The 144,179-nt window shown below is 34.7% G+C and overlaps 7 protein-coding genes, 1 long non-coding RNA gene and 2 pseudogenes across 8 annotated transcripts; 2 read left to right on the top strand and 8 right to left on the bottom strand.

Annotated features, from left to right (window-relative positions):
• Positions 1-17,918: 17,918 nt before the first annotated feature.
• On the top strand, positions 17,919-23,443 carry LOC120182838 (N6-adenosine-methyltransferase non-catalytic subunit MTB-like). The gene is given in 9 exon segments (XM_039187696.1): positions 17,919-18,255; positions 18,364-20,630; positions 20,633-21,099; positions 21,356-21,439; positions 21,554-21,658; positions 21,786-21,894; positions 22,247-22,398; positions 22,947-23,310; positions 23,313-23,443. Coding segments are annotated over 9 exon segments (3,651 nt in total). The 5' UTR covers positions 17,919-18,223; the 3' UTR covers positions 23,384-23,443.
• Positions 23,444-27,420: 3,977 nt separating this feature from the next.
• Positions 27,421-28,519, top strand: LOC120182796 (expansin-A13-like). Its single transcript, XM_039187662.1, has 2 exons — positions 27,421-27,934; positions 28,117-28,519. The coding sequence occupies exons 1-2, from the start codon at positions 27,447-27,449 to the stop codon at positions 28,424-28,426; spliced, it is 798 nt and encodes a 265-aa protein (XP_039043593.1). The 5' UTR covers positions 27,421-27,446; the 3' UTR covers positions 28,427-28,519.
• Positions 28,520-30,112: 1,593 nt separating this feature from the next.
• On the bottom strand, positions 30,113-37,976 carry LOC120182795 (annotated as a pseudogene).
• Positions 37,977-50,666: 12,690 nt separating this feature from the next.
• LOC120182899 lies at positions 50,667-81,719 on the bottom strand (annotated as a pseudogene).
• A 767-nt stretch (positions 81,720-82,486) lies between these two features.
• Positions 82,487-85,386, bottom strand: LOC120182802. The gene is made up of 3 exons (XM_039187667.1): positions 85,066-85,386; positions 83,879-84,116; positions 82,487-82,973 (listed from the first exon to the last, which is right to left on the bottom strand). Exons 1-3 carry the CDS (start codon positions 85,321-85,323, stop codon positions 82,849-82,851), a joined length of 621 nt encoding a protein of 206 aa, XP_039043598.1. The 5' UTR covers positions 85,324-85,386; the 3' UTR covers positions 82,487-82,848.
• A 3,756-nt stretch (positions 85,387-89,142) lies between these two features.
• LOC120182805 lies at positions 89,143-90,223 on the bottom strand. The gene is made up of 3 exons (XR_005521868.1): positions 90,080-90,223; positions 89,742-89,831; positions 89,143-89,243 (listed from the first exon to the last, which is right to left on the bottom strand). It is a non-coding gene; the product is annotated as an uncharacterized LOC120182805 (long non-coding RNA).
• A 114-nt stretch (positions 90,224-90,337) lies between these two features.
• On the bottom strand, positions 90,338-94,020 carry LOC120182804 (probable isoprenylcysteine alpha-carbonyl methylesterase ICMEL2). The gene is made up of 5 exons (XM_039187669.1): positions 93,965-94,020; positions 93,516-93,590; positions 91,924-92,024; positions 91,706-91,840; positions 90,338-90,403 (listed from the first exon to the last, which is right to left on the bottom strand). Exons 1-4 carry the CDS (start codon positions 94,015-94,017, stop codon positions 91,830-91,832), a joined length of 240 nt encoding a protein of 79 aa, XP_039043600.1. The 5' UTR covers positions 94,018-94,020; the 3' UTR covers positions 90,338-90,403; positions 91,706-91,829.
• A 6,792-nt stretch (positions 94,021-100,812) lies between these two features.
• Positions 100,813-102,913, bottom strand: LOC120182803 (isoprenylcysteine alpha-carbonyl methylesterase ICME-like). Its single transcript, XM_039187668.1, has 3 exons — positions 102,596-102,913; positions 101,697-101,773; positions 100,813-100,913 (listed from the first exon to the last, which is right to left on the bottom strand). Exons 1-3 carry the CDS (start codon positions 102,838-102,840, stop codon positions 100,828-100,830), a joined length of 408 nt encoding a protein of 135 aa, XP_039043599.1. The 5' UTR covers positions 102,841-102,913; the 3' UTR covers positions 100,813-100,827.
• Positions 102,914-105,353: 2,440 nt separating this feature from the next.
• Positions 105,354-111,243, bottom strand: LOC120182974 (transmembrane protein 33 homolog). The gene is made up of 9 exons (XM_039187784.1): positions 111,021-111,243; positions 108,535-108,646; positions 108,286-108,386; positions 107,859-107,984; positions 107,655-107,775; positions 107,497-107,581; positions 106,268-106,381; positions 106,119-106,158; positions 105,354-105,640 (listed from the first exon to the last, which is right to left on the bottom strand). The coding sequence occupies exons 1-9, from the start codon at positions 111,195-111,197 to the stop codon at positions 105,488-105,490; spliced, it is 1,029 nt and encodes a 342-aa protein (XP_039043715.1). The 5' UTR covers positions 111,198-111,243; the 3' UTR covers positions 105,354-105,487.
• Positions 111,244-139,844: 28,601 nt separating this feature from the next.
• Positions 139,845-142,201, bottom strand: LOC120182836 (probable inactive receptor kinase At5g16590). Its single transcript, XM_039187693.1, has 2 exons — positions 140,737-142,201; positions 139,845-140,577 (listed from the first exon to the last, which is right to left on the bottom strand). Exons 1-2 carry the CDS (start codon positions 142,034-142,036, stop codon positions 139,970-139,972), a joined length of 1,908 nt encoding a protein of 635 aa, XP_039043624.1. The 5' UTR covers positions 142,037-142,201; the 3' UTR covers positions 139,845-139,969.
• Between the last annotated feature and the right edge of the window lie 1,978 nt (positions 142,202-144,179).

The following is a 144,179-nucleotide window of genomic DNA, read 5'->3' as shown; positions in this document are numbered from 1 at the left end:
AAATTCTGGTCAAACATATAATACGATACATAAATTTAAATAGGATTAGAATTAATTGAGTATATATCGTGGATATTTCATATCGAAGGAATACGATTAGAATTGATTGAGTATTAAAGATATTATTGATCTTCACGTAGATATCGAGAGTTATTTTTAAAACTTAATTTAAAAAAAGTGATTTTGATTAAAAAAATTAAAATTGATTTTGAAACCTTATGACGAATTTTTGAAACCTGAAATATAAAACCTTATTAATTGTTTTCCAAGTGAACGTATCACCTATAAACACAAAGTTATACTCAAATATTGAATAGAGACGATTGGATTCAATCGTTTTCATTTTTATTTTATGAATACACACATCATTTAAATTAATAAACGTATATAACGTTTATTTTTTACATTGTGATTATTGTAAATATTTTTTAATTTATTTATTCTTATAATTTTTTATTTTTTAGATTATGAACGAAGATATAACGGCTAAAAATATGTGCAGAAGATTAGAGTTTGCAGAGGTTGTTCCACCAACTGAAGCAATGGATAAACAAATTTTAGAGCAAGATAAAGGCTTCAGTGAGATTGATTCTTATAATAATTTTACTACTTTAGTTCATACAAATTTTTCTAATGAAATTATTCAGAGAGTTGGCATGAAATTCGATACAGATGAAGATGTTTATGATTTTTATAATGCGTATGCTAAGCAGATAGGATTTAGTATTCGAAGAAGCAAAGGACATAAAAATCAATATGGCCATTGGGTAAACATGGTTTTTTGTTGTTCTTGTCAAGGTACTCGGATAAAGGATAAACAAGATGATGATGTAAAATATCACCGTTTAGAAACAAGATTTGGATGTTTAGCTGTATTGAAAGTTTCGTGTTTTGATGGTAAATTTTGAGTTACATCATTTATTGCGAATCATAATCATGCATTGGCTTCTCCTTCTAAACGTATGTTTTTAAGATCTCAAAGGAAAACCAATCTTGCCCAAGCTGCAGAACTTGAAATCGCTGATCGCTAAGGATTAACACCAAAAGAAAGTGTTGGATTTTTAACTAAAAAAGTTGGTGGGATCAAGAATCTTGATTTTATTCCCGAAGACTATAGTAATTATTTGCGTACTAGAAGAACAAAAGAGATGAAAGTTGGAGATACTGGTAGAGTATTAGAATGTCTACAAAACATGCAGCAAGATGATCCTAATTTTTTTATGCCATTCAGGTTGATCTTGATGACTTCATAACAAATATTTTATGGACAGATAGTAGCATAAGATTAGATTATGAATCTTTTGGAGATATAGTATGTTTCAATACAACACATGGAAAACATAGAGATGGTACGTAGACCTTTGTCATTATTTGTGGGTGTTAACCATCACAAGCAAAGTGTTATCTTTGGTGTCGCTTTGTTGTATGATGAAACATGTAATACATTTATTTGGCTATTTGATTCATTTTCGAAAGTAATTTCAAGGAAACAAATCAGTTACGATTCTTACAGATCAAGATGATGCAATGGCAAATGTTTTTGCTTCACAATGGCCTGAAAACATGTCATCGATTATGTGTGTGACATATGTACTAAAATGCAGCTAAACATCTTAGTGATGTGTTTGAGAGATTTAGTAGTTTTACTAAAGATTTTAGTAGTTGCGTTTATGATCACGACGAAGAGAAAGATTTTGCAAATGCATGGGATAAAATGCTTGCAGAGTATAATATGGAGAATAACAGTTGGTTGCAAAAACAATTCGAATTTAGAAAAAATGAGCTTTAGTTTATGGAAGACAAACCTTTTGTACATATTTGTCCACTACTCAAAGAAACGAGAGTATGAACAACCAAATAAAGATGTACATCAGTTATAATTATGATTTACTACATTTCTTTCATCATTTTGAAAGATTATTGGTTGATAGATGCTACGAAGAATTGAAAGCCGATTATAAGGACAATAGCCATCTATTTTCTACCCTGTAGAGATATTGAAACATGCCACAGATGTGTATACTTTAACGGCATTTAAAGTTTTTTTTAGAAGAATTATCGCTTGGGACTGTGAGATGCACATTATTGAAAGTACAAGAACTATTACTAGTTATAAAGTCATTCCTTCAGGAAAACCTCCTCATCATATTATTATATTTGACTCATTAAATTCTACAGTCAATTGTAGTTGTAAGAAATTTGAATTTCCCGGTATTTTATGTGCACATGCTTTGAAGGTGATCTCATTTTAGAATTTTAAACGAGTTCCAAATTAATACATTTTGAAAAGATAGACGAAGGAAGCAAAGATTGGAGTTAACAAGAAACTTGTCAATGTCAACTCGATCAAATGATCTTAAAGCAGATGTAGGAACTCGTTCTAAAATTTTACTTAGATGGTATTTTTATTTAGCGGCACGAGCTACAATGAGTGAACAATCATTTGATATTGCTACGGTTGATGGAGAAAATACATCGTGCAAAATTGAGGCAACCTTAAAGCAATTATCGATTGAAGACTCTTTGAACGAGATTGTTGGAAAAAAGATTTTACAAGTTGATGCAATTGAACAAATTGAGAATGATAAAAGAAAGATGAAAGGAATCAAGTGTAAATAGGAAAAAGAGTTGGATCATCTCAACCAAAAAAATGCTCTAGAAAAAGACATAAGAAAAAGAAATCGTCAAAATAAAAAAATAGGAAAAACCATACGAGATACAAAAGTAAGAATAATTAATTCTTGATATGTTTATATATTACTATTGAATATTTTTTAAAAAATTATATTTTTAAGTATGATATCATATTAACTAATTTTATCACAATTATATATATATATATATATATATATTTGTATATCTAATGAATTAGTTTAATATTAAGTAAATATTTAAATATTTGACAGCAATTTGAAGTTGATGATGATCAATTAAATTTGGATGTTTTGAATTCATGTGGTCAACCTCCATCTCAATACATACAGGTAATAAGTTTTTACTATATTTGACTTGTATAAAGATTATCATTGAGTTTATATTTTTCCAACTTTTTTTTTGCATTAATAAGAAACAATGGGATTCTAATTTGGATACATGCATCATGAATCAATCCACAGTGACAAGTATGATGGATTTATTACAGATAATGCTTATATTGTAATAAAAAAATTAACTGTATTTTATATAATTGATTTTATATTTTAAATATTTGTAGGCTCAAATGCCAGAAGCTCAATTGTTACAAAGATAAAATTTAGAAAAAAAAACTTAGAGAACATATGAATTATTAGATTTTGGTGGAATGCAAGATTTGCATATTTTATATTGTCTTTCAAAGATATTTAGAGGATAATATCTCATCTCCACCTTTGAGTATAGTTTATTAACAGCATAAATATATTAAATGAACCATTAGAGTAATCCAGGTGTCAATCTGCTAGTGGTGGGGCACCAAAAAGGGTCATCGAAAGGGGCAGAGAAATTCCATTCATGCAACATAGGTTGGAAGAAGGAAAGGGAAGGTAGGAAGAAGGCTTTAAGTGAAAGAAAGCAGCTTGCAGACAATGCACCATCCCACAGTTCCCACAACCAACCAGCCAATAAAACTTCAAAACGAAAAATCATTAATCCAATTACACATATCGGATCCATTGTAATGCAAGATTTCATCTCAAAAGATCATTTCTAAAATTTCTCTGGTCTAAATTCAGATAACTGACATTGGCATACAGCAACACTTTTCCAAGAAGAACCGATCAAAAAGCAAGCATACAAAGTTTTAGTTGGGCCTTATCAGCTTCATAGCTCAGAGACGGGATTTTAATAGTTACATGAAGGAGAAGATGTTGCTCCAACTATGCTATAGGCTTTGTGGAATCTCATCAGCAAAGCCACTACTATAGTAGTATAGTGCACGACACATTGTAGAATCAACTTTGCAACATGTCCTGCGCGATCAAATACTTTGATTTTTCCATACAGGTAAAGTGCGAAGGATTTTTCCAATATGTTAAAGTCACGCTAATTCATATATGCAAAAGGAAAAAAAAAGTGATAGCTCATTTATTCCCCTGTTCTATCAATGCAAGGTCAAGGGATGACAAACAATGACTATAGAGAATGCTATGATATTTAACGGGCATAATGACAAAATTACTTCTAATCTTTGTATAAATGATTACTTTGACTTATATCTTTTTTTAAATATTTTATCCTCTAACGTTTCAAATTTTTGTTAAAAAACCACCCGTTGGAAAGAAATAATTAGTTGATTAATGGTCAATACGTTACAGCTGTGACATTTTTACATATACTTAATTGTTAATGTGGCATATTGTTGGGGAAAATGGGTTATTTCCCATACGAACGTAGTTTTAAAATTGACCTAAAATGTCAAGATTAAAACCACCAAAGGTTGCACAACGGATAAACCTGTCAAACTATTGAATATTGAAACACAATGGAAAAGAACCGAATAAAAAACAATAAAGGAGAGAACACACCAAATTTACGAGGTTCGACGAGAATATCGTCTACTCCTCGGGCACCACACCGGATGATAACTTCACTATATCGCCAATATTACAACAAATGAAATTCTTTAGAATTCCCAAAGTGGGAGAATGAAGAATACAAGAGGAAGAGAGAACTTGTTTTTGGGATCATTTCTAATGGAAATACTTAGGCCTATTTATAGTTGAGTTTCAAGAACAATATGTTCAAAGTTTGGCCACCTACCAAAGAATTTTCCAATGTGTACAAGTTAGCCACCAAATATGAAATTCACATGTTCAAAGTTTGGCCACCAACCAAGATGAAATTTCTAATAAGTTGGCCACCAACCAAGATGAAATTTCCAACTTGCCAACTTAATTTCTAGACAAATCTAACAAATCTCCACCTTGGCTTGAAATTACCAAGCCTACTCAACTTCTTCAACTCCCCAAATTTGTAGTGCCTCTAATTGCACTCACAAGCGCCACACACACCCGAAGGTGTTCATACTTTCAGGATGTTAATCAAGTTCAAACAATGATTGAACTTGATTACTGTAACACCCCCAACCCGTATCCGACCCGGATCCGAGTCCGAAGTGCCACATGGACTTTTCAAAAACCTTTACTTGTATAAAATAGTGAGTAATTTAAAATTTATTATTACATATAACTTATTCAAAACCTTTATCGAACTATTCAGAGCTTATACAATATATTATCTTGAATACATGCCAACTAAAACTTTATGTATTCAAATACATATTATTTATCTTTCTTCTGATCTGACTTTTGGTAAGAAGAACTGACCTGTCTTGCTCCACGTTGCTCCTTACTCTTCTCACTTCTGTAACCTACGTGTGAAACAATCACACGCTAAGTCGTTGACTTAGTGAGGCATATAAAACATATAATATTTCATATAACATAAATCATACATAAACATATACCATCATTATCATAATCTCTATCATTATCATTAAGAAACACACATAACATCATATGGTTCATGTAACACATTTCAAACCATTTACCTTTGATAACCATCTATAAACCCATCGTATACATATCACATTCAGTATGTTTGTTTAATCTCTTTATTAGCCCATGTACACTAGTGAGAACTTGAGGTATGTGAGTATATTGAGGTTGTGCACACATATGCTGTCACCACAGCTCGATCAATGTCCCGAAGGACCTATCCAGAGGTCATAAAGATCCTCGGTAACTATCCAGAGGTCATAAAGATCCTCGGTAACTGTCCATAGGTCCCGAAGAACCTAGGTAAACGGTCCATATATTCCTTAGAACATAGGTATACTGTCCATATGTTCCTTAGAACATAGGTATACTGTCCATATATCTCGAAAGACATAGGTAAAACCCTCGACTCTTGGCATGCCAACTATACCTATAGCTCTCGTATCATATAACATGGGCATTATATTCATATCACTTCACATATTCACATGTACATTTCACTTTTCATATGATTTCATAATCATCTGTCACGTAGCTTATAACACTTCTCTTGTGTTCATCTGGCATGTAACTCATTGTCATCTCTTATTCTCATATGATTCTCATACACCAAGTATATCACATAGCACATAGTATAACCTATAAACTTATACAGGTATCCATATACATACTTTCATATACTTCGAATAACAATGCCCTATAACTTCTCACAGTTTTACCTAATCACTTATTTCACATTAATTATATTCTAGTTTCATATATTACTTAATTCAATTTCACATAGCTTGTTACCTATATAAATATTTTCTCATAACTTATCATCACATAGTTCTCATAACATTTTCCTATAGATTCATAAATCTTTACCATATGACTCATGTATTATATGTTCATTTCAGCTCATATATCCTCTCCATATAACTTATTTACATGTTCATATAATCACTTCTGTCAATGTCTCCTCATTTATATATTATTCTTATATTGTCCTATAAATCAATGTTATTTAACTTATCTCACTTTTCATCTAATCTCATAAGTTGGTTATACAATTCCTATATATATGTATATATATATATATATATATCTAACTCATGTAATTTATATCCTTTCTCTTGTTATCATATAAATCATTGTTATTTTACATAATTCATGCTCCTATAATTTATATCTCAGGTTCATATAACTCATCTAATTCCTATAATACATAAATCATAGCCATATAACACATATCATATAAATTCATACCACCTAACATGTAATACAACTAAACATATTCATGTAATATCAAACATAATCATACAATCATATATTCAACATATTGGAAACAGACTTGTCGCAAGTCAAATTTCCATATACAATACGTATATCTAATAGTACGCACTCACCTGGCCTCACTAGTCAATATCGATCTGTTATCTTTCCTTGATCGATCTTACTTGATAAGTTCCAGAACTTGTTTAGGCTCTGTATCTACATAATAATTCATTGATACTAATCAATATACTAATTAATATATTCTAACTATCATTTCTTGGGCTAAAAGAAGAGTCATTTTTATCTTTTAATGAAGGTATGCATCGATGCACTACACCATGCATCGATGCATAAATCCTATTCGATGTTTGTATTTAATGGGGATGCATCGATGCACTCCTTATGCATCGATGCATAAATCCTATTCGATGTTTTCTTTTTAAATTAATGCATCGATGCACCTTAAACAATTTCTGGTATTTATCATCGATGCATCGGTGCACAATGAATGTGCATCGATGCACATTGCCCAGAACTGACATTTTAGCACGTAAATCATCAACTCTTCCCTTAATTCTTCTATTTTAAGCCCCTATTATGACATTAAACTCAACTACCATTACTTGAACCAACTTATATCCATGTAAATCATCTTTAACCTCAAAATCCTATCTTCCTTATGAGATTCAAGAATCATACCAAATTTTCTATATGTTCTAAATCCAATTCTATCACTCCAAATCTCTTAATTTAACCATTGACAAGTCAAATTTAACTTCCAATTTAAGAAATGAACTCTACTTCAAGATTTCACTTTTCTACTTCCTTTCTTTAATTCTTCATATACTCCTCATCTTATGGTTTTAAGATAATCTAAGCTTTCCTTAAGCTTAGTTATTATCTAAGGATCAATAAGCAACCTTAAATTCATCAAGAATTTGATCCACAAGAAAACTCACCTTTAGCTTGGCTCTCCCACGTATGAAGAAGAAGAAAGGAGAAGAGAACTCTGGATGTTTCTCATTTTCCACGTTTATATCACCTTTAAAAGAAAGATAAAAAATCTTTCTGGTCAAATGACCATTTAACCCTTAACTTCTTTTAATAATTACTAAATAACCTTCATCATATATATTCAATAATCATTGAACTATTTCATTCTTATACTTTAGTCACCAAATTCTGAAACTTTACAATTTGGTCACTAACCCAGTATTGTGGATGTTACAAATCTCCCCTCCTTTTTAAGAAAATTCGTCCTCGAATTTTCACTGGACATCTTGATAGAAACATATCTTCTAAAGTTCTCATGTTGCTTCATTTAATTAATCTTTCTTGTCATCATCAGAAACTTACTTTTCAATCCTTTAGCTTTTCAATTACCTTTTTCCTCTTTATATATATATATATATTTTATATCATGTCACTTATCATTTAAACAACAACCAGTAACTTCAATCCATTTTCATCAATCAACAACCTAAATCCATCTCTAACCAAATTCATTTTCCATCATCATTTAACCAAAACACGACCTTAAATCTTCTTTAAATATGATTCAACATACCCTTTTAAAGAATCTATTCACATAACCTTACACACTTTTCTTACTTCTATATCAAAATTATCATCTATATTCCATATAACCTTTATCGTATTTGATCCTTTAACTCAATCCCTTTTCATTTCTTTATTCCATTCTTCCTTTATTTATTCCTTATACACAAATCATATCTTTCCTTTCATGTTCACATACTCTTGTCTTATCACCTATATTCATCTCTGTGTAACAATCTTCATTGCATCCTCATAACTTTGATATCCCTATTTCTTATACCGAACTTTATTCTTTATCATCTCTTGTATTTGTATTTTCTTCTTTAAAGCCACTTTTTAAAACATACCAATGCTTATCTCTTTGCCTACATCATATGTATGATCAAGATACATAACCACATCCAGATTCATATCATATTTGATTAACTCCACTTATCTTTCCTCCAATCTTATAACTCTAGCACCTTTACTCTGACAGCTAGATAATAACTTTTATTCAATCTAAGGCACAAGCCCTATTATACCAATCATATACATCCTTTCCAATCTAAATTATCTCAAAATTCGCTTACTCAACTTATCAATTTCACCTCTATTCTCATACATCCTGAAATTTCTTTTGCTCAAACTCAACATTCTGACTTCCTGTGTCCTATAATCTGATCATTGATATACACATTCTCAAACTCTTCTTATCAATCCTCAGCTTTACTCAAATATACAAATTCTTACTTTCTTTTCCTTTACTATACCACATTACTATGATCCAAATATGCAACTATATCCAGATCCATTTCAGATTTGGTTATCATATCCTGACAATATCTTATAATCTTATAATTCCAGTACATTTTTATCACATACTCTGGTTAGCCAACGCTAACTCTTTCCATCTTAATTGCAAACCCTTATCATAAACATACTCTTGTTTATGCTCAATACTATCACTTCGTCAAACTCATAAGCTCTGACTTTATACATCTTATACACTTGTCACTGATGCACTTATCCTTGAGTTCTTCTATAAGTACTCACCACGTCATTAGATCATTTTAACATTCTTATGGTGACACTTGTTCACCATATTCTATCTTATCCACATACTAACAAAACTAATCCATATCGCTTTTCCGATTCAAAATAATAAAGATCTTCTTTCACTATTATAATATGATTTCAACTTTATGAAATCAACCTTTAATCTTATAAGACACTTTCTGAGGTTTCTGCTCTTCATCCTGCCTGGCCAGGGCAAGTGAATTGCTATCACCATCAGATTTGTCAGCTATCGATTCACTTCGACAATTTTTATAATCAATTTCTACTATATTATACAAATCTTGTTCTATTGGCAAGACAACATACTCCTTACCCTATCAGATCAGAAATTTTCACTCTGTGTTGGACTGTACACATTTTATGACACTTTGGACTTTAGTTTATGCCGAGAATTGGCTAAACCGTGGCTCTCATACCATTAAATGTAACACCCCCAACCCGTATCCGACCCGGATCCGAGTCCGAAGTGCCACATGGACTTTTCAAAAACCTTTACTTGTATAAAATAGTGAGTAATTTAAAATTTATTATTACATATAACTTATTCAAAACCTTTATCGAACTATTCAGAGCTTATACAATATATTATCTTGAATACATGCCAACTAAAACTTTATGTATTCAAATACATATTATTTATCTTTCTTCTGATCTGACTTTTGGTAAGAAGAACTGACCTGTCTTGCTCCACGTTGCTCCTTACTCTTCTCACTTCTGTAACCTACGTGTGAAACAATCACACGCTAAGTCGTTGACTTAGTGAGGCATATAAAACATATAATATTTCATATAACATAAAGCATACATAAACATATACCATCATTATCATAATCTCTATCATTATCATTAAGAAACACACATAACATCATATGGTTCATGTAACACATTTCAAACCATTTACCTTTGATAACCATCTATAAACCCATCGTATACATATCACATTCAGTATGTTTGTTTAATCTCTTTATTAGCCCATGTACACTAGTGAGAACTTGAGGTATGTGAGTATATTGAGGTTGTGCACACATATGTTGTCACCACAGCTCGATCAATGTCCCGAAGGACCTATCCAGAGGTCATAAAGATCCTCGGTAACTATCCAGAGGTCATAAAGATCCTCGGTAACTGTCCATAGGTCCCGAAGAACCTAGGTAAACGGTCCATATATTCCTTAGAACATAGGTATACTGTCCATATGTTCCTTAGAACATAGGTATACTGTCCATATGTCTCGAAAGACATAGGTAAAACCCTCGACTCTTGGCATGCCAACTATACCTATAGCTCTCGTATCATATAACATGGGCATTATATTCATATCACTTCACATATTCACATGTACATTTCACTTTTCATATGATTTCATAATCATCTGTCACGTAGCTTATAACACTTCTCTTGTGTTCATCTGGCATGTAACTCATTGTCATCTCTTATTCTCATATGATTCTCATACACCAAGTATATCACATAGCACATAGTATAACCTATAAACTTATACAGGTATCCATATACATACTTTCATATACTTCGAATAACAATGCCCTATAACTTCTCACAGTTTTACCTAATCACTTATTTCACATTAATTATATTCTAGTTTCATATATTACTTAATTCAATTTCACATAGCTTGTTACCTATATAAATATTTTCTCATAACTTATCATCACATGTTCATATAATCACTTCTGTCAATGTCTCCTCATTTATATATTATTCTTATATTGTCCTATAAATCAATGTTATTTAACTTATCTCACTTTTCATCTAATCTCATAAGTTGGTTATACAATTCCTATATATATGTATATATATATATATATATATATATATATATATATATATATCTAACTCATGTAATTTATATCCTTTCTCTTGTTATCATATAAATCATTGCTATTTTACATAATTCATGCTCCTATAATTTATATCTTAGGTTCATATAACTCATCTAATTCCTATAATACATAAATCATTGCCATATAACACATATCATATAAATTCATACCACCTAACATGTAATACAACTAAACATATTCATGTAATATCAAACATAATCATACAATCATATATTCAACATATTGGAAACAGACTTGTCGCAAGTCAAATTTCCATATACAATACGTATAATCTAATAGTACGCACTCACCTGGCCTCACTAGTCAATATCGATCTGTTATCTTTCCTTGATCGATCTTACTTGATAAGTTCCGGAACTTGTTTAGGCTCTGTATCTACATAATAATTCATTGATACTAATAAGTATACTAATTAATATATTCTAACTATCATTTCTTGGGCTAAAAGAAGAGTCATTTTTATCTTTTACTGAAGGTATGCATCGATGCACTACACCATGCATCGATGCATAAATCCTATTCGATGTTTGTATTTAATGGGGATGCATCGATGCACTCCTTATGCATCGATGCATAAATCCTATTCGATGTTTTCTTTTTAAATTAATGCATCGATGCACCGCATGTGCATCGATGCACCTTAAACAATTTCTGGTATTTATCATCGCTGCATCGGTGCACAATGAATGTGCATCGATGCACATTGCCCAGAACTGACATTTTAGTACGTAAATCATCAACTCTTCACTTAATTCTTCTATTTTAAGCCCCTATTATGACATTAAACTCAACTACCATTACTTGAACCAACTTATATCCATGTAAATCATCTTTAACCTCAAAATCCTATCTTCCTTATGAGATTCAAGAATCATACCAAATTTTTTATATGTTCTAAATCCAATTCTATCACTCCAAATCTCTTAATTTAACCATTGACAAGTCAAATTTAACTTCCAATTTAAGAAATGAACTCTACTTCAAGATTTCACTTTTCTACTTCCTTTCTTTAATTCTTCATATACTCCTCATCTTATGGTTTTAAGATAATCTAAGCTTTCCTTAAGCTTAGTTATTATCTAAGGATCAATAAGCAACCTTAAATTCATCAAGAATTTGATCCACAAGAAAACTCACCTTTAGCTTGGCTCTCCCACGTATGAAGAAGAAGAAAGGAGAAGAGAACTCTGGATGTTTCTCATTTTCCACGTTTATATCACCTTTAAAAGAAAGATAAAAAATCTTTCTGGTCAAATGACCATTTAACCCTTAACTTCTTTTAATAATTACTAAATAACCTTCATCATATATATTCAATAATCATTGAACTATTTCATTCTTATACTTTAGTCACCAAATTCTGAAACTTTACAATTTGGTCACTAACCCGGTATTGCGTATGTTACAATTACTGTTACCACCTTGGTCATCATATCTGCAGGATTTTCTGATGTCGCAATTTTCTGAAGTAGAATCTTTCCTTCTTCAAAGATCTCCCGCACAAAGTGATACCTCACGTCGATATGCTTAGTCCTTGAATGGTAGACTTGATTTTTCGCTAAGTGAATAGCACTCTGACTGTCACAATAGAGACTAATGTGACTTTGAACAACTCCCAAGTCTTCCATCAACCCGTTAAGCCAAATTGCTTCCTTTACAGCCTCTGAAACTGCCATGTATTCTGCCTTTATAGTAGACAAGGCCACCGTAGATTGCAATGTAGACTTCCAACTTACAGGGCTTTAGCAAGAGTAAACAAATTCCCAGTAGTTGATCGACGCTTATCCAAATCACCAGCATAATCGGAATCAGCATATCCAACCATACACTGACCAAGTGCTTCATCCTGTTCAAAAACTAAACCATCATCCACGGTTTGTTGGAGATACCGTAGAATCCATTTCACAGCTTGCCAATGTCCTTCTCCAGGATCATGCATGTACCTGCTCACAACTCCAACTACTTGTGAAATGTCAGGACGCGTACACACCATTGCATACATCAAGCTCCTAACTACATTAGCATATGGAACTTTTGCCATATACACTCGTTCTTCGTTAGTTTTAGGAGATAATTGAGAACTAAGTTTCAAATGAGAAGCCAATGAGATACTTACATGTTTGGTATTTTCATTCATGCCAAAACATTGTAATACCTTTCTCAGATATTGCTTATGTGTTAAACAAAGCTTCCCTCTCTGTCTATCTCTACTTATCTCCATACCAAGAATCTTCTTGGCCTCACCTAGATCTTTCATCTCAAACTCTTGATTCAACTGAGCCTTTAATTTGTCTATCTCCTTTTGACTCTTCGAAGCGATCAACATATCGTCAGCGTACAAGAGAAGATAAATGAAAGGTCCATCTTTGAGCTTTTGCAAATACACACATTGATCATATTTGCTTCTAGTATACTTTTGCCTCCTCATAAAGCTATCAAATCGCTTGTACCACTACCTCGGAGATTGCTTCAATCCATATAGCGATTTGTTCAGCTTACAAACCCATTTCTCACAACCACCATCTTTGTATCCTTCTGGTTGTGTCATATAGATCTCCTCTTCTAAATCACCGTGTAAGAAAGCCGTCTTTACATCAAGTTGAGCTAGCTCCAAATTCAACTGTGCTACCAAGGCCAACAATATTCTAATGGAGGAATGCTTCACAACAGGGGAAAATACTTCATTGTAGTCGATTCCCTCCTTTTGAGCGTAGCCTTTACCTACCAACCGTGCCTTGTAGCAAACATCATTCTTGTTATGAGATCCATCTTTCTTTACAAATACCCACTTGCATCCAATGGCTCTTTTACCTTTCGGTAATTATGCCAGTTTCCAAGTGTTGTTCTTTTGGAGAGATTGCATTTCTTCATCCATGGCACTTTTCCACTTATCACTTTCCAAGCTTTGTATTGCTTCTTGGTAAGTGATAGGGATATCATCATCAACAACTGGAAGAGCATAGACCATCATATTAACAAATCGAGCAGGTCTACGAATTTCTGTCCTTGGCCTTGTAACTGCAAGTGTTTCTGGTGTCTCCAATGGTTCTTGGGTTTGAACCTCTTCATCTTCTGATTCTTCTATTGGAGTTAAAGAATCAGCTGCATCAACTTCTGGGATCATCATCTGCTGAAACTCCACCTGTTTTGGAGTATGCTCCACCTGCTGCGGAGAACTACTTGTCTGGACAGCTTCACTTGTTACCTTCTTTACTAGGGCAGATTCATCAAATGTAACATCTCTGCTACAAATTATCTTCTTGGTGTCTAAATACCAAAGGTGGAATCCCTTCACACCATGGGTGATTCCCATAAAGAAAGCCTTCTTTGCTCTCGGATCAAGCTTGGATTCCTTCACATGATAATAAGCAGTGGATCCAAATACATGTAAGGAATCATAATCAGTAGTAGGTTTTCCAGACCATACCTCCAATGGTGTTTTTCCTCCTATCGCTGATGACGGCAGACGATTAATGAGATGGCCAGCATATGTCACAGCCTCAGCCCAAAATGCCTTGCCTAACCCAGCATTAGACAACATACATCGAACTTTCTCCAATACTGTTCGATTCATACGCTCTGTCACCCCATTCTGTTATGGTGTATGTCTAACAGTAAAGTGTCGAACAATACCATACTCATGGAAAACGTCAAAGAATGGGTCACTTTTATATTCCCCTCCATTGTCCGTCCTAAGACGTTTGATCTTTCTACCAGTCTAGTTCTCGATCATATTTTTCCATTTCAGAAAAATTTGAAGCACTTCATCTTTAGACTTCATCGGATACACCCAAACTCTTCTGGAAAAGTCATCTACAAAAGTTACAAAATAATGGTTTCCTCCCAAAGACGATTATAAACAACTCCTGCATTTAGTTCCACTAAATCGGAGAACCACTCCCGATTAGGGGATATATAATAGGTGCAACCCGAATCTAATATCCACTCATCGAAATGGAATGTTGTTGATGAAGCAACCAATGATATGTCAGAGTCATGTGTATCATGCTCTGCAACACATGCATCTGGAGTAGCTTTTCCTTTCTTCTTCAGCTTCGGACAATCTTTCTTCCAATGGCCTTTCTCATGACAAAAGACACATTCATCTTTTCCCAGTCTGGACTTCGACTTTGATCTCCCTCTCCACTTTGGCTTTTGACTTTTCGAGCGACCTCTTGCCACCATGGCCTTTGCTGTTTCGTACTTGCTCTCCTTCTTGGTTTTCTTCCTGAGTTCATAACTATACAAAGTAGCAGTTACATCTTTAAGGGTAACATTATCCTTACCATGAAGTAACGTTGTCTCAAGGTGCTCAAATTTATCTGGAAGAGATGACAAAAACATCAAAGCCAAATCTTCATCTTTGAAGGTTTCATCCATGCCCAATAAGTCTTCTACTAGCTCATTGAACGCAGTGATGTGTTCATTCATACTGGTGACTGGTTGATAATCAAATCTGAACAATCTTTTCTTCATGTGGAGACGATTCTGAGAGCTTTTCTTCAGGAATTTTTCCTCCAAAGCTTTCCACATCTTACTTGCAGAAGTCTCGTTCTTGTAGCCATACTTCTGTTCCTTGGAAAGACAAGATCGAATCGTGCTGCACGCCAAACGATTGATTGTTCCCCATTCTTTCTCCTTCATATATTCGGGCTTTTCTTCCTCAATGGCGATGTCTAGACCTTGTTGGAATAAAGCGTCTAACACCTCACCTTGCCACATGCCAAAATGACCGGATCCATCGAACAACTCCACCGAGAAATTTGCATTTGACATCACCCTCCTCACCGGTCCAGATAAAGAGCTTGATATCTCAACTGATCCGTATTTTGGCATTTTAATTCTAACGAACAATATTCAATATCACGAACTGTATCTTTCCAGCAACGGAACCACCAGGATAACCTCAACCGAAGCTCTGATACTAATTATTGGGGAAAACGAGTTATTTCCCACACGAACGTAGTTTTAAAATTGACCTAAAATGTCAAGATTAAAACCACCAAAGGTTGCACAACGGATAAACCTGTCAAACTATTGAATATTGAAACACAATGGAAAAGAACCGAATAAAAAACAATAAAGGAGAGAACACACCAAATTTACGAGGTTCGATGAGAATATCGTCTACTCCTCGGGCACCACACCGGATGATAACTTCACTATATCGCCAATATTACAACAAATGGAATTCTTTGGAATTCCCAAAGTGGGAGAATGAAGAATACAAGAGGAAGAGAGAACTTGTTTTTGGGATGATTTCTAATGGAAATACTTAGGCCTATTTATAGTTGAGTTTCAAGAACAATATGTTCAAAGTTTGGCCACCTACCAAAGAATTTTCCAATGTGTACAAGTTAGCCACCAAATATGAAATTCACATGTTCAAAGTTTGGCCACCAACTAAGATAAAATTTCTAATAAGTTGGCCACCAACCAAGATGAAATTTCCAACTTGCCAACTTAATTTCTAGACAAATCTAACACATATGTCATATCATCCCCTTAGGTTATGTGATAATATCATGTCATCATTATAGATGATGTAATACATGTCGCGTCAATAATTAAGTACATACGAAAATTTTATGTTAACAACACTTGTTGATCGTTAGTCAAGTGACAATTTGCTCCAATACGAGTATTTTGACCAAGAATTGAACTAAAATATTATAAAAAAATAGGGGTAGTATTTATGCAAATATTGGGGATAATGTTATCCTTATGCCTATTTGATATTTGTTGTATCTCCTTCGTACCTTCTTCGTAAATCATAATTTCGTTGTTAACTCTTTGCCTATCAAAACCTTCAGAGTATCTAAGAAACCTATAAAGTTTCATTTTCTCTGAAACGCTATAATATTTTTATCTGATCGTTGTCAATTTCATTACTAATTAAATTTACTATATAATCAAGTATATTCATCTTACTTTACTTATAAATAATCATCATTATCTTAGACAAAATAAAAATATTGAAGCCCCCCTTTTCTCCCATAATCCCGACTCTCTCTACTTTTGATATTATTTTTTATATGATCATTTCTCTTCCTCTCTTATAGAATCATAACAATATTTAATCATCAATAATATTTAAATATAAATATAAATTTTTAGTGTAATAATCAAGTTGATTTGATCATTGTTGATTCAGTTTTATCATAAAAAACTTATACCTTTTATATTTTTTATTTCTTAATTATTTTTATTTAAATATCAAATTTAAAGAAGAATTAATGGGTTAATCCATTTAACTATTGATATGATTTTACAACAATCTTTCTATTATGAGTTTAAGTAATTATTGAGCTTGATTCGAACTGAAAAGTTTAAAATTGAACTTAGCTTATCTAGAAATTTCAGTGAGCTAAAAATTATCAAAATCGATTTAAACTTGAAATAAAAGACTAGAGCATGCCTTGATCTCAAAAAAATTTAAGCTCGTGAATTTGTGAGTTAATTAATAAAAAATATTATTATAATGATTTTTAAATATATAAGATATAGTTATATTATTATTTCAAAATATATAAAATAATTTTTTTACCTTGAATCAATTTAATTTTAATTCATTTTTAAAATTTTTTAGCATGAATCGAATCTAAAGCTTTTTAAAATTTTAATTCTATAAAATCAAATCAAATTAAAACGCGTGGAATATGAATAAATTTTCATCCCTAAATATCTTAGATTTGTGAATTGTGATCCCCAAACTCTAAAACGCAGCGTGTAGCTGCAAATGCAAAAACTGCCCTTTAGCAAAAATAAAAAACACTACCGCCATTCAATTCTTTCTTCGATTGAATCGGCCACCGCGTCCTCAGATTCTTAAAACCCTATTCCTATACTGCCGCCGACGATCACCGGTGTTCAGCCTCAGTTCCTTCAAACTCCTTCCATTGCTTCTCTTTATTCTTATTTTATTTTCAAGTTTTCTCCAGAATCAGCTAATCCCCAAAACGCCGTGTCTGAAACCCTAAACTAAGTGAAATTATTCTGTGTTTCTCAACCCCTATGTGTGTCGCTCGTCCCTTACGATTGTACAGGTAATTTAACCTTTCAACTTTCCTTTGCCTCTTTTTTTTTTATTTTGATAGTTTGAAATCTTAGAACCGAAATCGTTGCGAATTTTCTATAACACGTACTGCTTATAGTGGGAACCTGCACTGGATTCGACCTTTATTGTGTATCAATTTCTTCAAGGGAAAAGAAAATAAATACATCTCCATTTCAATGGATTCTCCTGAGCGTAGCAGTCGTAGTCACGCAAGACGTGATAGAGAGGATAGTTTAGACTTGAAAAGTGATAGGGCGGCTGGGGATGAAGAAGAATGGGAGGCAATTGATAGTAAGAAGAAGCATAAGTCTAGCAAGTCTAGGAAGACTAGCAATGTCGAAGAAGGCGAGGGAGTGGAAAGCGGCAGTGGAAGGAGGAGGAGTTTTGGGGATAGAAGTGAGAGCCGTAAAAGATCAGGTACTTCCACTAGAGCTGATACCGACGAAGAGGATTGTGATGCACAAAAACCGTCCCGTTCCAAGCAGATCAGGAGAAAACAAGAGGAAAGTTCCTTGGAGAAATTGAGTAGTTGGTACCAGGATGGAGAAGCTGAAAGCAGGCAAGATGGTGCTGAGAAATCTTCTGGTAAAGCACATGGTTGGGCTGATGAGACTGATAGAAAAAAGGTGGCCTCAGAACTAAGTAGAAGCAAAGAAGAAAGGTCCCATGATGGAGAAGTTGAGAAGTCACTAGATAGAGATTCTAGGTATTCAGAGAGGAGGGAAAGCAGCCGCGATAAGGGTCATGGCTCCTCTGAATTGTCAAGAAACTCTAGAAGAAGATGGGATGAATCGGATGCTTCCAGGAAAGCTGAAGAAAGTAATTATGAAACACCTGATCCGACTAGTGGGAAAACTTCTGCTCTGAAGTATGACAACGCTAGAGAGAGCAGTGCTTCTGCTAGAAATGAGCCCAGTGAGAGTAAAAGCATTGCTGCTGATTCAAACAATGAGAAGAATGCCAAATCCAACAGTAGGGAGGAGAGAAGAATTGATTCTGAGAAAAGCAAGAGCAAAGGTCGATCAGATGCCCTAGAAGAATACAATAGGGCGAACCCATTGAATCGTGAAGATAGATCAGGTAGGGAGAAAATTGAGAAGCACAGACAGCAGAAAACTCCTGGTCGAGATGTTGATAGCAGAGAAAGGACATACAATATGGGTGATGATGGAGTAACATCTATGAGGGATAAAAGCTCAAGAGAAGGAGGGCAAACAAACAGGTCTAGGACCCCTGAGAGAAGTAGTAGGCGATATCTAGAATCAGAGTCCTCTGAGATGGATTTTGAAAGAAGCTTGGAACGCAAAACAAAAGAAATTGAAAGGGATGACAGATCCAAAAGCAAGGTTGATAATTGGAGTAACAGGAGTAGGGATCGGGAAGATTCAAAGGAAAACTGGAAAAGGAGGCAATCGAGTAATAATGATAAAGAGTCCAAAGATGGAGACAATGCGTATGATCGCGGTAGAGATTGGGATTTGCCAAGGCATGACCGGGAAAGGAATGAAAACGAGAGGCCTCATGGTCGGCCAGGCAATAGAAAAGATGGAAATCGAAGTGAAGCTGTCAAAACGTCATCAAATTTTGGAATCTCAAATTATAATTATGATGTTATAGAGATCCAAACCAAGCCTCTTGATTATGGAAGAGCCGAGTCTGGATCCAACTTTCCCCGGAAAACTGAAATTGGTCAGCAGTCTGACATGAAGTCGGCCCCAAATGAGGAAGAGTGGGGATATATGCAAGAAAATAGAGGAAGGAGGAGCGATGCATATGGTTCTGGACCCTTGGATGAAGGTTCAAGGGACAAATATACAGAGGAAAGTAACTCAACACGAGATCCAAATGTACTGAATGATGAACTTGATTACAGTGGAGGGAAAGGACGAGGCCAGAAACTTACCTTATCTGGCCGTGGGTTTGGTGGCCAAAGTTCTAGTGCAGCATCTCAACTACCTTATGGGAACCAGGATGTAGGAACTTTTGGCCGTGGTCCTCCTCAAGGTATGAAAGGGAGTAGGATAGGCAGAGGAAGAGGAAGGTCTTCAGGGAGGGACAATCAACAGATTGGTCTCACAATACCTATGATGGGATCACCGTTTGCCCATCTTGGGATGCCACCACCTGGACCCATGCAACAAATTAACCCTAGTATGTCACCTGCTCCTGGCCCTCCAATTTCTCCAGGTGTCTTCATTCCACCGTTTTCCCCACCTGTTGTTTGGCATGGGCCTCGAGTAGTTGATATGAATATGCTAGGTGTCCCACCTGGTCTCTCTCCTGTCCCTCCTGGACCAAGGTTTCCTCCTAATATGGGAGGTCTGCCAAACCCTGGTATGGACTTTAATCAGTCAGGACCTGGAAGAGACCTTCAAATTTGTCAATGGCTAACTTTAATGGGGCAGGGCAAATGGAACGAGGAACACCACCTGAAAGAACATCTGGGGGTTGGGTTCCTCCTAGAACGGGCGGTCCACCTGGTAAAGCTCCTTCAAGAGGAGAACAAAACGATTATTCACAAAATTTTGTTGATACTGGTATGCGACCGCAGAACTTCATCAGGGAGCTAGAGCTTACCAATGTTGTGGAGGACTATCCAAAGCTAAGGGAGCTTATTCAGAAAAAGGATGAGATTGTAGCTAAATCTGCCTCTCATCCCATGTATATGAAGTGTGATCTCCGTGAATTTGAATTGTCTCCCGATTCCTTTGGGACAAAGTTTGATGTTATTCTTATAGATCCCCCTTGGGAAGAATATGTTCACCGGGCTCCTGGAGTTGCTGACCATATTGAATACTGGACATTTGAAGAGATAATGAATCTTAAGATTGAGGTAATATATTTCTACATCACGTGCTTTTTAATTACCTTTTACCAAAAAAGAAAAGAAAGATACAGTTAAATATTCTTGCTGATTGTGCTTTAATGCTAACATCTCTAGTATTGGTCTCTCTTTCATATTAAGCGTCCATGCAGGCCGTCTCTAAATAGCTTATGGATATCAGAGTTATTATTTTATGATCATATTTTTTTTTACCTATTAGCGTTTTACTGACTACAAATGTACCTAATACTTTTACTTCATGGAGGCAATAGCTGACACCCCATCCTTTATCTTCCTTTGGGTGGGTGATGGTGTTGGCCTTGAGCAGGGTCGTCAATGCTTAAAGAAGGTACATGATTAAAATTCAGTTCGAATATAATTTGGCTTTTCTTTGCCTTTCGCACTAACGAAATTTATAGGTGTAATAGCATTACATTTTGGTTGCTTGTTCTATTTATTGCAGTGGGGTTTCCGGAGATGTGAAGATATTTGCTGGGTGAAGACTAACAAAACAAATTCAACCACAAGCTTACGTCATGATTCTCATTCTATATTTCAGCACTCCAAGGTTTGTAATTTTGGTTTCCCCCACTACATTATAAACCTTTAATAGTCTGTTTTTATAGAATTTTCTTGAGCAATCTGCAACCCCTACACTCTTTCCTAAACGGACCCCACATTACTATTCACTGAAGGAACACTGCCTGATGGGTATAAAAGGAACTGTTCGTCGTAGTACTGATGGTCATATAATTCATGCCAACATTGATACTGATGTAATTACTGCGGAGGAACCTTCTTATGGTTAGTACTTTGCATATTGTTTACTTATTGACTTTTTGCATCCAACCATTTGATATGTATATGCTATTTTTTTTTGGTTTAATCAAAATTTGGGTGATGGTATCACCGATAATTTCATTTGATATGTTCTTTTTCTTTTGGTAAAAATGTTATAAGTGCAGTAAAAATAACTCTGCTACTCAATCATAGGCTTGGAAAGGATTGGGTATTTGTGTATTTGGACATTTATCTAAACTATTTGCTTTGGATGGAAAATACTTGTTGACAATGTCTTATTGTGTACTCCCTGATTTGCAATGTCAATTGCGTAGATGAGAAATTGTTTTAAATTTTCATGCCAACTGTTCTGTAGGTTCAACTCAAAAGCCCGAAGATATGTATCGAATTATTGAGCATTTTGCTCTTGGCCGCAGAAGGCTTGAGCTTTTCGGTGAAGATCACAATATCCGATCTGGTTGGCTGACTGTTGGTAAAGGACTGTCCTCGTCAAATTTTAATGCAGAGGTATGTTGTCTTGTCGAAGCAAGATTGCCAGTGATCGTTGAACTATTTTTATTTTTATCTTGGCTGATGCGTTTTAGAGAAATTGGCTGATCCTTTCAAATGGTACACTTGCTATATGAGATAAAACTTTCCAAAGAGCAAAGGATTTTTTTTTTGCATTGTATGTATAAAGGAAAGCAGTGTTTTGATGGCCATCTAATCCATGTAACAACTCAGACTTAGGTTTGTTGGATGCTGTTATAAACAGATTTTCTATTTTCTAAGATTTTTCATATATTTTGAGGATCTTTGGGAGTCATATCCTCGCATCCGTTTGTCGGACATGAGTGCCAGATACGGATACTTCAATATAAAAGAAGCCGAGAGGAACATAGCATTGATTGCTGTGAAACTCAAACAGCTATGCAGACTCTTTAGAATAGTGCACTCGGTGATTGGTTCTATCAACCGAGTATTTGATTCTGTAAAACCATCCTCTCAACCAAACATATAAAAACCATGTGGAGCATAAAAACATAAGCTTGATGTCTTCTGCTGTTCCTCACCAGGCATATAATAGAAACTTTGCTGACAAGGATGGTAAAGTGTGGCAAGGTGGGGGAGGACGAAATCCGCCACCAGATGCACCTCATTTAGTGAAGACAACCCCAGATATAGAGGCACTGCGTCCCAAATCGCCAATCAAGAACCAGCAGCAGATGCAACATCAACAGTCAACTACTATATCTCTGACCTCCAATTCCTCCAGCAGACGACCTGCCGGAAATTCACCTCAGAACCCGAGCGTGCTGGGTTTGAATCAAGAAGGGTCAAGCTCTAACCCCTCAACTCCTGCCACTTGGGCTTCGCCGATGGAGGCATTCAGGGGACGGGAAGGCGTAAACATGTCGTCAGATAATATGATGTTTGATATGTTGGCTACGGCAGCCAGGCAAACGGAGACTACCTGGATTTTGAGTCTCATACACCAATGAATTTAATGTAACAAATTATAGTGAAACAATGTTTTGATTTTTGCTCTTAAAATCAAATGCGATTGGATAGAGATGTAAATTTCGTTGTAGCTGGACAGGACAAATGGCCAATTTTCGGCAGGCGAAATCTAGAAGTGGAGGTTTGGACTGAAATTTGCAACGGAAAAAGGGAAATATAGGAGACGCGTTTCTATCCATTTTATTTTTGTCAAGTTTAGCACGAAATATTCTCTTTCATCATAAATATTAAAGAAAAATAAATCATCTATATTTCTTTTATTCTCTCTTTATCTTATATTTTATATTTTTCTTTCATTTTCTCACAAGTAGGATACAAACCAAATGAGATAGACTAGGGTTATTCGAGATTGATTTAGTTAAAGTTTGATCAACACTTGAATTGATTTGACTTGAGCTTGAACTTGACTCAAATTTTTAACGAGTCGAAGTGAGTTACTTGATATTCGACTGGAAAAACTCGTGAGCTACTTAGAAAAATAATATATTAAAATTTTAAAAAATTATATTTATATGTTATTTTTAAAAAAATACAATATTAAGTTTTTACATTCTTGTCGGGTGGAGTTTCAACTTTTTTTCTTTTGAGTTCAAGTAAAATTTGACAATTTTAAACTCACGAACTTTTGTTTTGAATCGAACTTAATTTTAAAATTTTCAATTTAAATCAAATTCAACAATATTTGAACTCGACTTTATTCATTTACGGCCCTAGTATTCTTGTCATACTTCATACGATTTTTCATTGGGTAAAGTACACAAATCATCATTCAACTTTCTTTTCACTCTTATTTTGATCGTAAAAATTCTAAAATATTTAATTTGATTGTTATACTTTTGAATAAATTTTAATTTAATCACTCAAGTTATCGATTAAAACATAAAAATGGGGATAATTTGGCCTACTTATATTTTTAGCTCTCGATGTTTTTTTAGAAAATAAGTTATTTTAACTATTCTAAATTTTGAAATTAGACTAATTTATGAAAAATAATTGATCCGTTAAATTAACGTAATTTATTTGATCCTTTTGCCAATACTGAAATAAGTTATTGTTTTTTCCGATAATTTAGTTCGTTTGCAATAAAGTCCCTGACGTAACCGGTCGTTTGACGCCTTTACACTGCCGTTAGTACATTTGTAATATGGTCACTGAACTTTTCAGGTGCTTACATTTAGGTCCCCCAACTTTTAAAACTTGCAACATAGTCCTTAATTTCATTCTAAGCCCCAAATTCCTTTTCGATCTCAAATTTCCTTTTTTGCTTATCTCTTCTCATTTCCAACGTAACTTTTCAGTCGGGGATGCATGAGAAATTCTAATATAACTTTGAATTATGTGGAGGTGTTGACTTGAATAAGGGTCCATTGAGAGAAGATCCGACCAAGGGACTATCGGGACCATCAATGATTCAAGGTGTAATGTTAGATACAAGTCATCTCAGGTGAAGCATAAATGTTCGATGAAATGCTTGTGAGAAAAAAATGGGGTTAAAAATGCAGAGTTGACAAATACTACTAAGATGAACTAAGTATCATTGTTGAAAATCACCAACAAAGCTGGAATTATTTTGTATAAATGGCATATAATAATTTATTCGTTTAATCCTTGTGTTTAAAGATTTTCCAACAGATGATCAAATATAATGAAATCCCAAACAGCGCATTCACCTCTCAGTCTCTTTCGCAACTCGAAAGACATCATGTCAGGGTCAAGTAGCTGCTTCAAATATACTACCCTGTCATGATGCATTTTGAGTTGCATGCATGCATAATTGTCTTCTAAAGCTATAATTCAATACAATTCAACTGTAAAATTTCCAAAACATATAAAAAAATCCAATTCGTTCACGATATATCAGTCCCATAATCAACATGAACTTATTAAAAAGAATACGAGCTCACAGGACGTTGAAAACCACAGGTCGGATCAATACAATTCCCAGTAAACTAGTACCAGCAATCTCTCGGATTGAGCCTGGCGATTTCACTATGTCGATACTCACAATCAATTCCCTGATTTAAAGAAAAACCAAACAAGAAGGTAAAAAAAATTAGCCTAGGACCCTATTTCACTTCTATTCTGATGGACTGAATATCTTTTATAAGGAGTACTAAAAGTTTTGAATAAGAACAAAGAAAATTAGATGGTTTTTGTTCAAAACTAACACTGGATATCTAGATCATTGACATGCAGTTCCAAAAACACAAAAATTTCAACAAAAAACACACAATGCGAGTTGAAAATGTGAAAGTGCGAAAGAGGAAAAGCTTACTTCCGGATAGCCTAAAAGAGAAAATAAATATCTTCTTGCAAGTGAGGGGATATGCTAAGAAATAAATGCAATCGGTGTTGCGTTCTAGCAATTCTTCCTCCATTTTTTCTTTGTAAATAAAAGCTGAAAGACAGAGCACTGCTTGGGTTTACAATTTTATATGGCAGAAAATTGAAGAACAAAAACCAAACGAGAGTGCATGTGAACGAAAGAGACTGAGAGGTGAATGTGTTATTTGAGATTTCATTATATTTGTTCATCTATTGGAAAATCTTTAACCACGAGGATTAAACGAAGAAATTATTATATGTCATTTATACAAAATAATTCCAGCTTTGTTGGTGACTTTCAACAATGATACTTAGTTCATCTTAGTAGTATTTGTCAACTCTGCATTTCTAACCCCATTTTTTCACAAGCATTTCATCGAACATCTATGTTTCACCTGAGATGACATGTATCTAACATTACACCTTGAATCGTGATGATCCCGATAGTCCCTTGGTCGGGTCTTCTCTCAATGAACCCTTATTCAAGTCAACACCTCCACATAATTCAAAGTTAGACTAGAATTTCCCATGCATCCATGATTGAAAAGTTACAGTGGAAATGAGAAGAGAGAAGATAAAAAGAAAATTTGAGATCGAAAAGGGATTTGAGGTTTAAAATAAAATTGAGGACAATGTTGCAAGTTTTAAAAGTTGGGGGACCTAAATGCAAGCACATGAAAAAGTTCAGTGACCATATTGCAAATGTACTAACGATAATGTAACGGTGTCAAACGGTCGGTTACGTCGGGGACCATATTGCAAATGGACTAAATGTTGGGGGACTGTATTGCAAACGAACTAAATGTTGGGAGATTGTATTGCAAGTTTTAAAAGTTGGGGGACCGTATTGCAAACGAACTAAATGTTGAGAGATTGTATTGCAAGTTTTAAAAGTTGGGGGACCTAAATGAAAACTTTAGAAAAGTTTAGTGACCATTACTATACTTTACCCTTTTCTTATTTTCTAGCAAGTGGAAGTAATTTAAAATAACTGATCCAGGATGCAATGGAGGGAAAACTTTTCATGGCTTGGCTGATACAATTGCAATGAATGGCACAGATTTCATTATAACAAATCAAGCACATAGCAGGAGATTGCAGGAGCTTTAGAGGAAGATGCATGCACAAAAGCAACTCAAGGACCAGTTCCAGTTGAGATGGATAGCGGCACAGGCTGACTGGAACAGAAACGGAAAACTCTATCGCTGATTCAAAGGGTGTCTGCTCTTTATGAAGCATTCGGTCATCGGGGCAATGAACTGTGGTTTTGCTCGTAGCTACACCTGGAAAATTTATGCAAACAAGCTATACAGCTATATGTTCGAGCATTTTATACTCCTATTCAGGAATCTGCGTTCTTTTTTCTAACAATACTTCATCTTTCGTTCTTTTGATTTTACACAAGTAGTTGATTAATATCAGGGAAAATATGCTTGTTTTTGAAACTTTTACACGTAAAAAAAATGTAGCTTTAGCAAGTGATGAAACTCAGCAATCAGACTCAACTCCGCGTGTGCTTTTTTGACTCTTACATGTAATAAAATTGAGTGATTTTATCATTTGATATAATAAATAAAAATAATAAACAATTTTTTTTGACTCAACTCCCATGTGCTTTTTGAATAGAATCAAGAAGAGGGCCCAAAACAAGAAAAGAAGAGCCGAAAAAGAGCAGTTTATAATTTGCATTGCAGCTTCCCATTACTTTTACTGCATTTGTATCTCGAGAAATGTCTTTAACTGAAGCAGCTCCTCTCTCGCTCCTCCTCCTCACTACACTCCTCTCCACCGTCACTTCCCATTACTCCTCCTCTTCTTCCACGCCTCCGCCTTCTCAGTCCTCCATCTGGCATCCCGCACGCGCCACTTACTACGCAGCTTCTGATCCTCAGCGCGCCGTGAGTGTTGCCTGCGGGTATGGGGACCTCGTCAAGGCTGGTTACGGCATGGCCACGGTAGGTCTGAGCGAGGCTTTATTTCAGCGTGGACAGATCTGCGGCGCGTGCTTCGAGCTGAGATGCGTTGATGACCTGCGGTGGTGCATACCCGGGACCTCTATCATTGTCACCGCCACCAATTTCTGTGCTCCCAACTACGGGTTCACGGCCGAGGGCGGAGGCCTTTGTAATCCCCCCAACAAACACTTTGTGCTCCCCATTGAAGCTTTTGAAAAGATAGCCATTTGGAAATCTGGCAACATGCCTGTTCAGTACCGAAGGTAACATAACGAACTCTTCCCACATTTCATTGAAACTATTTTGATTCCAATTAACAGCACCAGATCAGGGTTTAGGAAAAACCCAAATCTGGGGATTGTACAACCTTTCGTTAGAAATGGTGTCTTTGTTGAATCATGTCTTAAATGGTGTAAATAACATGTGTTGATTGGGTTTAAAACAGGATAAAGTGCAGGAAGGAAGGAGGTGTTCGATTCACGATAGATGGATCGGGCATATTCGTGTCGGTGCTCATAAGCAACGTTGCAGGTGCGGGTGACATATTAGGAGTGAAGATAAAGGGTTCGAGGACGGGGTGGTTGCAGATGGGTCGGAATTGGGGACAGAATTGGCATATCAATTCTGATCTCAGGAATCAGCCACTCTCGTTTGAGGTCACCACTAATGACGGCCTTACACTTACATCCTACAATGTTGCTCCCAAGAATTGGAACTTCGGCCAAACCTTCGAAGGAAAACAATTCGACTCCTAAAGATTATGCTCCTACTGTAATGCAATGTTTCTTATTATTACATATATATAATAATAAGAAACATTATATAATAATAAGAAACAACACTGTCTTCTTCTTTCTGTTATCTGTTGCTTTGCACTGATTGGAATTGGAGGTTCAAGTGATGAGGTTTGTCATTGTGTGTTTCGACTTAAACAAGCGGGAGAGATCAATTTTGCCATTTACATATTATGTGTGCTTATTCAATTAATTTAATCCAACTTGTTCTTCAACATTAAATAATATCTTAAACATGTTTTAAGTTAACTTGTTCAAGAATTAAACATGCATCAGTTCATTTAATAAAGGAACCTCAAATTGTTTATGTTCTTGGCTTGAAAAACCAACATAAATGAACAAAACCGAATTATTCACAATGTTCATTTACAACCCAAGGTTTGACTTCGATTGGCTTACACCTTTCGATATTAAGCTTTAGATCATGTTGAACTCATTGAGTGGTTAGTGGTAGAAAAAGAATTTTCTTTTCTTTAGAAGATAAGGATTCAAGTAATTATATGCAGGAGGTGTGTATACGTTGTCAATGACTAACAAAGATTCTGAACATATATTAACTTGTAATGACATCATACTAATAAAAAAGAAGCTTTGGATCATGTTAAAAGAAACTGGTTGAACTAATATGTTACTAAATTGGATCGAAAGAACTTCATCAAGCATACCAATTAATCTCAAATCCCAGAATATGGATTATAAAACGGATATAAAAGACACCAAATGTTTCATCTCAAATTCTCATTTTATGAATGCTCATACCTACCATCTCCGACACTCAATTCTAATAACTACTAGAGATTTTACATCTCAGGAAATTTCCAAACATACAATGGCATTCCAACTGCCAATCCTTTTTTCTATTTTGGATGTTTCATTGAGTGGGAATTACTAAATCCTAACAAGTCCGAGCATTTATTACAGCACAAATCAACGCTAGCATGTCATATGCAATACATGTCTGCGGAACTAAAACATAAGGGCATTCAAGCAGTATATGTAGAAACACAAACAAGATACACACCGTTCATGTTCATGAACATTCCTTCTAAAAGTTCCATACAAATAATAAAATTCAATTTATAAAACCTATGCCATAAAATAGAAAAAAATTCAAGACAAATTTAAACGTCATGAAGGTGAATGCTGCTACTCCTATCATTCTTATCCACCCCCATCCACTTTTCAGATTCTAACAACTTCATATAATTGTTTATCACCTGTAATCATGTCCTTTAGTCCTCCCCTTAAACCTTTCATCTTGTGTAATGTCAATTTACTCCATCCTTCTAACGGATGCATCCCTCGATCCGTGTCTTATGCTGTCAAACCACTTTGAGATGCATATCCTCATTTCCAATTATATGACTGTATGCGGCTTCTTGTTACCCAACATCCCGCACCATATATCGAAGCAGGTCTCTTAGAACTTTCCTCCAATTCTTTCCCTTCAAACACATATAGGTATATTTCAATTACACAAAACTCTCTATCACAATTCTCCACTCGAGCCGCACTTGTTAATCCTACAGTTAACATCTCCATCAATCTCTCTATCTTTCTTAATTATATTGCCCCTAGGTACTTAAGACACTCTCCACCAATCCTTCTTTAAATAAGCGTACACACACTATATACTCGATTTCGATCTACTCAATTGTTGCTTATTCTAAATATTGCAAAAAAGAAGAAAAGATGTATCCAATAATGTACAATCATCAAATTTGGTCAAAACAAAATTAGATGTGAATCATACAAAGTGTAATAATCAATCTATAGTATGATAAACAAATGAATATTTGGTTTTCAAACATATGAAAGAAAAAGAATTTTACCATACAGAAAGCTTACTTGTGTGTTAATCCAAAGCAGGGGAGAAAACCTGGGAAGAACCAAAGATTGTAGATGGGCAATCGAGCCCCTCTCTTTCTCAAGGTTGCTGTAAATCATAGTTATAATCAAAGCCTCTGATGAGATTCAATAAGCAATGTATTTAGCATTATCTGAACGGCGGCTTCGTAGATAGCTCCATCGTAATGCATACCGTCGGATGTACAATGCGGTCCACAATTCCAAGTCAATGACTGGGAATCCAACAAAAGCAGAGGGCCACCGGTTTGGCGTAACAGCTTACTATCGCCAAGCGCTCTATCATAAGCATGCCACAGTGCATCGCTCATCTTCTCCCTCTTCTCCTCCGTATTCAACATCCCATTGATCAGCACCGGCATCCCGAGCCAAAACAAATGGGAGAATGACTTGATGGGGACTGAACCAACCACCGGTTCATTCATGGCTAACTCAGTCGACAATGCCAACAACGAAACTACTTTAGTTTTCAACATCCGCAACGCGAACTCATAATCTGATGCATTGTTGAAGTGAAGCATGTCCCAAAGGCCAGCCCCCATGACCATAAGATCAGGGCAAATCTTTCGGGTATTGAAATCCGTCATCAAATTGGTCAAATTCAGAACATAAGGCGCCCAAATGAAATCCAGTTCCATACCAATTTCATCCACTAAAACGCTGTAATCACTATGCCTCTTAAAACAAATTGGCTCTAACCGAATCCATACGTTGCGATTCGGAACCCAGAACCAGATTTAACAAAGAGAGGGCGAACAATCGAGCTTGGGAATCACCGGCGACGACCACCCAGGATCCGTTTACTAAATCAGGGGCATCGGCTTTAGACAATTTCTGAAAGTCGCATGCTTTTAGCTTGTGGGAATCGGACCAAGCCCAGCGCTTCTCGTACAAATCGAGATCGTGGGTGGCGTTGTTGTGAAGGCGGGAAGAAGCGCTTTTGGGGTTGACTTGCCAAGAAATTTCGTTGACCAAATTGATTCAGGAAGTGCGGTGATCGAAGACGACGACGGAAGTGACGAAATCGGGGACCGAAGGGAAATAGGGAGTCAAATGGACGCAAATGGCGAGAGAAATGAAAAGGGCGCCGCTGAAGAAGAGCATCTTGTTTCGGCTCAAATGCCAAACGGCCATTCCCATCGGAATTAAAACCACCACGCACGCCGCCGCTGCTCCCAATTGCACCGCCCCTAACATCATCAGCGCCATAAACTTTTCATCGCTTTCTTCATTCACATATCTGGGGAATTTCTTCAAACTACAGTAACATCTTGTGTGAAATTTTGTTTGTTTATTTATTTTTTCTTCAATTGCCTTGCCAAAAAAACCGAAAGGAATTATAGTTCTGATCACCAAAAAAGAAGGAAAGAAAAGGAATTATACAATACAACCGGTGGCATAGCTTTGGGTTTATTTTTAGAGTAAATTACATAATTGATAACTAATCTTTCTTTCTCTCCTATTTTAAAGACAATAAAAGTTTTCAATTTAATAAATAAACTTTATATATTGTTTATTTTGCGATTTTATAAAAAAATACCCAAAAATTTAAAAAACACTACAGTAACATCGTTCTCCAAACATATAGTGATCTAATACCATTTCTGACAAAATAGGGGAGGCATGTTTCAAGAAACTCGCCTTGTTGACGAGGTATTAAAGCACGTCTATTGTCGAATTGGCTGCCATGCAGAAAGGCGCTTTGCAGGGACGTACTTTTACTGAATTTTCACGTCAAGTGGAAGGCGCGCTGCAGGGTGAACACCTTCCCCTTTCCGCCATACTTTCCCGCGGTTTCCCCTCCCCTTATATAATCCCCTTCTCACCTCTTAACAAAATTACATAAAATCAATCATATTTCTCATCTTTCTAATCCTTAAGGTGTATAGTTTGTTTTATATTTATTATTTTTTACTCAATAATTTTTTTATTATTTTATTACTTAATTGTAAAAACTAATTTTTTATGTTTTTATATGCAAATAAAAAATGGAAGGCGAGATGTTTTGATTGGATGTTGATCGTGTTTTGAGTCATTTGGCCAATATGGTAAGAATATGAAACTATGTTATTTTTAAATTTTTGAATAATTTATTTATTTAAATATTTTTTTAAATTTTACTTCAAATTTTAATTTTTAGAGTTTATTTATTAGGAAACTGATCGTATATTAGAAGTTTTTATTTGTCACAACAAGATGAACACACCACGTCGTATCTGGCGATATTTATCTGAGGCTGTATTTGGTTATGTAGCCAAAATTGTTGGAGGTTGTAAACTCGAACTCACACTCATTTCTGCACTAATTGAGAGGTGGAGGCTAGAGACTTTCACATTTCATCTGCCATGTGGGGAGTGCATCTTTACATTGGAGGATGTTTCAATGCAGTTGGGCTTCCTGGTAGATTAAATTGCTATTTGTGGTATGACGGATGGTAATTGGAGTTATCTGCGTCGGGAGTATATTGGAGCTTGTCCAATGGATTTCAACGGTGGCCGAATAACATTAGCGTAGCTACAATCTAATTTTAAAGAATTGAACGAAAATTGTTCTGAGAATGAGGAAAAAGCATTTTCCAGGACATACATATTACAAATCATTAGAGAGATATTGATGCCCAACAAATCTCGTAACCAGATCCATTGTATGTGGTTGCGACATCTAATCGATTTTGAAGTAACTGACACATTGAGTTGGGGCTCAGCAATTTTGGGCTTTTTGTTTAGAGAAATATGTCGGGCAACAAAGTATATTAAAACTGCTATTGGGAGTTGTCTCCTTCTTCTCCAATCCTGGGCATGGTATTGCATGTATTTTTTATGTCCGATCGTGAATGAGCTATTTGTCTTTTCGCTATTAAGTATGAAAATTTAAATATTGAATTTATTTTTAATAATTTTTATTATAGAATGACATATTTTTTATATTAAATAACTGGTCATCAAATAGAAAAATTCATTGTGATATCCCCAATGAATTACAAGATATTCAATTACTCATTGATAAAAACAAACTGGTTTAAATGTACACTTTTAAATTTTAAATTTTTATTTAATTATATTTACATAATTATAATCTTATTTTAGATTTGATTAGAGATATATATATATATATATTTGTTTTAGTTCTAATGCTTGCCATATTTGAACGATGAAATGAGGGCTTACATCCCACCTGAGTTGAGTAGGCAATTGAATGTGTAGTTGGCAGTTGTGCCTATTATTTGTTATGCTATTGTTGAGTGGCATTCGACTGACAGTGTGCTTCGTCAGTTTGGTTTCACACAATATATTCCTGAAGCACCTAGAAATCTCGACATTATGCATAATATTGATAGACAAGAGAAAAAGAGGTTAACTGAGTGGTGAAGCACAAAGACTGGATAATGATGTGGGAGAACTGATATCAATGGTTTCCCCTCGACAATATATATTAGAAACCGATGCTCAGTTTTAGATAACTATATTAAATGGTTCAACGAAAATGAGAAGCCGTTCTTACTTTCAGAAGGAATACGAGGGGGAAATTCATTATCGTCGAGAAAGATGTCCACCATCACGTCATCATCGTCCCCTCACTTGTGGATGAAGAGCAAACACTTTCGACTCACCTCATCATCACCATTGGAACCGTCACAGCATCCACGATCACCACTAGTTATGAGCCCACCAGGTTACATCCCAAGCCCAGTAGTTTACATGGGCACACCGATTGTTCATATGCCACCACACCACACTCAGATGCCACCGTAGATATTTCAGATGCCGCCCCTGTCAGTTTAAATGCCATCACTACATGGTTACGTACGAAGCCCGTAAGGTTTTATGACACCCTCTGGCGGATATTATATGGCCATTCTTATTGATCCAACATTTGTGTCATATGCTAAATATCTGGTAGGTGGTGCTCCACTAGAAACACCTCCAACTCAGTATGGATCACAAATATCGATGTCAGTTTTTTTCACAATTTTTGCAGTTCACATTGAGCTGTGGGATAATTAGTTATACACCTCCAGAGTCTTTATTATATGTAGGTCATACATCATCATCCATCCCTAATCAACAAAATGTAACTGGTGATGATGATGACGACGCCGACGCCGTCACGAGGAGAGTGAAGAGAAAGACCAACCTATAAGAAGAAATCCTCATTGAAATAGACAACCACCGCCCTATGGAACACATTCAAGAAGGAGACATTGATATAATTTAATTAATTGTAATGTTTTTGTTTAATGTTTTTTAGTTTTCTGTAAATTAAAATGAATTATGTTTTTCTAATATTTTTATAATGTTCTTATGTTAAGTTTTTTTGTTTTTATTATGCCTTTATATTAAGTTTTTGTATTATCTTCACATAATTGATTGAGACATGCAGATAAAATCTAGCAAAAAGAAAATGCTCATTCCACAAAAAGCGGTTTCCCCCTTTTTTAGAGAATCTTTGCCATGTCATAGTGTCTCATTGCATCAAACATAAATAATGAAAATAGTTCCCCAACTGCCAATATCATAGCTACAAATAATTACTGAGACATAGATAAAATCTGATAAAAAAAGGTTCATTCCACAAAAAGAGCTTTCCCCATTTTAGAGAATCTCTGCCATGCCATAGTGTTTCATCCTATCAAACATAATTGATAGGAATAGTTCCCTGACTGTGAACAACATATCTTCTTTTTAATACTCAACAATGAAATTATCAAACTCTACATCTTTTAAACTCTCAAATTCTCAAACTTTCAAACTCTCAATCTTGAAACTCTTAATCTCTAAAAATGTGTCATATTTTAGCTGTTGTTTATTATGATGGAGAAATTCAAGAAGATGAATTCAGAGTTGTTTTCCAATCAGATCATTATATCCCCTTAACCTTCAAGAGAAACATCAATCTTGAGGAGTTAATCACAAAAATTTCAAGGAAGTCTCGTGTTGAAAATACTAGAAGATTGTCTTCACTTCAGTACATATTTTTGACTAAAAATTTTCCATTAACATATACATCATTCAATCTCTCTAATGATGATGATGTTGCTATGATGGTTGATGCTCAAAATCAAAATTTAGAGTCTATTACAGAAATGTATTCCATATTTGTTGAAGTGCTTGCGATTCGTGGTATGTCATTATGCTCCTACTATGGGTTGACCCATCCAATTGATCAAGTTAACAACCCAACTCAAATAATATGTAATGATTTCATATCATTAATGGAAAATAAACCTCTTGATAGCATTCCATCAAAGATAGTTGTGTTGATTTGAATAAAAATATGCATGCTGACAAAGATAAACCTTTAAGTGATGGTGATGTGTTAATTCAAAATGACAATTCTAATCCTATTAGTCCACTAGCTAGAATATCGACAATGATGCTTTAAATGTTGAAAAAATATTGATACTAAAAATTTGCATGATACATTTGATCTTAGAATTTGGGATGATCTTAATGCTAATATGATTGATTGATCTTTTAGTAGCTAAGGGCCCTAAAAGAGATTTATCAATAGAGAAAGGTCATAAAAATAAATTTTCAAAGCGATTTTCTTCATTATTATATACATGAATAGAATCAAATGAGAGAAAAGTTGATAGACAGTGGTTGATTTATTCCAAAGAACTGAATCAAATTTTTTGTTTTTGTTATAAAATATTTAAAAAAATGGCTTGTAAATTTTTTTCATTTTATTATAAAATATTTTAGAGGCCTTATTTTTAAAACTAACCCAGGGACTCCAGATCTTTTGGGATGGGCTTAAAAATAATATCCTATAATTGGGAGACCTATTTGTGTACTTTAACCTTAATTTAATTATACACCTTAAATTTTAAGTTTGTATATATTTGAACCCACATTTATAAAGTTTGTTGCTAAAATGTTTGAGTTCATAATTTCAGACTTGAGATCAAATCTTGATAATATGAAAATATCACTATGTAGGGTAAATTACTTGTAGAGTCGTTAAACTCTAAGAAAGATTCTATTTTAATCACTAAACCAAAAAATTATCAATTAGTTTATTAAACTATTGAAATTATTTCAATCAAATTACTTAAAGTTAGCTAAACATTTGATCTTTATTATTTACACATTCTATTATTTTTAATCTTATTTTTAATTTAAAATCCATAAATTAAATCATCCAATAAAATATTAACACACAAATTATAAGTTATGACAACGAGGATACATTTTATAAAACTTTTCTTATATATAATTATTATTTTTATAGTGACCCTTACAAACATTTTTTAGGTAATTCAACTTGTCACCTAATTAAACCAAGAGCTATAAACTCTAATTCTATAATGAAATGAACAATGTATTTTGTTTGGTAAGCTTTATTAACACAAACATAATTAGATAATAATAATACATAAACATTTTCCTTTAATATAAGTAAAAATATAAGATTATATATGAACTTGTAGAGTGGAATAAGTGGTTAGAGAGTATTATTTTTCTTAAAAGTTATGAATTTGAACAATTATGTTCGTTGGCAGGAAACAAACTGAGAAGAGAAAAGGAAAAAACGAAAAAAGAAAAGAGAAGCAATGATGGCAAAGTCGTCGTTTCACTCCATCGTAATGCATACCGTCGGATGTACAATGCGGTCCACAATTCCAAGTCAATGACTGGGAATCCAACAAAAGCAGAGGGCCACCGGTTTGGCGTAACAGCTTACTATCGCCAAGCGCTCTATCATAAGCATGCCACATTGCATCGCTCATCTTCTCCCTCTTCTCCTCCGTATTCAACATCCCATTGATCAGCACCGGCATCCCGAGCCAAAACAAATGGGAGAATGACTTGATGGGGACTGAACCAACCACCGGTTCATTCATGGCTAACTCAGTCGACAATGGCAACAACGAAACTACTTTAGTTTTCAACATCCGCAACGCGAACTCATAATCTGATGCATTGTTGAAGTGAAGCATGTCCCAAAGGCCAGCCCCCATGACCATAAGATCAGGGCAAATCTTTCGGGTATTGAATCCGTCATCAAATTGGTCAAATTCAGAACATAAGGCGCCCAAATGAAATCCAGTTCCATACCAATTTCATCCACTAAAACGCTGTAATCACTATGCCTCTTAAAACAAATTGGCTCTAACCGAATCCATACGTTGCGATTCGGAACCCAGAACCAGATTTAACAAAGAGAGGGCGAACAATCGAGCTTGGGAATCACCGGCGACGACCACCCAGGATCCGTTTACTAAATCAGGGGCATCGGCTTTAGACAATTTCTGAAAGTCGCATGCTTTTAGCTTGTGGGAATCGGACCAAGCCCAGCGCTTCTCGTACAAATCGAGATCGTGGGTGGCGTTGTTGTGAAGGCGGGAAGAAGCGCTTTTGGGGTTGACTTGCCAAGAAATTTCGTTGACCAAATTGATTCAGGAAGTGCGGTGATCGAAGACGACGACGGAAGTGACGAAATCGGGGACCGAAGGGAAATAGGGAGTCAAATGGACGCAAATGGCGAGAGAAATGAAAAGGGCGCCGCTGAAGAAGAGCATCTTGTTTCGGCTCAAATGCCAAACGGCCATTCCCATCGGAATTAAAACCACCACGCACGCCGCCGCCGCTCCCAATTGCACCGCCCCTAACATCATCAGCGCCATAAACTTTTCATCGCTTTCTTCATTCACATATCTGGGGAATTTCTTCAAACTACAGTAACATCTTGTGTGAAATTTTGTTTGTTTATTTATTTTTTCTCAATTGCCTTGCCAAAAAAACCGAAAGGAATTATAGTTCTGATCACCAAAAAAGAAAGAAAGAAAAGGAATTATACAATACAACCGGTGGCATAGCTTTGGGTTTATTTTTAGAGTAAATTACATAATTGATAACTAATCTTTCTTTCTCTCCTATTTTAAAGACAATAAAAGTTTTCAATTTAATAAATAAACTTTATATATTGTTTATTTTGCGATTTTATAAAAAAATACCCAAAAATTTAAAAAACACTACAGTAACATCGTTCTCCAAACATATAGTGATCTAATACCATTTCTGACAAAATAGGGGAGGCATGTTTCAAGAAACTCGCCTTGTTGACGAGGTATTAAAGCACGTCTATTGTCGAATTGGCTGCCATGCAGGAAGGCGCTTTGCAGGGACGTGCTTTTACTGAATTTTCACGTCAAGTGGAAGGCGCGCTGCAGGGTGAACACCTTCCCCTTTCCGCCATACTTTCCCGCGGTTTCCCCTCCCCTTATATAATCCCCTTCTCACCTCTTAACAAAATTACATAAAATCAATCATATTTCTCATCTTTCTAATCCTTAAGGTGTATAGTTTGTTTTATATTTATTATTTTTTACTCAATAATTTTTTTATTATTTTATTACTTAATTGTAAAAACTAATTTTTTATGTTTTTATATGCAAATAAAAAATGGAAGGTGAGATGTTTTGATTGGATGTTGATCGTGTTTTGAGTCATTTGGCCAATATGGTAAGAATATGAAACTATGTTATTTTTAAATTTTTGAATAATTTATTTATTTAAATATTTTTTTAAATTTTACTTCAAATTTTAATTTTTAGAGTTTATTTATTAGGAAACTGATCGTATATTAGAAGTTTTTATTTGTCACAACAAGATGAACACACCACGTCGTATCTGGCGATATTTATCTGAGGCTGTATTTGGTTATGTAGCCAAAATTGTTGGAGGTTGTAAACTCGAACTCACACTCATTTCTGCACTAATTGAGAGGTGGAGGCTAGAGACTTTCACATTCCATCTGCCATGTGGGGAGTGCATCTTTACATTGGAGGATGTTTCAATGCAGTTGGGCTTCCTGGTAGATTAAATTGCTATTTGTGGTATGACGGATGGTAATTGGAGTTCTCTGCGTCGGGAGTATATTGGAGCTTGTCCAATGAATTTCAACGGTGGCCGAATAACATTAGCGTAGCTACAATCTAATTTTAAAGAATTGAACGAAAATTGTTTTGAGAATGAGAAAAAAGCATTTTCCAGGACATACATATTACAAATCATTAGAGAGATATTGATGCCCAACAAATCTCGTAACCAGATCCATTGTATGTGGTTGCGACATCTAATCGATTTTGAAGTAACTGACACATTGAGTTGGGGCTCAGCAATTTTGGGCTTTTTGTTTAGAGAAATATGTCGGGCAACAAAGTATATTAAAACTGCTATTGGGAGTTGTCTCCTTCTTCTCCAATCCTGGGCATGGTATTGCATGTCTTTTTTATGTCCGATCGTGAATGAGTTATTTGTCTTTTCGTTATTAAGTATGAAAATTTAAATATTGAATTTATTTTTAATAATTTTTATTATAGAATGACATATTTTTTATATTAAATAACTGGTCATCAAATAGAAAAATTCATTGTGATATCCCCAATGAATTACAAGATATTCAATTACTCATTGATAAAAACAAACTGGTTTAAATGTACACTTTTAAATTTTAAATTTTTATTTAATTATATTTACATAATTATAATCTTATTTTAGATTTGATTAGAGATATATATATTTGTTTTAGTTCTAATGCTTGCCATATTTGAACGATGAAATGAGGGCTTACATCCCACCTGAGTTGAGTAGGCAATTGAATGTGTAGTTGGCGGTTGTGCCTATTATTTGTTATGCTATTGTTGAGTGGCATTCGACTGACAGTGTGCTTCGTCAGTTTGGTTTCACACAATATATTCCTGAAGTACCTAGAAATCTCGACATTATGCATAATATTGATAGACAAGAGAAAAAGAGGTTAACTGAGTGGTGAAGCACAAAGACTGGATAATGATGTGGGAGAACTGATATCAATGGTTTCCCCTCGACAATATATATTAGAAACCGATGCTCAGTTTTAGATAATTATATTAAATGGTTCAACGAAAATGGGAAGCCGTTCTTACTTTCAGAAGGAATACGAGGGGGAAATTCATTATCGTCGAGAAAGATGTCCACCATCACGTCATCATCGTCCCCTCACTTGTGGATGAAGAGCAAACACTTCCGACTCACCTCATCATCACCATTGGAACTGTCACAGCATCCACGATCACCACTAGTTATGAGCCCACCAGGTTACATCCCAAGCCCAGTAGTTTACATGGGCACACCGTTTGTTCATATGCCACCACACCACACTCAGATGCCACCGTAGATATTTCAGATGCCGCCGCTGTCAGTTTAAATGCCATCACTACATGGTTACGTACGAAGCCCGTAAGGTTTTATGACACCCTCTGGCGGATATTATATGGCCATTCTTATTGATCCAACATTTGTGTCATATGCTAAATATCTGGTAGGTGGTGCTCCACTAGAAACACCTCCAACTCAGTATGGATCACAAATATCGATGTCAGTTTTTTTCACAATTTTTGCAGTTCACATTGAGCTGTGGGATAATTAGTTATACACCTCCAGAGTCTTTATTATATGTAGGTCATACATCATCATCCATCCCTAATCAACAAAATGTAACTGGTGATGATGATGACGACGCCGACGCCGTCACGAGGAGAGTGAAGAGAAAGACCAACCTATAAGAAGAAATCCTCATTGAAATAGACAACCACCGCCCTATGGAACACATTCAAGAAGGAGACATTGATATAATTTAATTAATTGTAATGTTTTTGTTTAATGTTTTTTAGTTTTCTGTAAATTAAAATGAATTATGTTTTTCTAATATTTTTATAATGTTCTTATGTTAAGTTTTTTTGTTTTTATTATGCCTTTATATTAAGTTTTTGTATTATCTTTAATGTTTATGTTAAGGAAAAACAAAACCCAATAATTCTGGAAGGCTCATCCTACAGGAAACGGTTCTTGAGGGCCTATAAATATGTGCAAGGTGAAACCTATTTTAGTCTTACTTGAAACAAAAAAAAAAACATATAAAAATATTTTAGTGTTTAACTTCAACAACTTGAGTTTTTTTTTCTAAGATGGCTACTATTCTTGCAATTATTTTTTATGATTGCAAATCTTTAAGCATGTCCTTCAAAAAACATTCAACTAGAGGAGTTGAAGTTTAAAATATAAAGAAAGGTTCAACTCAGAAGGAAAAAAGAATATCTTCATTATATTTTAAGTTGACACTATTATTCAGGAGGTTTCCTCTAAGCGATGGTGCAACCTTTCTGGTATAGTTGAGGCATACTATTCTCATTATGTATCTCACGTGGATTTTTTTGTAGATTGTGAAGATGCTGAGGATGCTACTTCTAGTTTGAATAACTAATGAACTATGAAAAATGATGGAAAAACAAAGATAAATGATGAAGACTCGGAAGCAGGGTTCCTACATAATTGGGATTGAAACATCATAAAGAAATGTTGTATGTTTATGATTTTATTTATTGTTTAAGGTGTATGTAAGATTTTTTGTCTTTATGTTCGTTGTTTTGATATCCTAATTTAATGTTTTATGGTTTGTTGTTTAATGTAATGTTTATGTTTCGTTGTTTTTATAATCAAAATATATTACAATCTCATATTGAATTTAATTAGTCCTACTAAAAATAAAATCTAGTACAATATTGCTTTCATGATTCCAGAAAAAATAAAAGCAACCTTAAACATGTCATCACATGAGAAATATGTTTGTGGAATCTTTTCGATGTAAGAAACTGATAAAATTTTGGCAATAGTAGAGATAATGATGCTTATATAATGAGTAAGCTGTTTTTGCTTCATCTTTAGATGCATTAGGTGAAAAGTGTATTAACACTTGATATCATTCTTGTAACCTCTCTTTTATTTGAAGCAATTGTACGCCTAACACATAAGTTGCTTGAATGACACCTATGGCAAAGGCTTGATTCAAGATATGACAACAAACTTCAACATTGGCACAGTACTTGGAAAAACACTCAATTATACCTTTCCTAAACAATACATCTAGATTTTTGGAAATATAAGTCGTTCGTAAGAGCAACTATTTAGAACGATCCAAAGGTTTCAAGGCATACTAATGAAGTATAACATTTGTAAATATAAATTTGTAATTTGAAGCCAAGCAAAAGTCCCAGCAAGTTAAACGAATCTTGAGGAAATACTCAATAGAATTAGAAGTAGTGCAACGTAAAATCTCAACTAATATATCATTTGAGAGAAAAGATAATGAATATTTAGCTGCAATTGAAATATGTGGGAGTTTTTTGTTGATCAGAATGAAAATGATACATAACAAAGGATAGCAGTGATGACCACTTGTTATCCTTCATATATATAGCTCCCTTATAGTAGCGAGGACCACTTGTTACCCCATCAAACTAAATGGGGTGGATGGGAATAGTTATGTGACTGCCAACATTATATCTTCACATAATTGATTGAGACATGGATTTAAAATCTGACAAAAAGGAAATATTCGTTCCACAATAAGCGTTTTTTTTCAGAGAATATATATCATATCATAGTAGTGTCTTATCCTATCAAACATAAATGAGGTTGATAGGAATAGTTCCCTAATTGCCAACATCATATCTTTACATGATTGACTAAGACATACAGATAAAATATGACAAAAAGGATAAGCTCATTCCACAAAAAGCGTTTTCCTCATTTTTCAGAGAATCTTTGCCATGCCATAGTGTCTCATCCCATAAAACATGAATGTGGTTGACGAGAATAGTTCCCCGACTGCCAAAATCATATCTTCACATAATTGATTGAGACATGCAGATAAAATCTAGCAAAAAGAAAATGCTCATTCCACAAAAAGCGGTTTCCCCCTTTTTTAGAGAATCTTTGCCATGTCATAGTGTCTCATTGCATCAAACATAAATAATGAAAATAGTTCCCCAACTGTCAATATCATAGCTACACATAATTACTGAGACATAGATAAAATCTGACAAAAAAAAAGGTTTATTCCACAGAAAGAGCTTTCCCCATTTTAGAGAATCTCTGCCATGCCATAGTGTTTCATCCTATCAAACATAATTGATAGGAATAGTTCCCTGACTGTGAACAACATATCTTCTTTTTAATACTCAACAATGAAATTATCAAACTCTACATCTTTTAAACTCTCAAATTCTCAAACTTTCAAACTCTCAATCTTGAAACTCTTAATCTCTCAAAATGTGTCATATTTTAGCTGTTGTTTATTATGATGGAGAAATTCAAGAAGATGAATTCAGAGTTGTTTTCCAATCAGATCATTATATCACCTTAACCTTCAAGAGAAACATCAATCTTGAGGAGTTAATCACAAAAATTTTAAGGAAGTCTCGTGTTGAAAATACTAGAAGATTGTCTTCACTTCAGTACATATTTTTGACTAAAAATTTTCCATTAACATATACATCATTCAATCTCTCTAATGATGATGATGTTGCTATGATGGTTGATGCTCAAAATCAAAATTTAGAGTCTATTACAGAAATGTATTCCATATTTGTTGAAGTGCTTGCGATTCGTGGTATGTCATTATGCTCCTACTATGGGTTGACCCATCCAATTGATCAAGTTAACAACCCAACTCAAATAATATGTAATGATTTCATATCATTAATGGAAAATAAACCTCTTGATAGCATTCCATCAAAGATAGTTGTGTTGATTTGAATAAAAATATGCATGCTGAAAAAGATAAACCTTTAAGTGATGGTGATGTGTTAATTCAAAATGACAATTCTAATCCTATTAGTCCACTAGCTAGAATATCGACAATGATGCTTTAAATGTTGAAAAAATATTGATACTAAAAATTTGCATGATATATTTGATCTTAGAATTTGGGATGATCTTAATGCTAATATGATTGATTGATCTTTTAGTAGCTAAGGGCCCTAAAAGAGATTTATCAATAGAGAAATGTCATAAAAATAAATTTTCAAAGCGATTTTCTTCATTATTTATATACATGAATATAATCAAATGAGAGAAAAGTTGATAGAGAGTGGTTGATTTATTCCAAAGAACTGAATCAAATTTTTTGTTTTTGTTATAAAATATTTAAAAAAATGGCTTGTAAATTTTTTTCATTTTATTATAAAATATTTTAGAGGCCTTATTTTTAAAACTAACCCAGGGACTCCAGATCTTTTGGGATGGGCTTAAAAATAATATCCTATAATTGGGAGACCTATTTGTGTACTTTAACCTTAATTTAATTATACACCTTAAATTTTAAGTTTGTATATATATTTGAACCCACATTTATAAAGTTTGTTGCTAAAATGTTTGAGTTCATAATTTCAGACTTGAGATCAAATCTTGATAATATGAAAATATCACTATGTAGGGTAAATTACTTGTAAAGTCGTTAAACTCTAAGAAAGATTCTATTTTAATCACTAAACCAAAAAATTATCAATTAGTTTTTTAAACTATTGAAATTATTTCAATCAAATTACTTAAAGTTAGCTAAACATTTGATCTTTATTATTTACACATTCTATTATTTTAATCTTATTTTTAATTTAAAATCCATAAATTAAATCATCCAATAAAATAGTAACACACAAATTATAAGTTATGACAACGAGGATACATTTTATAAAACTTTTCTTATATATAATTATTATTTTTATAGTGACCCTTACAAACATTTTTTAGGTAATTCAACTTGTCACCTAATTAAACCAAGAGCTATAAACTCTAATTCTATAATGAAATGAACAATGTATTTTGTTTGGTAAGCTTTATTAACACAAACATAATTAGATAATAATAATACATAAACATTTTCCTTTAATATAAGTAAAAATACAAGATTATATATGAACTTGTAGAGTGGAATAAGTGGTTAGAGAGAATATTATTTTTCTTAAAAGTTATGGATTTGAACAATTATGTTCGTTGGCAGGAAACAAACTGAGAAGAGAAAAGGAAAAAACGAAAAAAGAAAAGAGAAGCAATGATGGCAAAGTCGTCGTTTCACTCTATACCATCGATAATAGATATAACATAGGCGTCGAAAACAGAATCAATCAATCCCTCCTCAAAATCCTCCGATTCTGGGGTTGAAGAGCACCATAAGGGGTTGGAATGGGGCCTTACCAGGAGAGGGGAACAATGTTCCATATTAGAGTTAGTAGATCTATTACTTGTAAAACTATTGTGCAGTTAAGTGGTTAGGGTAGGTTTTTTGTTACTTCAGGTTATTGAAAATATGTTTATATATCTGTGTATATTTCATCACTGTATCACAAGGAATTTCGGTATATTTTAATGAAGTTTACTTAGCTTTATTTACTTGTTTAGTTCTATTTTTTGTGAATACTCAATATGGTATTGATCACGTAAGATTCTAGCGGTATTTGTTATCTATCCACTGCTTAGTTATGGTGTTATGCCTTATTCCTCTTCCCGTTTAGATCAGAGTGGTGTTGTTAGGTTGCAAGAACATCCATCTTCAAGAAATGACAAAATGTTCACTAACAAGAAAGTGAACGTAGTTCTTCATGAACAAAACTTCTTAATGTGGAAGCAACAAGTGTTGCTCACTATGCGAAGCCATCTTCTAGAGTATTACAGAATGGTGTGATGTAGGCTCCACCTGAAGAGGTTGCAGATTCCAGTGGAGCTATGGTGGCTAACGAGGTGTATGAAGACTTTGTTGCTCAATATAGTGCACTCGCCTCCTGGTTGTTATCGATGATCAACCCTCATTTGTTGTCTTAGTTTATGGGTATAGAAACGACAGCTGAGGTTTGACAAACACTTATGTGTTTTTTGTGAATAGGTTAACGATGATAATTATGAACTTGTATTACAAGTTGCATTCGTCAAAGAAATGAATCGATAGCATGCAGACGTATCTCACATGGGTGAAGGAAACATATTTTGCTCTAGCTTCTTATGGGAGTCATGTGCCTACGAATGAGCATATTGCCATTCTTCTTAAAGGCCTGGTGGTTCTCTACTACAGTTATAACAACCATTTTGCTCACAGTGGAGTGATGACCAATAGTTTTTCCACTAGGCATAGTCACAAGGTTCAATGTAGGTTCAATGTCAGCCTATTAATGCTACCAGGAGAGACAATGACCATGGTCGAGGGAAGTCTTGAGTACAATATGGGTTGTGTGGGAAAGTAGGTCACATTGTTAGCTGGTGATAGCACAAGTTTGATCAAACCTTTCTTGAAATGATGGATGATGATAGTTAGTCTCGTTCCAAAGAAGAGTCAACTAGTGTTCACTATAGATTCTACAAAAGCTCTGGTGTGCTTGATGTGGTGCCAATTCTCAGGGACAGTCTCAAGGACATGTGATATATACATCTAGTCATGATTAATGGGTGGTTGACTCTGGAGCCACGCATTATGACATCTGATGTAGGGAATGTTGCTCAACGTGTTGACTATAGTGGCCCAGGTAAGCTCATGGTTAGTGATGGTTTGTTCTTGTTTGTTAACATAGTTGGTCATACAACTTTTTCTTTATCTTCTCGAAAATTATTTCTAAATAATTTGTTGCATGTATTTAAAATATCAAAGAATTTACTCCCTATCTCGAAGTTTTCTAGGGATAATAGAGTATTCTTCAAATTTTGTGCCTAAGAATATTTTGTTTGTTACAATGTAGTTGGTGCGGCATTTCTTTAAGGTTAAGTTAAAGATGGGTTGTATATGTTTTCTACTAGCACCTCAGCTATTTGTAGTAATACTCAAGCTAACACCATAAGTGATCTTCTTCTTCTCATTCTTCTGATTTGTTTACTTTGTGGCATAAGAGGTTGGGTCATGCCTCGTCCAAAACTGTTGTAAATATTTGTAATGAAATGAATGTAAAAGTTTCAAAGAATGGTAATAACATGTGTGATGCATATTGTATTGGAAAAAGTCATAAGCTTTATTTCCTCACTCTGTAACTGTATATGATTCTCCCTTTCAATTACTTTACTTAGACCTTTGGGGGCATTCTCACATCGTCTCCGATGAGTTTAAGTACTACTTGTCATTTGTTGATGCATGTTCAAGGGATACATGAGTTTATTTTTTGAAGGAAAAAGCTTGGGTTGTCTTGATGATTAAAGTGTTTCAAGTACTTTCTCAGTTTGGGGCTTCTATGAAATAGGTGTAAATTGACTAGGAAAGAGATTATATTAGCTTGTCTCTAGTACTTAGCAAGGTTGGCATCGTGCATAGAGTCACGTGTCCCCATACCTCTGAACAAAATAAGGTGGTATAAAAGAAGCATAGGCATTTTTTTAGAGCACTCTTGTGCTTTTGGCTCAGGCCTCTATGCCACCAGAATACTAGTATCATGTTGTTATTTCATTTGTGTATGTGATAAATCAGCTACCAACAAAGGTTCTTGGTGGGATATCTCATTTTGAGAAAATGTATGGGTGAAAACAAGATTATGGTGTGATGAGAGTCTTTGACTTCAAGTGTTTTTCCCATTTACGAATGTTTCAGTCTCACAAACTTGATTTTATATCTCAAGTTTGTACGTTTTTAGGTTATAGTACTCATCACAAGGGACACTAGTGTCTTTTTACTAATAGATGTATTTATATATCAAAGCATGTGGTGTTTAACGAGACAATGTTTCCTTTTGTAGTGTTGGCCAAAACTACTTCAAAGTGGTGAGCCTAAAGCTTGAACTCGTAGGACATCATCTTTGGAAGTTGTCACTGATATTAGTAAGTTGTGTGTAAACTATTTCTTACATATTGATCACCTAACATCCCTATTCGTAGTTACTGTTAGTATTGCTTCCTTGTTAGGAGTGAAAGATGATTCAATTTTGTTGGGACATGGTGATGATCATGTCTGGTGCTAGGGTAATTATTGTGCAGTTAAGTGTACCCCTTAGGGTGAGGGTTCCAAGAGAAGTGCTCATACTATCATGATTAGTGAACATGCATATGATTTTGAGTCTGATCATACTATAGTAGGAGAGGTGACTGGTGAAAGTGCCTGAATCTAAACATGGTAGTACTACAACAACTGCTCCTGTAAACACTCACTTAATGTTAATGAGGAGTAAGTGTGGGGTATTTAGAACAAAAGCGTATGTTCTCACTCATGATTCTATGGAACTAACTAATGTGTATGAACTATTGCAATCTCCAAATTTAAAACTTATTGTTTATGCATAATTCGAAGCCTTGTTGAAGAATGACACATGGTCCTTGGTGCCACTGTATGATGGTCAGTCTTTGGTTGGTTGTAAGTGGTTGTTTAAGCTAAAGACTAATTCAGATGACTTGATTCATCGGTACAAAGTCTGATTAGTTGCCAAATGATACTCACGGGAACCTGGGCATGATTTTAATAAGACCTTTAGCCTTGTAATGAAGTTTGTTACTTTTAATATTGTGCTAGCTCTAGTTATGCTAAAGAAATGGTAGCTAAGGTAGGTGGACATTAATAATGCCTTCTTCAAAAGTGACTTGTAAGGGGAGGTATTCATGTAACAACCAGCGAGTTTTGAACAACAGTCATTAGATGGTAGGAGGCTTGTGTGTAAGATCCTAAAGACGTATGGGTTGAGTAAGGCCCCACGTAATTGGCATGGAAAGTTGAAGAAATGTTTGATTCACGCCTAGGGTTTTTAGATTCCAAGGCTAATACTTCCTTGTTTGTGAGGAGTCAAGGAGGAGTCTACACGTACATGTTGGTCTATGTCGATGACAAAGTTGTGACTAGTGAGTCAAATGCAGCAATCGGAGAGGTTGTTAAACTATTGAGCAATATTTGTTTTATTAGAAAACCTAGGCGAGCTTGGCTACTTTCTAGGAATTGAAGTTCAAAGGTCTGATGACTGCTTTATTCTGAGTTAACATAAGTTTGTGCCTTGAGGTGTTTATGAAAGCCAAGATGGAGAATGCGAGTCCAGCATCGACGCCTATGATTCTATTGAAGCTCACTCAAGATGCTGGTGAACTTCTTCCTGATGCTCATGAGTATCACAACATGGTGAGGGCTATTCTCTATGCTTGTCACACTTGACTTGATATTTTTTTATTGTGAACAAGGTAACATAGTATATGCATGCTCCTCATAGTGTGCACATGGCAACATTCAAGAGGATCCTAATGTACCTAGTTGGGACCTTGAATCATGGTGTCATTGTGTCCCTACTATAGTAGTGTTAAAAGTGACAACCTTTGCTAATGTTGACTACGGTGTCAATCTAGATGACAGGTGATCAGTTTCAGGTCATTATGTTTTTATAGGGGATAACTTGATTTCTTGGGTGTCAAAGAAGCAAAAATTGGTTTCCAGGTCCACCATGGAAGCATAATATAAAAATGTTGCTGATTCTATTATTAAGGTTATCTGGGGTAAGTGCCTTGCTACAGAATATAGGTGTTGAGCAACATGGTGTTCCTATGATCTGGTGTGACAATAGTAGTACAGTATCATGAAAGAAAACCCAGTTTATTATGCGAAGGCCAAGCATGTGGAGATGGATGTGCATTTCATTCGAGAGAAAGTGGCAGCCAAATAGGTTGTTATCAACTATGTTCGTGCAAGTCATCAAGTTGCATATATGTTGACTAAGATGTTGTTAAGAGCTGGGCTTGAGATATTTTGAGCAAAAATATGAGTTCAATCTTCTTGGGGGAGGAAAAAGAGTAGGAAGAATATTAGAGTTAGTAGATTATGTTACTCGTAAAATTGTTGTGGTGTTAAGTGGTTAGGATAAGTTTTTTGCTAATTCATGTTATTAAAGTTAGGGCTATATAACTGTGTATTTTCAACATTGTATCTCAAGAAGTTTCAATAACTTTTCATGAAGCTTGCTTAGCTTTATTTTCTTGCTTAGTTCTATTTCTCATGAATACTCAATATTCAAACACTATGGTAAAGGATCTATTGTTCTGGATAAGGAATACCAACCCGCCAACAGCTGGTTAAGAAGAGTTGCAGATATTGGTGGGATTTTTCTTTGGGAAAACCAAATTGACTCGATAAGCATCAGTTGTTATAACCACCTTTGTAACTTGTATTGGATGAATGATGATTTAAACCATAAATCTAAAGAGTATGGTGTTCATTATGAATTAGTTCCCAACATAATGTACAAATAAAAGATTACAAAATGTAGATATATGTTACTACTTTTAGAGATAACATAGTGAAAACGACAACATAATAACAAAAATTCTTCTTAAAGTGTGCATTCCAATGACAAAAAAGGAACGATTGTTTGGTGTAATGAGTGAAGTGAGAAATACAAGTTTTTGTTGGCATCAAGTAAGGTTTATATTGATTCCTATTTTATACAACACTGCAATCGCACCTTGAAGCGCGCATGTTCTTGTGTTTATCTCTTTTCGAAATCACCATAGAATCTTTTGATAAAGTAATTATCCAACTGGTTCTGATAAAACAAAAGGGAAGACCATCCAACTCCCTACTCACACTTAATAGAGTGGTAGATGTATCGAACAAATAGTAGTTATGCACGAAATCCAATGACCCCAAGCATGAGGAAGAAGCTGTTATGAACTGAAGTAATAGAAAAGGAAATATCGAATAAGAAAGGTTTTAGAAGAAGAAAAGAAGAGAGATTACAGAAAAAGGATTCTCATTCATTCATCAGGTCTCTTTCTCATTCCTTAGTACATAGTATTTATTTGATTACAATGTACTATAGCAACTGTATAACTGATTTTCTAACAGACTCCTTGTAGCTGGATATTTTCCTCCTTTGGGATGTTGACTGGATCCACGTCTGAGCCCATCTCTTCTGCCCAACTCTTCCTCTGCTGCAACTCCAGGTAAATCCCTGAAGCCCTCTTATTAGAGATTGAAATCCCTAATTCCCTTATCTCTTTTCTCTTAATCCCTAATTCCTCGTCCATTTCCCCCAATTTCCTCACTTCAATTCTAATCTCCTCGTCCTGGTCTTCTCTTGCAACCGTGACAATACATCCTCTATCAGCAGATCCTTGTCCCCAAGGATCGAATTCAGGAAACTGGGCACGCAAGACTGTATAATCTTCCTAGGTATCGTTTTCAGCACTCAAATTCGTCCATCAAACCAGTAATTGAGTAACAACATGGTTATCGTATTTTACAATTCTTTTGCTTAAAATTTTCTCAGGAAATACTTTCAGTCGTCCATCATCTATTACCTGAGGAGGTTCGGATGAAGCCACTGTCTTGTCTCCCAATTTCTGTTTCAAAAGGCTGACATGGAAAACAGGGTGTATTTTAGCAGTGTCTGGTAAGTCCAATTTATAAGCAACCTCACCAATCTTTTCTAGAATTTTGTAAGGGCCATAAAAACGAGCTGCTAACTTCAAGTTTTTTTTGATTTCCAGGGAAGTCTGCCTATATGGTTGCAGTTTCAGGTACACCTCCTTACCCACATCAAATTTTCTTTCACTGCGTTTTTTATCAGCTTGCTGTTTCATACGATTCTGGGTTTACTGTAACTGATCTCTCATAATCTACCCGATCTGCTCTCTATCTTGTAATAATGTCTGAACCCTGTTGACATTAAATTCAGAACACCATAACATTGTAGGAGGTTTATATCCATAGAGTGTCTCAAAAGGGGTAATTTTAAGTGATGTATGATAGTTTGTATTGTACCACCACTCAGCATGAGGTAACCATCTTGCCCATTGAGTAGGTTTTAGGAAATATAAACCCCTTAAGTACTGTTCAAGACATTGGTTTACTCTCTCAGTTTGACCATCCATCGCAGGATGGTAAGTTGTGCTAAAGAATGTGCTGGTTCCCAACTGCTTCATTAGTTCTTTCAAAAAAAGACTAGTGAAGGTCTTGTCACGGTCTGAAATGGCCATCTTAGGTTGACCATGAAGCTTATAAACCTGATCTAAATATAATTTAGCTACTTCCATCACAGTGTAGGGATGAGAAAGTGCTAAAAATGAGCATATTTAGTTAGTTTATCGACCACCACCAAAATGCAATTCTTATGCAAAGAATTAGGTAACCCTCCAATAAAATCCATAGTTATCACCTCTCATGCTTATTGAAGAATTGGAATTGGTTGTAGCAGCCCAGGTTTAGCCACATGCTCCACCTTAGTGCGTTGGCAGACTTCACATTGTTGTACATAAGTAGAGACCATGCTTTTAAGTTTAGGCCAATAAAAATAAGATTTCACCCGCTGGTATGTAGCTTGAATACTCGAATGCCCTCCATGAGGAGAGTCATGTAAAATCTGTAATATCTTCAAACGTAAAGCACCATACTGTCCCACATAAACTCTATTTTTTTAACGTAACACTCCCTTTGAATACTTCCAATTTGGAACACTAGCAGTGTTAATAGTTACTGCTCAAATGTACTCTTTATCATCATCATCATTTTCATAGCTTTGTTTAATATCCATCACCTAAGTCGGAATTATAATCATGGCCCCCGTCTGTTGACGCTCACCCACCTGCACAAATTGTCTTGACAAAGCATCAGTCACAACATTAGTACGCCCTTTTCTATATTGAATTGTGTAGTCCAAACCCAACAATTTAGTCAATCCTTTCTTCTGAATTATTATTGTGAGTTTCTTCTCTAATAAATGCTTCAAAGGCTCGTGGTCTGTTTTAATGAAAAACAGACCACATTCAAGATAATATCGCCATTTTGAAACTGCCAAAAGAATAGCCAAATATTCCTTCTCATAGATAGAAAGGTCCATGTTTTTAGTGCTTAAAAATTTGCTAAGGTATGCCAAAAGACGACCTCCTTGGGATAAAACAACCCATATACCTTCTGAGCTCACATCAGTTTCTAAGCAAAATTCTTTAGTGAAATCAGGAAGAGCCAAAACTAGAGCCTTACATATTATTTCCTTCAATTGATTAAAGGCTGTCAATGCTGTAGGATTCCATGTAAAACCATCCTTTTTTAACATCAGCGTAAGTGGCCGACTAATAGCACCATAGCCTTTGATGAACCTTCTATAATAGCCTGTTAGCCCCAAAAATCCTCGAAGAGATTTTAAGTTTTGAGGAAGTGGCCAATTTTTCATGGCAGCAATTTTTGATGGATCAGTGGAAACCCCTTGAGCAGTAATAATATGGCCTAAATATTCCACTTGTGTTTGGCCAAAGTAACGTTTACTCCTCTTAGCATATAGCTGATGTTGTGTCAATATTTCCAAAAATTTTCTCAAGTGTAGTGCATGAGCAGAAAATGTAGTGTTGTACACTAATATATCATCAAAAAATTCCAGAACAAACTTTCTCAAATAGGGAGTAAACAGATCATTCATAAATGATTGAAATGTAGCAGGTGCATTTGTGAGACCAAAGGGCATTACCTTGAATTCAAAATGTCCATGATGAGTGCGAAAGGCAGTTTTGTAGATGTTTGTAGGCTGAATTCGAATCTGCCAGTAGCCAGACCTTAAGTCTAACTTAGAAAAATAGGCTGCTCCATGTAATTCATCTAATAAGTCTTCCACTACTGGTATTGGAAATTTATTTTTTACTGTTTGAGAGTTTAGTTGTCGATAATCGACGCAAAATCTCCAAGAACCATCTTTTTTCTTCACAAGTAAGCAAGGTGAGGCAAAAGGGATCTTGCTTGCTTGAATGACAGAGGCTGCTAGCATATCAGAAATTTATCTTTCCTCCTCTGTTTTTTGATGATGTGAAAATCTGTAGGGTCGCAAATTGATCGGGGCTGCACCTGGTTTAAGTGTAATTGAATGGTAATGTAATCGTGCAGGAGGTAATCCTTTAGGTTCCTCAAAAACTCCTACAAACTCTGCTAATAATGGTTGTAGCTCATAAGGTACCTGTTGCTCATCAGTTTCCATAGTTAGGAAATATATTTCTCCCAATAAATCTGGATCATTGGCAGTAATCTTGTGCATTTTGTCATTTGAAATTGTTTTCATAAGGAATGGTGCTTGATGTCCTTGAATATATAATTGATGTCCCTCCTTCTCAAAAGTAATAGTCATGGCATTAAAATCCATAAGGATTGGACTATATTTGTGCATCCAATCAACTCCATGAACCATATCACTGCCGCCTAGATTAAGTACCCAAAAATCATGAAAAAACTGATGGTCTTGCTTGATCTAGGATAATTGATTACTCTTAGCTGAACTGAATAATTTCTCACCATTAGCAACTGTAATGGCTAGTGGTTGAGTTGAAACTAACTCAGTACCAGATTTAGCCCACTTAGGAGTGATAAAGTTGTGTGTGCTGCCACTGTCAATAAGAATATTGAGAGGTTTGCCCTTGATCAAGCCTTGAATTCTATTTGTAATATACCCAATGTTACTTGTGAGAGCATTGACTGAAATTTCCAGATTCTCATCTTTATCACTTGACTCTCCCAAAACTTCTTCTGTTATGACTGCTTCTTCCTGGTTATCCAATTCCTCCATAACATTCAACTGTCGTAACTTGCATTGGTGGCCTTGTTGAAATCGTTCACCATATTTGTAACACAAATTATTCAAACTACGATACTCCAACAAATTGTTCTTGTTAGAAGGATTTGGTATAACCTTCTGTGTTGTTGGACTAGCAGTAGGTTTGTTAAAAGTTGTTTGGGTGGGATAGGGTGTGAATCTTGAATTTTGTTTCTATCTTTTACTTTCAAACTCCATTGAAATCTCATATAATTTCGCCTGCCTACAAGCTTCAGTTACCTCTATAGGGTTGAGAGCTTTGACACTGTGTTTCAACTCCTCCTTCAGTCCACTTATGAAAATGGACACAAAAAATTCCTCCCCCAAGGCTGGATTCTACATTAAAATGAAAGGTTTAAGCTCTTCAAACCTCACTTGGTATTCTTCCACTGTTCCTTTCTGAATTAGCTTACAAAATTCTTATATGACATCTGTATACTGTATATCACTAAATCGATGACATAAGTCTGCTTCAAACTCATGCCAATGTACTCAATTTTTTTGCATGATATAACCATCGAACCAGGATTCAGTTTTTCCCTCTAAATACATTGCAGCTAACTCAACTCTTTGCTCTTCAGGAATTCCAAAGAGATGAAAGAACTTATGACATTTTTGCACCCAACCCCTTGGATTAGTTCCATCAAAATTTTTTAGCTCTACTTTAGGCCTAGGAAGTATAAATCCAGTGTTTCCTACTGCCCCTCCTTGAACCATCTTTGCCCCATTATTATCCTTTGTTTGATTTTCCATTTGTGACTCATAAGGTTTAGATTTGAGGATACCTGGTTCATCCATATTGTACTAGAATCTGGACTTATCATTAATCACTGTCACCATCACCGGTTTCTTTCCCTCAACCTTAGTTAGAGTAGGCGTAACAGTCTACTCCTTCTCTGAGCTTGCCATGTCCTGCTCATCGTTCCTCCTCGTTAATATTTGTAGGACTTGTTCTATATAGGCTTGATTGGTGTTCATCTTTGATTCCAGATTGTTTAGACGGTTGTTTTGCTCCTCCCCCCATTTTGGAGGTTTCGTTTCATCATTGACTTGTTATACTCTTTTTGATAAATTTTCAATCTGCTGCCGAATGGAAGTAAGTTCTGCTAGCTCTGCCATAACTTGATTCTTTTTCTGTTTTCCCAGTTTGCTAATGCCAGGAAATGAGGCTCTGAATACCAATTTGTTATGAACCGAAGTAATAGAAAAGGAAATATCGAAGAAGAAAGGTTTTAGAAGAAGAAAAGAATAGAGATTACAGAAAAAGGATTCTCATTCATTCATCAGGTCTCTTTCTCATTCCTTAGTACATAGTATTTATTTGATTACAATGTACTATAGCAAATAAAAAGAGGACAGCTGTATAACTGATTTTCTAACAGACTCCTTGCAGCTGGATATTTTCCTCCTTTGGGCTATTGACTGGATCCACGTCTGAGCCCATCTCTTCTGCCCAACTCTTCCTCTACTGCAACTCCAGGTAAATCCCTTCAGCCCTCTCATTAGAGATTGAAATCCCTAATTCCCTTATCTTTTTTCTCTCAATCCCTAATTCCTCGTCCATTTCCCCCAATTCCCTCGTTTCAATTCTAATCTCCTCGTCCTGGTCTTCTCTTACAACCGTGACAGAAGCTATGGAAAATGAAAGCCTTTATCTAAAGAAGAAAGAGGTTTGCATGAAGCCTAATATTTCCGGTTATTCTATGTAATAATACAAACAGTATACTTATTGAACAACACGATAGGTCCACCACAGAGAAATAACTTGATAAACCAAAGAAAACATCAGTTAAGATCAACTTATTACCAAAAATAAGACCATTCCTACTATGGTATCTGAGTTTTGGTTAATCATAAAATGATCTCAAACAATTTCTCAAATGATCCAAGATAGACAAAAACTGGGTTAGGTTTCTCTTATATTTGGTTTGGAATTGTACAAATGGATATTGTGATTCAGAATTCTAGATGATAGAACAACTATTACAACATATAATATCGATAATCCATCTATATAACAAGAAGTTATGGTCAAAGATAGCCATGCTACACAAGCAACAATAAAGAAACAAATAAAAAAATAATATGAGAAATTTTATAATATTCTTATAGCAGCCATGCATTTATATGTGAACATATGTTGGTTGTGAGCACTTACTAATGCTTGTGTTTGTTTATGTATATCAGGAAGCTAAAAACAACATACCTACACCACCACTCATGATATTCGACACCAAGTTGAAAATAAGTCAAAGCCACAGTGATAAAAGCAGTGATGATCAAGAGAATGATTAAGACAATAAGAAAGATGTTTTTTTAATAAGAACAAGAGATCTCATTAAAAACCCTTCATATCCATCAAAATATAGAAGAGTATCTCAACGAACATTGGAAGGAGGAAAAAATACCTTAGATTTTATTATAAACACAACGATCATCAAGAGTACAAAAAACCTAAGTAGGAAATCAAACACCCAACCAAGGAAACAACCACCTACATACAAAACCAAACCCCTTCACTAATGATTAAACGAGGAAGTACAGGAGCCAGGATCTTTAATCCAATCCATGGCATTAGAACAATCACTTTGCAAAATCAAACGCTCCATAGATCCCCAAACAGACCCTACAAAAAATAGTAGACCAAGTTTAACTGCTAGCAACTCAGCCAGGATATGAGGACCATGCCCTACACGATCAGAGAAGGACCCCAACAAAGTACCATCTGAATCCTGCAGTAAGCCTACAATACCACCTCTCAGTCACTCCTTGTTCATAGCACCATCAACATTTATTTTGTAAAACCCCATGGCGGAGGAGATCAAGAGTGGGGGGAAGAAGATACCTTTTTGCAACTCAAACATGAATTAACCAAGGAATGATCCCCCACAAGACAACAAAAATGATAGTGATATTGGGGAATTTAGTAGAAGACCATGATGCCAACCAATATCTAGTGAGGAAAAATATGTGAGTTGGATGTAACTTCCCCTTCTCAAATATTAAGGCATTCTTACATTACCAGATCGACCATATGATCACCCCTGGAATAAAGGTCCAAATAGTCGAACGGGGGACTAAATCCAACCAGACAACTATGAGGCAGTAGGATTCTTAGGAAATACAAAAGACACATTCCAAATGTAAGAACCTTACCCATAAATCCCACACAACTCTACAAGACACAAATAAGTGAGAGACAGTCTCCAGATCCAATCCATGAAGTGGGCATAAAATATTCACTATCCCGGTGACACCACGATTAAGGAGCTCAGCTTTAACGACGAACTTCTGATGGAAAACCTACTAGACAAAAGACTCCACCCGAGGCATGGCATGTAACACCCCTAACCCGTATCCGACCCGGATACGAATCCGAGGTGTCGCATTGACTTTTAAAACTACATTGACTCTTTAAAAATCTGATTGAAATTTGATAAAGAAAATAAAACACAGTTTAAATACATATCATAGTATCTAAACTTTACATTTATCGTACAGGCCAACATCATTTACCATACACAATCACATACAATTTAAAATCTCTCTGATCTGATATTCTTCAAAGGTATGTTGTCCTGTTCCTCGCTTACATGTATTACTCCTTGCATAACTTTGAACCTACGTGTGAAAACACTCACACGCTAAGTCGATGACTTAGTGAGGCATTATAAGTATTATGAATCTATAACACATTTGTATACTTTTATAAAAGAAATGTTAAATTATCAAAAGTCACCAGTGTTATAACTTATAACCTCTCTTATTAATTAATGAAGAATTTATACTTATTTTATTCTGGATTATACCTTCAAGTCATTTCTCATATAGACTTTTAGTTTCATATAAACTATATAGAACTGATACATTTTTCATTTTATAACCATTTATTTAATTTTCCCAAATGTATAATACTAAGAACTCTAGTTATTTGAGTACATTGAGGTTGTGCACTAATGATGTCACCACAGCTCGTAATTTGCACCGAAGTGCCACATAATTGTCCCGATGTAGGTTTGCACCGAAGTGCCACATATTTTTCCCGAAGGACCACAAAATTATCCCAGAGGACCACATAATTGTCCCAGATGACCACATAAAACCCTCGACTCTTGGCATGCCAATTATACCTCTAATCCTCATACATATACTTTGGGCTATTAATCACATAATTATGTTCAATCATTATTCAAAGTGTTTCTTATTCACATAGTTACTCTCACATAGAGTCTTTTCACATTCACTTGTTCAATGTTCATATTTTCACTTGCCATTTATGTTCTGTGGAACATATCCACTTAAAACATATTCATATAATCTTTCACATACATCTTATTCACATAGCATTCTCAAATGTTATTATTTATTCACAATCAATCATTTATTCATGATATCTTGTATCAAAAAGCATTGATTGTTATTTTCATTTAATCACATATATCATATTTTCATAGTGATTTACATAATTATTTAATATCACATATCATTATTCAACGAATTCATTTACTTGTATAAAACATAATCATATAGAAAATCTTAACATATAATAATATCATTTCATTTTGTTCAAAACATTTTAGGTTGGCTTATCGCAAGCCTTCCGTCAAACATCCATAATTTATGTAAATAGCACTCACATTTTCCTCACTGAAGTCCTAAGCGAATTCCATAACACTTTTGGATAAGTACTTAATATGTCGAGCTGACCGGAAGCTGATTACGATTAACCACTACACAAAACAAATCAAAAATCAATATAGTTATTCGAACCGTTATATCTAATTAGAATAACTTATGATGTAAGAAACTCTTACTTTTCATTTCATACCTAGAAGTATCGGTATTATCCCTCCAGTACCGATACTTCTCTTCAAGGGTATCGATACCTCCTCAAGGTACCGATACCAAAATGACATTTGATGTTTGCATTTTAAAACTAGTATCGATACCATTCTTTGGGGTATCAATACTACCCTTACAATATCGATACCTCTTCAACAGGTATCGATTCTACCATCAAATTTCACAGATTTTTCCCTTTAATTATCGACACTATTCTTACGGTGCCGATACTCGAAGCCCAAAATTACCATTTTCACTTTGAAAATCACCCAAAAATCCTCTCAATCTCTTATATCATCCTTCATTAAGCCCTTAAACTAAACTTCTTTCATTCAAACCAACTTGTCATCAATTATTACTCTTAAACATACCAAATTCCACCCAAAATCTTTTCTCTAAAAATTATACCATGTTTTCAACCAAGCTGTGATAAATTAGAGATATTAGAGAAGAAAAATCGAAGAAGAAAGGATTTAAGAAGTAGGAAATGAGAGATTACGGAAAGAAATTCTCTTCATTCATTTCATAAGGAATCCAATTCATTATACAGCCTATATTATTTAGTTACAAGGCTAAAACAGTCATTTGTAAGGATGCCAGCTGGCTATCCTTTTAACAGATTATAACAACTAATATATTCTCTTCTTACAGGATATTGGACTGAACACGTGGGCTACTCCTTCTCCATTTGGACTGATTGGGCTATTAACTCCTCTTGGATCATCTTCCGATCTACTTCACCATCTCCTGAACCGGTCACGTGATACATCACTTCATCAGGTAATATTATTCGCCCTTCAATTGCTATAATCCCTAATTCCCCTTTTTCATTTATTATTCGCATCTCATTCCCTAACTCACCGTTTTCTTCTTCGTTTCCACGCTCATCTCTTCCAACTGTGGCAATACCCACCGCTGGAGAAGATCCTTGTCCCCAAGGATCAAAATTCATAAATTGGCCTCGAAGCACAGAATAATCCTCCCATGTGTCATTCGTAGCATCCAGGTTATTCCAACGAACCCGTAACTGAGTTATCGGTTTGTTCTGTCGTTTAACTATTCGTTTGCCCAGAATTTGACTTGGTTCAATTTTGAACTGACCCTCTTCGTCTATTACAAGAGGATCTGTTGAAGATAATACGATTGCTCCAATATGTTTCTTCAATAAACTAACATGAAAAACCGGATGTAGACGTGATGCCTCAGGTAATTCCAGTTTATAAGCAACCTCTCCAATCCGTTCAATAATCTTATAAGGGCCATAAAATTGTGCTGCTAATTTTAAATTTTTTCGCAGGGCAAGAGAGGTCTGTCTATAAGGCTGTAATTTCAGGTAAACCAAATTACCCACCTGAAAAATTCTCTCTGATCTGTGTTTATCTGCTTTTTGCTTCATTCGATTACTTAGTTGTTCCAACTGAGACTTGACTAATTACCTGATCTCTTCTCTATTCCACATTAATTCTGATATGCTTTGCACTGGACTGTTTGTATGCCATACCATAGTAGGAGACTTGTAGCCATATAGGACTTCAAAAGGTGTTAAATTAAGAGTAGTATGGTATGTAGTATTATACCACCATTCAGCATGAGGCAACTACTTTGCCCATTGTTTTGGTTGGAAAAAACAGAGACCCCTAAGATATTGTTCTAAGAACTGGTTTACTCTTTCTGACTGTCCATCAGTTTTAGGATGGTAAGCAGTGCTAAATAGGGTCTTAGTGCCTAACTGTTTCATTAGCTCTCTCTAAAAGAGGCTAGTGAAAGTCTTGTCCTTGTCTGAAATTGCCATCTTAGGCTGGCCATGCAACTTGTAGACATAATCTAGGTATAATTTGGCCACCTCTGCAGCAATGTAAGGGTGTGCTAATTCCGAAAAAATAGCTATATTTAGTAAACTTGTCAACCACCACAAGAATACAATTCTTTCTCAAAGATGTAGGCAAACCCTCAATAAAGTCCATAGTAATTACTTCCCAAGCCTGTTGAGGAATAAGCAGAGGCTGTAACAATCCTGGTTTAGGCACATGCTCCACCTTAGTCTGTTTACAAACTGAACATGCTCTTACATAAGTAGCTACCATAACTTTCAATTTAGGCCAATGGAAGTAAGACCTAATCCTTTGATAGGTAGCCTGACTAGCAGAATGGCCACCATAAGGGGAATCATGTAGTGTCTGAAGTATCTACAGTCTAAGAGACCCAGCAACCCCAATATATACTCTAGCCTTAAATCTAAGGATACCTCCTGAATACTTCCACTGAAGATCAACATTAGGATTAACAGATAATACAGAAATCCATTGCTTAGCTATAGAATCATCCTTATAACTCCCTTCCACTTCATAAACCCAACTAGGAATGATTAGTGTAGTGCTCATAGTAAAACAGTCAGCATGATCTTCCCACTGTCTAGATAAGGCATCAGCAACAACATTTGATTTGCCTTTCTTGTACTGAATAGTGTAATCCAACCCCAATAACTTGGTCAAAACTTTTTTTTGAATGGCAATAGTCAACTTCTGTTCTAATAAATATTTCAATGGTTCATGATCTGTTTTAATCACAAAAGATTTACTCTCTAAATAATGCCTCCATTTGGAAACTGCTAGAAGTATAGCAAGATACTCTCTTTCATAATTAGAGAGTGATGCATGTCTAGGACTCAGAGCCTTACTTATATAGGCAATAGGTTTGCCCTCCTGAGATAAAACTGCACCAATACCACCTGAACTGGCATCTATTTCTAAATAAAAGCTTTTATCAAAATCTGGTAAGGCTAAATCATGAGCAACACACATAGCCCTCTTCAATTCTTCAAAAGCAGTCAAAGCTGCATCATACCACTTAAAACTGTCTTTCTTAAGCAGCTGAGTCAGAGGTTTTCTAATTGACCCATAATTCTTAATAAATCTTCTGTAATATACTGTTAATCCCAAAAATCCACGCAAAGACTTTAATGACTTAGGCACTGGCCAATTCTTATAGCTTCCACCTTCCTAGGATTAGTAGAAACTCCAATAGCTGAAATAATATGGCCCAAGTATTCAACTTAAGTCTGTCCAAAGAAGCATTTAGACAGCTTGGCAAATAGTTGATTCTGATGTAGTACTTTTAAAACCAGTTGTAAATGATTAACATGATCTTTCATAGAAGTACTATAGACTAAGATATCATCAAAAAATACCAAGACAAACTTTCTAAGGAATGAACTAAACAATTCATTCATTAAAGCTTGAAATGTAGCAGGGGCATTGGTAAGTCCAAAAGGCACCACCTTAAATTCATACCCTGATGAGTTCTGAATGATGTCTTGTATATGTCCTCAGATTTAATCCTTATTTTCCAATACCCAGATCTGAGATCAATCTTGGAAAAATAAACTGCTCTATGTAATTCATCCAATAGGTCTTCAACCAGAGGTATAGAAAATTTATCTTTCACAATCATACTATTTAATTTCCTATAATCCACACAAAATCTCCAAGTACCATCATTCTTTTTGATAAGAAGGCATGGAAAAGCAAATGGACTCCTACTAGGCTGAATAATAGAGGCTGAAAGCATACTAGAAATATGTCTTTCCACTTCTTTTTTCTGATTGTGTGAAAATCTATAAGGTTTCAAATTGATAGGAGTAGACTCGGGCTTTAGAGGAATAGCATGGTCATGAGTCCTTGTAGGTGGTAAACCAGTAGGCTCATCAAAAATAGATTAATATCTCTATAAAAGAGATTGAAGAGCTGCTGGAACAGGTTTTGAATCTTCAGACATAGTCAACAAAATCACATGTCCCAAAATAGGAGAATCTTATGTTGTCATCTTCAATAATGTAGCTCCAGAAATTTGCTGCAAAAAATTAGATGGTTGTTGTCCTTAATAATATTCTCCCCTTGATGTTGAAAACTCAGTGTCATTTGATTAAAATCCATTAAAATAGGACTAAATAATTTCATCCAATCCACCCCCAACACCATATCACAGCCACCTAACTTCAGGAGTCTGAAATCATGAACAAAATAGTATCATTGCATCTGCCACTTGACCTGATTACATCTTGCTGAACTATAAAGTTACTGTCCATTGGCTACTGTGATTGCCAAAGGATATGGTGTAAGTACATGTATACCAACATCATCCCACTGTGGAGTCAAAAAACAATGAGTACTCCCAGTGTCAATCAAAATATTAAGTGGTCAACCTTGAATCCTTAATGTATTATGGCTAATGCAGCCAGTAATAGCATTCATAGAGATTTCTAGAGCCTCCTCTTCTTGTATCAATTGTTGATTTGATTCCATAGTAACATTATATGTAGGAACAACATACTCCTATTCAATCATTAGATTTAAATTCCTTGACTTACATTGATGCCCTGGAAGAAACTTCTCCCCACACGTGAAGCAAAGATTATTTTGTCTTCTATAATCCATAAGATTCTGTTTAGGATTAGAAACTGATGTGTTCTTGGCAATTGCTAGCAGTGAAGCTGATTTAGAAGTAATAATGGGGCTTGGGTAGGGTGGGGTTTTAAAAGAGGGCCTCCATCTTATGTTTTCATAATCAATAGATAATTCATAAAGTTTGGCTTGTTTGTATGCTTCAGGCAAATTTTTAGGATCTAGAGCCTTCACCCTATGTTTAATATCCTCCCTTAATCCACTGATAAAAAGTTACACAAAGAAATCCTCATTTAATGTAGGATTTTGTAATAACATATAAGGTTGTAGCTCATCAAATTTTTCCTGATAAGCCTCAACAGTCCCTTTCTGAGTCAACTTAGTAAATTCTTCTACTATATCGAAAAAAGACTTGTCACTAAATCTATGACAAAGATCTGCTTCAAATTCATGCCATGTTACATGGTGTTTCTGCATAATATATCCATCAAAACAAACCTCTGCTTTCCCAGTCAAGTACATAGTGGCTACCTCTACTCTCTGTTCTGTAGGAACATTACACAAAGAAAAATACTTGAGACATTTTTGAAGTCACCCTCTAGGATTGATTCCTTTAAAGAATGGTAAATCAATTTTAGGTTTATGCCACATCGATCCAGAACTGATAAAAGAACCTCCTGGTCCCTTGTTTTCAGCTTCCAGTCCAATCATAATAGGTCTAGTGTTACGATTTTCACACATTTGGTTCTCAGACCTACTACTGTTCTTAAGGGCTAAACAAGCATCAAGTTTCTCTTTAAATATCCCCGGTTCATCAGTTTTATAAGTGAAACTTGATTTATCCTTCACTACAGTCACCAAAAACAGGATTTTTCTCCCCATTTTTAGAGCTATTAGGAGTGTTTACCTGATCACCTGGAGACTACTCTCGTTCCCCATTTCTGTCAGTTAAGATCTTCAAGAGTTCTTCCACATATCCTTGGTTGGTAGCCATCCTAGACTCCAATGCAGAAATCATGTTGTCTTGAGTCTCCCACCATTTAGGAGGATTTGACTCATCTTGTCTTTGTTTCACCAGTGCTGTCAATTCGTCTATTTGTTTCTGCAACCCAGCTAAATCTTCTGCCATGATCTAATTTTTCTTGCGCATGCCCCCAAACTTTCCAGAAACCGAGGCTCTCGATACCAATTTGTGATAGATTAGAGATATTAGAGAAGAAAAATCGAAGAAAAATCGAAGAAGAAAGGATTTAAGAAGTAAGAAAGGATTTAAGAAGTAGGAAAGGAGAGATTACAGAAATAAATTCTCTTCATTCATTTCATAAGGAATCCAATTCATTCTACAACCTATATTATTTAGTTACAGGGATAAAATAGTCATTTGCAAGGATGCCAGCTGGCTGTCCTTTTAACAGATTATAACAACTAATATATTCTCTTCTTGCAGGATATTGGACTGAACATGTGGGCTACTCCTTCTCCATTTGGACTGATTGGGCTGTTAACTCCTCTTGGATCATCTTCTAGTCTGCTTCACCATCTCCTGAACCGGTCACGTGATGCTCCACTTCATCAGGTAATATTATTCGCCCTTCAATTTCCATAATCCCTAATTCCCCTTTTTCATTTCTCCTTCGCATCTCAATCCCTAACTCACCATTTTCTTCTTCATTTCCACGCTCATCTATTCCAACTGTGGCACAAGCTCTTAATCATTTCTAATACTCCTAACCCTTTGATTAGCTCATTTACAAGTCAAATATCTTAATAGAACTTCAAAAACCACTCTATATCAAAATTTCATTTCTAAACTCATTTTACCAATTCATCTATAATTTGCTCATCTTGTTGTTTTTAATCCTATATAAGCTTTCCTGAAGCTTATATAACACCCAACCTTTCAATACCCAACCAATAATAGAAGAAACCTACAAATTTACAAAAACTTACCTTTAGCCATTGAGTTCACAGCATGAAGAAGAAGAGAACGGAAATGGTTCCAGACTTTTCCTCCTTATCTACGTGTTATATCCCATAAAAGAGAGAGAAAATAAAATCTTTCAGGTGAAAAGACCATAATGCCCTTCTACTAATCCAAATTTAATATTAAGACATGACTGAAAATTTCCAAAATAAATGCTTGAATTTTTAAATTATTCTAATTAAACCACTAAATTTTGAGTTGTTATATTTTGATCACTGACCCGATGATTGAGATGTTACATGGCAACACCAAGCCACATATGCTTAGACCAGGTAGGAATAACTTTAGTATAAAATTTCATTAAGTTGATACAGGACTTTACCGAGTATGAGTCTTCACCATTCCCAGTCGAAACACAAAAATCATCCTCAAAAGACCTAGAAGAAATGCTACATAGAAAAGAATTAAGCTCTATCTACTGCTATAATTCCCAATCTGTAATATTTATCCTCATTTGAATTTCCCATCACCAGACTGAAGAGCTAAGTCTTCTAAACTCAACGATTTTCCCACCATTGTTAGCAGAATATCAAATAATCCCAGGAACTAAGAGTTTAAGGGAATATTTCTTAACCATATGTCTTGTCCGAAGAGGATGGACTCCCCATTGATTACTTGTATATAAACATGATTGCGAAAGAAAATCCTGAAATCATCACTTATCACACAATTCTTCAACATGCCCTTCCAAAGCCATGAGGCTCGAGAGGATAACAAACTTTCCATTGAGATGGACCTCAGATCTAGATTATATTTATTGCACATCACCTTTTTCCACTATCTTTCTTGTAAGCAAATTTCCACATCCATTTACCCAAGATGGTTCGGTTCTTAAGATTTAGGTTAATGATTCCTAACCCTCCCAGATTCTTTGGTTTACAAACAGTTGACCAATTGACCTAGTGTATCTTCATTCTCTCGACCAAACCACCCCAAAGAAACTTTTCCATAATAGAGTTTAATTTCTTCAGAACACATGATGACATTATGAAAATTGATAGGAAATAAATTGGTAAGGAACTAAGAACTGATTTTTCAAGCACCATAATTACTACTAAAGATAAGGACATTACTTTCTACTCAACCAGTTTCTTGTAAAACCTCTAGATTATAGGGTCCCATAACGTTACTAAATTCTTCTCTGCACCAAAATGGAGGCCAAGATACTCGGACGGAAAAACACCTACCGAACAACCGATTGAGGTAGCCCACTCATTTAGAACATCAACTTTTATATTAATACCATAAAGTCTACTCTTGGATAGATTCAGTTGGATCCTATACACCAATTCAAAGATCAATCAAACTCTATTTAGATTCTTCAGTTCCCTGATGGAAGCATTGTAGAAAATTATAAGGTCATCAAAAAATTGCAGATGGGAAAGCATGAATGAGTTTTTAGATTTATCTATCTCGAACCCTTTAAACATGCCCACATTCACCACCTTGGATAACATCAAACTCAATAGCTCCCCAACCAAATTAAATAGCAAGGGAGAAAAAGAGCAGCCCTGGTAAAGTCTTTTAGCAATCTGAAAATCATTCGTGGGTGACCCATTCACTAGGATCGAAATAGAGGCCAAAGAAATACATTTGGATATTCATGAGCACCATATTTGACCGAAACCCATATACTCCATTTTTTTTCAACAATATAGACCAGTCAATCAAGTCATATGCTCTTTTTGAAATCCATTTTAAGGGCAACACCCTTGAGACATTTCTTCTTCTAGAAATCAATACCCTCTTTTTCAATAAAAGTGCAATCCATAATTTGTCTCCTCGACATAAAAGCAAATTGGGAGGGGCTAATAATGTAGTTGATGCATATTCTCAACCTTCTAGAAAAACCTTAGACATAATTTTGTATAACACTCCTACAAGGCTAATAGGCTTGTAGTCCTCCAAGTAATCTGGATTAGCTTTCTTTATAATGAGGGTTATAAAGGAGTGATTGGCCTCTTTCTGCCAACTCTTCCCCATAAAGAAATCCTTAAAGAACTTCAAAATATCATTTTTTAGATTCAACCATAATTTCTTGAAGAAGCCCATATTCAAACTGTCAGGTCCTAGGGCTTTATTGCTATATGAGGAAGCGATGGCATCCCAAATCTCCTTTTTCATGAACGAACTCTCCAAATAAGAATTTTATACATCCAAAAGTTTGGAGAAGTTTAGATCCAAATCCTCAACATCAAGCATTGGCTTTTGATTTTATGATTCTTTGAAAAATTCCACCACACAAGATTTGATCATACTGGGTTTAGAAATCAATATGTCATTTACTCTTAAGGACTTGAGTGAGTTCAACATGACACTATTCATAGTATATTGGTGGAAATATGTATAGTTACAATCACTATCCATAATCCATTTCACTCAATATTATTGAAACCAAATATATTCTTCCTTTTTGTATAAATCCTAAAGCTATTTTTTACCTTTACCAAGGAATCCATAGAAATAGAAAGAGACCCTTGGTGAACTGCCAATTCCATATCATGGATGGATTTCTCAAAATCCAAAATTAAGCCTAGCAGTTTCAAATGTCTATTGTAATGCCCCCCAACCCATACTCGACTCGGATACGAGTTCGAGGTGTCACATTACCTTTTTAAAACACCTTTCTTACAAAATAACAAACATTTGAACTTATATAAGAAAATACGATAATATATATATAGGTTTATACAAAGTTTACAAAATACTCAGAGCATACACAACTTAACATTCTATTACATGCCAACATTGATTTACATAACAAAATGACATACTATTAAGTTTCTTCTGATATGATAGTTGCAGGATTAATGTTGTCCATCTGCTTAACCTTGATCGTCTACTTTATCGGATCCTACGTGTGAAACACTCACACGCTAAGTCATCGAATTAGTGAGGCAATATAATAATAGCAATAAAATATAACGAAAATGCCAAAATGAGATGGATTGCAATGATAATATGTATGTAAATGATGCAATAACCATAACCATGTTTCTTACACATAGACTTATCAAATTCATATTCATAAGTTCACATTATTGAGTTCACTATCCCATGATACCATACTGAGAACCTAAGGTATGTGAGTACTGTGAGGTTGTGCACTATGTTGTTACCATAGCTCGTATAATTGCACCGAAGTGCCATGTAGAATTGCACCGAAGTGCCATGTAGAATTGCACCGGAGTGCCGCGTAGAATTGTACCGTAGTGTCATATAATAATGTCCATAAGGACCACATAAAATTCCTTACGAATCATATACATATACTATGAATCAAGTATGTGTCTCACAAGACTTCACACATGTTCCAAAGAATATATATATATATCCCGAAGGACCGCGTAGACCCTTTACCCTTGGCATGCCAACTATACCTATAGTTCTCATCTACATAACATGGATTTTACAGTTCACATAGTTTGTATCACGTAGACATATTATTTTCATACCTTTATCACATAGACATATCATTTCCATACCTTTATCACATAACTCATATAACTTTTCCTGCATGTTCATGTCACATAATGCATATGGTATAAACTCATATCATGTTTCATAATATGGAATGTAATCATGTATCAAAATATTAAATCTAGACTTATCACAAGTCTAGAACTGATTATAATACTATATTCAAGTTATGCATATGCACTCACCTAGATCTCTTTGCCTTTCCTTCGATCAATCCTACTTGTCGATTGTTCCATAGCTCGTTTAGGCTCGATAGTAATTCATTATTACTTATCAATATACTAATTAGTATATTCTAAACTATCATTTCTTAGGCTAAAAGAAAATCCACTTTCATCTTTTAATAGAGGTATGCATCGATGCACTACACCATGAATCGATGCAACTCTTAACGGGTGCATCGATGCACTATCTATGCATCGGTGCATAAATCACATTCGATGTTTGTATTTAATAGGGTGTATTGATGCACTACTTGTGCATCGATACAGTAATGACATTCGATGTTTTTTTTCTTTTAAAGGAGTGCATCGATGCACTTCATGTGTATCGATACACCTTGAACAATTTCTGGGATTTATCCTTGATGCATCAGTGCACATTGAATGTGCATCGATGCACATATCCCAGAAATATCATTTTAGCCCGAACATCTCTTCATAATCCTTTCAACACTTTATAATTCACCTCTTTTTACATCCTTAACTCTTATACACTTACTTAAACTAATTAATACCCATTTAATACCTCTTAAACTTAAAAATTCAATCTTCCATATAGAATTCAAGAATCTCACTCAATTTTCAACATGTTCTAATTTTAATTCTAACACTTCCTATTCCTTAATTAGCTTGATGACAAGTCAAATCCCACTTCTAATTCTTATTATGAACTCTATTCCAAGATTTCACTTTTCTACCTCCTTTCTTTAATCCTTCCCAACTCCATCATCTTTTGATTTTAAGATAACCTAAGTTTTCCTTAAGCTTAGTTATCATCTAATGATCAATAAGCAACCTTAAATTCATCAAGAATTTGATTAATAAGAAATCACACCTTTAACTTTGTCTTCGCGGTGAAGAAGAAGAAGAAGAAAGAAGAAGAAGAGAAATCTGGAATCTTTGGTCTTTCTCACTAGCTTCCACGTGGTTATAAATATCATCAACTAAAAATTTAATTATTTTCCTTGTCAAAAAACTCATTTTACCTTTTAATTCCACCTCTTTGCTAATTGATCCTACACCAAACATTTCAATCAATTCTTTGAACTTTTCAATTTATCCAATTTTGTCACTGAATTTTTAAATCTCACAATTTAATCACTAACCCGGTATGGAGGATGTTACAAATCTCTTTCCCTTAAGAAAAATTCATCCTCGAATTTTCATTGTACGAATAGATGAGGGTATTGAAGTCGCATATCTTCTTCACGTTCCCACGTGGCTTCTTCTACCTTGTGATTTCTCCAAAGAGCCTTGACCAACGAAACCGTCTTATTCCTTAACTGTTTGACTTAATAAGCCAATATTCTCACTTGTTCTTCTTCATATGTCAGATCCGATTGGACTTCTACTTGTTATGGTGTAACGATGTGAGAGGGATCAGACCTATATCTTCATAACATGGACACATGGAAGACGTTATGGATCTTCTCCATTTCCGGTGGCAAAGATAATATATATGCCAATGGTCGTATTATTTTAACGACTTCATATGGCCCGATGAATCTAGGACTTAATTTTCCTTTTCGACCAAATCATAATACTTTCTTCCATGGAGATACCTTCAGAAACACTTTATCTCCAACTTCAAATTCAATCTCTTTTCTTTTAAGGTCAGATTAGGATTTTTGTCGATCAAAGGCCACTTTGAGGTTATGCTGAATTTCTCGAACTTTCTCTTCCATATCTTGAATCAAATCTGGACCGAGTACATTTCGATCTTTAAGCTCATACCAGTTTAATGGCGTACGATATTTTCTCCCATATAATGCCTCATAGGCTTCCATTTTAATACTGGATTGATAACTATTATTGTAAGTGAACTCCGCCAGTGGTAAGTATTTTTCCCACGACCCTTTAAACTCAATAACACATGCTCGCAACATATCTTCCAATATTTTGAAATGTTCTTTCTGATTGTCCATATGTCTGAGGGTGAAAGGCGGTACTAAAGTTTAAGCGAGTCCCCAACGCTCCATGCAAGGATTTCCAGAATCTCGAGGTGAATTGAGGGTCTCGATTAGATACTATAGAAGCAGGCACTCCATGCAATCTAATAATTTCTCTAATATACAGATCCGAATACTTTTCCATACAGAAATCTGTTCTAATAGGAAGAAAATGTACTGACTTGGTCAATCGATCCATAATTACCCAGATTGAATCTCTTTTGTTTGGAGTCAGGGGTAACCCCGAAAAAAAATATATCATTACATTTTCCCACTTCCATTGTGGAATGGGAAGTGTTTGCAATAATCCAGACGGAACTTGATGTTCAGCTTTGACTTGCTGACATGTTAAGCACTTGGACACAAATTCAGTAATGCTTCGTTTTATTCCTGGCCACTAATATCGATCTTTTAAATCCATATACATCTTGATTCCACCCAGGTGCATCGTCAATGGACTGCAATGAGCCTTTGTCAATAAATCTTTCTTCAACTCTTCATCGTCTGGTATCATAATTCTTTCTTTATAATACAATTTCCCATTAGACTTCACCTCAAAATCCTTACTTTCCTTATTCTTTACTTGCTCTATTATTTTCAAACATATATCATCTTTGCTTTGCAATTCTCCTATTCTGTCCAACCATGATGGTTTAAGTTTTAACTCTGCACATAGACCACCGTCTCCAGTCAAAGATAACCTTGCATCCATAGCTCGTAAAGCTGCAAACATTTTTCTAATCAAAGCATCTGCTACCACGTTAGCCTTTCCGGGATGATAGTCAATTATTATATCATAATCTTTCAAAAACTCTACCCATCTCATTTGTATCAAATTAAGCTCTTTTTGAGTCATCAGATACTTTAGGCTCTTATGGTCCGTATACAAGTAACAACGTTCTCCATATAGATAGTGACGCCAAATCTTGAGAGCGAACACCACAACAACCATTTCTAAATCATGGGTGGGGTAATTCTTTTCATGTGGTTTCAACTGTCTCGATGCATACGCTATCACCTTCCCTTCTTGCATTAATACACAACCCAAACCATTATGAGATGCGTCATTGAATACAACAAAATGCTTACCAGTTTCTGGTTGAACCAATATAGGAGTTTCTGTCAGAATTCTCTTTAAAGCTTCAAAACTTTCTTGACATTCAGAAGTCCAAACAAACGGTACATTCTTTCTCATCAGCTTCATTAAAGGCATCACTATCATCGAAAAAATTCTTAACGAATCTTCGATAATAACCGGCAAGTCCAAGGAAACTCCGAACTTCAGATACATTCTTTGGAACTTCTCAGTCCATTATAGCTTTTATCTTTTGAGGGTCCACCCGAATCCCATCAGCAGAGATCACATGCCCCAAGAAAATTACTTCATTTAACCAAAATTCACATTTGGAAAATTTGGCATAAAGCTTCTTATCTCTGAGAATTTACAAAACTATTCGCAAATGTGGTCTATGCTCTTCAATGGACTTCGAGTAAACCAGTATGTCATAAATAAAGACAACAACAAACTGGTCCAAATAGGGCTAAAAATTCTATTCATGAGATCCATGAAAGCAGCAGGTGCATTCGTTACTCCGAATGGCATTACAATGAATTCATAGTGACAGTATCTTGTTCTGAAAGTCGTCTTCGGAATGTCTTTCTCCTGAATCTTTAATTGGTGATAACCCGAACGTAGATCGATCTTTGAAAATACCAAAGCTCCTTTTAGCTGATCAAACAAGTCATCAATGCGTGGGGGGATACTTATTCTTGATGGTAACCTTATTAAGTTGTCAATAATCAATGCAGAGACGTATTGATCCATCCTTCTTCTTAACAAATAACACCGGAGCTCCCCAAGGCGACACACTTGGTCGAATAAATCCATTCTCTAATAACTCTTGCAATTGATTCTTTAACTCTTGCAATTCTTTCGGAGCCATCCGATAAGGTGCCATTGCAATCGGAGTTGTTCCCGGTATTACTTCAATTTGAAATTCTACCTCTCTATCTAGAGGTAATCATGGCAACTCAATATGGAAAACATCAGGGAATTCCCGAACTATGGAAATCTCATCTAATCCTTTCTCTTTAGTTCTTGTATCTATCACATTTGCAAGAAAACCTTGACATCCTTGTAGCAATTGCTTCTTAGCAGACATTAATGATATTACATTTACTAAAGGATTAAACCTTTCACTGATCACACTTATTTATGTTCCTCCTGGACTCTTCAGGGTTACCTTTTTCGATCTGTAATTAACATCCCCATAGTAACGGAACAACCAATCCATTCCCAGAATCACTTCAAACTTGTCAAAGGGTAATTCCATAAGATTAGCAGGAAATTCAATTCCTTGAATCTTTATGGGACACCCCTTACAGACTTTGTTCACCCGAGCACTATGGCCTAAAGGATTAGTTACTATAATCTCATTACTCGTAACTTCTAAGGGAATCCTCAATTCCTTTATTAACGTACTTGTAATGTAAGAATAATTAGAACCCAGATCAATCAGTACCAATACTAATTTATCATACAGCTGAAAAGTACCTGCTATAATATCAGGGTCATCACGGTCTTCACTTGTCTTTAAATTATACACCCGTCCGGTTGACCGAACTTCAGGTTGAGCAGAGAATTCAGACTGGTTCCTTCCTCTGCCTCTTCCTCGTCCTCTCTGTGAGGCAGAACCAACTTTATCAGATGGTGTCGGATCTCTAATCATAAACGGACAATCCCTGATAAAATGTTTGGCATCTCCGCATTGAAAACAAGCTCCGAAAGTCATCCGACACGTCCCAAAATGGTTCTTCCCACAATACTGATACTATTTTGCTTGACCCTGATTGGATCTCACAACACCAGATCTCACCGACTGTGTCTGTCTAGGCCTTGCCTGACTTGCTCCTCTAGCAGATGATGCAACTGATTCTAATCTAACTTATGATCGAAATCCTGAGTCTCTTCCTCTTTTTAGTGGTGATGAGCTAGAAGAAGCACCTGTCCTCTTTGATGTCTGAACTCTTGAGTCCCCGAATCTCTTATTCTGAGCCCTTTCAAGAGCCTTTGCACGATTGATCTCCTCTTGGAGCGAGGACAAATTCAATACTATCAGCATCTCTTTCAATCTAGGGCGTAAGCCCTCCACAAACTATTCACAAGCCTCTTTTTCAGTAAGCACAAGCTTAGATGCAAACCTACTTAGCTTGTTGAACTCACATTCATACTCATATACAGAGCGGTTCATCTGTTTCAAGTTCATAAACTCCTGCTTCATTCACCGAATAAATTGATCTCCGATGTACTTGTTTTTAAATTCATCTAAGAACAAAGACCAAGTCAACTGGTCACTGGACATCCTCATGGTGACGTTCGTCCACCATATTCTAGCTTAACCCCTCAGCAACGAGACAGCTCCATCTAACTTCTCCACTTCAGAGCAGTGGATCCAACATGATTTTCAAATCATTTAACTAAAGATCCACCGCAACCGGACCTTCCTTAGATTCTCCCTTAAATTCGGGAACTCCCAAACTTCTCAACTCTTTTCCTACATTCATTTTTTGAATTGGTGGGATAGGAGGTTGAAGACACGTCAGAATAGCGTCCAACGTCCTGAAGAAAGTGTCTTGGTCTTGTACAGGCACTCCATGAGATGCATGTCCTTCACCTTGCCTGGCCAGGGCAGGTGAATTACTGCTTTCAGCAGGCCTATCTTATCCCGCTTCACTTCGGGAGCTATTATGTCCGGACATCTAATAAAATAAACACATTGTTCTATTAGCAAAACATCATACTCATACTATACCAGATCAGAAATTCTCACTATTTGTTGGCATGTATTCCATTTAAAGACTCTATAGACTCTGGTTTATGCCTAGAATCGGCTAAACCATAGCTCTGATAGCATTAAATGTAATGCCCCCCAACCCAAACCCAACCCGAATACGAGTCTGAGGTGTCACGTTACCTTTTTAAAACACCTTTCTTACAAAATAACAAACATTTGAACTTATATAAGAAAATACGATAATATATATATAGTTTTATACAAAGTTTACAAAATACTCAGAGCATACACAACTTAACATTCTATTACATGCCAACATTGATTTACATAACAAAATGATATGATAGTTATATAACAAACATTGATTTTTAAAACACCTTTCTTACAAAATAACAAACATTTGAACTTATATAAGAAAATACGATAATATATATATAGTTTTAAACTATTAAGTTGCTTCTGATATGATAGTTGCAGGAGTAATGTTGTCCAGCTGTTTAACCTCGATCGTCTACTTTATCGGATCCTATGTGTGAAACACTAACACGCTAAGTCATCGACTTAGTGAGGTAATATAATAATAGCAATAAAATATAACAAAAATGCCAAAATGAGATGGATTACAATGATAATATGTATGTAAACGATGCAATAACCATAACCATGTTTCTTACACATAGACTTATCAAATTCACATTCATAAGTTCACATTATTAAGTTCACTAGCCTATGATACCATACTGAGAACCTAAGGTATGTGAGTACTGTGAGGTTGTGCACTATGTTGTCACCACAACTCGTATAATTGCACTGAAGTGCCACGTAGAATTGCACCGGAGTGCCGCGTAGAATTGTACCGTAGTGCCATATAATAATGTCCATAAGGACCACATAGAATTCCTTAAGAATCATACACATATACTAGGGATCAAGTATGTGTCTCACAAGACTTCACACATGTTCCAAAGAATATATATATATCCCGAAGGACCGCGTAGACCCTCTACCCTTGGCATGCCAACTATACCTATAGTTCTCATCTACATAACATGGGCTTTACAGTTCACATAGTTTGTATCACGTAGACATATTATTTTCATAATATGGAATGTAATCATGTATCAAAATATTAAATCTAGACTTATCACAAGTCTAGAATTGATTATAATACTATATTCATGTTATGCATATGCACTCACCTAGATCTCTTTGTCTTTCCTTCGATCGATCCTACTTGTCGATTGTTCCAGAACTCATTTAGGCTCGATATCTACATAGTAATTCATTGATACTTATCGGTACACTAATTAGTATATTCTAAACTATCATTTCTTAGGCTAAAAGAAAAGTCATTTTCATCTTTTAATAGAGGTATGCATCAATGCACTACACCATGTATCGATGCATCCCTTAACGGGTGCATTGATGCACTATCTATGCATCGGTGCATAAATCCCATTCGATGTTTGTATTTAATAGGGTGCATCGATGCACTACTTGTGCATCGATACAGTAATGACATTCGATGTTTTTTTTTCTTTTAAAGGAGTGCATCGATGCACTTCATGTGTATCGATACACCTTGAACAATTTCTGGGATTTATCCTTGATGCATCGGTGCACATTGAATGTGCATCGATGCACATAGCCCAGAAATGTCATTTTATCCCGAAAATCTCTTCATAATCCTCTCAACACTTTATAATTCACCTCTTTTTACATCCTTAACTCTTATACACTTACTTAAACTAATTAATACCCATTTAATACCTCTTAAACTTAAAAATTCAATCTTCCATATAGAATTCAAGAATCTCACTCAATTTCCAACATGTTCTAATTTTAATTCTAACATTTCCTATTCCTTAATTAGTTTGATTACAAGTCAAATCCCACTTCTAATTCTTATTATGAACTCTATTCTAAGATTTCACTTTTCTACCTCCTTTCTTTAATCCTTCCTAACTCCATCATCTTTTGATTTTAAGATAACCTAAGCTTTCCTTAAGATTAGTTATCATCTAATGATCAATAAGCAACCTTAAATTCATCAAGAATTTGATTAACAAGAAATCTCACCTTTAACTTTGTCTTCACGGTGAAGAAGAAGAAGAAAAAAGTAGAAGAGAAATCTGGAAACTTTGGTCTTTCTCACTAGCTTCCACGTGGTTATAAATATCATCAACTAAAAATTTAATTATTTTCCTTCTCAAAAGACTCATTTTCCCCTTTAATTCCACCTCTTTGCTAATTGATCCTACACCAAACATTTCAATCAATTCTTTGAACTTTTCATTTTATCCAATTTGGTCATTGAATTTTTAAATCTCATAATTTAATCACTAACCCGGAATGGAGGATGTTACATCTATTATCAAAAATTTCTAGATAACAACCTTTAAACCTTTTAGGACCCTACTCCTTCTTCCCTTTTGAAGCTCCGAAAATTCTAGCTCCATCATCTCTTTAAATCATTCTTTCTCCATCATGTAACTAGACAACTTAAAAGGCTTAGGACCCCAATTGACCCCCACAAAATCATTCAAATCAACTCTCGAGTCAGCCATAAATGAATTTTGCCTCGTACCATCTGTAGAATTAAAATCAGACATTTCCTAGGTAACCAACTGACTGATGGTCTTCCCAACCAACTAGCAATATGATCGTTGATATGGTTACTTTATGAGGAAGCTTCCTCCCAGATGTCAGTAGAATCTTCCTCTATATACTATTTGATTGAATCAGGGAAGCTATCCTCAACCGTATCGACCGTGATCTTTATCAATTATGATCTACCATTCATAGTAATAGTAATACAACTGGGAATGTCGAAAGGACTCTCAACCCTCACTAGCAACTTAGCTACTCGTAAATCTACCTTCTGGAGAGTCTCCTCCTGAACCTTAACTAGAGACCCCCATCTTGAAGCCAAACTAGAGAAGAAAACTTCACTCCAATAATTAAGAGGGATTCCAATTAAAGAAACTGAGCAGAAGGCCGTAGGCACTCCCCCATCCGGGGAAACATGGGTCATCCAATCAAACAAAAAATTTAACACTTCAACTTTTTCTTTCAATGCCTCCCTTATTTCTTATTTGAACGAGAAAGTGATGATACATTTGTTCATAGTATAACCCCAGCTAGCCACCTTTGCGTTGAAATCATCGTTATATGAATGAACTCAATATTGTACGATGATTTTAAAATACCTATCAGGGACAACTTAATCCACTCCATCTCATACGATGGAATGAAGACATTTAACGAGCTTCTTATTACCCCTAAGCCACTCTTCTTCCATCTCAACGAGCCCTCTGGTTTTCTCCTATTGTAGACCAAAGAATCCTTATATGATCTCCCATCATAGAACTTCTTAAGCATAGTTGCTCTATCTTCAAAACTCCTAAGGGATTCCTCTGACCGTTTTTTGGGCCCTTCAACTCCTTCACCGGACGAATTCCTCAGGAACTGGGGCTTCTGGTATTTTGCAACCCTTACCGGTAACCTTTTCCCGTTGACCAGAGTATTATTTTCCTTATCAATGGAATTAGTAAATACTTTTGACTCACGAAATGAACAAAAGCGAAAGTGACATCGTTGTTCCTTGGCCTCTTATTTACGAGAGGGATGAAAACCTTGGTAACCTTGCCATGGTGATTGAAAAGCTCCCATAATGCAATCCTAATGACTCATCTACTAAGATTATCAATGAAAGCAGTTCATTTTGCTCCGGTGGGGGCAAATTGATTCATGGACTCATTCCAATAAACAAGATGTTGTATATGGTGTAGATCATATGTCCCCAAACACTGGAAAATATGTAGTAAAGTTCAATATATATAGCACTGAATGGCAAGAACCCTGCCATTGCTATCCGGGAAGGGTTTTTCAGTACCAAGGTAATGGTGGGATATCTCTAGGATATTTTGTTGTTCGACAAGGGGCTTGAAACTCTTCCTTCATATTCTTCCCAGCAATACCTCTTACTACTAATAAAGGTGATGTGACCAGAGCTCATATGAGAAGAATCATCACAATGGTTTCAAACGAATATTCTATCGTGGCTTTACAAGCAATTGCGATAGTATTAAGAAAACAGAATGTGACAAAAAGAGGTCCACAAAACAAGCTTCCAGTTAGTAATAAGTTTCTCACCTGTCATGAAAAATGGTAGGAACAGTTATCAGAATTTTGATAAAAAAAAATTCAAATTTTAGCAATACATTCTATTGTACAAGAAACAATAAGAGAGATCAGTATTACACACCGAATTTTCTCCTTCTAGCTGATAGTAGAAAGAAGCTGTAGTGTATCCAGCAATACCAGATGTAAGGGCGTAAATGACTACCAGAGCAGTGAAAAGAGCTCCTCGGTTATATGGATAAAAGACCCCAACTAGAGCAAGGATAAAAATGAAAATGGTAATGGTAATGGAACATGAAGCAAATGAATAACAGTCAACAGATTACCCGGAAACAAAGAGACGATTAACTTCGATGGATGATACTCACAGAGTAAAGAGCTGGGTGCCGCAACCAAAAGCCGCTGCAAACAAAGACTTGTGCATGGGGTACCTGAAGACATCACCATGGATATACTTCTACTCAGATTCCTCCTGGTCATCCGCAGATTCGTCATCATGTGCATACCTATTAAGGACTTCATGAATTTAAAAACAAAACCTCGTATACTTAAGAGTTAGATACGGATTTTTAAGCACAAAAAACAAATGGAAACGAATTGTACTTGATGAAATCGTTCTTAAGGACTCGCATAAGAATGGTGGCCAGGAAGCCAGTCAACAACAAAACGGTGACACATGAACTGATAACGGAGAACCAGTGGATTTCCAGATGGTGTGGCAAGGAAGAAGATAGCGAGTACTTTTTTATTCTCTTCTCAAAAGGAGTGTTTGTTTTCTTCCATTGAACGGTGTACATGAAATCGACATCAACCGGTTCATCTTTGGTGAGGTCCACTAGGGCGTTGGGATCAGATCGAACAATGACCTCAATGACCCAATCTTTGTTGTGATGGATCTCGAAAACGAGATGCTTAAAGAGGTAATATCTATAGTCAGATGGATTGACCTTTCCTTCCTTATCAACTTTCCCTAAGAAACCCCAAATGGGAAGATCGTCATAGTACATTTGGAAGTAATAGTCTTTCGAGACGGCGGTTCGGAACTTGGCGACTTCTTTTTTAGTAAGCTTCTTTTTGCAGGCAATTCAGCCCCTTTCTCGATCAAAACCTCGAGTCTGTAAGGGGCACTTACTAGGCTACCGCCATTCAAGACTTCACCCAAAGCTTCATTCTTCTCCTTCAAGGATGTTGAAGTGTAAAGCAAACAATCAAATTACTCGATTTAAACCCTCAAATAAAAAAAGTAAGAATGACAGAATAGAAACAGACATGAAATAAGATCAAACCTGAGGAACAGAATGGAGAATCGAAGTAACGTTGCGTTTCACTGTGAACCAAAGCAAAATCAAAGAAAAATGTTAAACGAGAAAATTGAGATGGAAGAGAAAAAGGGAAGAATACCTGGGATTGTGGTAGGGGCCTACTTTATTAGCATAAAGAGGAACATCATCTCCGGCTTTGTAACGATCATCGGAGGAACTTAATCTGACATTGGCTAGGCCGCATAGGGTGACAATGGCCATGGCTACCAAACACATTCTTTCTGATTTTAAGCACCAAAATGAAACTGATTTTAATGTATTATATAGAGACAGAGAATTATTTAGTGTTTTGTAATTAGAGTCTAGTAAAGGTAGAGTCAAGAGTGGGAAGCACTCTACAATCGGCACCTTCCATGACTAGCCGAACCAACGAAATTGACAGCCCAACCAGTAGTTGTTCGGAATTTAGACACATTCTTTCTACCTTTCTCCCATGGCAATTAATTTATCATTCACTACAACAATTGAATCTGATATAACTTCCATTTCTTTTTTAAAAATGTTGATCATTTCTTTCAAGATAATCCAGTAGTCATTAACCATAAATAGCATCTGATATTACAATGACGCGAATACTAGAAGGATAATCTTAAACAAACTTTAAGGAAGTTGACATTGTCGAGGCATATCGGGCTAAAGCATTTACCGCACCATTTGCAGATCGTCTTATGTGCTTAGTCCGAATGGTCGGATGCTAATCTAAAAGTCCCTGAATCGCAACACTGAAAGATCAACGTCAGGGTCGTTGAGTTGCCGAAGAACATTGGCTGAGCCACTCTCAATTACGATTTGAGCTGACAGAAACTCGAGCAAACTGTACCTCAAAGCATATAGCATGAGATCGAGTACCCCACATCACTTGGAACCTCGCTACAATCACAATAGCCGGTATACCAGAAGTAGAGACAAGCCGTATCCACATTGATTTTAATAGTTCCAATGTCCAACGCTGCACAGTGAAAGGGGTCGACGTAGGGGGATGCGATGTTAATTCGACACTATAACGAATGCCTGATTGGATGAACACATTGCGTCGATGCCATAGATTACAAAACAATAATAGCACTTCCAAGAAACGGTCAACAGGAAGCATTAAAAGTTCCAGTTAGAAATGATGAATTCCCCGCATGTAATAGCCAGTTCCGATATTTCTTTTTTTCTTCTTTATTAGTCTAGAATCATTACAATATAATATTTGTTGGAAAAACTCAATCATTTTATAATGATCACTTGTACACCCCTACAACATCATGTTCCAAATCGAGATCTCTAAAAAATAATATTTATCCATTTAACAACTGAAATAACTTGATTCATGCTCCGTAATTTCTTTTATTTTGTTGTTAGGTAGAATTTATTTTTCTTTTGCAAATATTAAGATAATAGTTAGCCTAATTAACTGTTACATTCAAATTAACACTGTATCATTGATTTGACATTTTTGCTCAAGTTTAGAAGAACAACTTTATTAGCTTTTATTCGTGTAAAGTGAGCAATGTAAAATGACCGTTAAAATTGGTGTAACAAATTAATTTTAACCCTAACTCAGTTTTTCATATTTTATTTTTAAATAAATAATTAAAACACTATTAAAGAACTAAATACGGAATCATTCATATAGTGGCAAAATCTAAGAATAACACTAATAAAGAAACAGCGATCACATAAAATTCTATCCAGTTCATGGCTAAAACCTAATCATCCGTCCATTTAAATTCTAGAGGAACATCAATACAACACCATTCATCCCTAAAGGAATGAACTCCAAACACGGACAGATACTTTTGACACCAAAGTTCTGTTTACCCCAAGACAGGCTAACTAAAGTTCTGTTTACCCCAAGACAGGCCAACTAAAGTTAAACAAGTAAACCGGAAAATCAAACATCCTAACCATTGCAAGCCGGTAGCAAGCCGACTATATTATTGCTAAATTGTCAAAACTAAAAACACATTCACGTGCTTCCCATCTATGATTAATCAACGTCATCTGCCAACATATACACACTGAATCAGTGCGTGGAGTTGGGGTCTTACGTTCACCAAAGCGTTTCAGTCTGAAACTTTGTTCGGCTCCCAAGCTGAAAGAGCAGATCCAGTCATGCTGAACGAGTGCTTTGCCAGCTCCATGCTTTTCTTAGTACCCAACCATACAGCCCAAAAGAATCCAATCCAGCCTGATTCATATTTGAAACATCTAATGAAAAGCACTACTCCAGAAAATTAAGTTGCCTAGTCAAAAGCCTGAAACGATTTTCTTTCTGGAGAATTTCAAGCTTCAGGTCCAGACAGTTTGAGATTGCAATTAGGAAATGAAACACCATAATTACTTGTAATTACCCAAGTAGCATAAAAATTGCAAACCGTGACACAAAAAAGACAGCAACTTTAGCAAAAGCCGCAGAAAACATTGCAGATACACTAAATAGATATCAACTTTGGCATTGAAATATCTGATCCAATCATTCCAATTTTGAGGGTACAAAACACCAGAATAGCTTTAATTTGAAATGTCAAAAGAGGAAAAATACAGCAACCAATGTGTACGAGGGCATGCAAACTAACTCACAAAAACTTGCTCATTGACACCATTCAGCAAACTTGGACAGTAAAAGGAATACTGGTCACAGCATGAGAGAGAGTGAACATACTCATGAATCATGATAATGATAGAAGGTGCAGAGTAAAAAATCTAATTCAAATCTCCCATTTATAGGCAGTAGTTTGTGTTTTCCAATTTTGCACATACTATTTTTCCATCATATTTCTTTTCTACTAAGTTTTGTGTCTGGGACACTGAAGGACACCACGTGAATACACTTCAAGGAGAAAATAATGGCAATGATTTTATGCCAACATACTGTATCATTTGGGTTATCATCTAGAATAACCCACAGCAACTTCATAGGGCTGAAATTCATTTAGGGAAGAGGTTCCAGAAAAAAATATAAAGGGGTTCAACCCTATAAAAAGATATAAATGAAAAGACTTCATCTCGTATTTTCTAAGCCAAGCATATAATCTGAACATTATAAGAATGAAACAAAGTAAAATCTAAAACTAGATGCTGAGAAAGATATACCTGTAACGACAACAGCAGCTATCATTGCTGAAATTGTTGCAGTAGAAATAACAAAAGCAGCAACTGACAAGGCCACAATGTAAATAACTGTTACACAAGCAAAAAAAATAGCGAAGAAGACTCCTGCAGCAGCCAAAGCGATGAGGGAAGAGATGATGATAGCATTGACAGTAGCAGCTAGAAAGAAAAGCGTAAAAAGAAGCAATCCAGCCAAGGTAAGAAAAGTAATGGTTCCAACCTGCAGAAGTGTTGGTGAAAGGACGGTCAGAGGATTCTAAAGAATGTAAATTAAGGCTAAAGCAGCTAGCAGACTGCAGACCAATATATCCCATGAAAATAAATTTCACTTATTTATCATAACTAGATATCAATTTAATCTTCAAGAAAGAAGAGCAGCTCGGTGTATAAGAGACACACAAAGAAGTTGGAAGGGAATACATAGACAAATTATAAAGAACAAATGGCACAAAAGCAATTTGAAAATCATACCAGAATATACAAGTCAGCTATAAAAAAAACATGCAAAAACATTATGATTTTAAGTTTTCCAAGTCCATTAGTAAAAATCAAGCAAATGAAAAGCTTCTTCGGACAAGATACTCGGTGGGGAAGTATGTGTTACTATATCCAATTTATAAAGAACAAATTTCGCAGCATGTAAGTAGAATTATGTTTTAGTGTAAGCATCCAAAAGTTTGATCTACGAGGAAGAAACCAGTAGAGAAATTTTATACCATTGAACTTTCAAGCACTAACTGAGATTCAACCTATTAATTGTTTATACATCATCCATTTCAACTGCCAAGGTCCATTTTGGGCATTCAGCTTTAACCATTATCCTACATTAAACATTTCATTTATAGGATCTTGCATTTTAACTATGCGACTGTAGAACTACTCTCACACTTATTCTATTATGAGTTAACTTTATTTTTTTCTTATTCAAGGGAAATATAAATACATGTGTGTGTTTCTCTGTGTATATAGTCAATCGTTGGAAACAATATACCCCCACCACTTCAAGCCTCAAGCATAAGAACTAAAGCACTGGAAGAAATCAATGCTTAGCATTATTTTGGTCAATCAAATAGATGATCGGGAATGCGTTACTTTTTAATGATTATCAATTCTGAAGCAGAAGGACGGAAAGAAATCGTTTAACAAAGCAATTAGCGGGAAAAACTCACAGAAATGACGAGAAGAGCACGAAGGGGGCTGCCACTGCGGGTCCACTGCAGAACAGAACGGCTGGTGTTTCTAGAGGCTTCGACAAGGCGAGGCAAGTTCTCCGAAACAGAGATCTTGATCCGCTGCAGCAGCGGAGTAGGCGCCGATGCTTTGGGGTAGATGATCGACGAAAACAAACTGCGGAGGGCATCCTGGAGCAATTCCTCTTTGTGGATGAAGTTATTTTCAACAGTCGCACCATTCGTTTTCACTGCCATAGTTGTTGTGTAATTTCTGGCTGTAAGTTGAAGAATGATGAAAGAAGATCCAAGAATTGAAGCTTGAAGTTGACCATATCACCGATAAGTAGAATATAAATACTAATATTTTCTGATTTGGTTGTTGGGAAATTGTGATTTTTTATGATCATTATAATCTTAATCTTAATTTTTTAGGCTTGCTTAATTAATGATTTTCTCTCGAGTTGTACACTTTTTCTCACGTTGCACTATAATTTATTTTCTTGGTTAACTACATTATTATTATTATTATTATTATTATTATTATTATTATTATTATTATTATTATTATTATTATTATTATGTTTTATCTATTTTTTCTCAATGACTTAAGAAATATATTTCAAGTCATTTTAGTTTTTATTTAGTTAGATGTGATCACTACAAGTTAACTGTTGTTAACAGTTAATAAATTAGGTGACGTAATATTTTAGTATAATCACACATTTGGTATATGTTAGTTCTACTTTTAATAAATTTAATCACCCGATCAAATGATGTCACATGTCACTGGTGTCATGTGTCACCATTCGGTTAGACGACTAACTTCAAAATATTTTAACATAAAATATATATTTTTAAATTAATAAAAATATATATTTTTAAATTAAGTTAATAATAAATATATTAAATTAAGTTAATAATAAATATATTAAATTAAAATAAAGTTAGTTCTCCAATCGAATGGTGATATGTGGCACAACACATTATACTAGTCACACATGACATCAGTCGATTGGATGATTAATTTATTTAAAATTATTAAAAGTATGACTAAATTGAAAAAAATATGTAAATAATAGAGACCAAATATGTTATTATACCAAAATATTTACGACAATTAACTCGTGATGACCACAACTTGATTAAATAAAAACGAAAGTAACTATATATTATTTTTTTAAAATCAACAAGGAAAAGTGGACATAACATTTTGTCAGCCCTTTATTTTTTCCCCATTCAACCCTTAGGATGCTTTTGGTTCACAGAATATAAGATTATCTTTGGGAATAATATTGTTGGAATGCAACATTACTAAAGGGAACATTGTATTACCTTGTTTGGTTTATTTAGCAAAAATGTAAGATTACGGCATTTGGTTAGAGGAATATAATATTACTTGAATACATATTTTACTAAATTTTCTTTGATATATGTTTTTTTTTCAAAAACTTAAACTTTAATATTAAATTATAAATATATGAATAAAAATTCATATAAATATTTTAATCGTTATATTTAATATAATTAATATATTAAACTTATATTTTTAAATAATTTTTATAAGTATCATATTTATTTATATAAAATATAATATAATATGAAAAATAATATTATGATCTCGAGTAGATAAAGATATTATTTTTCAATGTATAAGATCTATTTTTAATAATTCAAAGTTAAATATTATTTTAAATAATATTATTTTTACAATAATATTATTTTTCACCTCATAAAGTTACAATAATAAATATATTGAATATTAAAAATATAATCTTAAGTACTCAAATTTATTAATATTTTACTAAATCAAACTCTTTTTTATATTGTTATTATTATATTGTTATTATGTTTATAATATTGAGTAAAGAAAAAAAATAACTATTAAAAATGATCCTTACAAAAAGAATTCATTAGTCTATGGATAATCTTGTCCAAAATTGTAGGAATTGTATAATACTAAGAATTTGGAGGTAATGAGATTTTTATTATTTTAACTAAAAAGACTACTATTGAAAGAAAAAAAAACTCTTTAATAATAATTTCTTCCGTGAACCTAACATGAAAATACAATTATGAAAAAATTATTTCTTTTAATAAAATAATAATCCTTTATGTGAATGAAATGTCCTTAAAAGTATTTTTTTTTAATTCTCGATTCACTTCTTAAAGCATTTTTTTCCTTATACGTTTTGGTTCCTCAATAAAAGAACGATGAAAGAAAAAAAAATCGATTGTCATGTACCTTTATTATATTAGCATTTTCCTAAAAAAGTGTTATATATATATATATCATTTTACACTGTAAAATGATTTCTTTTCTCAATTCACCACTTACAGGTATTTATTATATTTCAAACATTAATTGAATCATATTGCTAATTTTCTAGCAATAGATCTTAATTTTACATATTAGTTCCCTGAAAACAATTAATTTCCCCTTCATCGTTACCGGAAAATTAATGTGAAATTATTTGTATTTTCTACTAAAACTCAAAACAACTAATATTACCATTTACTACGAAAATTATCATGATCAATGGTTTTTATTATTTTAGAATAAAAATTTAAGTTGCACGAATCAACTTACCTCATTGGTTAAAAGATTCGTTGTTATTACTAGAGGTCACGGGTTCGAGCACATGCTATTGTAGCAAGGTGATTGATTGTTTATTGTCAAATGATTGAGAGTATTTAGAACAAATATTATTTTGCAATTATCTTGCTTAATAAAAAAAGTTAAAAAAATAAAAATTCAAGTTTCAACTAAGTATTTATATTATCATTTAATATCATTTATTTTTCTAGATTCATTTATTAAGATTTTTTTTTTGCTGAGATTTGAATGTTAAATCAACATTTGAACATTTATATAATTTTTGATTGAATTTAGATTTACTAACATCGTTGTCATGTTGATTAAGTTTAGATTTATTGACATCATTTTCATATGACATGTAAAAATGTACAATTAAACATATTTAAACGTTTAATATCCTTCAATTAAGTGTGGGTTTTCGATGGTATAAAAGGCTGCACAATTTAACCATATACATATTTATAACTTTTTTTAATGAAATAAGCAAGTTTGATTGATATTGGTTAAATAAATAAATAAAATAAAATAAAAACTAAATGTCTCTCGCTTCTCTCTCTCTCTTTGTTTCAAACCTTGACGAATTGAAAGAAAGAATGAAAATACTCTTTTTCTACCGTTCAAATCTTAGTTCATACATCTGAATTACTTATTCACAGCGTAACCTGAAATAATATGTTTTTAAGGAAAGAGATGTCGTTGTTGTAAAATTGGAAAATGTTTAGGGTGAAATGAGAAAACACAATTTCTTTGAGGTGCAAACTGAGAAAAAGTACATAGTTTGAGGGGCGAGTAGTTAAAAATAAAAGGACAAACCTGTTCATCGATGATTTTGAGATTTTACTTTTTATGTTTGTTTCCCGAGGGACCAAAACCTATATTAGAATAATAATTTAAGATGCAAAACGTGAACAGATATGGTTTGAAGAATCATTAATTGAGCTGTCTTTACAATGGTTGTATTTAAATTCAATGCATGTGTTGTTTGTATGTCACGTGAAGTTTATAGTGATTGATATGAAGATGATCAAGAAGATTGTAGGCTTGACGGTAGATGTTCTAGGATGCTTCCATATATTAAAACGTATCTTAATAAACTAAACATATAATACATGATAAACCAAATACTTCATTATAGAGTAAATAAAATAATACTAATATTTCATTATGCAAGTATTACAACATGCGTGCCTATTTCTGTACTTTCAAAGGAAATAATATATAATTTTTAATAACACAAAACGCTGTGATTTTTACACCCCCAATAATCAATGATTATTAATAAAAAAAACAAAAATATTTCCAAACCACAAGTGATTAAGATCATCACCCTAAAAATAAAATCACTGGTGATTTTAAAAATGACACCAAACGCATTAGCTTAAATCTGTTAATGATCAAACATTGAGAAGGTTAGAAGGGGCTGATGTGACGAGCCAACCTTAACAAAAACTCATGTACAAGGTGTCTTCTAGGAGGTGGGAGGTGCCAACGCATCCTTGGCGAGAGCTTCCTCATCACCCGCATGTATCACAGAAACCATATGATCAAATAGATCGTCCTTTCCACCTCTTAACGGATCCTGCATGATAGTACTCAATTTTAGGGGCGGGAATAACAGTTTATAGATGCCATATCGATATCTTTTTGTCGCAAGTATAGTTGCTTGAGGAATTGAAAACCGGGTAACCTTCAAATACATCACTGAAAAAAAAACTGCAGTAGTGCTCAAACAATATATGCTCGTTGTTAATACTATTACAATAACTGCCATTTACTTTGCTGCTTCCCAGTAAAGCTTCAAGCAGTTTGAGCTAAATTCACAATCACAAAGATTTGGGGTAGATGATTTCATTTCCCTGTTAAACTAAACCTCATGTTCAGCGTTGTCATCACAGTTTATATGTAGATTACAAGGACCTCACGTAACGTAAGGCATATTAAATTAATGGATAAGAAATGTGAATTTTTTGTATTCATTTAGTTATATAACACAAAATTACCATCCGATGATCAGAATGCAGCGAAACAAGTATATTAAGCCTAAAATGACATTACAAAGCTAGTAATAACCACTAACCTGTAAAAATAGATCGGTATGGGATTTTCCTTCATATAGAATCACTTCTGTCTCAGCCCCTACCCCTCTAACGGCTTCTAAAAGGTTATACTGCACAGATAACGTCAATATCAGGAATAGCAGTTTCTGGGAAAATTTGCAGTAAATCCACTGCAGCAGTATGATATCTCCTCATCACCATGCATCATTACTAAGCTTGAATCTTCTCCAATTTCAATCATTATTTCATGATACATCAACGATTCCAGAATAAAAATATAGCAATGTGATTAAATAGCAGTTTGAAAGTAAACAAAGATATTAAACAGTTGGCATTTAGACCAACAGGTATTTCTAACCTGGCATCTGATGGTATTGATAAATCTGAAGTTCCATGGAAAAGTTTAATAGGGGGAAGAAGAGAGCCGGTTTCTCTATTGCGTGGATCTTTTATTCTAACTTCAGGGGAAAATTGTTCAAAGGATTCTTCCCCTTCCATGATGCTGTAACATTGAAACAGAACTTCAGTTGGTTAATAAATGGTACATGGGATAATAAAAAGGAAAAAGACAAGTACGTATAGATTTGTTCCCAGAAAAATAATATAGGCAAAATAACTTAAAAAGACGGAACGATAAAGGCCTCTATTGTAGAAATGATCAACCAAATTGAATAAATTGTACCTATTCACAATTTAATAGGAAATAAGCACGTATCTGGATACAACTGTCAATCTGTTTATACAATTGAACTGACGAATAAGACCATGCTTTGTACAACTACCAATCGACAGCAGATTAACATATTCCATAAAAGATATAGAGAAAGGCCTATCACTTTAAGCAGCTAGCTCATGTGCGTATATATTCGCATTTCAAGAAAGTCTTCACATTCTAGAGTCAGTTCCCACCAGCCAAAAAGAGAGATTGATAGTAATTTAGTTGCTAGTTCTTCAGTAGAAAATGCTCACAGCAACTGGAAGATAAAATATTTTCACCATAATTTTATAAATTAACAACCAAATGAAGGAGCGGAGCTAAATTCTAGTTAACTAACTTCAATTGATATTTGTCTCTTTTAGAAGGCAAACATTACCGTGTGGTAACTAAGGTAAATTTCTTTCACGCTCACATAAATGTTTTCAAAAATAACACAACAAAAGCAAAATGGCAAGGGAAATAGTTTTTTAAAATTAAAAAGCAGGATAAAAACGTAACCAAATACTCTCTACATGACTAATTCCCTTTGCGTGATGCAGCCTTACAAGATAACATCTAGGAAAATCAGAAAGGGTGAAAACTATGATCCAAAAGATAAAGTTCTAGAGTTAAAAAACACATGAAAATTAAGGAGAGCTTTCTGTACAAATCTTGAACTTAGAAACAACCAACAACAAAAAAAAAGTTGACAATATGTTTCACAAAAAAATATGTACATAGCTAAGTGTCTTCAGCCGGATCTTAAGCATTTATGTTCTATAACCATTTCAATGATACCAGGGGTGGATGGTACCAAGGGCCAGAGGGAGCCTTGGCACCCCCAAAGTTTTGGAAAATTTGCTTTATACCCTTAAAGGCTCCCAATTTTTTTGAAAATTCCAATTAGACCCTCACATTTTTAAAAAAAATCTTACTAAGTCCCTCAAAATTTTGATTAGACGTCCAAAAATTTTAGAAAGTTTGATTAGTCCCCCTCAAAGTATACCACCAAGATCCGCCACTGAATGAGACGGTCATGCACCCTACATATGAAATGAAGCAAGGTAGCATGTTGCTTCAATTTTAGGATATGGACATTTTCATCATACAAAAGGTTTAAAATTCATATAGCATAGTAAACTTGATAGTCTTATAGAAATATCCTTGCGGAACATTAATCTTGTTGCTTAAATGTACTAATAAAGCCTAAAACATTGGTAAGTACAGCTCGCTGCATATCCACATATCTTATGCAAGACTCATAATAAAGAACAGTTAAAAGTTTACCCTCCAGATAAACCAAAATAAGCTTTGATTTGGGAAGCACTCCATGTAGTGCTTTCTCCTCTAGATTCTTTGATTGCTTGCTCCAAAAGAACACAAGAAATATGTGCCCGGGCTGATTGCCCCATTAAATAGATTCTATTCAAAATAACATAAAAGTGTAAATTGAGATAATATGGATAAACGATAGGCATGCAAAATCAAAGAAAGCAGTCAGTCACCTGTTAGGATCACCTCCATATCTGGCAATGAGATTGCAGACAAATGAGACCCTTGAGACACATCTTTCACCATGTCACTAATGGTTCCTTGGGGGAAGTTCCTGCAAACATTTTTTTTTTTTTGATAAGAAGTGGAGGCCTCGTTAAAACCTCCCTTCATAATTTCTAGAACACCATAGGGTATTCCACTAAACAGCAGAAGGAGGAAAAGAGTGCCTCTAATTTTATTAATAAAAAAGAAACAGTACAAAGCATATCAGTACAACAATACTAATAACCCAGTTCACGAAGCATGAAACAAGAGACAAGAAAAAAACAAAACCCAACCAAAACACCCTATCTTAACCTATTCCTGCCTTAGCTAAAGCGTCTACTTCTATGTTTGCTGGCCTAGCTACCCAACGGAAAATGCCCTCCATGATCCTAATCTTATCCGCTATTTCTTTAGAAATAGAAACATACATACTTGGACATTTATCCAAGTTCTTAACCCACTCCACACACTTCTTACTATCACTCTCAATAATTTTTTTTTTTATAGAAGTTGGAGGTCTCATTAAAATCTCCCTTCGTATTCTTCCACATACTTAGAAGTATGTTGAAGAACATAAGAAGGAAGAAAAGAGTGCCTCGTATTTTATTAAATAATAGACCAAGTACATGTGGTAACACCAATCCCTCATATGGGAATATACACCATTACAAACCATATCACCTAGAAATCTTACATCTTCAAACAAAAAGCCCCTAAGACAATAACCTTATTTCTAAAATACACCTCAAGATGTAAGATAACATAACAAAATAAAAACCAACAATTACAACCCCAAACTAAAAAACACCTCTGAATACAGCTGCCGAACAATCACGATCCAATAGGAGGAACAAGTTCTAATGAAATATCACAATCTTCAGGGACCCAAGAATTAGGTTTGAAGGAAGGATCAACTTCATGCACCAAGACATTGAATAAATTATCACCGACCTTCAACTCTAACAACTCATCAATTCTCCTTGAGCATTTGTGAGTATTTGAATTTTAGCCCGATCAAAAGACGATGGAAACTCACAATTGTTGTCAATTGCTATTAACTTGCCCCACTTAGTTGCAATATTTTTGAAAGTATCCCAATATCAAGCGTGAAATGGGATACCTTCGCAAATTAACCACACGCGCCGGCACTCCACCACTAGGCTCTCTGACCAAGTTTCCACTCTGGAAAACCATTCTGCAAGCGTCTCTAACTTATCATCAGCGTCTTCAAAAACCATGAGATTGCCCCTTAGAATACCAGCTAGATGATTCAAAAAAGATTACGCCTGATTTAATGGCATTTAGTTCCATTAAAAGTGGAGGACCAAGAAAAGAGACGGGCCTCATAAATATAATAAAATTTTATGACAATATGTGAGCCAGTTATTAACATGAGGGCAAATTGTATGGATCATAGAGCCAAAAACATTCCTTATATATGGTATTTCATTAATGAAGTTACAAGTACTTATTTGACCCTTAGAATATTTCACACGCATGTGGCATTGTTAGCAAAAATGAACAGAACATCAGGTCATTGCATCAACCAAACTAATACCTGTAATCAATACATGCTACAATGATATCTCTTTCCGCCAATTGCAGTCCTAGAAGTGATCCCCAAGCCTTGTACCTAAAACAAAAGAAGAGTTCAGAAACTTTACATAAAAAAATGAATGAGGATATATACTTCCAATAAATATTTAATGGTCAGCTAGATATGAAAGCAGTTGATACACTGATCGTTCAAATCCAATGAATGAGCAATTTAAACCTTAAATTCTATTTGGGTTTATAGAGAAATCATAGAATACATTTCAATCTATGTTTATCTAATTCCTTAGCACAGCCCACATGAACATACAACTACAAGAATAGACACCCTGATGCAGAACCCCCTATGAAATATTAAGGAATTTTAAGGCTATATTATGTATTTCATATTTAATCCACATTCGTACATTAAAAAGTAACTGATACGCCATGGTGAAATATCATGTCACTCACCCAATTATCCAGGCTCCACCTGTCACAAAATACCACAACTGGCTTTGGGCCATTAACATTTGCTGGCAAATATTAATCCAATCTGTCACATCATTATTTTTTTTTATAGGAATTGAAGGCCTCGTTAAAAAACCCCTTCTTGATTAAGGAACTCAGAAAGTTCCTTCATTAGAGGAAGGAGGAAAAGAGTGCCTTATACTTCATTAATGAAATACATAAGATTACAACATGAAGATAAGTCCCTTACAAAAACTCCTAAAAACCCAAAATAAAATGCCCCTAAAACATACTGAAATTATCCAATGGTAGATTTAGCCAACCCATCAGCCTCTATATTGGCTGTTCTAACGACCCATATAATAACACCCTCAACATCTTTAAGATTAACTGCTATATCCCTGACAATGAAGACAAAAAAATGAGGACACAAAGTTCCAGTCCTAATCCAATCAACTGCCAATTTACAGTCTGATTCTAATATCAACCGACCATTAACATCTCCTCTCACTGAATTAAAGAAAAGTAAGCCCTTCTGAATAGCCTTTAACTCCATCAAAATAGGTGGACCCGAACCAGTAGCCTCCTTAAAAGATCCTACAAGAAGACCTTCCTCATCTCTTAGAATACCCGCAACTATGTGCTCTTCCAATCACAACTTGTAGCTGCATCCACATTCAATTTTACAAAGCCCTTAGGAGGGGGGACCAAGGAATTGTAGAAACAATCGATTTGTTGAGCGGGAAACATGAATCCCCTAGGGAAGGGTCACCGATTAGAGAATCCATAGAAATAACAGAATCTGCAAACTTAACTAAAAACCAAGATGCAAGCCGTACTCTTGCTAAGAAAAACAGGTTAGGTTGGTCAATCTTCCCTCTATCGAATACAATATCATTTCTAGCTTTCCAAACAGTCCAAATGACAACGGCAGGAATAAACTTCCAAATAGCAGACCTAGGATTTAGATCTTCCCAAGCTTGGAGGAACTTCTGCACATTCTCTTCTTGAAGAACCACATTAAGACTCCAATACTGCACAAATTTGTTCCAAAGTGACCACACGACAGAACAAGAGAAAAATAAATGAGCAGAAGATTCATCCACCAAATTACATAAAGGACAAGAAAGTTCTACAATTCCCGTAACCCCTCTCTTAGCCAGTTCAGACCTCACTGGCAGTTTTTGAAGAACTACCTGCCACATAAATAACTCAACTCTTGGTGGCACCAAACCTTTCCACACAATATTCTTCCAAAAAGAATCCTCCTTTTGAGCCAAGGAACAAGTCTTCATACATGAGTTTACAGAATAAACACTTGTTCCGTTTCCTTTCCATATCAGACCGTCGATTGCCTCTTTAAACAGAAAGAAATTAGAAATGATAGACATCAAGTTAGCCCACTGTTCAAATTCCCAGTCTACCAAACTTCTCCTCAACTGAATATTCCAAATCCATCCCAAAGAACTGAACTCGCCAAATTCAATCAGTTTTCCACTCTGGTTTGAAGAAATTGCAAACAACCTCGGAAAAGAGACCTTAAGAGGACAGTCCATTACCCATTTATCCTGCCAAAACCGAATAAATTGACCATTCCCAACTTGAACTCTGCACATGCTGCGAAAATTAGAGCCAAACGAGTCTTCTTTAAAATAAGCATTCACCACTGAACTCCAAATCCAAGAAGCTTGAGCTGGGATTTTGCTATTGAACAATAATGAAAAAGGATCAATATTATATTTAGAACATATCAGCCTCCTCCAAACAGCATCCTTATCATTAGCAAATCTCCAAGACCACTTCCCTAGTAATGCTCTGTTCATGTTACTAATATTAAGCACTCCTAAACCACCAGCCTCCTTAGATTTACACACGTTATGCCAACTAACCCAATGAATCTTATTTTCTCCGTTCCACCTCCCATAAGAACTTAGACATGATTGAGTTGAGTTTGGAATTTACGTACGAGGGAATTTTGAATAGAGACAAATAGTAAGTAGGAAGAGAACAGAGAACCGATTTAATCAAGACTAACCTCCCTGCCAAAGAAAGAGTGTCAGCTTTCCAACCTGCTAGTTTGTTGTTAAAATTTAATACAATCGGATCCCAAAGAGAGGTTGAATTCCGTGTTGCACCAAGAGGCAGACCTAGATAGTCAGAAGGAAATTTCCCCACTGCACAACCAATTGCCGTCGCCCACTCCTCAACCTCATATGTAACAGTATTTACTCCAAATAACTTGCTTTTCTTGAGATTCAATTGCAGACCAGACATAACTTCAAACACTCTTAAGACCCTTTTAACATTTGAAATCTCCATTTTCGAGGCCCCACAGAAAATGATTAAGTCATCTGCAAATTGCAGATGAGATAAATTGAAAACAGACCCATTCCTCCTAATCTGCAGTCCACAAAACAGACCTTCAGAGACTGCCTTTAGAAGCAGTAAATTTAGGAGCTCCCCAACTAAGTTAAAAAGCAAAGGAGATAAAGAACAGCCCTGACGGAGACCCCTTGCCCTAGGAAATTCCTGAGAATAGACCCCATTTATCAAAACTGAAATTGAAGCTGTTGTTACACATTGTTTTATCCAACTCCTCCATTTGAAGACAAATCCCATTTTCTCCATAATCTTAAACAAAATAGACCAGTCCACAGTATCATAAGCCTTCCTAAAATCAACTTTAAACACACATCCTTTAAATCCCTTTTTCCTCCAAAAATCAACCCCCTCATTAGCTATTAGGGAACAATCTAGAATTTGACGACCTGGAATGAAAGCAAACTGTGTAGGACTTATTAAATCAGAAATGCAATTCCTTAATCTCCTCGATAAACATTTAGAAAATATCTTGTACAATCCTCCTACAAGGCTTATAGGTCTATAATCATCTAATCCACCAATATTAGCCACCTTGGGAATAAGAGTAATGAAAGTATGATTTACTCCATGTTCCCAATCTTTCCCCAAATAAAAGATATGAAAGAATTTCAAAATATCGACCTTAAGAACAGACCAAAATCTCTTGAAAAAGCCCATATTAAAACTATCCAGCCCGGGAGCTTTGTTGCTATCACACGATTGTAGAGTCTCCCAAATTTCTTCCTCCGTAAATTCTTTTTCCAGAATATCACTTTGCTCCACTAAAATTTTGGAAAAATTCAACTTCATATCTTCCACTTCCAAGGTAGAACTTGAGTTATAAATTCCAAAAAAATGATCATTAACACTATCTTTGATGACTTATAGATCTTGAGTCATCTCTCCATTGACATGCAAAGCACTCATGAAATTCCTTTTCCTCCTGATCGAAGCACAAGTGTGAAAAAATCTTGTATTGCGGTCCCCTTCATCCACCCATCTTGATCTCGATTTTTGAAACCATATATGTTCTTCAATCTTGTACCGCCTCCATAATTTTGACCTCATAGAAATCAATTCTGCTCCATTTGAAACTTGTAGCTGCTGTAACTTTTCCTCTTCCAATTGAATCTTTTTTTCTAATTCAGCAATCTGTACAGAAGGAAATTTGTCTCTCTTTCCCGCCCAATTTTTGATCGCCAGTTTAGTAGTTTTCAGGATAGATAGGATTCCTTCTCTCCTCTGTTCAGTCTTACATTCTTTAACAGTAGAATCAACTAAATTCTGAAAGCCTTCCTCCTCCATCAAATAATTAAATAGTCTGAAAGGTTTCTTACCCCAACTAACCCCCTCATTCTCAAGAAAAATGGCATTGTGATATGACACTGACCTTGGTAACAAATATTGCGTAACATCAGGAAATGCTTCTAGGAAGTGAACATCCACTAGGAACCTGTCCAGTCTAACAAAGGTGGGAAAATCCTGGTTGTTACACCAAGTGAATCTGCCCCCATGTAAAGGTAAATCGATTAAACCTGTTTGTTGAAGAAAGTGACTGAAAATCCTTATAGAACTTCTGTTTGTAGCTCTCCCCACCTTTTCTTCTTCTGAAAGATGCATATTAAAATCACCTCCCACACATAAAGGAATATTCTGACCACATATAAAAACAGCTAACTCTTCAAAGAAACTAGCTTTTTCTTCTTCAACACTAGGCCCATAAACATTAATAAAACCACACCTAAATTTTGAAGTTCGAAATTTCCCGAAAACTGCAATAAACCTTCTGTTTATAATAAGATTATCCACTTCAAAAGTGGACTCATCCCAACAACTCAATAACCCTCCAAAAGAACCCACTGCTGGAGATTCTGCAAACCCTTGAAGAGTATTCAAACCACTCCTCCTGAGAAATTATCTCTGAACCTTCTCCAATTTTGTTTCTTGCAACAGAAGAAGTATAGGACGTTTCTTTAAAACTATATTTTGAACAGCTCTATGTTTTTCCTTTCTTCCCAATCCCCTAACGTTCCATGTAATAATGGCTAACTGAATTTTCATCATAAATCAAAAAAATACCAGAAAACCCAAGAACATAGAAAATCAGACTAGCCTCAAATCTTCCTCCAACTTTATAATTTTCTCCAAAAAAAGTTGATTTCCCATCCTTGAAAGACACGCCCAGTATATTACTGATTTCCCACGTAGCTATTGCTTCATCTAAAAGAACAGCAAAAGCTGAAGAAGAAACTGTTTCAATGCTAACTTGATCCAATGCATCCCTTGTCAACAATCTTCTGGCTCTTCTATTAAAGGACTTAGAGTTGAAAATATGACTATCTCCTTCTGAGTACCACCCTTCACATGAATGATCCAAGTTGTTGTCAACAACTTGCCTCTCCAAAGTAGACTCCATACAGCCTGCCAAATTAGCTTCTGCAACTGCACTGACTGGCAAAGCTGAATTAGGATACAAAATCTTCCCATTGAACCTTTCTAGAGATTCCACTTCACGAGGAATTATAATTTCGTCATTATCGAACCAAAATCTTCTCTCCCTGGATCTCTTATAAACCCTTTTGTAACTAGCAGTTCTTCTCTTTTCCAACGGCTCACTCTTTGTAGTCAATGCTGAGTTGGATCGATCAAACGTTTTTCCCCTTGAAATCCTTTTTCCAGAATATAAATTAGAGTCAATCAACTTTAACTCTGATTCTGGTTCCATTCCTCCATTAAGCTTAGTCAAACAAGAGTGTGGCAGACCTCCATTTTTATCTTCCTCTGTGTAGGCAGATTCAACCAGAAACTGCTTATGGTCCATTTTCCCAAATTTATCCAACTTAACAACTGGCCCTACTGGAATAATTTTTATAGATGGAGAACCAAGCTGCCCATTTTCTACTGATTGGGCCACAGACCCATAAGCCGATAAATTTGAAAATTTGCATCCCAAACCCGCGTATTCACCGAAATTGTTTGTCCCAAGATCCTGACACGCTGGCATCTCACAATTAATGCTTTTCCCCACTTTGTTAAGCATTAGAAGTTGAATTTCCTCACCTACTCCAACCAAACCCGTGTATGCTCCTTGGTCAAACCATGTGTCTACCTTATGTCTGTTGTTTTCTACTGAATATTCAGCACTTTCCATACTTTCTGACAGACTGCTTCCATCTATCTCTCCAAAAATTTTCTCACCAAAATGTCTTTCGTCGGAACCTCCCACCGACGACTTGCTAGAGAAAGCTGAAGAATTCTCTATCACCGAACCCAGCTTAATCTTAACTTTGAAGGACCTACCATATGATCCAAGTGTTATCTCCTCAGGAACGTCATAAGGGCTCGCCACCCTGATCAAGATCTTCACCATCGAGAGGTCTTCTCTGTTAACTGTATCTTCATGAATATCTTCAACCGTTCCCCACCTTCCTGCTAACCGTTCGAAAAAAGAATTTTGCCAACATAACAATGGAACCCCAAACAAATGAACAAGGCAAAAAGCCATTGGGACACCATCATCATTCAATAAGGGTACCAACCTATCGAACCAGAAAAACAACTCTTCTTTTTTCATCAACCATGCATCCATCATTTCTTCAGTCGACTTAAAAGTGACAACACAAGAATTCCAGACGTAACCCCATTTGGCAATCTGGACATCAAAACCTTCATTGAGTAAAGCCTTTTGGACTAATTCGAACTCAAAAGTATGTTTGATGATTCCCGTTAATGATCTCTTCACCTAACTAGAACTCTCAGAAGGAATATGCATTTTCAATACATTTTTTATTCTTGTCCTCCTGTTGAAACCATCATTTGACAATTCCTTATGATCCGATGCAATACTCTTCAATCTATCAGACAGTAAGGCATCCTTGTAAGATCTTTCATCCCTTACACTCCTGTTAATAACAACTTTCCCTTTGGACCTTGAATAATCTTATGTGTTCGGCCTAGAAGTCATCACCAATGGAGTGTTCTTCCCTACTGACCTCACCCGAGCATCCTTGTATCTTGCAGTACCAACAGAAATCCTCCAACCATCAATCATCGAACCATTCAGCTTGGCTATCGCTCTATTTAGACTTTCCTCATTGCCAAAATGCACAACAGCAAATGTGGAAAATTTGTATTTCGGATTCCTTGTTTCTCTAGGAATGAACACTCGAACTACCGGTCCGTGAGATGAAAACAACTCCCTTAACTCTCGTCGAGACACTCTTTTACTAAGGTTATCAACGAACGCCGTCCATACATTCTCGAGAGAAAACTTTCCTCTCAATTTTTCTCTCTCCACGTCTCTCTCTCTCTCCATTTTTTCTTCTGTCACATCATTATCAAAAGAGAAAAGAGCAGCATTAATCTATAACCAGTGACAAGCAAGTCATAGAATATAAGTACTTGTCATTTGATGTGCCAGGTTTGATCCCTGGTCACAGAATGAAGAGTCCAACATTCTACCAACAGAATACATGGTTCTGGGCCTAGCTTTGTAAGAACTTGTGTCACATATTCACATACCTATTCCTCGGTTGATCTCCATAAACAATACTCCGTCGCACTTGACTTGAGAAAAAATAATAATATGCAACTGCAGAAGATTGACAAGTAATGTCAAGTAATTATTTTCCATCAATCTGAAGATATTTGAAAGCAGCCTACAAATATAACTATTTCTGACATAGCAACCGACACAGCAAAGATCTATAAATTATTCCCATGCAAAGAGCTGTATGATTACAATCTTCAGAAATGTAACCATATCTCAAACAGACAAAGCATGAAGGCAAACATAGTGCAGTTGTCATTTATTCCCATGCAAACAGATGTTCGATCACAATCTTCACAACCTTGATTCCAAAACCCATCACATACGATTTCTTGTACCCCATGAATTCAGATAGTGGGAGGACCAATACATGTAGGAATAGAGTACAGATGGGCCAATGAGGTCACTTGGTCACTGAACATTCAAAAAGTTCTAGACACATATTGTTAATGAATATTCTAAAATGACCCCGTTTTGAAAGAAATTTCGGTCAATATACAGTATTCAATTAACTTCCTATAAAAGATCGTGTGGGTCATACACACACGCAATCCATTGAAACTATCATAGTTCCTTTCAAGCCTATATATATACATATGTGTGTGTGTGAGAGAGAGAGAGAGAGAAAGCGCATCTTCGGGTGACATGCCGCCAGAGCTAAAACAAAGAATAACAAATCGATTCTTATATTTACCTCTCTTTTTTTTGCTTCTTAGATGATATTCAATTTACTATTTTCATGTAAATTGAGAAGTAAACGATTCTTAATAACAAGTTTGCAAGTTCGTGCAGAAAATAATAATCAATCAATAATATAGAAAATACCTTGAAGAAAACCAGGCATAAGAAGCAAAGCATAACAAGCAAGGGCAAGTAATATTGTGTACCACCGGTAGCCTACCCTGAATGCAAATGTATGATTAAAACAACGTATATAATAATAAAGTTGAAAGCAATACAAAATATGTTTATGGGCAATAACGTATATGTACATATGTGTGTGTTGAATTACTTTTGTTGTTCACTGGTTCTATCTCTGAAAATCTAATGTATATATGCATAGTCTATATGAAAAAGAATAAAAAGTGAACTATTTTGTTGTTCATTAATTCTCTCTCTACAAATCTACCTTGCTCCAACTCTTCCTCTCTCTTGAAGTTTCCAAGTCTAATATCCGTGTTCAACGCAGATGTTTATTTTGACCCTCTAAGGACCCTTAACATGAATGTAAGAAGTTATAAAAACAAAACATGTTTTTGTCAGGCACATATTAATATCCAATTCATACCAGAGTCCAAGCAACATGGTTAAAAGTACCAAAAAGATTATCAACAAAACACATACAGCAAGCAAATTTGAGAAGAACCAAGCTCAAATATGGCAGAACAAGGTTCAAAATGATAACAACGTTTCCATTAAATCATATAGCGGGTGAAAATTGGCCCAGACTAATAGATTCGCAGATCCTTAGTTGCAACTCAACCTACTTTCTCACAACTCCTAAGCAACCATTCAGAAAAATCATGGTAACTCACTTTGCTTCTATTCTTTCCTTCAACTTGCTAGGCAACCAAAGACAGCATATATTCTCAAATTAAAACTAAATAACAAAATTAACACGATCCTCACAAACTGAACTATAAAGTCGTTCTTTAAGGAACAAAGAAGAATGCAATTGAGATTCGCAGATAATACGTCTAATAACAATGATGTAAATTATATACCCGAGATATCGGAGGAGAGTGAAGGTAAGTCGCGTGACTAGATAAGTCTCGTCGGCCGCATGGCTGATGTCCCGGCTTAAAGACTTCTGCCTGTCCATACTTGCCGGTTTCCCGCGGAAGTGTTGGTGGTGGTGGACGCCGGAGGATGCAAAGATGGAGCCGAGGAACCTGAAAATCACAGACCTAAAATCCAAACAAAGATGAGTAGCAGTTGCAGTTTCGCAACGTCGACGGGGGTCATGCATCGGCGGTGACAATGATGTCAGCGCCGGCCCCTCGATAAAAAAGAGGAGGGAAGAGAGGATCTCAGATTTATTGACGAAATGATTTTGCTTGTTTTGTTTAACTTTTTAAATTGTTTGTTATTTTGGGGGTGCGTAATGCGTCCTTTTATTTAATTTTCTTTCGTTGATTTGCCGTTGGTTCAGGTACTCTGGAGTGTGTTACGCCACGTAGCAATCAAATACTTGAGTGGGGTCTACATTCGAACACCCTATGAGATGATAAACGGGTACAATTTCGTAGATTCCGCAATGTATATGTTTTAATTGGGGCGGGAATGGGTATAACTTTAGTAGATAGTGGGTGGGTGATGAGTTTGAGACATTAACCGCCCCGCATCTGCACGCTCTGCATCCGCCCGCCCACTAAATACCCATTAAATTTTAGACTATTATGAATTTAGGTATAATTTTAGAGACTAGTTTATAAATCTTAATATTGTATAAAATATATGTTGTCAGGCGGGTCTAACCAGATACGTCTCTAGTTTGATAGTAGGTGTGGAGATAGATTTGAAAATGTATCCGTGTGGGCGGGTGTGGATTTGAAAAAATTTACCCATCACAGGTAGTGGACGGATGGTAGATTTGAAAATATTAGGTGGGTATGGAGATGGGAGAGGGAGCATCCACACCCGACACGCCCGTTTACCATCACTAATTATAGGCTAGGAAAAAGATTAGGATTATTATTTATATAATTCATATAATCCATAAAATTACTTAATGTTAGGATAAATGATTCTTTTTAACTCTTATTTTAAAATATTTTAATATCTAATATTTTATTTTTATAAAAATATTAACATTAGAAGTGATATGATATCATCACTTTAAATACATATTACGTCAATAATTATATATATATATATATATAAATATTTCCTTTTTAACATGAGATATTTGACTAAAAGTTAAAATATTAAGATAAAAGTACTAAAAAATAGAATTAATATTACTATATATGCAAACATTAGAGATTATTTAGTTATTATATTTGATATTAAATATGTTGTTAAAAATAAATAATTTAAATTTAAAGTAAATTTTAAAAATTTTATTTGTAAAACTTAAATTTGAAAGATATTAATTTTATTATAATAAAAATGGTAAAATACATATTTAGTACTTAAACTATTACTTTTGGTTCATTTTAGTATCTAATTTTTTTTAAAATATACTTGACATTTAATTTTTGTTTTATTTTAGTATCTCATTGTTAAAAACTTAACGCGTATAATATTTAAACTATCAATTTTGCTTTGTTTTAGTACCCAAACTTTAAAAAAAATTAAAAATTTAACGTTAAGTTTTTAAATAGTACTAAAACGAAATAAAAAATTAAACGTTAGGCATGATTTAAAAAAACTAATTTAAGTACTAAATTAAATCAAAACTGATAATTTAAATATTTAACGTATAATTTACCTTAAAAATTGTTAAGGTGATGAGGTATGATACGTGAAACTATCAATAATTACATTAATTGTGTACGCAAAAGGAAAGGTGTCTTATCGAAAAGATATGGTGGGGTTGTTTGCATGTTTATACAAGTTGGTCACCAGTTGCATGATAGATTGGTGATGTATCAAATTTGAACCGGCGCAAGCAATCACATGTGATTTGTCATCACCGCGCCCACTTGCCAATTAATGACTAGTGGATTGTACCAGATCAGCAACACCGTGTGGCTGGCTGGCAGATGAACTTCACAATATTCTTGGATTGTGCTACGATTATATGATAAGATTATGCTACTCAAAATAAGTTGACAAAATCAAAACATTATTAAAAAAATACATAAACTCAAATAGTTATTAAACAATATGCTTACATTTGTCATTACAGACTGATCTATTATCTTTTATTCTTTTTATTTCAAAATACATTCTGAAAATAATTAAAACATAATGCAGATTTTAAAAGGTGGCTGTGAATTATAATTTTTGTGGAACTCTAAATAAGGATAAAACATGTAAAATATACATAAATGATGAATCACGTATCTAGACTTTCTATTATTTTAAACGTTTTTCTTAAGGTGGTGTAGATTTTATTTGTTCAAATAAGACAAATACTGTAATATTTGAGGGAAATGCTTGGACCTTCCGGCGTCTTTGATGTTGAGAAGATAAGATGTCTTCCTATATATTTGGCATCTTTGGTAAAAGATGTTGAGAAGATACGATGTCTTCTTGCGTATTTGTTTGGTGAAAATGTTAAGAAGGCGTAGTGTTTATTTGTTTGGAGAAAAGAAGACGTAGGATGATTCAAACACCTTCTCAGTTTCACTGTAAATCAAACCCTATTTAAGATAATAAAATTCAATAATATCTACTCGTGAAATTAATTTTTTTTCCACCTCCCTACTTGAGTATTTTGACCAAAGATAACTTTTACAAGAGAAAAACATGCTGACGAGGGTATAACGCAAAGCCAAAACATATCTATGCCATTATTATAGCTGCTAAATATTGTCAGGCTCAAATTCAAGGTTTGTAGGGAATCACATATACTGCTCTGTTAATCTTCAGTTATATATGTTTCAACATCCATAATAAAACATCCAATTATCCCAAAAAGAACCCAACATTCCACTGTATATTGCTTTCTATCTGGACCACCATTTCTGAATTGCAGAAACTGGAGTGTTCAAAAATGGGGCGTAACGCTGCATAAGTGGATTAGCCGTCCTTCCTATCTTCGTCCACACACTTTGGTGGTATCCAGCAGTAACAGGTGCATGGTACATAAGCTTCAATAACTGTCACACAGTGGAAAAAAGCAAAGCTCAAAGGATTTAGACATTCATTTGTCAAGACCAATACTCTTTTCTGGAAGTGCAAATAAGGTGTTTGTGGCACAACTAAACGGTCTTAAATGCATTCGAGTGTTAAGAAAGATTTTAGAATACACAAGTATTTCTTAATCATATCAATTGTCCATTCATCAATGACCAATAATGGCAAATAGAAGAGAGCCAGAGAGAAGAATGGGAACATGACTAGGAAGGGAAAGACCAATCAATCCAAGAAGGAATATCAAATACCAATCTTAATGGCAAGTCATATGTTCAAATACTTGTTCTCATACAAATAAATAAACTAGGTACTGAACCAACCTCATACAAATAAATAAACTAGGTACTGAACCAACCGAACATTCAAACAATTGCTAAGAAACAAAAAGGTATTACATGAGAAGTAAGGAATAGAGTTACAGAATAAAGATGAGATACATACCTGCCAGTAAATGAAAGGTTGTATAATATTGCGTTGCCACCTACAAAATTCAATAGAAAATTTCAGAAAATTAGAAAAGCTAGAGAAGGTGGAATGTATTGGCTTGGAGTGAATATGAACCAAAACTAGAGAAAGATATTAAAACTGACGAGAGCAAGGAAACAATTAGAAGGAAGCCAAGTCCAATCTCAGCATATGACGATAGTATGCTCAGGGTGGTGGTGTTTGATTCTACCCACACACAAGGATCTTCCAAATACTTCCTGTTCAAACAAAGGAGTTAGTATTTGTAAGGAACAGAGAAATATACCCTAAGAGATAGACATGATTACAATTTCATTTAACCTAGTGAGTTCATTTTCTTTTGGCACTAAGCATGAGTATTCAGTCGAGTAAAATATTCGAGCTAGTCGAGTTTACAAATATCATTTTATTATGCGAACATTACTTTTTTTTTTAGTCGAGTTTATATACATATATATATTTCTTTATATTCTTTTTCTCATGTGTAAGTAAGATTTGTAATATTATTTAATGTTATTTTTAAAAGGGGTTTTGAGGGCAAATTATTGATGAGGGTATAAAGGAGTCAAAGAATTAGTGGAATAAAGAATTTGCAAAGAGTTGCAACTTGCAATCAGAGGATGAAATTGAATAAAATGAAAAGTTGAGGGATTAAATTGCAAAATTAGAAAATTTATTGCCAAAAAGAGGAATTAAAGTTACATAGGTATTATAGAGTGATAGAGCATGTGACTCAAATTTGGTAAACAATAGACGTAAAACGAAGGAGGTATCGAAGAAATAAGGAAATTAGGAACCAAACATCAAAACAATTGAATTATTTAGTTAAAGACCAAAACGACATCCTTTTAATTTTCGGTTTTTCAAAGATGTGAGTTGACTCGAATAACTCAAAATTCAAAAGAGAAAAAAATCAATCTTTTTGAGTCAAGTTTTACTAACTTTAGCACCAATAGTTTTCAGTAAAAATCGAGTTTAAAATCCTCCTTTCTGTGCCTTTTCATATAATAACACAATTCGACTATCTGAAATTTAAGCTTTCTGACTGCCGGAGGTCTTCCAAGGAAGCTGCTCTCTACCTGGCGTTGGGGGCAGCCTACTACCCTACCTCCCTCTTACCCCATTACATATGGGAATAAGGTTTTGTTGTTGTTGTTGTTGTTGAAATTTAAGCTTTTCATATAACACAATTTCTGTCTATCTAGAATTTAAGCCTTTTCATATAACTAATATCATCCAGCATACTAAACTTCTTGTAGTGAACATTATCAGTCTGATCACATGATTAATAAAAGGGACTAAACCAGCAATTTAGCACAGAAGATGGTTCATATATCTGAGTAAAGGTGTCTACCTGTACAAGGTAGAACGATTGAAATTACGCCTTAAGAACTTCGCAATGTGTTCAAGTGCTCGGCATAAATTGGGAATCAAAGCAACTGCAGTGATGGTCCACATCAATTCATCAGGAGTAAAAAGGTAAAAGGTGTTCACGGGCAGAAGAATGCTTACATTTAAGGCAAAGATGTGAAGTGACAAATGTAAGGCAGTAGATAAAGTAGATAAAATCTTTGGTTGCAATTATTGATTGAAAATATACTTGAACTGCCTGCAAATTCCATGCCCTTGGTTTCTGCATAAAATACAGAAGAGATTCAATGGAAGAACCATTGTATATTGATCAAATGGATAACAAGTCGGTGGAAATAAGTTTACCCCATATAGTGCATACAAAGAGTATAAAGAGGAACAAGCAGTGCCCATAAATGAAAGCCGATAAGCCCTATTTGAAAGACTTTTAGGGACAAGTGGAAAGATGGCTAGCACAGCCACAATAAAAATCTGCAAGAAGAAAGATGTAAAGAAAAAGATCTAACAAAAATATGGACAGGAAGCCAATGATGCCCAAGTTACTAGACCTAGCAATTGGTTTAATATTACATCTTATAATTTTAATTAGACACTAACAGTCAATCAGCTCCTCAACACAGTGGTTTCTCCATGTAGATGCAAGATAAATAAGGAAATAAAATGCACTCTTAATTTAAAAACAAAAAGAGAGAAAAGAAGGAAAGACCATCAGCTAATATGCAATCATGTTCATGTGGATGAAAGAAAGGGATAGTGGGGTGGGGTAGTATACCCAAGCATCGACAGAAAATTGTATTGTGTTTAGATCCCAGCGCAGAGAAACCGTGTTTGAACCTGAACCTGCTGATGCCCCGGAAGTTCTAGCGGTTGAGCCTAGATCATGAATTTAGAATCGAGTTCAAAGAAGTAAATGGCACCTTAATGAGTAAGATCAAATACACAAATTCTCCAATTTTTATGTTATTTATTACAAGTTTAGTTTCTTTCTATAACCTCCGTTTCAGAAACAACAATTTTTTACCTGCATTGTGTGCTCGAGCTTCACCATTTGCTGCTGCTGATGAGGTTGAAGTTGGTTTTGCTGATCCCGATGGTGCACTTGACGACATAGCCTCTACCACAAGATCAGGATCCTTTCCATAAAAGACCATAATTCATTAGATATAAGTGGGTTATGGAATAATATTGGAAATTTATTGAAATAGAAATGTATTAAAATGTGAGATACATTCATATAGAAAAGTAGAATAATTGCAAGAAATTGCATAAACATTAATATATATAAGACAAATACCATCCAAGAGAAATAGGACACAAATTCCTATGATACATAGTAACAGTATTTAGTGTATCAATGTATCATTTTTTGTATCATTATCATATTTAATTAATACCTAATTTTGACATGTTAATGACTCATGTGATATAGATATTGATACAATTTTGTATTCAAACCAAGAAAAAAAAAGTATGTAGACCATTCTAACATTCAATAATCAAGAACATGGTATTATCAAAAAAATAATAATAATCAAGAACATGGAGTAATGTTACACTTGAGCTTTCATTCTTAATAGATTAACGATCTTGCTTTCTACTATTTACTTTAATTTTTAGCAACACTATAGGAATTTAGGATAAACAGCATATATGAAGTAGCAAAAAATGAAACAAAATCAGCCTCAGCTTATATAACTTCTTGAACATAATCCCAATATATATATATAACTCCTTGAACAGAATAAATAACCAACTCATCTAAGCAAAAATTGCATCAACTTAAATGGATGGAAAGCATAAAATGCAAATTAAACATATACAAGAATACTACAGTGCCAAAAAAGGGATTGAAACAGAATTAAAACTACACCAAACCCAGATGAAAGCCTGATTCCAATGCCATGAATTAGTGGCAGTGAGACCACAATTATAAAAGTGGAAATGAGAAAAAAGGTAGATTGCCATATGTTAGAAGCTAGAACACATAAGATAGAACTAAAGGAATAAAAGTTAATAAAAATAAAACACAATTGAGTTGCCTTAGTGGAATAAAGATATGACCTACTCATTCTCATTCCTTTTTTTTTACTTTGAAGGACTCTTTATTATCATTAACATTAACAATTTATATCCTCAATTTATTCAATACTATTGTCAGGCATCATTAGAACTTGGATATATCATCATGTAGAGGCAAGAGACATTGTAAGCAATGACTTACTCTGAGGCAAAGCTTGTATTAGCAAACTCTATCTCAAGGAGAAAGGAAGGTGTCGAGACTTCATCAAATGAATGGCCTGTGCCAGCTCTAACTATATATGGCTTGATTCAACTTCAAGTTACCAGAGAAAAACTTTGAAGAAATGGCCAAATCCTGGTGGGGCTGGAAAGGAGTAAATTAAGAGAGAAAAAGCATCCACGGCTATTTGAAACAAGACCATAGAGGTAATCAATACTGAAGGGTGTCACAAGATCCAAATGCTTCTTGGGTTCAAAATTTCAAATGTTGAAATAAAATTATTTTCCTCAAGAATCTCCAGTGGTTGCAACAAACAGGGAAAAGGCAGCCTGGTATCAAGTAACATTACTGAAGGGACAGATTAATCTAATTTGGCAAGTGATGGATGGAGAGGACTTAAAACTATGAGAAACCAAATGGATACCGAATTATGAAAGAAAAAGAAAAAGTTAGCCTGGTCTGATGAAGCCAACTCTCAACTACTATAAAAGTTAGAATAACTAACTAGCAAGAAGCAAGAAGCAAGAAGCATGGGATATTGTCAGCTATGATGGGTTGATTCCAAATAAAGGTTAGAATAACTAATTAGTAAGGAGCAATTCCTGTCAGTAAGGTAGGAAACAATCAAGCTGGCATTTGAAAATGGGTCAGTAAACAAGAGCACGTTCGCAGAGGGAACCATAATCCTACTTCTTGTTGTGTACCGGAAAATTATATATGGAAAGAGGTTGGAGAGTAGATGGTTTCAGTTGAATGGTAGAAGTAAATATTCCAAGGTAGGTAAGAAACTCGGATTCCTTTCAACTGCTGAATAGAAGAACAAATCAGCAGTTATGAACAGACGTTTGAAAGGATATTTGTAAAAAAATATTTTGCATATTGCATTTGATCAAGTCTTGAAAACTAAAGATTTGGTTAGAAGACAAACAATTCGTCATTGGCTTTTGTGTTGCTATCTTGTAGGATCTAATAGCCCTAAAAACCATCATATCTGAGAAAGAAAAAACACCCTAATAGGAAATGGAAGCTAATAAATAAGATATTTATTAAAAACCCTAATAGGAAATCCCAATTGTCAATTCCAAGATTCGTGAATATCATACTAAAAAAAACAAAAAAGCGACATAAGATTGCAATTTTCCATCTTAATAAGCTCAGAATCCCATGAGATAGAAACCCAGATTACAAGCTCCTAGCAGAAACAAAAACCCAGATGTACAATCTCAAATTGGGAAAATTATGTAAAGGGAAAAGAGAAGGAAACATACGATATAGCGCTGGTAAAACTTGCGCTTGAAGTGATCAACAACATCAGAGCGAGAAGCCATGTGAGGAGGAATCAAGATATTGGTCCAATAATCAGCCCATCTGGGATCGTTCTCGTAATCGTAAGCCGCCGCAGCAATTCTCTTGAGTTTCTGCGGATCTGCTCTCTCTTCTCCCATCTCTTTTTTTATTATTTTTCTTTAGCTCTCTTTTGCGAAAATAAAAAGAAACTTCGTTCTGGTTCACTTGACAAAGTAGCAAACGAAAAAGGTATAATAGGGCAGTTTTTTGCTTTAACTTTCTCTTCTGGGTCCACTTCGAAGTCTCACTCTTTGTCCATCGACCCAAAACGACTTTTCAATCTTTTAGGGGTAAATTTCCAATATTTTTGGGTAAAGTGTATAAATGGTCCCCAACTATAGAGAGCTATTTTTTAAGTCCTTAGACTATTAAAAGTTACAAAAATTTTCTCTTAACTAAATGACGTTGTTTTGTTGAGTCTCTCGACTATTAAAAGTTACGAAATAATCTCTTAACTAAAGGACGTTATTTTGTTCAGTTTCTCGACTATTAAAAGTTACAAAAAATCTCTTAATTATAGGATGCTATTTTGTTTAGTCCCTCGACTATTAAAAGTTACAAAATGATCGTCTGGTTATTCATATGTTTCAAACTCATCATTTTCCGTTAAACAATTAACAATTATCTGAATTGGACGTTAACTTGTTGACTAGGATACAATAAAATATGAACTCATAATCGTTTGAGTTGTATTTTGTGAATCGACTATTCGATTGCATTATGCCGTTGAAATAGTTCATAAAACATTATATCATCGAACCAATGCTTGAATGCAATGACAATGACAGTAGACATCACTAAAAATATGATTTTATCATATATCTTTGAACAATTTTCAACTAAAAAAGATGAAATTGAAACATAAGAATAGTCAGAGAATTATTTTGTAACTTTTAATAGTCGAAAAACTCAACAAAGTAGCACCCTATAATCAAGGGATCATTTCTATTGTTGAAACCATTTTTTGGGTGATCTGAAAAATAGTCATGGCAAAAATATTTGTTTTGAAAATGAGAGTTGCCACCGGTCGTTTTGGGCTAAGTACAACCAAATAACTTTAAATTTGGTATGCATTTTAAAACAGATAAAATAATATTCGAGAATTGGTTATATGTGGGAAAGGTTAGAGCACCACAATGCCCAAAAAAGTTTAGTACTTTTAAAGACGCACAATGTTTATTTTTACAAGAATTGTGAATATTGGTGGTTGCAGTCCATGATAGTGAACGCAAGTCCAAGGTGTGGTCAATCATTGCCAAGATTCAGTTACTACCGAAGATCCGAATCTTTGCTTGGCTGGTAGCTCGGAATGATTTACATGTAGGGAGTCATCTCAAAGCTGTTGGTCTGTCCGATGTCCGATGTGTTCATCTGCTAAGAAAACAACGCTCCATGTTGTCCATAGTTTCCCCAGGATGATAGAGGCCCTTCGCCTTGTTGAAATACCTGCTCATGTCTATCTTAGTCTCACGGATGATCCCTTGACAGTGGATGGAGGAGGCTTTGTCCTTCATTGGCCATGATTTATTTTCTGGTTTTTTTGTTACTCTGTGGAATGTTAGTCTTCCATTAATACATACTCGGTATATGCTTTAATAATTAATATCAAAAGATCAATTATGATGTTCTCACAAGAAAAATAAGTTGTGAAACTAACTTCATAATTTCAATACTACTAATTGGTATAGAATATATGTATTTAGCTCAATATCCGTATGTTGGAAAGCCAAAAGTAACAATTTTGCATTTTGAATCGAACGAATTTTATTTATGAAAAATGGAAACCGCTGTGCAAAAGCCGCTTGAAACTAGTTCATTGTCTTACAGTACTCTGTTAAGGATTAGGGACGACAAAAACACATTTAAGATTGAATAATTAATTTATTGAATTAAATTAGTAGAATATGTAACTATTGAGAACTAAATATGTAATTATATCAATTTTATTAACTGATAAATGAGCACTTTTGCTAAAGTTAACGGCATGTGATTTGATTGACCTCATTTAAACAGTTAAGTGGTTTGATTGAAAAAAATGAAAGATAGATGGTTAAAGTAAAAGAACTAAATAGTTAAGTGACCATTGATATAGTTTACCCTAAATATAATAATGGCTCCACAAGTAAGAAATTGCTATCAGACTCCTGCCATGTACTATTCCTGTGAAAATGTAGAATGATATAATTCTCACCTCCTAATAGGATGTCCACCACGAGCGGGTGGCTGATATGCGTTTCCAGCATAAGGTCCGTTATTCGGGATGTTGCCTGTTCGTGTTCTAGTTTCTGCATTTACACCCATGGACGGATCGTTTACGGATCCTGTTTGAGTGTCATAGCCAACTCCTCTTTGTGCATCATAGACATGGGTTCTTTGACCGTCGTAGCTATCTGTGCGTCATAAGCTGGCACCCTTTGTGATCTATTACCAGTCGCTCTTGACAAATCATAGGCAGTTCTTTCAGACATCTCGTAGCCGAACCTCATAGGTGCATGTCCAGGCTCAGAATGACTTCCAACATAAGCAAAACTGGCTCCTACATTTGCACCAATAACAGCGGGTGGTAGAGCACCATGTCTTTATAATGAAGATGAGAAGAATGTCATTTATCTAGAAGATAGAATTAGTAGAAGAACTGCAATCCTCAACACATTGAATCACTGATGTATCGAAATTAGCAACCACGGAGGCAGAGAGTGGGAAGAACTAGACTGCTGTTTGTGCAGTTACTGTTCCCCAAGTTTATATAAAAAGTAGTATTAACTTTACCATAAAAATATTAACTTTGGTATTATATAATTTGTACTAGACTATTATTGCAAACATACAACTCATTCATATTTCAGCACAGACAAATTTATGCCACCGTTTTAGATTGCACACCTGGTGAATACCATAACCATCTTCATATGTATTTTGTCCCACAGTATTTCTAAAAGCATCGTTCTCGTTGTTTCCGTGGCACTGCCATATTGACCAGCTGCATTTGGTTCCACATATGAGCCATCTACATTGGCAGCAAAATGGTGAGGGAATAAAAATCTCAAAAAGAAAAGATCAGAAGAGAGGATACCAATTTTTTTATCAGCATTACAGGCATGTCCTTCTATGAGTCAACAACAAGCAATGATTGCGTGAGCTGTATGCTGAACTGGCTGGATTTTTATTAGAATTTGTTAAGGTTTGTTATTCCATTTGTCATACATAAATAATGATCTATCCACTCTATAATGAGAAGGGGTCTCTGTGAAAAAAGAAAGTGATATAAATTAAAGTCTCATTGAAAGGCTTTCTCTCGTTTAATATTCAACATGTATATTTCGCCATTGGTTCTGATGTTTTTCGACGCTTCCGTTTGTGACTTTCTTTTCTTGCTCACCATGGTTCATGGTGCTGGTTCTAAGGATACAGCGGATTCATCTGGCGATACAATGGTTTGCTCCAAGGCTTTCACAAACAAGAAAATCAATATCGTGCTTGATTAGCTGAACTTCTTGTTATGGAATAAGCAGGTTCTTCTTGATGTTCGCAGTCATCGCCTGGAGAAGTTGTTACTTGGTTCCGTTCAATCGTCGCTTGAAATGGTGGTCCTTGATGACGGCATTGTAGTGGAGAACGAAGATTATGAAGTATGTATTTATTGCGCAGGACAACACTCTTGCATTGTGGCTTCTATTCACGGTGAGCCCATCGCTGCTCCTCAACTGGTTGGGGTGGAGTCTGCGACTGAGAGCAATCAATAAGGTTTTTGCCAGTAAATCTATCACCACAATGATGAACTTTCACTACCGTTTGAAAGCGGTTAAATAAGGGGAACTGAGCATGCGTGCATACGTCTCGCATGTCAAGGAAATCTGTGATGCGTTGGCCAGCTGTGGAAGTTATCACGAGAAGGTTGTTACGATTTTAAGTGGGTTTCTGCTGAGTATCGTTCTTTTGTTGTCGTTATTATGGTCAGTCGAGAACCGATCACTCTAGATGGTGTTATCTCGATTCTTCTTGATGTTGAACTTCACCTGAAGAGTTTTGACCAGTTCGATGGATTGAGCATTAATGCTAATGTTTCTTAAGCTTCTGTTACCAGTGCTATGGATCATGATGATGTTGTCAAGACTTCTAGCTCACGAGGAGGACAAGCTCAATCATATCACGGTGGCCATGACGGAAGTCGTACTCGATTCCAATGCCAGTTGTGTGGAAAAAATGGACATCTGGCCAATCGTTGCTGATATCACTTTGACAAACCATTTTCTCGGGTTGTTATCGACGACAAACTTCAACAGGGACATACTGATTCATCGACTATTCGAAGCGACTACAATGTTAACTTTGTATCGAGTGAGTGCGGATGCGCTCATCATGGCCAAGGACAAGCTAGCAGTATTGGACTGAATGGGTAAGCTTTTGTCAAATCGAACTCAGCTGGAGTAGTTGGTGATACAAATAAGTGGTTTGTTGACTTGGGTGCCGCCCATCATATCACAACTGATCCAAGAGACGTTACCCATGGTGTCGAATAGTCGGGTGCTGGTAAGCTTGTTATTGGTAATGGAAAAGACTTGTCTATTGCTAAATTTGAACTGCAGTTTTTAGGAGTGTACATTTTTTTATATCAGATATTATCTGATAAAAAAATTCAGATATCTGAAAATTCGAATCTCTAAAATTACGATCCAAATCAGATCCAAAAAATTGGATATCTGATTTTTTGGATATCCAAATTTTTAGGTCGGTTATTTGAATATTAAATTTAATTTAACACAAATTTCAAATTTTATATTTTATGATTTTATACAATATTATATACTTGTACTTGCATGGGTCAGGTTAGGTCAGATTTTTGTTTCACTTGACCTGACCCGAAAATTATAAATCTTCCACCCGACTCGAAAAATATACACCTTTCACCTAATTCGAACCCGACCCAACCTGACCCAAAATAATATATTTATTAAAAATATTATTTTTATTCAATAAAAATAGAGATTTAATTGAAAGAAAATAATATATAAAGAGATATTATTGTAATTATCCTTAAAAATATAAGGTAAAATTATATTTTTGGGTTCGGGTCAGTTCGGGTATTTTTTTACCTTAAACTCGAATCTGAGCAAACCGAACATAACCTTAAAAAAACCCAACCCAACTCGATACGAAAGGAACCCGGATTATTTAAAAAAAAAATCCGACCCGATCGGGTCAAGTCGGAACTCGCTAAGTTTGGATCCCATGCCCATCCTTACCTGTACTATATTATATATATATATATATAATTTCTTTAAATTTTATATACTTCTTATAATTTCTACTTTTAATTTTAAAAAACAATGTAATCTATTTTTAAAATGAAATAAATATAATTTACTTTTAAAACATATTTCTTATATAAATTTTCACTTCCACCCAATTTTGTGGGTGTATTGGTAAAGATAATTGTAATTAATCCTTTTATTATAATATTGTAGCATCTATCAATATTTTTTTGTTTCGTATGATTAAATTAATACCTGAATTTGATTAATATTACTATTAAACTATTTATATTAAATAAATATAAAAGGTTTAAAGGTTTAATATTTTTTATTTAAAATAGATTACTTGTAATTTATAAAAATCATATGCGATTTGAACTCATTAGCTTAGATAAATAGCTTAGTGAAATATCTATGGTATTGAATTCAAAATGTAAGCTTTAAATTTATCTGTGTTAAAGTTTTCTGTTCCACATGTTTTTAGGCTTTGTGTGTGTAGAGGTTGGGCTTTGTGGCAGTGACCACAATGATGAAAAGCATCGAAGGCTTAGTGATGAGTGGGTTAGTCACTTGTTGGGTCAAAGGCCTATTTTTTATCGAATTTTTGATAATTTGAAATTAAAATTTATATGATCCTATTTGATCTGATTATCCAATTTTTTATAGGATATCCGATCTGAATTATCTGAAAATCAAAAAATGGATCGAATATTTAAATTTTCGGATTGGATCAACATATTAGATCGGATATTTTTACATACACCTAGTCTTTTATATTTATTGATTCTCGTGCTTAGGATTTAAACAATCTACTGCTTGTTCCTCATATTACTAAAAAAGTTGATTTCAATGTCTAAACTTGCTAGAGACAACCAAGTGTTCTTAGAACTTCACGCTCATTGTTGTGTGGTTCATGACAAGGAGACGAGGTGGTGTTACTTCGAGGTAGAGAGGTTGGTGACTTAAATTCATTTAATCCTTCATCGTTGGTGAGAAGACCAACAACTTACGTGGCTTTTTTAGCAGACTATAGATTGTGGCACGATCGTCTTGGTCATCCATCAGGTGATGTGTTTGCTAGAGCTAGTAATTGATGTAATATTGTTTTATGAAAGATGTTTAATAAAACGTAGCCTAGCGTTTGTGTATCTTGTCAAATGGGTAAAAGTCCCTATCTACCATTTGTTGCATCTCAAACTCGATACTCCAAACCATTTGAGCTTGTGTTTACTGATCTTCGGGGACCCCCCACATATTTCACCAAATGGCTTTCGTTATTATGTCACTTTCGTAAGATGGTGCAAACTCAATTTGATGCTAGTGTTAAAGCTGTACAGAGCGACCGAGATAGTAAATTTAGAAGCTTATCGCATGCACTACTTAATGCAAGTATTCAACATTGGATAACATGTATGTATACCTCGCAACAAAACGAGATTTTTAAGCATAAACACGGGCATGTTCTTGAGATGACACTGACATTGCTCGCGAGAGCATCGATATCAACGTGTTTTAACAGTTTGCTACTGTAATAACAGTTCATATCATTAATCGCTTGTCTACTAAAGTTCTAGATTGTAAGTCACCATTTGAACAACTTTATGGTAAATCATCAAATCTTGATCATTTGAGGATTTTCGGGTGTCGATGATATCCTAATACCAGGCCATTTTAATCTCATAAGTTGGCTTTTCGATCTGAACCATGTGTGTTTTTAGGCTTTAGTATGCAACACTAAGGTTATCAATGTATGACGCCTGATAGTCATATATTCATTTCACGCAGTGTCTTGTTTGATGAGGTCATCTTCCCTTTTGCTGATGACATGTGTATTAAGAATCTTTTCATTCATCCTTCTCGATCACTGGTTTCTTTGCGTATTGCACCTGGGGAAGAAAGGTTGCTTGGGTTTAGCACTGTTAGAGTATGCACAAAAACCAATCATACGATGATTGTATGGACATATTTTATTTACCAATTTTATTGAATAAAGGCATTGCCACTATTATTTTCAGTTATATATCTGTGTCTAGCATAAACTGAAAGATAATAAAGTCTATATAATAATATGATTATTATTAAATATCCTTAGTCGAATATTATTATGGGTATGGACAATAATAATATGTTTAAGACTAACGTGTTATTGATTTATGACAATGAATTGTCATTGACATAGAGATGTTAGAATAGATGCATGAATATGTTGTTAGAGAACGACATATTGCATTGACCCGCTATGAGCATATGTCTTGGATTATTATGTGATGGTCATAACATTGCTCATGGTGATGACTATATGTATGATCCTCAGACTTGAGATCATTACTATCTCAACATATATTGTTATTTTTTTTATACAATTAAACATGCTCCATAACTAGTTGCACTATAAATACTGATATTGAACATATCTCGATATATGTAGTGATATGTGAATGATTAAGATAGGATTTGTCCTTCCTACATAATAGGAAATATATCACAGGCCACTTGATTGAGTGAGACTAGAAATACATGGCCATGCTCGAATAAGCTGGTTGAGTATGATGCTTTATTAAAATATAACACTTGAGAGGTAGTTCCATTTCCAGCAAGTTATTCGACTATAGGTTTTATGTGAATGTTTCAGACAAAGAAGAATTCTAATGGCACTATGTCTCATTTTAAAGCTTGTTTGGTGGAGAAAGGATTTGCTCAAGTTTATAGCCCTGATTTTTATGATCTTTCAGTTTCGTAATCCAATCTTCAACCGTTAATATTGTTCTTACATTGGCAATCTCTAATGGTTGGAGTTTATGCCAAGTGGATGTAAAAAATGTTTTCATCAATGGTGTGTTAAGTGAGGAAGTATATATGACGCAACCACCAAGATTTAAAAAAATTGCTTCTAATAGCTCGTTGCTGATTTGGAAGATTAAAAAAGCATTATATGGACTACAACATGCTTCATGGATATGGAATTCCCAACTTCAACAATTTCTTATTTCTCAAGGTTTTAAAGGATTTGTTGCGGATGTTTCTTTATTTGTTTGACACAATGGTGGTAAGAGAGTTATGTCTTGGTTTATGTTGAGGACATTATAATTATCGAGGATTCTAATGATAAGATCAATCATGTTGTGCAGCTGCTAGGTCAAAGGTTTTCTCTTAAGGATCTTAACGAGTTGGACTAATTTCTTGGTTTGGAAGTTTAACATGGTAAAAAATGGTTGATTTTTCGATAAAGGAAATTTTTTAAAGACCTTCTTGTTAAAATGAACATGTATGGAGCCAAGTTAGAAACAACACTAATGGTTGCCTATTCCAAGCTGTCTTGGGTAAGGGGACAACCACTTGAAGATCTAAAATTATATAAAAGTATAGTTGGTTCTTTGTGTTGCGTGTTGTGAGTACTATAAAATTATATGCAAATGATGTGCAAGTAAACACAATCGCAAAACTAATATAATGATAAGTTAGTATCATCTTCAAGGATTGGTGGAGTTTATGAGTTTGGACACATCAATACACTAAATTATCTAATTATAGTAATGATATTTACATTGATGATGCCTAGGTAAAGGAATCATGACAGTAAGGTGGAATGATGCTGAAGAAATATAAATGAGTGAACAAATGTGATGTCACGACAAATGAAATGTTTATAGTCTGAATAGGTGAAAATGTCAAGGCAATGCATAATGGTAAATACGCAGAATAAATGAAATAATTTGATAATCCTCACACGGGAAGTTTCTACGGGAATGAATGGTGGGAAATCAATTAGGAAACTTAAAACTACTCTTAAGTTAATGTAGTATTCTAGTGCCTTACTTGTTCGATGGAGTTTACTAAAGATGTTCTATGATATCTCTAGTCTAAGAACCTAACAAAATAGGATGCCATGACATCTCTTCTCTCCCTGAGTAGTGACACACTAAACCATTGATTACGCTTTAATCCTTTTAGTCGTTGAAATCCTAGCTTAGTTTCTCTCGAATACTAAGGGATTGGGTTCTAGTAATTAACTACAACCCATTACTTATGCTAATCTTACTTTAGTTTCTCTCGAATACTAAAGAATTAATGACTACATTTCTCCCGAACACCTAGTATTTTCTTAAGAAATGGACACTATCATGCCTCCTACAATCTTACGAGATTAAGAAGTCATAAGCAAAACAAGTAATAAGCAAAAGAAAACATTAATCAACCATTCAAATCAAAGTTTAAAGCATCTATAAATGAACTCCACCAAATATAGTATAGTTCATGGTGGGATTAGAATAAATCATGGAAAATCCTAATTTTTCAATTCGTTCCTTACAACCCAATCAAAGATCAATCATAAATTGGACCAAAGGTTGGAGAAGAAAGTACTAGATGTGCATGGTCGACACTTCATTCGAACCACCACGAACAACTACAGTACCTCAACCCTCGGGTGCAAGCATCACTCCCTTGAGCTTTACCAATGAAGGAACACCAGTAAAAACATATGGGTAATAGAAAAAAGATGAAGTTTAGCTCGTCAATGGAGGAATAAGGAGTTGGAGAAGATGATGAATTTGATCTATCCAAAATGTTGTCCTTTTATTTATAAATCTAAGGAATGTTCTTAGGGAATTTTTCCCAAAAATTACCATCATGCCCCTAAGTACACTCTAAATGCATGAAGATTGATTCCATAGGTGGCAGTGGGTCCCATTCAGGTGGTTACCAACACAAAACACACGCTAATAACAACTTTCATTTGTGAAAAAATCTTTTTGTCTTTTTCTGCGCCAGAAATGCCAAAGCATTGCAGTATGCTTCAACAACTTGTGATGTCGCGACATTTTTCTCTGCTAGCCTTTTGCTCCTTGTTTCTTGCACATCACCAAATAGCCACACCATTCCCATCATATAGCACCTTCACAAAGTAAAATGCAATGGCAAAACACAACCACCAAAATGCAACTATATTAAATATATGTGCCACAAATGACCTATATAAGCCTTTAGACAACCAATAACTTAAGTGAAAATGCCTTAAAAGTAACCATTTTATGGAGTTATCACATCTCAAACTTAAGTTATTGCTTGTCCTCAAGCAATGGATATCAGTTAACACAATTAAAATGTCATGTCAATTTTCAACAATAAGACAATGAGATAAAATTGGATTTCGACCCTCAGAAAATGGCTTCAACATGCTATACATATCAAGAAATCTAGTACTTTCCCCTAGGACAAGATTCTTTATGGTTGTGTGTGTGCGTGATTGTATCTAATCTATGCTTAAAATATCTAGACAATTTCTAATTAAGTTCCCTAGTTTTTTGTCTCGACATTTGTTCATTCATTAAGTACACTTTTACTCCCATTTACTTAACACTCTAATTAAACTTTTATTAATATAAATACTGCTACGAGGAGAGTCAGCTTGTAACTACTTCCATACCACACTAGAGATGAATGGGAGCATAAATTCAATCCCTGAGCTAGTCAGACAGAGTCACCCCGTGACTACTTTCATTCACTCGTATGCCTATGGCTGCTATTTATTAAAATATAGTATTCAGACAATGTCATGGCAAAGAGGATTAGCCCTCTAAAGCTATGTTGAAACATTTATTCGTGGTTAAACATAATTCAAACACAAGGGAGTCTTTTAAACAATCATTTATCATTTAAAAACAACATCAATTTTTATGCCAATGCAAACTAGAGTTCTTTCATAAAAACTTCCTAAATTCCTTAAGCATAAAAGGCATACAAATAGTGTAAGAATAATTCACAAAGCACCAAGTCCTAGAGTTGGTTCTATCATTATCAATAGTCATGTACATTCAATTTCTAGCCTAAAGAATTCATCATCATTAGGTATCATCAAAACATTTCATCAAACTGTCCTACCATTTGCTGATGCCATGGCACAATATTCTGCTAACACTATCATGCAAATATCCTACAAAAGCATTACCTCCCCCAAACTTGAGAGAAACATTACACCCAATGCTTAAAATGACTAAGTAACTACTTAAACTAAACGTTATGTCATACAATGCAAAATTAGATGAGGTACTTAAATGTCTATGGTAGTGTGGTTGAGGTGAAAGTGCTTGCTAATTTGCACTTGGTATGCAGTGGGATGGGCTAGATTCTAGGTCAGATATTGAGATAACAATTAGTGTGGTAGGGATGGTAGTGGTCCAAACAGAGGGGGTATTTATGTGCCCAACAGAAGTCTTGAGTCTGCAATGAAAATGGAACCCAACTCGAAAAAGAGTTTTTGATTTTTTAGCTTTTGGAATCTCTCATTTGCCTCATCGTCCACAAACTACTGAGGAAGGGAAACTTCGGAGCTTGAAGGTCTTATACGCACCATTGGAACTTGTGTGGAAGAAGAAGAAAGCAAAAAGAAAAAGCTTTAATAATAGCATCGGCTAAAGAAAAGAGTGAAGAAGAAGACAAGAAATTGAAAAGAAAAGAAAAAAGGTAATAGGCGGTTAAGATAGAGAATGAGTGGATAGGGTAATTTGGGTAGGTGAAATGTGAAAAGCAAAATAAATGTAAAGTTAAATAAATGCAAAGTAAAAGAATTCTTCCTCCTTTATTTTTTTTCATTTGTCACCCACCCTAAAAATTAGGGTTAATTCTTCCATTTTGTCATTTCTCCCAAGCATAATAGTAACTCCTTTTTGCGTGATCTTAGGTGGGCCCTTGCAATACAAAACAAATTGTAAATATCCAAACAAATTGTAAATATTCACAAGTAATAAAATAATGAAAATAAAATAAAAATAAAAATTCATGTTTTATTTATGCACAAATAGCAAATTCCAATGTCGTGGTATTTAAGGTTGACATGATGCAAGTAAAGCACCACAAAATGGTTCAAGTAAAGAACTGATTTGTCGTGCAAGGGTGGGGCTCCATTATAAACTTTCAGGCACTGAACATTAAATTTAAGGATCGTCCCATCATCCATATTTTTTTTATATCATTTGCTCCATGATGGTAGAAATTATGCACCTCAAATGGTCCTGACCATATAGATTTATGCTTTCCAGGAAGATTCTAAGCCTTGAATTGTAAAGTAGTACCTGCTGGCGAACATGAAAATGATGTGACATTAGCATCTGGTCATGCCACTTTTTAGACTTTTCTTTATACAACATGGTATTCTCATATGCTTGTTCCCTGAACTCTTCTATTTCGTTAAGCTCAAGTAGTCTTTTATTCCCAGCTAATTGAGCATCAAAATTGAGCTTTTTAACGGCCCAATATGCCTTATGTTCCATCTTAATAGGGAGATGGCAAGTCTTTCCATACACCAACTTAAAGGGTGACATGCCTAGAGGAGTCTTAAATGTTGTTCTGTATGCCCAAAGTGCTTCTTCTAACTTTGGCGACCAATCTTTCTGCCTTGGATTCACTATTTTTTCTAAGATTTACTTTATCTCACGGTTGGATACTTCAGCTTGGCCATTAGTTTGTGGATGATATGCCGTGGCAATTTTGTGACGAACTCCATACATCCTCAATGCCTTGGAAATCAATTTGTTATCGAAGTGGATTCCTTCATCGCTAATGATAGCTCTAGAAACTCTAAACTGTGTAAAGATATTCTTGTGCAAAAACTTAAGCACGATTTTAGAATCATTCTTTGATGTTGCAATTGCCTCCACCCACTTAGATAAATAATCCACAACAAGCAGAATATACAAGTCTCTACAAGAAGAAGGGAATGCCATTAAGTCAATGCCCCAAGCATCAAATATCTCAATCTCCAGAATGTTTTGCAATGGCATTTCATATCGCCTAGAGATGTTACCAGTACGTTGGCATCGATCACATGACTTGTAAAATGCATGAGCATTTTTTAATAGTGTTGGCCAATAAAAACCTGATTCCATAACCTTGGCAACGGTCATTGCTCCATAAAAATGGGCTCCATATGGGGTTGTGTGAAATGGTATAGAATATTCAACTGCTCCTTTTCAGGGAAACACCTTCTTATGATTTGGTCTGCGCAATGCTTGAATAGATATGGCTCATCCTAAAAGTAGAACTTTGCATCAGGCTTGAACTTTTTTTATCTTGGTTGTTTAAGTCAAAAGGCAAAATACCAATAAAAGGAAAATTAACAAGGTCAACGTACCACAGAATTGTCGTGGCATATAATATTTTCTCATAAGGAAATTCCTCTTGAATGTCTAAAATGTCATGGCATTCAAAATTGCTTTCTATCCTATATAAGTGATCTGCCACTTGATTCTCAGTACCTTTTCTATCTACAACCTCTAGAACAAATTCTTGCAATAATAAGATCCACCTAATAAGTCTAGGCTTAGCATCTTTCTTGTTCACTAAATATTTTATAGTTGAGTGATTAATGTGAATAATAACCTTGATGCCTATTAAGTATGTCATAAACTTATCAAATGCAAATACCACAACAAGTAATTTCTTCTTAGTGGTTGTGTAGTTCATTTGTGCCTCTTTCAAGGCACGACTAGCATAATATATGACATGGAAAATTTTACCTTGGAATTGCCCCTAAACAGCTCCCAAGGCATAATCACTTGCATACACATCAACTCAAATGGTGATGCCCAATCGGGAGGAATTAAAATGGGCACTGAGATCAATATTTGCTTCAGCTCGGTAAATGCGCCAAGACAAAACTCTTCGAACACAAAGGGTTGGTTTTGTTGAAGCAAGGTGCATAAGGGCTTGGAGATTTTAGAGAAATCCTTGATGAATTTTTTATAAAAGCCAACATGTCCAAGGAGACTCCTAATGCTCTTGGTAGAAGTAGGTGGTGACATTTTTTCAATCACTTCATTCTTAGCCTTATCCACCTCAATGTCCTTGTGGGATATTTTGTGCCCTCACACAATGCCTTCAGTCACCATGAAGTGATATTTCTCCCAATTCAAAACTAGATCAGCTTCCTCGCATCGCTTTAAAACTTTTTTCAAATTGCCTAGGCATCTCCAAAAATGGAAAAATCATCTACGAATATCTCAAGGAAATCCTTAACCATATTAGAAAAGATAACTTGCATGCAATGTTAAAATATTATTGGGGCATTACAATGTCCAAAAGACACCTCCTAAAAGCAAAAGTGTCATAGGGACATGTGAATGTGGTCTTCTTTTGGTCCTTTGGTGCGATGACAATTTTATTGTACCCAGAATACCCATCTAGAAAGCAATATAATGCCTTGCCTACGAAGCGATCTAGCATTTGATCTATGAAGGGTAAAGGAAAATGGGCATTATTTGTAGCTTTGTTGAGCTTGCGGTAGTCTATGCATATCCTATATCATGTGACGATGTGCGTGGGTAATAGCTCAATATCTTCATTAGTCACCATAGTTGTGTCACCCTTCTTGGGGATACATTGGATAGGGCTTCCCGTGAGCTATTAGATATGGGGTAAATCACGCTAGTGTCAAGCCATTTAATTATTTCTTTCATCACCATTTTTTTCATGATTTGTTGAGTTTTCGTTGGGCTCTATAGATTTTTTATGGAATTCTTCCAACATAATCTTATGCATGCAAATAGTGGGACTAATCCCCTTCAAATTAGCCATCGTCCATCCAAGTGCTTTCTTATGCTACGACAAAACACTTAACAAACTTTGCTCTTGGTTAGGAGTAAGACTAGAGGAAATAATCACAGGAGAAGTATTATCATTACCCAAATAAGCATATTTAAGATACCTTGAAAAGGATTTAGCTATAGGATAGGTTCATGCTATAATGAGGGTTTAAGAGGAACAAATTCATCAAAATCAAGGGGTTCAAAGTACATAACTGATCTAGCTAGTAGTAAGGTAGATTGCTCCTCTCCATATGGTAATTCGTCATGCTTCCCTCAACAATAAGCCGTTCATAATTTACTAGCTAAATAATATTGCTTTGGAAAAATTGTTTTTCTTCCTCTTTAATTAAAGAGTTCACTTTAAAAATGCCTTGGCATTCTTCAGAGTCGTCAGCATGCTTCAGAGTACGAAAAGCATTGACAGTCATACACTGGTTGGCCACTCTCATGGTGAGTTCACCCTTTTCGCAATCAATTAAAATACAACCAGTGGATAAGAAAGGTCTACCCAAGATAATGGGCGCATTTACGTCAATTTCTCAATCAAGAATAAGAAAATCTACTGGAAACACAAATTTGTCAACCCTCACTATGAAATCCTCGACTCTCCCTTCAGGATGAACATGGGATCGGTCAGAAGGTCGTAGAATCACAGAGGTAGGTCTGGCATTTCCCATACCAAGCTTAAAGAATATAGATTTTGGCATTAAGTTCACATTTGAACTAAGGTTGCATAGTGTCTTTCCAATAAAATTAGCTTCTATAGAACATGGAATACTGAAATTGCCTGTATCTTTTTGCTCTGGCGCCAGCTTGCTCAATCCGAAGCAATATTCTTTTACCGTGGAAACTGTCTCAAACTTCTCAACTTTCCTCTTCTTGGTACAAGTCTCCTTAAGAAACTTGGCATAAGTAGGCATTTGCTCGATAGCTTCCAAAAGAGATACATTAATATAAAACTGATTAAGAATGTCAATTAATCTTTTTGAATTAAATTTCATCATTGCTTCTTCAATCTTAGCGGGAAGGGCGGTGGGGTCTAACTTCCTCAACTGCGGGAGTAAGAATCGACTTTACCTTGGCATCGTTATTTGGTTCCGGGCAGGTTCACTAGTAGAACCCTTATCTTTGTCCTGTTCGATGATGATTTCCTCTTATTTCTCAGTTTCAAATTGTTCAAAAGTGGGGATAAAATCATCCTATTGTTTCACCTAAACTTTACTTGATGGTTAATCTGAGTACCACTCCTAAGAGTCAATATATTGAATTGCTCTTTTCCATGAGATTTAATGACTTTAATGTCACTTGGAAAACGCCATTGCTGACACTCTTGCAATATTACAGTAATCTGACCAACTTGACCTTCCAAAGCTCTCAGAGATGAGGTAAAGCTCTTTGATTTTTTATTGATGTAGTATGGTCTTGCAGAATTACCTTAGTGGTAGTTATGAAGTCTTGAATTTTGGCCTCCAAAGAACTTGTATTAGATGAATATGAGGCCCCCTTGTTAGTATTATGCCATGGCATAGGATTTTGGTAGCCTTGATTTCAGTAAAATTTTGCTGGCGAGTAGGTTAACTAGAATTAGGGGCTTATTAATTTTCCTGTGAGAAGTTAAGGTTTTGATGCCACCCTAGATTGTAGGTATTGGAATAGGGATTATTATTACCTCGGTTGTAATTGCCTACATAGTTGATGGACTCATGATTAGTCGAACATTCGCTCTCATGGTGATTGCCATGGTATAACAGACATGTTGAACTAGTTGTCTTCACTTCCTTCACCTCATTCAAGCGTTGTAGATTCTTTAACATATTAGTGATAGCTGAGAGTTGAGCAGACACAGATTCCTTGGCATCTAACTCAAATTCCCCATGTGTTTTTCTCTCAATTCCAAGCCTTGAGCAAGGAAATTGATAACCGTTGTTAGCAATCCTATCAAGAATAGAAAATGCCTCAGTAGGTGATTTGTCAAGTAATGTCCCATTTATCGAGGCATCAAGAATCATCTTTTTCAAGAATCAACTGTTTAGGTGCATTGACTCCATTATAAAACATTACTACTTGGGCCTATCCTTGAAAACCATGATTAAAATATTTGTGAAGCTAACCCTTATAACGATCTTAACATTCATAAATAGATTCGTTATCAGCCTAAAGAAATGATGCTATGTTATTCCTTAGCTGAGGTTCATGTTTGGTGGGTATATCTCAACAAAAAGCTTTTACAAAGATCAACCCAAGACTCCATCGAACCAGATGAAATACCACTCAACCAAGCCCTAGCTCTGTCACGCAAAGGGTAAGGAAATATCTTTAATTTCAACACTCCTCATGTACTCCTTGTTGGCGGAAATAATCACATACCTCCAATAAATTGCAAATATGCTACCTGACATCTTCATTTGGCATGCCCCCAAATTGCCCTATAGAATTCAATATATTGAACATAACTGGTTTGAGCTCAAAATGTGCTCCATGAATTTCGGCAACGGCTATCAATGGCTCATCAGAATGTCCTCTGGTCATACACCAAGTAAGTCTAAAAAAATAAAGTAAAATATCAAGTAAACTATACAAAAATAAAGAAGAAAAATAAAATGCTATGACAAACTAATTAACTTCACGTTGCCAATCACCTGCAACGGCAGCAAAAACTTGTTACGTGTTGTGAGTACTATAAACTTATATGCAAATGATGTGCAAGTATACACAATCGCAAAAGTAACATAATGATGAGTGAGTATCGTCCTCATGGATTGGTGAGGTTTATAAGTTTGGACACAACAATACACTAAATTATCTAAGTATAGTAATGATATTTACAGTGATGATGCCTAGGCAAAAGAATCATGGCTGTAGGGTGGAATGATGGAAATATGAATGAGTGAAAAAATGTGATGTTGTGGCAAAGGAAATGTTTATAGTTTGAATAGGTGAAAATGTCAAGGCAATGTAGAATGATAAATATGCAGAATAAATGAAATAATTTGATAATCCTCACATGGAAAGCTTCTACGGGAATGAATGGTGGGAAATCACTTAGGAAACTTAAAAATTATCTCTTAAGTTGGTTTAGACTTCTAATGCCTTACTTGTTTGTCGGAGTTTACTAAAGACGTTCTATGTTATCTTTAGTCTAAGAACCTAACAGAATAGGATGCCACGACATCTCCTCTCAGCCTGAGAAGTGACACACTAAACCATTAATTGCGCTTTAGCCCTCTTAGTCATTGAAATCCTAGCTTAGTTTCTCTCGAATACTAAGGGATTAAGTTATAGTAATTAACTACAACCCATTGCCTATGCTAATCTTACTTTAGTTTCTCTCAAATACTAAAGAATTAGTGACCACGTTTCTCTCGAACACCTAGTCTTCTACTTAAGAAATGGACACTCTCATGCCTCCTACAATCTTAAGAGATTAAAAACTTATAAGAAAATCAAGTAATAAGCAAAAGAAAACATTAATCAACCATTCAAAAAAAGTTTAAAGCATACATCAATGAACTCCACCAAATATAGTCTAGTTCATGGAGAGCTCAAATAAACCATGGAAAATCCCAATTTGTTCATTCGTTCCTTACAACCCAATGAAAAAACAATAATAAAGAGAAAAGGTTGGAGAAGAAAGCACTAGATGTGCACGGCTGACACTTTCTTCGAACCACCACAAATGGCAACAGCGTCTCACCCTTCTCAGGTGCAATCGCCACTCCCTCGAGCTTCACCAATAGAAGAACACCACTAAAAATGGATGGGAAAAAAAGGGAGGAAGTTGAGCTTGTCAATGGAGGAAAAAAGAGTTAAAGAATATGATGAATTTGGTCTATCCAAAATGGTGCCATTTTCTTTATAAACCTAAGGAATGTTCTTAGGGAATTTTTCCCAAAATTCCAATCATATCCTCAAGTATACTCCAAATGCGTGAAGATTAATTCCATAGGTGGCAGTGGATCTCATTCAGGTGGTTACCAGTAGAAAACACGTGTTAATAGCAGCTGTCATTTGTGAAAATATCTTTTTTTCCTTTTTTACGCCAGAAATGCCAAGGCATTACAGTCTGCTTCAGCAACTTGTGATGCCGCGACATTCTTCTCTACTCACCTTATACTCATTGTTTTCTGCACATCACCAAATAGCCATACATTTCCCATCATATAGCACATTCACAAAGTAAAATGCAATGGAAAAACAAAACCACCAAAATGCAACTATATGAAACTACATGCACCTAAAATGACTTATATGAATCTTTAGACAATTAATAACTTAAGTGAAAAGGCCTTAAAAGTAGACTTTTCACGAAGTTATCACTTTGTTATATTTAAAACATATCAGACCATATATAGCTTTTAGTGTTAATCGCGTTGCTCAATATATGCAACATCCTTGTGAGGATCACTAGGTTGTGGTCAAACTAATATTACATTATCTGAATGGCACGTTGAATTCTGAACTATTTTCTCAAGCATCTAATAGACCTCTTTGTGTTCAAGCCTTTGTTGATGCAAATTGGGCAAGTAATGTTGATTATAGACGATCGATCACCAGTTATTGTGTGTTTCTAGGATCAAATATTATGTCTTGGTGCACAAAGAAACAGAAATCAATTTCTTGATTGACCACGGAAGCTAAATATCGTTGCGCTACTGATGTTGTAATTGAAATTGCTTGGTTAGACACACTTCTAACTAATCTTGGTGTCATGCGATGTGCTAAACCGATGATCTAGTGTGACAACGCCAGTTTTATCACTATAAGTACCATCCGGTGCTACATGCCACGTCCAAACATGTTGAGTTTGATGTGTAATTCATTCAGGAAATGGTATCGATCGATCTTTTTCATGTGAATTATATTCCAACTGAAGAACAATCAGCTAATGGTCTTATAAAGTCATTATCAAATTCCATGTTTGCTTCATTTCAATAAAAGATTATGGTGACATAAGATTTTAAAAGTGGAAAAAGATGAAAGAATGTCATACTATGAGTCACCAACAAGCAATGATTGTGTGAGTTGTATGCTGAGCTGGCTGGTTTGTTAGTAGAATTTGTTAAGGTTTGTTATTCAATTTCCCATGCGTAAATAGTGATCTCTCCACCATATAAGGAGAAGGGGTCTTTCTGTAAAAAGCAAATGATATAAAATACAGTCTCATTGAAAGATTTTCTCTTGTTTAATATACAACAAAGCATTAATCAACCCAGCTCTAAGTTTCTCCACTTTCTTTGTCATATTCATGTAATTTTTCTCCATCACCTAAAGTGATTCATGGCAAAAATTGTAAAGTTTTTTTTCTCATAGTCACATGTAGCCATGCATAATCAAGAATAGGTTATCACATAATTGTGACTCATGGACCTTAAACTAAGGGTGTTTAATCGGTTGGTTCGGTTAACCAACTGAACCGAACTTTCAAAATTTCATGAACTGAAATTTTTTTTCACTTTAACCATTAACCGAACCGAAACTTTTCGAAAATAATTAATCGAATCGAACAAAGTTCGGTTAATCGACCGGTTAACCAAAATTTTGAATAATTTATGTTATATATTAAATATTTAATATTTTTGGCTAATTCAGTCGGTTAATTCGTTTAATTCGGTCGATTAGTTCGGTTAATACTGAAATTTAAACACTATAAAGCTACTAATATATAAATAATATATTAAATATTTAAAAGTTTCGGTGAATTTGGTTAATTAACCAATTTCAAATCAAATTAAGCGATAATCGAACTTTGAAAAAAAACATTAACTACTAATCGACCGAACTTAAAATTAAACGACCGATTAACCAAAAAAATTCAACTAAGTTGGTTTTATCATTTAACTGAAGTTTTGAACACCCGTACGTTAAACAACTCAAGATAGAAATATTTAAAGGAACTTTTGTTGAATAACCAGTCATGCTCAGGGAGGAGAAAGCGGAAATTAAAATCTTTTTTCAAAAAGTAGAATAAACGACAACAAACTTCCGAACAATAGAAAAAATATGTGCATGCAAAATATGTAACTCATGATGTACACCAACAAGTTCACGTCTTAATGTCCCATATGTAGCCTTTAATCTTTGGTTTTCTATACCAAGTTTCTGTATCTCCACATATTATGTAGCAAGCTTTTGTTCCAAGATTTTTGGAGGTGACAACATAAAATGAGAAAAAGGACATGGACAAAGTGGAATTCCTAGACCAAATGGGTCAGAATGCTCTATGTTAGGACCAGGGAGAGGATGCCTTGGATGAGAGGGTGGAATTCAACCCTTACTTCCTATTTTTTGTGGCTACTGTATGACCCGATGAAAGAAATATGACATAATTTCTATGAGTCATGACATGTCCCCACTTTGATTTGACTTCATAAATAAACTTAAAACTACTCATTTATCATGTGACATGAATAATTGGATATTGATGCATTGATATGCCAGTTAGATGCGCGCTGGAATAACCATATGAAATTGAAGAAAAGAATGATATTGTAGCATCTGCAACACCAGTCCTTGCTACTGTTGTGGTCAAGGTCACGTCAACATTAACTGCAAAGAAGCACAAGATTTCAATGAAGGCCAAAGTTTCAGTCAACAAAAGTCGTCCCAGTCTGCCAACCCCAAGGAAGAACTCAAGGGAGATGAACTAAGGGAGTATTGTTTGTCCCCTCCAATGTTTTTTATTTATTTTTTGTGTTGTCTACATGCATTGAGGACAATGCACCCCTTAGATTTGGGGGTATGTTATCTATTTGTGTTTTTTTATTATATGACATCTAGCATATTACATTACTGTAGTTTTGCATTTTGTGTTACGTGTTTTGCATTGTTGTGCATCCTGATAACATTCTGTTAAGGCATTTAGGAACTACATATGTAATGTCGCATGTTTAATATCATTTAATCAATGAATTTTTTTAGTGAAATTTTGATGATGCCTTGTGATGAAAAATTTAAAAATGATGAAATGATAGGGGAATGTTTTAGAGACTTGTTAGAATTAGGATACATAGAAATTTCTTACACTATATATGTATGCTTTCAATACTTACAAAAATTAGAAATTTTTTAACTTTAAATCCATATCTTTATTAGATGTTATAACAATCATGTCAATAAATTAGTGAATAAGTTAGAACCTTCAACTTTAAGAAATTGAATAAGTTGGAACATCCAACAATAGTTTTAGGAATTTGAATAAGTTGGAACATTCAACACTATCTTTAGGATGATTGCTATGGCATTGAAAATCATTAACTAAGTAGGAACATTTTTTTTTCTAATTTTGCTAAGTATTGACTGAATACACCTAGCTTGCATACTACTACACTGTGGTTTCTGATTTTAATAAGTTGACATTGCATTCCCTAATTTAAGATCATAAGTATGATGTACTCATTGCTACAACAATAGTCTTAGGGATGAAGAATGAAGTTAAAAATCTAAACTGATTTAATGATTTTATGTGTAGCATTATTATTTAGACGTAGTCGCCTTTCATGCATTTTGTTGCTTGAGGATAAGGAAACACTTAGGTTTGGGGTGTGATAACTCTCCAAAAGATTTATCATTTAGATTCTTTTAACCTAGGTTTAGTTTGAACTCCAGCACTACTAGGAACATATTAGGATCATTTGTATATGTTTTTATATCATTTGTATAATGGGAATTAGTTTACATCTTTTTGGTTATTTTATGATATTTTGTTGAAAACTGGTACATTGATGCTATGACATTTCTCTATGTTGTAGGTAATGTTGTTAAGTGATGTTGTGATAGGTCGTTGTGCATAACTGGAAGTACCTGTTGAGTCATAGGCGGTTAGAGAAAATTTTGGAAGTGAACAACTGGCTATAAAACTATCAATTGGCCCAATTATCACCTGAAACGTGTAGCGCTTTTATTGGTTAAAGGCTTGAATTTTCAACCTATAAATAGGAGAGGCATTGCTCTATGTTGTAGGCTTGAATATTTATACTTTATTTTCATGTGTTACTGAACTTATGAGATAGTTTTAGAAATAAATTTGTCTTTATGTAAGGATACTCTATGATTTTTATAAATGAAGTTATGGATGTTTCATATAATTTTTTTATCATTGGTTTTAGTGAAAAGCAAAGTTAATATAATATATGCTGCCAATTGTCATAAATTTTTAATTGTTTAGTTGAATTAATAAAGATCGATTCTTGTTAATTAAATAGTGTTAATCTTTGTCTGACACATAAAAATAATGTTTTAAGCATCGTAATAGAAAAAAATTTCATATATCATCCACATCCATTTAATCCTTGATATAATGCTCTTGTTGTAGCACTGCCTGTCATTTTCCATTCTAAAATATATATTTGTTATTCACCGTTTATTTTCATAAACCAATCAATATCTTTTGTTATCTATCATGCAATTATATTGTAGCATGTTTTTATCTATGTGAATTTGATATCTTAAGCTTTTATAGCTTCCACTTTATTACTTTAACATGATAGTGTATGCTTGTACTTTGTTGTAGCATTATCATAGCATCACTTAATAACCCAAGGAAAGAAATTTGACATAATTTCTAGGAGTCATGCCCTGTCCCCACTTTGATTTGACTTCATAAAGAAACTTAAAAACTATCCGTGCATCATGTGACATAAATAAAAATTTGATATTGATGTAATGCTTTGGGGCTTTTGTCCATACATGCAACATAATACAAAAACAGAGCAATAAATAAAACACAACAATTAAGCCTAAACTCAAAAGGCAAAACATTAAGGAATATGTAGAAGACTTCAATAAACAATTAAAATTAGACTTGTAACACCCCCAACCCGTCCGGATACGAGTCCGAGGTGTCACATTGACCATTCAAAAAATATACTTTTAGAAAAAAACCATAGAAAATTTAAAACTTCTATTCTATAAAGTAATTATTTTACATAAACATGTTTAAAACCTTAACAGACTCCATCAGAGCGTACATATATAATGACTTAGTTACATGCCAATGTACTAAAATATATGACAAGACATACTTTACAAAATATTTATGATCTGAACTTTGCGCGGAGATATGCTACTTTACGGATCCGAAGCTTGATCTTCTGACTTAACCACACCTACGTGTAAGACACTTACACGCTAAGTCATAGACTTAGTGAGACATGTAAATACATAAAGTAACTAACAAATGCATGAACATCTTATGTAATACACATTATACTTATATACCTATTGAACTCATCACTAACATGTTTATCCTTACTTATTTCCTTGTCATTAATTCAATTCCATCACATGAGCATATATTGAACATAAACATATAATATAATTTCAAAACACAACAATACATGAATGATTACTATGATTATATCATACATAACCATATAACATCCCATATCACCACTACACTTATGCACTTGTTACCATTATTATCATATGATCCTAACTTATCACTTATACATATCACATATCACATATACCATTTCACAGGAAACACACATATCATTATATCAAATTATGTTTCTTTTCAAAGCCCATGCACACTATTGAGAACTTAAGGTATGTGAATACCTAGAGGTTGTGCACAATGTTGTCACCACAGCTCGTATAAATCCCACTAGGGGCGCGTAGAATTTGTCTCGTAGGACCACTGTGTCCCGAAGGACCATGTAGACCCTCGACTCTTGGTATACCAACTATACCTATAGCTCTCGTATTATATAACATGGGCATTATTATTTATCTTTTTACATATTCACGTAGGCACATAGTTCACTTTCACATAGCATATTTCCATGTACTTCACATTCACTTATCACATAGCTTTTCACTTTTACTTGTATTCCTTTTCACATAGTTCATAGCCATGATTCTTATCTCACAACACATTTTCGCATATACATGTTCTCATACAACCCCTTCATTCAATTATAACATCTAATCTATCTTATTATAGTAACATGTATTCATATCATTCATTTCACATACATAACATATCATATAACATTCTAATAGAAACACATATGAGTTATATTATTTTCACATATATTTTATCATATATCTCATGATCACATGATCTATTATCATAAATACATGCATTTACATAGTTCACACATAAATATGCATTCAACAATTAGACATATGCATCTACTCATATACCATACATCAAACACCATATCATTACATGTTTATGCTTTAGTACTCATATCATATAATATCATAATTAGACTCATCACAAGTCTTAATTCCTTAACATAACATACACTTACTATCATGTACTCACCTGGTCTCAATGAACACTCTTAAGCTCTTGTTTTCTTTGAGTATCTTACTCTGTCGACCTATCCGAACTTTGCTTTCGATCGATGTCTACACAATCATATATTTATACTATCAGTATCCCATTGATATACTATAATCTATAATTTCTTAGACTGAAAGAAAGATTTATTTCATTTCCTATTGAAGTGCATCGGTACATTCTACCATGTATCGATGCATCCCTTAATATGTGCATCGATGCACTACCCATGCATCGATTCACAAATCACCTTCGATGTTTTACTCTTAAGGGGGTGCATCGATGCACTAATGGAATTCGATGTTCATTATTTGAGAGTGCATCAGTACACATTGAATGTGCATCAATGGACACAGCCCAGAAATTACCTCTTGAGCACGAAAATGTCTTGTTTTGACCCCCAAATTCTACTTATTAATCCCTCCTTATACCTTAAAACTTATCTATACATATGTAAACCTTCTTATAACACTATAACACTTTACCATCTCTCATAATTCACCATAATTCTTGAATTAAAGAATTTCACCAAATTTTCCATGTGTTCTAAATTCAATTCTATCACCTTTAACTTCTTAATTAACCCATTGACAAGTCAAATCCATCCTTAGAACTTCAAAAACCTTTCTATAACAAAAGTTCATTTCTAAACTCTTAATAGAAATTCCTTTCTAATTCTTTCCTCTAGGTGTTTTAAGCTTATATAAGCTTTCTTTAAGCTTATATAACACCTAATTATTCCAACACAACCTATAAATTCCAGAAATTAACTAATTAAATCAACTTACCTTTGGGAGCTGGAGCCACGAGAGGAAGAAGAAGAAAGAAAGAAGATAAGTTTCTGGAGCTTTTTCCTCTTTCACATGTGTTATCTCCCTAAATAAGGGAGATAAAATATCTTCCAAGCTAAATTACCATAATACACTTATAATCATCTCATATTTACCCTTTTATCCAATAATAAAATATTCTTATTTAAATCCTTAAACTATCAATTTTCCTAAATTGATCCCCAAATTTCTAAAATTCTTATTTTAGTCACTGACCTGGATTTCAGGATGTTACAAGACTTCACCATCAAAGTGATTAATCCTTTGCAAGATCCCAATTCGTTGCATTTCGCTCTTGCAAATTTAAAGTTCAAAAAGAACATCAAAACTCATAACATAGAGCAAAAAGATCCTTATCTACAGTTAATGTGATCAGGCTGATTTAGCTAGGCAAACAACAGTAGGAATCACTTGTTTGTTTCCATGTCATTATCCTTGTAGCTCATTAGTATGTCTAAGTAGTCAGCCTCTTGTCCAATTCAAAATAAGTCGTTCTATAACTACCACTATATCCAGGCATGTTAAAAAAAACTAAACTCTAGAAAATGGGTAGGTTCTTCTGGAATAAACTGAAGTCATATACCAACCATATAAAGTCTAGGAATTGCGGTCAGCAAAAAAAAGGTTATAGAACATTAACTCAAAATTGAATTTCACATTAAAGATTCTAAAAACAGTTTTACAATTTTTCCCAAATCAAAGTTATCACTTTCACCCACCCAAAATAATAGCTCATCTATATAAAGTAAATCCTATTTACAAAAAATGAATGATATCACATTATATGGTTGCTCATCAACAAAGAAGTTAAACTGATCCAAGTAAATATGTCCATAACTAATTAGGTATTAGGAAAATATCATAATATTCAGAGTTTTCCAGTGTCCAATATGATTTTTTCTTTCTGTCTACTTGAGTTCTTAGAAAAGTCATGCAAAGACAACTCTCTTATCTCTACTTTGTTCTATCTACTACTATTATGACGCCTCAAGGTACAATTCATAGTATAAGAGCAAAACCTTGAGTTGATTCCATCAGTCAGAAAATTAGATAACTTTACCCAAAACATTATGTATGGAATGCAAAACAAGATCTTCCTAAGGGCAGAGAAAGCTTATTTAAGTTTTACAAATTTGAATGACATTTATCATTTTAAAACCACTATTCAGACAAGACCTATATGCGTACACGTATAGGCCCCTCCATACCCACACATGCACGCCCACGCCCACGTATACACACACATACACATTTAAAACAAGCAACACTAACATCATTAAAACTTTTAAATACAAAAGAAAGGGAGAGAGATGTTGGAAATTCAACGACGATCTGGAGTCTGGGAATACCTAAATAATGCAGTTCATCCTTAAAGATTGATGAGTGATTTTCAAGCCCTCTACAATTATTTACTGTATTTTTATGTTGTTTTAATGAAATTCAATTTCCCTTGAAAATGAAAAAAAATAATCTTCTGTGATGTCGTTCCTTTTCGGTTTTTTTTAACAATGAGGCTTAGCTGAAATATATTATACTCGTCAAAAATTTTATACATCATGTCAAAAATACTTCTCAACATTTATTAAAATCGTCATATTAGTTTTTTTTTTTAGTATTTTAGTCTCAATATTCCAATTTGGGGTAAAAAACTTCCTCTATAGATGAAAACTATTAGTTAACAGACATTTAATGCTTCAAAATAGAAGCCTTTTTTAACTTAAAATGAAACGTTGAGGGGCTAAAATATCCTAAAAAGAATAAAAGACAAAGTGAATATCCGTTCAAATGTTAAGGGTCTTTTTAGCCTAAAATGAAACGTTGGAAGCTAAAATATTCCAAAAACTAGAATACTAGAAAAAAAATTGCCATTTTAGCAAGCGTTTGGGAATAATTTTGATATTATGCCAAAAATTTAATATACTTACACTTTTATTAAATTTAAAAATAATTTAGATATTGTATTTTTGGAATTGATCTTTTAAACGAAATTAACGTGTTATTTATAATAATATTTTTATCTCATGGGTAGAAATGAACCAAAGGCTATTTGGATCAGCGTATTTTAAAAAAAAATATTTTTATATAAATTAAATATTGTTTTGTACTTGCACGAATAAATGATCTTAGTGATTAAGAAATTTATTAATATTTCTTGAGGTTTTGAATCCAAGCACTGCAATACCCTATCATCGATCGATGGATTATTTTTGTACTTTATCTTATCTTATATTGATTATTTAATTTAATATTTCTTAAAATTTTATAATTCTATATCTTTAAATTTTTAATATTATTTCTTTAACATTCGTATTTCTAATGTAAAATTTATGTGCTTAGAATAGGTATAATCTTATATTGTGACCTTACTAACGAAAAGTGGAGCACCCGTTGGTTCTATACTCTTAAACCAACTTAACAAATGTTAACATCGACCAAATCAAGTTTGTACCAAAAGCAATGGCCATTGTTGTTTGGCGGTGGAGAAGAAGAAATAAGATTCATTGTGAAGCAACTTAATTTTTACTCATTTGCATAATAAAGCAAAAGCTCACTAACTATGCTCTGTTATCCTAGTCATCTAACTGCCTAAAACAGGAACAATTGATATCACACATCATTGTAATAACAACGATGTCAACTGAATTAATGTTCGATCTACAAAACAAAAGGATGCAAGATAATTCATTTCATCCGAACGCAGATGAATAGGACAATTCACTGCATTTTGCATTTCAAGGGAAGAAAACAAAATACCAAATCCCCTTACCAAATACAATAATAGACGATAAAATAAGCAATATGTTGACCTCGTAGGGGAAATATTGGTAAAAGAAGGGGAATCCGTTTCTTAAAGAATCGAAGTCTGCCCAAGCATAATGAAAATGGAAAGGAAAAACAAACGAAAGATAGCTGTTTGCTTTAGTCCTTTACTGAAGAAGGTGCAACATCAGTCCAGTTCACAGAGCTTGATCGACCGAGGTGTTCGATCTGGTTCGTCACCTCGGCCATGGAAGGACGCTTGTCGGGATATTGAGCTGTGCAATCGATGGCAAGTTGTAATAGTTGGACCATGTCTTCCTCGACATTGGGGTCTCTCAGAAGTTCGAGGTCAAACACTTCGGCTGTCCACTCCTCTCGAACTACAGATTGGACCCATCTCGGGAGGTCTACTCCTTCCTCATTCAGTACTGCATGTGTGGGTGCCTTACCAGTAAGTAGTTCTAGAAGCAATATGCCAAAGCTATAGACATCAGCCTTTTGGGATACTTTACGAGCATCCATAACCTCTGGAGCACGGTAGCCATCGACACGGGTGGGAGCCGACGAGGGACTAGCAAGTTGAGTAAGACCAAAATCAGATACACGAGCTTCATAGGATGTAGCGAGTAGGATGTTAGAGGATTTGATGTTTCCATGGGAGATTCCGGAGCCCTTGGAATGCAGGTATGCAATGCCTTTAGCAGCTCCAAGGGCAATGCCCCACCGAGTGTCCCAATTCAATGGAGTTCTACTAGCTCCTCTGTTACCTGATTTTCAGTATATAACGACAACAAAATTAAAAACAAAAGGGAAACACAAATGTAATCTCTTAAACCAAGCATTCAATATCTCATTTCTCAACATTAAGTAAATTTACAGCATATTAAAAGGATACACAAAATCATAAAAGAAGAAGAGATACTTACCATGCAAAAGTGCAGACAAGCTTCCCATGGGCATGTAATCATAAACAAGAAGCTTCTCATCCCCACTAAAGTAGAAGGCCCTCAATGGGACCAAGTTGCTGTGATCCATGGCTCCGACTACCGCCATCTTCTCCTCGATTTCCTTCTCCGGCACTATCACATCCTTAAGCCTCTTCACCGCAACAACCATCCCCATCTGCAATGTTGCCTTATAAGTCGTCCCGAATGTTCCCTTTCCCAAAACCTCAGCAGAAGCCCTCAACAAATCATCCAGATCAAACACCTTCTCCGCCTTCCCGAAAAACATCAAACTCTTACTACCATTACTCTTAGCATCCTTTTTGACTACCCCAGATAACCCATTACTTCTGTTATTACTACTGACTATCCCGGGTAACCCATTGCTTCTGTTATTATTACCTTCCTCTACTGCCTTTTCTCTAGGAATTTCAACCTCAGCCTGTTTTGTAGGGGCAATGTCCCTATTCTCCATTTTCTTACCACTCTTCCTTCTACATAAACATATCAATAGAATCAAAATCAACAGAAAAACAATCACCGATCCAATAACAATGCCGGCAATAGCTCCACCGGACAATTTACTCCCACTACTTTCTTCCCCATTACAAGAAACCAATGGCTTCCCGCATAAAGCATTCCCTTGAAAAGCAGTCTTTGGATTGCCTGACAACCCCTTTGGAATTGATCCATTCAATTGGTTAAAAGAAACATTCAATTGCTTAAGTGTAGGCAAATTAATATCGGGTATTGGCCCAGACAACTGGTTGTTCTCCAAATACAAAGTACCCAATCTAGTCAGATTGTTAACACTCGAAGGGATCGATCCCGTGAAATTATTGTCTGCAAGATTAAGCCTAACCAGGTTCGGCAAAGTGAACAAAAACTGAGGAATCTCACCGGAAAACGCATTACCTTGCAAGTAGAGGTTTCGAAGGGAAGTAAGCTTGGGGAAATCAGATGGGATTGGTCCAGAAAGAGCATTGAAACGAAGAGAAAGTGTTTGGAGCTGAGTTAAGTTGCCGATAGCAATGGGAAGCTTACCCGACAGTCCCATTCCGGGCATTCTTAACTCGACGACTCTGTTTCCGCTACAGTTTACACCGGTCCAAGTACATGGGCTGCTCGACAGATTCCATAGACGTGACCGTCCACCGACGGCTGCTCGAAGAGCCACTAAGGCTGCCCTGTCGGAAGCTAGATCTGAGTTCACACCGACCAAAAATGATGTTGTCCATAACAACAAGGGGAAGATACACATTATGCTGGAAATCAGTTTCATGGCTTTGCTTTGGTTTCAAGTACTGGAAAGTTGGTTTTCAGTTGCTAAACGATTGGAAGATGGATTTCATCTTCATGGGAAACTTGATTTTTTGTTTGTTTTTTTCAGCTGATAATGGAAACTTCCGGAAATTGATGAATTTTAGGAATTTAGCTTGCTTTCCGGGAAAATAAAATTAAGGGTAAAAAAGATCAGAGAATCTTAAGATTGTTGATGAACATTGATTATTAAAATCGTGCTCAGGAGTAAAAAAAAACACTCTGGATTTGAGTTGGCAATTTGGCTCTTTCGTTATATTATATTTATATATATATACTTTCTAAGGAAATAATTGAGTGATTTGTCGTCTAAATTAAGGAATTGCATTTCCTAATGGCAATTGGCAAATCTCCAACCAACTTTTGGGGGTTAAGATTTAAAATAACATGGTTTTTTTAACGTTAATATCCGAGTGTTCAAGATTTCAAAAATTAATTATTTACAAATAAAAATCATTATTTTTTATTCTATTAATACATGTAACGTCTATGTTATTTAGGGTTGTAAATGAGACGAGACAAATCGCGAGCTACTCGAGATCGATTTGGTCAAAGCTCGATAAATACTCGGATCGAATAGACTCGATTCGAGCTCGAGCTCGACTCGAATTCTTAACGAGCCGAAATGAGTTACTTGATACTCGACTCGAAAAGCTCGTGAGCAACTCGAAAATATAATATATTAAGATTTTATTTTTTTATAAATAAATTATTAATAATATTAACATTTATGTGTTGATTTAAAAAAAATACAATAAGGCTTTCATGTATTTAATAAGGCTTCAGTTCAGGATTTCGAGTTTGAGTCGAGCTTAAAATTTAAGCTCGCAAGTTTTCGAGTCGAGTAGAGTTCTATTTTTGAGTTTTCGAGACGAGTCGAGCTTAGCAATACTTGAGCGACTCGGTTCGTTTACACCCCTAATGTTATTTATATTCTACATTATTTATTTTGTTGTTATAATATATTATCAACGGAAAGGAAAAATAAGATATACATGAATTGATCAATGAAGTATTAAGAGTGGTTATATTCCTTTGAAAAATTTAAGTTATTATATAATTTAAGTATTTTTTACACATTTTATCAACAAATTAATTTTATATTTTCTAACTCTTAAATATAACTTTTAAAAATTATATAATTAATACAAAATTATATGCGTATCCCTAAGAAAGTAACATGATTCACAATCAAATTATTTTTTTAATTTTAAATTTTAAATACAATTCACTATTTGTATATGAAATAATTATTATATATTAAATATATATTATATTATTTTGAAAATTTTAATTAAACTAATAAATTTGGTTCCTTGTTGGCCTTATCAATAAATGTCGTAGGAGTACATTATTTGGAAGTAAAGATGTAAACCAAAATATCTGATGATTACGAGATCAAGGAAGGTTCGAATATGCAAATTGATTTTAAAAAAATCAGTAGATTTTGGCGTTTTGCCTGTTCAGTCAGGAGCGTTGTAGAAGCTGTTCAGGGAATAAAATATGAGCTCATTTTTATACATAATATAATATATTTTGTTCAGTTTATTAAACTCTCAACTGGTTCCAATATTTTATAAATCTGCTAATATATTTTTTAACATTTCATCTTAATTTATAAAAATATATATCGTTTTATTAAAACTTTTAATATCGACAATATAAATTTAAAGATTTAAATTTAAATTTTTTAATTTCATGAAAAGCTCGGTGGATACGGTAAATAGAGCATGAGGGTTTTAGAAGAATTCATCTTTGCAATGCATGAAAATTGTTCAAAAAAAGTGAATTTTGATTGATGAATTTAATATTTATATTAAATTTATGTTTCTTTTAATTATTATAAATTAAAAGATACTTTTAATTTGAATATTACTAAAATAATCACTTTTTGAATATATTAAATTAAAAGGTATTTATTATCTATTTAACTTTGAATACTAAAGATTATTATATATTTTTGAATATTTTAAATTAAAATAATATATATTTAAGTTTTAATAGTAAAGTGTGTCTATATTTTTTGAATAATTCAAATTAAAAAATATTATTATTTGTTTAAATTTAAATATTAAAAGATACCCTATTGGATCATATCTCTTTTA

Source organism: Hibiscus syriacus, unplaced genomic scaffold (genome assembly GCF_006381635.1).
Source record: "Hibiscus syriacus cultivar Baekdansim isolate YM2019G1 unplaced genomic scaffold, ASM638163v2 tig00112738_pilon, whole genome shotgun sequence".
NCBI lineage: Eukaryota > Viridiplantae > Streptophyta > Magnoliopsida > Malvales > Malvaceae > Hibiscus > Hibiscus syriacus.
Note: the sequence above shows the minus strand (reverse complement) of the source record. Positions and strands in the feature narration are given on the sequence as shown.

Bases quoted from the DNA above. Each gene is read 5' to 3' on its own strand.
- LOC120182836 (XM_039187693.1), bottom strand. From the start codon at position 142,036: ATGAAACTGATTTCCAGCATAATGTGTATCTTCCCCTTGTTGTTATGG. The intron at 140,578-140,736 runs GTAAGTATCTCT...ACTGAAAATCAG, and splicing joins CTTGTCTGCACTTTTGCATG to GTAACAGAGGAGCTAGTAGA.
- LOC120182804 (XM_039187669.1), bottom strand. From the start codon at position 94,017: ATGGCCCAAAGCCAGTTGTGGTATTTTGTGACAGGTGGAGCCTGGATA. The intron at 93,591-93,964 runs GTGAGTGACATG...CTTTTGTTTTAG, and splicing joins GGTGGAGCCTGGATAATTGG to GTACAAGGCTTGGGGATCAC. The intron at 92,025-93,515 runs GTATTAGTTTGG...AAATGTTTGCAG, and splicing joins GTAGCATGTATTGATTACAG to GAACTTCCCCCAAGGAACCA.
- LOC120182802 (XM_039187667.1), bottom strand. From the start codon at position 85,323: ATGGCAGTGAAAACGAATGGTGCGACTGTTGAAAATAACTTCATCCAC. The intron at 84,117-85,065 runs GTGAGTTTTTCC...ACACTTCTGCAG, and splicing joins GTGCTCTTCTCGTCATTTCT to GTTGGAACCATTACTTTTCT. The intron at 82,974-83,878 runs GTATATCTTTCT...AATATGAATCAG, and splicing joins AGCTGCTGTTGTCGTTACAG to GCTGGATTGGATTCTTTTGG.
- LOC120182803 (XM_039187668.1), bottom strand. From the start codon at position 102,840: ATGCATGACCCCCGTCGACGTTGCGAAACTGCAACTGCTACTCATCTT. The intron at 101,774-102,595 runs GTATATAATTTA...ATTTGCATTCAG, and splicing joins ACTCTCCTCCGATATCTCGG to GGTAGGCTACCGGTGGTACA. The intron at 100,914-101,696 runs GTATTTTCTATA...AATCTTCTGCAG, and splicing joins TATGCCTGGTTTTCTTCAAG to TTGCATATTATTATTTTTTC.
- LOC120182974 (XM_039187784.1), bottom strand. From the start codon at position 111,197: ATGGGAGAAGAGAGAGCAGATCCGCAGAAACTCAAGAGAATTGCTGCG. The intron at 107,776-107,858 runs GTAAACTTATTT...TATTTTATGCAG, and splicing joins CTTTGTATGCACTATATGGG to AAACCAAGGGCATGGAATTT. The intron at 107,582-107,654 runs GTAAGCATTCTT...CCATCACTGCAG, and splicing joins TTCACATCTTTGCCTTAAAT to TTGCTTTGATTCCCAATTTA.
- LOC120182796 (XM_039187662.1), top strand. From the start codon at position 27,447: ATGTCTTTAACTGAAGCAGCTCCTCTCTCGCTCCTCCTCCTCACTACA. The intron at 27,935-28,116 runs GTAACATAACGA...GGTTTAAAACAG, and splicing joins ATGCCTGTTCAGTACCGAAG to GATAAAGTGCAGGAAGGAAG.